The sequence below is a fragment of the Henckelia pumila genome, chromosome 4 (assembly GCF_033568475.1).
Source record: "Henckelia pumila isolate YLH828 chromosome 4, ASM3356847v2, whole genome shotgun sequence".
In the NCBI taxonomy this organism is placed as follows: Eukaryota; Viridiplantae; Streptophyta; class Magnoliopsida; order Lamiales; family Gesneriaceae; genus Henckelia; species Henckelia pumila.
In genome coordinates this window covers 163,519,502-163,663,680 of record NC_133123.1, presented here as the reverse complement: position 1 = coordinate 163,663,680, position 144,179 = coordinate 163,519,502, and positions in this window count along the sequence as shown.

Here is a 144,179-nt window from a genome sequence, read left to right as displayed (position 1 = left end):
GCCGGCAGCAAGAGAGAAGGGAAGAGGGAAGAAAATAGAGAAAACGTGAGAAAAGAGGGGAGGAGGGAGATGAGGCGTGAAGATGGGAGTGTGGGAAAGTATGAGGTGGCTAAGGAGAGATTAGGTGTGATAGGGTTTAAGTTTGTATGTAATATAATATACATATGTATGTATAGGTGTGAGTGTGAGAGTAGGACTAGTCAAAGGTACCTTTTTGACCATAAAAAGGTGCTAGTTTTGAATTTAAAATTTTAGCTTGAAGAATTTCCTCTAATTTAAAAAAATCTAAGTCTAGAACCTTGCATTTTAAATGCCAAGAATGAAATTTCACTTGTCCGGGTCCAAAAAGGCTAATTTGGGAAATTTAAAGAATTACGCGCGAAAATGCGCTTACACGATTTTTCTTGAATGGAAATTCTAAAATAAATTTTTTTATTTTATTTTTCCTCACCTCTCTAGAAATTTAGGTCACCTAAATTTAAAATGAAGGATTTTTTCCGCCGTGTTCGCCTTTGCCGCGCGCCAAAGCCGGAAGTCACCAATTCAAGCAATTTAAACAATTAAAATTTTAATATCAAACAGATAAATTTTAATGAGATTTAAATCATATAAATTACTATAAATTTTAGAATTTAAACATTAAAACTAATTTAGACATGAAATTTAATTTATGGATTATAGGCGTCACATATGGTGCCTTGATTGTTTCAAAATTTTGAATGTTGTTTGTGTTGCTTGGATGGTGGGTTAGGAGCTACCATGGGCGAGAATGTAGCTCACATGGTAGTGCTTAGGATGAGTCGAGGTTAGTTTGTGAATGGATTAAGAGTTGGGCTCGATTTTTGACTTGTTCTAAGGACTGAATTTTTCCGAGTCAAGTTAAGCTTGTGAGGGGTAATTCTTTGGTGTTTGAGATGTGTCTAAGTATTGGTCATGGTCCTAGTTTATTGGTTTGAAACATTGGGAGTTAAATGGACAAGTTTTGGAGAAAGGTGATGAGTTAAGACTAGAGCAGAATTTTGACGATGTGTGAGTTGTCCAGAAACGTATGTTTAAAGCAGGGTTAAAATCATGATTTGGTTAAGGGCTCGGGTTTGGAATTAGTCTAAGATGTTAGGATTATGTCGGTTCAAGAGGGAATTAATTCGGTTAAGTTTTGATTGAGTTCTAGGCCTTTGAATAGATAGGTGCATAATTTTAGAGTTCTGTTCTTGCTGTCCGGAAATGAATTTTTAAAACAGGGTTAAACTCGGGTTTTGGTTAAGGGCTCGGGTTTGGAAATAATTTAGGATGTTAGGAATATGTCGGTTCAAGTGGAAATGAATTTGGTTAAGTGTTGGTCGAGTTCTAGGCTCACTACATCTACTTGGTGCATGTTTAGGTTATCATTGAGATTGAGGGGCAGGACTATCGAGCGGACTGCGATGCGAGCACGTCACATCCCTCTGACCATGCCAGTCTTCCGCAAAAGTTTATTTTAGCACTTTAAAGTCTTTTATTTTATTGTTTGATTGAATGCAAAGTAGTGACTTGAAGAATGGATTGCTTCCATGTAAACAGTAATTGTTGAATATTTTGAATGTTTGAATTGTCGAATCATTTTCTTAGGTTCCCATTCTTTTCTCGGCCTATCTTATTTATCGGAGTTTTTGGTTGTGTTTTTAATTTGCTGTCTGAGACATGCGGATTTTAATCAAAATATTTAGGTCATGCCGAAAACTTTTGAAAATCCGTATTTTATTTAATTATTAATTTTAAGTAGAGGTTAGGGTCGTTTCACCATCTCTTCCCCTTCCCATTTTTTTCGAAAATCTACACTATTTGAGGGAAGTTTATCTTTTGGCTCGTTCGTGGCAAGGCTAGGTGATATGAATTCTCGTTGTATGAAAAGCAAACACGATTATATTGAATCGTAACCTGAATCCAATAGACAAAAAGAAATCAAATAATTTGCCCAATCTTGAAACAAGTAATGAATTTGGAAAATCCACCTCTAGCTTACAACAAAACTAGCAAAAAAAATTCACGAAGAAAACAATTGATCTCAACGGAACCTTCAGAAAACTTGTTTTTGACAATCCACAAAGAAGAAAAATCGACAAACGCCACAAAGTTTAAAACTTTGATAAGTTTGATTTTTGGTTAAGCAAAAGCTCAATAAAAGTTTAGAGAGAATTTTAAGGTTTGAATATAATCAAAATCTGAATTTTGTTATTAATGAACAAAAATAATGTATTTATATTACATCCCAAAATAATAAAAGATATCGCAAAAATATATCTAAAGATATTAAAGACATCTTCTAAAAGTTTCCTAGTAAATTTAAAAGACTTAAAAAAGGAAAAATAATGCCAAAATATCAAAAAGTCTCGCACACATATAAACACGCCGAAATGTGTGTAAAACGTGAAGGCGCGGGTGCGCATGGCTCTCGGAAATCCCATTTTCAAAATTCTTTAGACGGCGCAGGCGCTCGAGGTATATGGCGTGAGCGCGCATGGGCATCTGTCCAACAACTTCAAAAATCACTCGGATGCGCGGGCGCGCGGACTTCTTGGGCCATGTCACTTATTTTTGTATTTGCTTTGATATTTTCTCCACTTTCTTGACTTCTTTGGAATTCAATAATATTGTAACCAAAGTGATCTTCAATCATTCCAATGCCTTCTTGACAATTTATCATCAACGATTGAAGCGCATTTTTGAATCTCTTAGCTCGACCTCTCGTAATTGGTCCTCTTGGCATTTCCAACGGATCCTTGGCTATGTGATAAACATGCGAACCATCCATGATCGCATCATCCTCCCCTTCTTGAAAAGGATTTGTCCTCAAATCTCGATTATCAACCTACATCAAACAACGACAAGTCAGAAACATTGAAAGTAGTACTTACATTATACTCACCTGGCAAGTCTAATTTGTAGGCATTATCATTGATCCGCTCCAAGACTTGGAAAGGTCCATCGCCTCTAGGTAATAAATTTGAGCGTCACTTCTTCGGAAACCGCTCTTTTTTCAAGTGCAACCACACCCAATCACCACCCGGTTCAAACACAACCTTCTTTTTATCTTTATTAGCTTGCTTTGTATATTGCAAGTTCTTCTTCTCAATGTTCGCTTTAACCTTCTCATGCAAATTTCTTACAAACTCAGCCTTTTTCTTACCATCCATGTTAACCCTTTCACTCATAGGCAAAGACATTAAATCCAACGGAGTTAAAGGATTAAATTCATATACAATTTCAAAAGATGAAAAATTCGTAGTAGAATGAACACTACGATTATATTCAAACTCAACAAAAGGCAAACATTTCTCCAAATTCTTCAAATTCTTTTTTATTATAGTACGCAAAAAAGTTCCTAACGTTCTATTAACGGTTTCAGTTTGATCATCCGTTTGAGGATGACATGTAGTAGAAAATAGCAATTTAGTACCAAGTTTGCACCATAATATTTTCCAAAAGTAGCTCAAGAAACGAGTATCTCTATCATACACAATACTCCTAGACATGTCATGCAATTTCACAATTTCATTAAAGAATAAATCCGCAACATGAGAAGCATCATCAAATTTATGACATGCAATGAAATGAGCCATCTTAAAAAATCTATCAACCACGACAAAAACAGAATCCCTCCCCTTCTTAGACCTTTGTAGTCCTAAAATAAAATCCATAGAAATGTTTACCCATGGTTCACTAGGAATGGGAAGTGGGGTATACAATCCATGTGGTTGTATCTTAGACTTAGCCTTTTTACAATTCACACACCTCTAACAAATATTTTCAACATCATTCTTCATATGTGGCCAATAAAAATGTTCATGAAAAGTTTCATAAGTTTTATCCACACCAAAATGTCCCATCAAACCACCCCATGTGATTCCCTAACAAGTAATTCACGAATGGACGATTTAGACACACATAACTTATCTTCCTTGAACAAATATCCATCATGCACAAAAAATTTATCCTTTGGACCATGCAAATATGATGCATAAATGTCACCAAAATCAAGATCACTAGCATACAACTCTTTCACATACTCAAATCCTAAAAAATTAGAATCTAAAGTATATAAAAGCGCGTACCTTTGTGATAGAGCATCCGCTACCATGTTTTACTTCCCTTGCTTATATTTGATAACGTAGGAAAAAGTCTCCACAAACGCTACCCACTTGTCATGTCTCTTGTTCAACTTTTGTTGTCCTTTGAGATGCTTCAAGGATTCATGATTCGTATGAATCACAAACTCCTTTGGCCTCAAGTATTGTTTCCATGTCTCGAGTACCCTCACCAATTCATAGAACTCCTTTTCGTAGGTAGGATAATTCAAAGACGCCCCACTTAGCTTCTCGCTAAAGTATGCAACTGGCCATCTTCCTTGCATTAAGAATCCTCCAATCCCTACACCTGACGCATCATATTCAGTTTCAAAAGTATTAGAAAAATCAGGTAATACAAGTAAAGGCGCATTAATTAATTTTTGCTTGATAATATTAAAAGACTTCTCTTGCTCCTCGCCCCAATGGAATGGAACGTTCTTCTTGATCACCGCAGTCATAGGAGCCGCTAAAGTGCTGAAATATTTTACAAATCTCCTATAAAAACTTGCAAGACCATGAAAACTTCGGACTTGACCTATAGAAGTAGGCGTTGGCCAATCTTGAATAACACTTACCTTTTCTTCATCAACTTTCACACCTTGAGCACTCACAACATATCCAAGAAACACAAGTTTTTTTGTACAAAATACACACTTTTTCAAATTAGCATACAAATGTTTCAGTTTTTAGTGTGATTAGCACAATTCTCAAGTGTTCAACATGTTCATACAATTTCTTGCTATACACCAAAATATCATCGAAATACACCACAACAAATTTTCCAATATATGCACGCAAAACATGATTCATCAGCCTCATAAAGTACTAGGTGCATTAGTTAACCCAAATGGCATAACCAACCACTCATACAAACCATACTTAGTTTTAAAAGAAGTTTTTCATTCATCACCCTCTCTTATCCTAATTTGATGATAACCACTTTTAAGATCAATTTTACTAAAAATACTAGACCCATGCAATTCATCTAACATATCTAGTCTAGGTATAGGATGCCTATACTTGATGGTAATGTTATTAATGGATCTACAATCTACACACATTCTCCATGAACCATCTTTTTTAGGAACTATCAAAACAGGCACATCACAAGGACACATAGACTCACGCACAAATCCCTTTTCTAAAAGTTCACTTACCTGTCGTTGTAACTCTTTAGTTTCTTCCGGGTTGCTCCTATAAGCTGGACGATTTGGCAACGCACTTTCGGGTACGAAATCAATTTGATTCTCAATTCCCCTCAAATGTGGTAATCCTTAAGGTAGATCCTCCAAAAATAAGTCTTTAAATTCCTGCAAAAGAGAAACAACACTGCTCGAAAGATCTCCGACTATATCACTTGTGTTAAGGAGAATCTCCTTATAGAAAATCAACACAAGTGGAGTATGCACATGTAAAATCTTTCGCAACTCAATCTTTTGGGTCATACATATTTTTTTATCAGTCTCTTTCCTCTCAATGTTTTTCTCATCTTTTTTTCTTTCATTATTTTTTTTTCTAAGGCCATCTAACTTTTTTTTTTACTTTTTTTTTCAGCCTATTCTCTCTTTTTTTTTCTTTCAAATGATCGCCCAATACTTGCTTTGGAGTCATAGGCAACAATACAACAGACTTTTTTTTCATAGTAAAAGAATAGCTATTTTTAAAACCGTCATGTACCACTTTCATATCAAATTGCCACGGTCTCCCCAACAAAATATGATAAGCCTGCATAGGCACTACATCACACAACACTTTATCCTCATACTTACCAATAGAAAAAGGCACCATAACTTGCTTATTCACTCTCACCTCCAAACTATCATTAAACCACTGCAATCTATAAGGTTGAGGATGCTTCAAAGTAGGCAAACTCAATTTTCCAACAAGCTCACAACTCGCCACATTAGTACAACTACCTCCATCAATAATGACACTACACACTTTATTTTTCACAAAATATCTAGTATGAAATAAATGTTCTCTTTGATTTTCTTCCTCCTCCTTTTGTTGCACATTTAAAACTTTTTTAGTTATCAACAACTCTCCAACAACCGCATCATATCCCTCATCATCGGGATCCTCCAACGCAGACATATCATCATAATTTTCCTCCTCACTCTCCGACTCAAACTCACCACAAGCATTCACAATCATATTTTTTTTATTAGGACACTGACTAGCAATATGACCCACCCCTTGACATCTAAAGCATTTAATATCTCTAGAACGATTAGTAGGAGTTTCAGATTTACCTTGCACTCCTTGCTTTGGTGTCTCTTGCTTGGTGTCAATTTTTGGCTTGGGCAGTGGCTTGGCATCCTCTCGTTTTACAATGTTTGGACGCCAAGAATTGGAAGAACCTCCACCCGTAGGATTTCAACCCATGCCTCTCCTCTTGAGTTGTTGTTCCACTTTCATGGAAATTTGCACCATCTCTTCAAGATCCATGCAATGTCTAAGATCCACTTGGTCTTGAATATCTCTATTCAAACCACATAAGAAACGAGCCTTAGTTGCTTCACGATCCTCCTCAATGTTAGTTTGAATCATGGTGACTTCCAACTCCTTTAAATAATCTTCAACACTCTTTGAACCTTGCTTCAAATTCTGCAACCGCCTAAACATGTCTCGATAGTAGTAATTCGGCACATATCTCTTCCTCATAATTTGCTTCATCTCATCCCATGTCTCAATAGGACTCTCTCGATTCCTCTTCCTACAAATAACAAATTGATCCTACCAAATAAGAGCATAATCCACAAACTCAACAAGCGCCAATTTTATTTTTTTCGAATCACTATAGTTGTGGCAATCAAATATGGACTCCACTCTCATCTCCCACTCCAAATAAGCTTTCGGATCAGATTTTCCATGGAATGAAGGAATTTTCATCTTAATCCCACTAATATTTCCATTCTCTTCCTCCATCGACGTATCTTCCTCTCACCACTCCCCTTCTATTTTTTTCACCCTCTTGAGCCCTCCTATTTATCCCCCAATTTTCACCCAAACTCTCTTCATCCTCACCACCATCATCCTCTTCTTCAAAAATTTTATTTTTATTCTTACTACCACCTCCACTAACTTCAAGCTTATCCAACTTCTCATGTATTGGCCCCAAAGCCGCCACCATCATCTTGGTCAATTCATCCATTTGATCTTGAGAAAAAAATTGGCTAGTAGAACTCATTGTACCAGCAATAAAAGGTTAGTAATAAAAATTTCCTGACCCAAAATCTCACAAGTCACTCCAAGAAAAACACCCAATCACTCATTTTTTTCACTCAAATTTATGTAGGCTTTTTTTTTTGTGTAGAAGTGAATCAAACTTTCAAGTTCACAACTTGTAGGAACTTGAAGATTGACTCTCTAAGATTAACAAGAACAAGAAGAAGAAATTTATGGACTTGAATTTTTGACGCACCCAAAGATGAACAAAAACAAAATAATTGACCACAAGTTATCTTGCTTCTTCTATATTTTTTTTGAAACTTTTTGGCCTTTCTATTTTTTTTGACCGATTTTTTGAAATCTTTTTCTTTTTTTTCGAGATAACTTGTTGCACAAGACACGAACACTTGGGCAAAAATATTGACACAAAAACAACTAGGAAATTTGAAATAGAATAGACTCAGATGAAAACGAAAGATGAAGAATGAAGAACACGAAGAACACGAAGAACGATTAGATATGATACTTAATTGATTCAAAAAACCTTGGCTTTGATACCAACTGATGTGAATTCTCGTTGTATAAAAAGCAAACACGATTATATCGAATCGTACCCTCAATCCAATAGACAAAAAGAAATCAAATAATTTGCCCAATCTTGAAACAAATAATGAATTTGGAAAATCCACCTCTATCTTACAACAAAACTAGCAACAGAAATTCAAGAATAAAACAATTGATCTCAATGGAACCTTAAGAAAACTTGTTTCTGACAATCCACGAAGAAGAACAATCGACAAACGCCACAAAGTTAAAAACTTTGATAAGTTTTATTTTTGGGTAAGCAAAAGCTCAATAAAATTATAGAGAGAATTTTAAGGTTTGAATATAATCAAAATCTGAATTCTGTTATTAATGAACAAAAATAATGTATTTATATTACATCCCAAAATAATAAAATATATCGCAAAAATATATCTAAAGATCTCAAAGATATCTCCTAAAAGTTTCTTAGTAGACTTAAAAGACTAAAAAAAAAAGGAAAAATAATGCCAAAATATCGAAAAGTCTTGCACACACACAAACACGCCGAAGTGTGTGTAAAATGTGAAGGTGCGGGCGCGCATGGCTCTCGGAAATCCCATCTTCAAAATTCTTCAGACGGCGCAGGCGCTCGAGGTATATGGCGCGGGCGCGCATGGGCGTCTGTTTAACAACTTCAAAAATCACTTGGATGCGGGCGCGCATTGGAAAAGGCACAGGCGCGCGGACTTCTCGGGCCATGTCACTTATTTTGTATTTGATTTGATATTTTCTCCACTTTCTTGACTTCTCTGGAATTTAATAATATTGTAACATTTTCCAAAGTGATCTTCAATCATTCCAATGCCTTCTTGACAATTTATCATCAACGATTGAAGCGCATCTTTGAATCTCTTAGCTCGACCTCTCGTAATTGGTCCTCTTGGAATTTCTAATGGATCCTTGGCTATGTGATCAACATGCAAACCATCCATGATCGCATCACTAGGTTGTGTTCCTGAGATCCGAATTACTCCCTACCGAGAAGAAAGACAAGTTTAAAATGTTTTTGAAACCACCAATCGAGAATTTAAGTATTTTGATATGAAAAAGATGTATGTTGATGTATAAGTTATGTATATTACATTGATTCTATGATTTTTTGATGAGAATGATGTAGAATTGTGAAACATGAACCGTTTTTGATGTTTATGGGAAAGATTTTGATGAGAGAATGATTCAAAGATGTTTAAATCTCAAATTTTTGGTGTGAGTATGATGTACGTGTTTCAGTTTAAAGTTTTGAAGTTGTGGTGTTCTTGATCGAATATTTTCAAGTTTTGAAACTTTTTCATGTGAGAGAACAAGGTTTCTGAAAGAGTGGGTGCCCGGTTAGCCAACTTGTGGCTAAGGGCTTTTATGACTCTATGTAAAACAATCTTTTGTTTAATATAATTTACACTTTTATAATGGCATTGACTTTATCTTTCTATATATTGTTATATTATGATATACTATTGTTGTTTTGATAAAGACCTTGAATATACTATAGTGTAAGTAAGATGTGGTAGCACATGGGGATGGCTATCATGAAACACATCTTATAGTCACTGTATATTCTAAACTGTTCCTAGTCAATTGAGCCGTCCGCAAATAAGGATAAGGATCGCTCGAGATTGAGACTAGCATTTGAGATGTCGAGTACCACGTTTCATTGGTATGGAACATAGAGATGTTCAAAGCATGCAAATGGATATTCATATGATGAATGATCGAACTACCCTATTCGGACATTCCAAGTGGTTATCACTTATCGAGTGGATAAAGTCCGCGGTTTTGGTTGTACACCATTATTCCTTATTACTTGAAACATCATTGAGACTCTATATGCTAGTACTGTACTTTGACTCGTTTACCGACTCTATTGGGGTCATCAGGTGTCGGGATTGGGTACAGTTACGACACATATAGGAGTCGATGCTTTGTTGTCAAGGATTCACCACATACTTGCGAGTGTGGATATCCTATGCGATCTGAGGAGATATTAGTGTGACGAATCTCTGGCCAGAGTACATGATGTGTTTTAGGTTAATGGGTTATCCTAGTAACACATGCGATGTCACTAATAGATCTCCAAGATTTTATGCATAGTTATCGAATCTCGAACGACTCTCGATATACCAATGGTTGTTGATTCGATCGGGATATTTGGATGAAGGGACCGTACTGTACGCTAACCAAAATCTACTGGTTCTTGAAGGCACTATCAGTAATACCTAGGGAATCATGGGGCGATGTTGCTAGACGCTCTTACCATGATTCGATGGGTAAGTCGGAAATTGTTGTTCCGAGTCACAAGGAGTTGTGAGCCCACGGCTAGCTGTATTCCTGAACCATTGAGGGTTACACAAGTAATGGATTACTAAAACCCCGTAGATATAGTTAAATTTAAAGAGTTAAATTTAATGAAAGAGAAGTTGGACTTCTTAATTAAAGGGAGTGAGATTTCCTAAAATGACATAGGGATGGGCATTTTTGGAAATCACTGAATTCGGATTCAGAAAAATTATCTTGACTCTAAAAGATGCAGAAATGGTTTCTGTGCACATTGGTGAAATCAGTTTATCAATCGGAGTCACGATGAATTTTATATTAATTTCTATAACAATGGGCTTGGCTTGTTGGGCTTAAGTTATGGATTGTGGGCTTTAAGGAGTTAGAGTCCTGATACAATTATAACTAGAAATTATCTATAAATAGAGGTGTTGGGTTCGAAAATCACACACATTGTATATTGCAATTTTTGAAAATACACTCTAGAATATTCAAGGGGATTTTCGAAATCCTCTGTCCCTTTCAAAGAAAATTCGGCTTGTGATTTTTATGAAAAATTACAATCTGAATTAACAGATCATATCTGTTTATTCTCTACGCAAACTTCTGATTGATTTCTAGTGCAGTCAATCAGAGGGTTTTGTTTTTTTATTCGTGGACCTGATTGAAGAAACGTTCGTTCATCAGTTCCGGGGATATACAACAAGAGCAGATTAAATTATGTTGGTGTCCATAATCTCGCTTCGAGATTTTAAGGTAAAATATTTAATTGTGATTATTTATTTTACTTACACAAATTTAATCGTGAAAGTTTTGATACCCAGATATGGAATCGTTCCATATTAATAAAATAAATTTTTTAAACTTCCGCTGCACCGTGTATCAATTCTAATTGATCTGAACACAGTTTTCCAACAGTGGTATCAGAGACAGGTTGCTCAGATCAAACGATTAAATTAATCGATTGTACAAAATTTTTAAGCCTCGGTTTTTGAAACAAAACAAATTTTTTAAAATTAAATTTTTGACGGGCAAAACACGGGCCGCTGCCCAATGGGCAGCGACGGGCTGCCCAGCCCGAGCCCCGGTCGGGGCAATCCCGGGCAGCCCGGAAAAATTAAAAATTTTAATTTTTGAAAAATTTTTGAATTTTTGAAATTCTAGTGTTTGATCCGATCGAAAATTGTTTTTGATTAGATCACGAGGCATCGGATCGAATTGTTCGAGTCCGAAATTTTTAAAATTGATTTTTGGATAAATTTGAATTTTTGGAAAATTTATAAATTTTATCCGTTAAATTAGATTTTATAAAATTAATTATTTTGGTACAATTGATGTTAAGATATGATCTTATGGATGGATAAGATAAAATATGATTTTATCTTTTAATTATGATGCCATTGCATGTTTATCCAATTATTTAATTATTGAATTAATTAATGGATAAAGGATGATCGATTGCCATGACCAATGTTTTAGGTGTATGTTAGGTGATTTACATTTGTCTTATTGTTGTTGGTGTTTATTAATGGGCTTGGTTTATAGCCCAATATGATTGTCATATGTAATAAAAGTGGGCCTGGTTTATGGCCCGTTCCCACCCCTAAAATGTATCCCATATTTGTCATCGAAATTTATTGTAAATTTATTAGACTTAGTGGGAGACAAAGATTTGAAGAAATAGTGGGCCCAGCAGACAATGAAGACCGAAGAAATGTAAATTGGAAGCACAATGTAATAGAATTGCATTTCATACTTACATATCACCTAGGAATGGACTTAAACTCGTGATTGGCAACCACGGGTCGATTAGTTAATGGGATCGATCATCCTTAAATAATATATGATATTATTGATGTATGCATGTTTAGACAAAATTGTATGAATCCCGCAAGCATACATAAATTGCATGATGAGACAAATTTTCAAAATTAAAAATCCCTCATTTTAAATATGATTTAAAATTGATATCAAGATTAATAAAAAGGGAATTTAAATATTGTTTAAATATTCCTACCTTCCATCAACGATCAATGTATGAGATGCTACCCGCGGATACGGTCCGGCTCATATTATTGGGGGGGCCCGTTCGTCGGAAAGCTGTACATTGGATCAACACTTGTTGTAAGTTGGGTGGAACTCCCATGGGATTGGCTCATATTATTGGGGGATCCACATGGCGACCGTCCATGACAACTTAATATTGATGGGTTATCTTGACATGTCACAATAAACGACGTCATATTATTGGGCCCTTATTGGACATGAGGTAAAAACATGGGGTTACTTTGGAAGTAATTGGGCTCTACCTTTTGAAAATTATGGTTGGCTGATATTATTCGGGATCATGATTTGTCAATTGGACTCCATGTTCTCACTAAGGAAAATAGTTTCCCGTTTTCACTAGAGGGTAGTGAAATCGTTAAAATAGTGGGAGTGTAATTCATAAAATAAAATCCGCCATATTTTATGTCTTAGTAAATTAATTAAACAATCATTGATTATTGTCTGTTTCCTCTTCAGTATTATATTACGATGAATCCACGCAATCCACTGTTTTCAATTCTCGAACAAAACAAATTGACTGGCGCAAACTATACGAAATGGTTCCGTAAGTTGAAAAATATTCTTACTTCAGAAAAAGCTTTCTACGTGTTAGAGAAGCCGCCTCCGAAGGAAGCCCCGGCTAATACAAGTCCGGAAGAGTTGGCCAAACTTGATTTATGGTGGGACCATGATATCAAGGCCAAATGCTACATGCAGGTTTCGATGTCTGATGAGCTTCAAAGGAGATTCGAGGATGCCGTGAATGCTGCTGACATTCACAAGAACCTCAAGGAACTCTTTGGAGCTCAGTCAAGGTCGGAGAGGTATGCCACCGTCAGAGAGCTCATGACGAGCCGCATGCGAGATGGGACTTCGGTCCGTGAGCATGGGGTGCACATGATTGGGCTCATTGAAAAGTTGGTAACACTCGACTTGACTTTGGAGCAAGAACTTAGCGCGGACTTGTTGCTTCTATCACTTCCTTCATCGTTTGACGGTTTTGTGATGAACTTCAATATGAACAAGATAGAGGCCACCCTTGAAGAGATGGTCAATATTCTTGTCACATATGAAGCCACACTAAAGAAGGATAAACCGGTACTCTTGGTTGGCTCCTCTTCTTACTCTAAGAAAGGACCAAGTGAAAAGGGTAAGAAACGTTCTGTCCCGCCCAAGAAGATTGTACCAAATAAGAAGGGAAAGGCCAAGGCTTCAATTGAGATAAAAGATGAAAACGTTTGCCATTACTGCAAGAAACCCGGTCATTGGAAACGTAACTGCAAGGAATACCTCGAACAGTTGCGAACTGCAAAGGGTATGTTTTATATTGAAATAAATGTTTCGCTTAATAATTCTTCTTGGGTATTGGATACCGGATGTGGATCTCACATTTGCAATGATTTGCAGGTGATGACAAGAAGTCGTAAGCTAAGGATGGGTGAGACCCAGCTAAGGCTCGGGAATGGTTCTAGAGTCGAAGCCAAAGCTATAGGAGACATTTATTTAGTTTTGCAGAACAATTTTAAGTTATTTTTGAGAGATGTTTTATATGTTCCGGATTTGGTCAAAAACATTATATCTATTTCTATGCTTGATAGAGATGGTTTTTCTTGCAATTTTGTGAATGAGATTTGCAATATTTACAAGAATGAATGTTTGATTGGAAATGGACAACTTGAAAAACGATCTATATAGCTTAAAATTAAAAGACGTTCCAATTAATTATGTTGATAAACCGATAACAACAATTAAAAGGAAGGACGATAGTCATAACCCGGCAAACCTTTGGCATGCTAGGCTAGGTCATATTTTCTCAAGGAGGATGAACAAGCTAGTGGGAGAGGGCATGTTTGATATGTCTGATATTAACTCTCTACCTACTTGTGAGTCCTGCCTAAAGGGAAAAATGACTAAATCTCTTTTCAAAGGGAAACCTGAGCGTAGTCAAAATCTATTGGATTTGATCCATACAGATGTTTGCGGTCCATTTAGGATTGGTACTAAATGTGGCAACACCTACTTCATTACCTTTACTGATGATCATTCTAGGTATGGGTATTTATATTTAATGAAATATAAGTCTGAAGCATTTGAAAAGTTCAAAGAATTCAAGGCTGAAGTAGAAAACAAACTAGGTAAAAGTATTAAGGCACTTCGATCGGATCAAGGTGGAGAATACTTAAGTACCGAGTTTTTGGACTATCTAAAAGAGAATGAGATTCTCTCTCAGTGGACTCCTCCTATGACACCTCAGCTTAATGGTGTTTCGGAGCGTCACAATTGTACTTTGTTGGACATGGTTCGATCCATGATGAGCTTCACTGAGCTCCCACCTTCGTTTTGGGGCTACGCGCTTGAAACGGCGGTATTGTTGTTAAACAACGTCCACACTAAAGCAGTAAATAAAACACCATACGAGTTATGGAATGGAAAAGCTCCTAAGTATTCGTACTTGAGGATTTGGGGATGTCCTGCTTACGTGAAGCAGACAGTGGGAGATAAATTGGATAGTCGATCCACTTTATGTTATTTTGTAGGGTATCCGAAGAATTCAATCGGATATTATTTCTATCATCCTGCTGAAACAAAAGTGTTTGTTTCAAGGAATGCCACCTTCTTGGAGAAGGAGTTCTTATTGGATAAGAAAGACAAGATGATGGAACTCGAAGAAATTCGAGAAGAACCCGAGATACAAAATAGCGATCCTACACCTCAAGAATCATCACAAGACACGCCTAATACTAGGAGATCCGATAGGACTTCTAGGCCTCCTATTAGATATGGTCTTCTTCTTGAAGGGGATCAAAGTGAACCCGTCATTGGATGTGATCCATGAAACTTCAAGGAAGCAATTTCTGATGCGGATTCTAATTTATGGCTTGAAGCTATGCAATCGAAAATAGACTCGATGCATTCTAACCAAGTTTGGTCTTTAGTAGATCCTCCCGATGGAATTATTCCAATTGGGTGCAAATGGATCTACAAGAGAAAGCTTGGGCATGATGGAAAGGTATTGACCTACAAGGCACGATTGGTGGCAAAAGGTTATACTCAAAGACAAGGAGTTGACTATGATGAAACCTTTTCACCAGTCGCAATGTTCAAGTCCATAAGAATCCTTATTGCCATAGCAGCATGGTATGACTATGAGATATGGCAAATGGATGTAAAGACTACATTTCTTAATGGAAACATTAAGGAAGAGATCTATATGACGCAGCCTGAGGGATACACATCCATGGGAAGCGAGCATAAGGTATGCAAGCTTCAGAGATCAATCTATGGTCTCAAACAAGCATCAAGAAGTTGGAACCAGAAATTTGATGAAACAATAAAGGATTTTGGTTTCATCAAGAACCCGGAGGAACCATGCGTGTACAAGAAAGTAGTTAAGAATGCGGTAACATTCTTAGTACTTTATGTTGATGACATCCTACTCATGGGGAATGATGTAGGGATGTTGCAGTCAACAAAGATATGGTTATCAGGTAGATTCTCGATGAAGGATTTAGGTGAGACATCCTATATTCTAGGAATTCAGATCTATAGAGATAGATCTAAAAGAATGATAGGATTTACTCAATCAACCTACATCGACACCATATTGAAAAGGTTTTCTATGGATGAGTCCAAGAGAGGACATCTACCTATGTGTCATGAAGTTTCTCTATCCAATTCTATGTGTCCCAAGACTGACGAAGAGATAGAGAAGATGACACACGTGCCATATGCGTCAGCCATAGGTAGTATCATGTATGGGATGATATCTACCAGACCGGATGTGGCCTATGCTCTGAGCGTCACGAGCAGATACCAAGCCAGTCCCGGTAAAATGTATTGGAAAGCCGTGAAGGATATTCTTAAGTACTTGCGAAGGACTAAGAATTTGTTCATGGTTTATGGAGGGAGAGAATTGAAGTTGGAAGGCTATACCGACTCTAGCTTCCAATGTGACGTGGATGACTCAAAATCAACCTCTGGATTTGTATTCGTGCTCAATGGCGGTGCTGTCTCTTGGAAGAGTTCCAAGCAGGACACCACAGCGGATTCCACCACTGAGGCAGAATACATTGCAGCATCAGCTGCTGCTAAAGAGGCGGTTTGGATAAGGAAATTCATCCAAGAGTTGGGTGTAATTCCTGAAGCTGTTGGTCCAGTCCCGGTGTACTGTGACAACATGGGTGCCATTGCTCAGGCAAAGGAACCAAGGTCTCATCAGAAGTCCAAACACGTACTGAGGAAATACCACATCATCTGGGAGATCGTGGAAAGAGGAGACATCAGTGTCGAAAGAGTGGCCTCTACAGACAATATCGCTGATCCGCTTACTAAGCCCTTGCCAGGACCATTGTTTGACAAACATCGCGAAGCAATGAGATTACGTAGTATGACTAGTTGGCTTTAGGGCAAGTGGGATATTGAAAGAGTGGGTGCCCGGTTAGCCAACTTGTGGCTAAGGGCTTTTATGACTCTATGTAAAACAATCTTTTGTTTAATATAATTTACACTTTTATAATGGCATTGACTTTATCTTTCTTCATATTGTTATATTATGATATACTATTGTTGTTTTGATAAAGACCTTGTATATACTATAGTGTATGTAAGATGTGGTAGCACATGGGGATGGCTATCATGAAACACATCTTATAGTCACTGTATATTCTAAACTGTTCCTAGTCAATTGAGCCGTCCGCAAATAAGGATAAGGATCGCTCGAGATTGAGACTAGCATTTGCGATGCCGAGTACCACGTTTCATTGGTATGGAACATAGAGATGTTCAAAGCATGCAAATGGATATTCATATGATGAATGATCGAACTACCCTATTTGGACTTTCCAAGTGGTTATCACTTATCGAGTGGATAAAGTCCGCGGTTTTGGTCGTACACCATTAGAATTTATTAATTGAAATATCATTGAGACTCTATATGCTAGTACTGTACTTTGACTCGTTTACCGACTCTATTGGGGTCATCAGGTGTCGGGATTGGGTACAGTTATGACACATATAGGAGTCGATGCTTTGTTGTCAAGGATTCACCACATACTTGCGAGTGTGGATATCCTATGCGATCTGAGGAGATATTAGTGTGACGAATCTCTGGCCAGAGTACATGATGTGTTTTAGGTTAATGGGTTATCCTAGTAACACATGCGATGTCACTAATAGATCTCCAAGATGTTATGCATAGTTATCGAATCTCGAACGACTCTCGATATACCAATGGTTGTTGATTCGATCGGGAAATTTGGATGAAGGGACCGTACTGTACGCTAACCAAAATCTACTGGTTCTTGCTGGCACTATCAGTAATACCTAGGGAATAATGGGGCGATGTTGCTAGACGCTCTTACCATGATTCGATGGGTAAGTCGGAAATTGTTGTTCCGAGTCACAAGGAGTTGTGAGCCCACGGCTAGCTGTATTCCTGAACCATTGAGGGTTACACAAGTAATGGATTACTAAAACCCCGTAGAGATAGTTAAATTTAAAGAGTTAAATTTAATGAAAGAGAAGTTGGACTTCTTAACTAAAGGGAGTGAGATTTCCTAAAATGACATAGGGATGGGCATTTTTGGAAATCACTGAATTCGGATTCAGAAAAATTATCTTGACTCTAAAAGATGCAGAAATGGTTTCTGTGCACATTGGTGAAATCAGTTTATCAATCGGAGTCACGATGAATTTTATATTAATTTCTATAACAACGGGCTTGGCTTGTTGGGCTTAAGTTATGGATTGTGGGCTTTAAGGAGTTAGAGTCCTGATACAATTATAGCTAAAAATTATCTATAAATAGAGGTGTTGGGTTCAAAAATCACACACATTGCATATTGCAATTTTCGAAAATACACTCTAGAATATTCAAGGGGATTTTCGAAATCCTCTGTCCCTTTTGGAGAAAATTCGGCTTGTGATTTTTATGAAAAATTACAATCTGAATTAACAGATCATATCTGTTTATTCTCTACGCAAACTTCTGATTGATTTCTAGTGCAGTCAATCAGAGGGTTTTGTTTTCTATTCGTGGACCTGATTGAAGAAACGTTCGTTCATCAGTTCCGGGGATATACAACAAGAGCAGATTAAATTCTGTTGGTGTCCATAATCTCGCTTTGAGATTTTAAGGTAAAATATTTAATTGTGATTATTTATTTTACTTACACAAATTTAATCGTGAAAGTTTTGATACCCAGATATGGAATCGTTCCATATTAATAAAATAAATTTTTAAACTTGCGCTGCACCGGGTATCAATTCTAATTGATCTGAACACAGTTTTCCAACAGTTTCAATGAATGGATATTTTGTGTAAATATGTTAAAATGAGTATTTTTTGTGTGTGTTTGATGTAAGCAAGGATTTAATCAAATCCTTTGAAGTTGGTCGTTTTTGGGCAAAACCTTTACGAGTTTTGATGTTTTTTCATGTCAAAGATTAGTATTTATCAATGGTTAAATGTTATCATGTGAAAGAGAGTCAAAAAGACAGAAAAGGACCGAGATAGAAGCGAGGAGCGCCTGCGCATCGCTGCTTGGGACCGCACGCTCGAGCGCCTCGCATCCAGTTATGCCCAAGTTGCGGAATTTGAATGTTTTAAGTCCTAAATTCATTTTTATGATCCTTGTTGGGGATCGATAGTGTGTGTAGAGTGGGGGTGTATAAACACTCTAATAATTTTATGCTTTAACATGATAAGATTAAGCAAATGTTAATTCACTTAACCGATTTCTCTCAAATTCCTAGATAAATAAGAGCTACTAAAGTAGTGCGGAAAATGGCTCTCACTAAGCTAGGTGACAATAGTGAAAATATGATGTGATGCAGTAGTGTAAATGTGAACATAATTGTTTATGGATGTTCGGAGCTCAATCTTCTACGTCACCCCTTATTCCTCATGGACAGGATACACTAGAAGACTTGGCTATTACAACGTCTTGTAATACACCCGATCCAATTTAAGACTTATCATTGACTAAAATGGAACTCCTAGATTTACACTGATAAGATTCTAAGTTCTTATCAAACTTCTTTGGTTGATGATGATATATGTCTAAGCTTTTTGAAAGCTTAGAATATCAAATCTTGGAGTAGTCGATGTTTTTCAAATAATGGCTTGGATTTGAGTAACCCTTGAATAGATCTCTAAGAAGATTAGATATGCTTCTATTTGAGCGAAGGGTTGAATGAGCGGTAGAATATTGAAAACAATTTCGAGTGCTCAGATGCTTTGATAGTTTGATGGCCATGTGTTTTGTCTTTTTCTTTGTTTGGCTCTGGTATTTATATCTCAATCTTCAACGTCTTTATCCTTTGTGTCAACGGTAAGAAACATCTTTTCGAACAGATGTATGCCAGATAGTATTTCTCGTTCTATGGAGTAAGATATGTTCATCTTCAAAATATATGTACTCTAAGATCTTTTAATGACCATTCAATATGTCTTCATAAATGCTATTAATGGTCTTTTGAGCTTTGTCAGATGGCTCCTTAAATGCTCTGCCCTTTCGCATTTAAGTTGTCTTTTCAAGGATCCGTTACTAGGTATTTTTGACTCTATGAAGTCGGTAGATATTCTTGAAACTTGTATTCCAGTAGAAATTTATTCTGATAGCTAAGATTGGTTGAAGTATGAGGACCAGCTGATATGGAGTCGGCTGATATGTGAAAGTTGGTTGATATTCAAGAGTTCAGCTAATGTCTTTAAGCAGTCGATATCTTCCAATCGGTTGGCATGATAAGATCGGTTGATATCTTCCGATAGATGTTTTTCCTGTTTTACATATAAATGGTGGTCATACTATAACCACGATATATAGTTTTGTTATCACCAAAAGTAAGGATTCAACAATTTCCTCCTTTTTGGTGATGACAAAACCTATGCCCCAAAAATCATAACAGATAACACAAGATAATGAATTCATTGCGAAAATGAATTGCATTGATACATAGTTGTTACATGCAATCATTAATTAAATGCAATAACATCCTATTACACCTACTGGGCTGCGATAAATAACATTTACCTGTTATCCTGACTGTAGTAGCCCGAACCCTAATTGAGTAATTAAAGGATTAATGCTAATCAAATAAATTGGGGATTGGACGGATCGGAAGCTCCGAAGGGACGATCGGAAGCTCCGATCGGGATCGGAAGCTCCGATCGGGATCGGAAGCTCCGATGAGGATCGGAGGCACCGATGATATTACGTCATCCTTGACGTGTGGCTGGATCGGAAGCTCCGATCAGGACCGGAGGCTCCGATCACCCCTATCCGGAGTCAACAAGTGATATTTTGACACGTGGCAGATCAGGATCTTCGGAAGCTCCGATGGCAGGATCGGACGTTCCGATCGAGGTTCGGACGTTCCGATCAAGGATCGGAGGCTCCGATCGTTGTCTATAAATAGAAGGCCGAGATTTCATTTCTCCTTGCCAATTCCGGATTTCCTCTCTATTTCTAGTCATATTCGAGCTGTTCTAGTCTTCTTAGGCTTGGTCCGGAGGTCGGAGAGGCGTTCGATAGTCGTAGCGGAGTTGTGCCCAAGTTCTGGAGGCATCGACATCAAAGGGCTAACGACGGACGAAGGTATAGCTTTTGCTTCCTATAAATATTTAGGAGTATGCAATAGCTTAGTTAAGGCTTTTAGAGCACTGTAATGATAGTAGTATCATTTCGCTGTGTAGGCGGACTTTAGGCTTGGACTTAGAGCTGGTAGTGCCTACCTGGTATTTGAGGTACGAAAGTACTGTTCGAGATATCCTGACTGAGTATGCATGTATTATGTGACTGCATGATTTATATGCCATGATATTATGCTGCATTCATTTGCATCTTGCTGTATCTCCTTCGAGATGTCTGTTAGTAGGGTTGTACCCTATCCTGTTAGTGGATGGACTTCCATCGATTTGGGTCCGGTGTTTCCACAGTTATCTCGGTATGGGAGCCACCTCCTGAAGCGACGGCACAGCGTGCTACATACCAGGGCCCGGTCTGTCTCTGTTATCTGATCCTTGACCTCGAGTCTATAGGGAGTTCACTTTGCATGCATGTATACTCATACTCTCGCACTGAGCGTTTTATGCTCACGTCTCGTACTCTGTATTTTCTGGACACCCTATTCCATGGGGCAGGTTTGCGATTGGACGAGGAGGGTGGATCCAGGAGGGGCTAGTCAGTGGTTGGCCAGCTGGAGCTTCGTCTAGGCCTTATTACTGTTGTTTGGGTTTATACAGCTATTCGATTTGGTTGTATATTATTGGATAATTACAGATTCCTTTTCTTGGGATTGTATATTGTTATTGGTTTCCGCAGTTTTATTCTGATATCTGTTTTATTAAGTTAATTGCATGCCTAAGTTCTGTTTAGTAGGTGATCCGGGTAAGGGTCACTACACTGACTATTTCTTCTTCTACTGCCATTTTGTCTATTAAACTTCTCGCTTCTGTCGGTCTATATCAACTGATGATTTTCTATGTTCTTCCCCCTTTTTAACATCACCACGAGAGAGATGAGAAATGATTTATCCAAGTTGAGCACCTACTGTAAGGTCCGAAAATATTAAGTTATTAATTACGGAATTTGAGATTTAAATTCCGGATTTGGAAAAATATTAATTGGAGAATTTACAGAATTAGAGATTTAAATTTTGGGTTGAAAATATTTAATTTGAGGATTTACGGATTTTAAGATTTTAATTCCGAAATTCTTAAATTAAAAGATTAAAGTGTTTGAGTTGAATATTTATGGGATTTAAGATTTAAAATTTTAATCTAGAAATAAAAAGGATTTAGTTAGAAGAAAAAAATTGTTTGAGGATCGATTTGCAATTTTGGAAGAGTTCAGGGACCAATTTTCAATTTAGGTTGCAAGTGGAATTACACATGACATGTATTTATATTTAAACATGTATTCCATATATCCTTCAGCAACAAGAAACCGAGAGCCTTGAAAAAATTCAGATTCTAAGCTTTTTCCTTCATTCCAAATTAGATAGAAATTCATCCGCCCGGTGGAATTCAAAATTGATAGTATATTTGCAATCCTTGCGTCGATGGATTTGTTTTGACATAAGTTTGATTAAGTTCTACAATGTTTAATTTTTAAGATGTTGTTAGAATTAAGATTTGATTGTATAAACGTGTTCTTGTATATACGACGATAGCATATCTAAGTCAGATCGAGAAATGATCGTCGCTTGAACATGTTTTTTTATTTTTGGAAGATTTTTCAAATTTCTGAAAATAGGGTCTCTACTGATTTCAAATTTGTAGTGACGAAATTATATTGATATGAGTTATATATCAATGTTTAGATGATGCATATGTTTTTGGAATTATCGGTTTCGAATCACTATGTCTCCGATTTGAGTTTTGGTTGATTGATCAAGACTATAAGTTGTTTAGCTAAGCTGTAAGATTAAATGAGATTGAAAGCTGATGTTGGGGATGTGTAAACATTTATTTTAGATTGAAGTCAAGGATCTTCGAGTTCGATTCGAAGAGTTCAAGTTGTTTGAAGTTTGAATGAAGTTTGAAGCAATCAAGATCTTCCACTAGCAAGGTGAATGAGCAAGAATTGGAAGGAGCAGATTTAGCCAAGTTGGAGTAAAGCTTTGCAAGGTTCGAGTACTTCAGATTTGAGATCGAAATGTATGATTCGACATTAGCCTCGATAGGTAGAATAACTCGAGAACGTGATGATTTTCATGTTTCTTAAATCATATACGTGCATGATTACTTGCTCTTGTTGAATTCTACGTGATTTACTTGATCTACTTGACTTAGTTGATCTAGTTTCTTGATAAATGAGTGTGTTTGATTAAACATGCTTTCCTTTTTTGATGATTGTTTATTTATTTATTTCTAATTGTTATTTGGCCTTTAAGATGAGATTAGCACCCGAGGTCCCCACAACAGGTGGTATTAGAGCGGAAAGTTCTTGGATTAAGATAGAAGTTGAGCGGGGTTGTAGTGACCCGTATCCAGAATTACTGATTAATGAGTAATTAATCATGTGATCATGTTTAGATTTAGTAAAACATGATTAAGGGTTTTCCAAAAGGGTCTAAGGTGTCCAAAAATTGATTTAGAACACTTGAAAAATGGACGGGAAGGTTCCGAGAGTTCAAAGGCTTCGGAGGCTCCAAACCAAGTTAGGAGGCTTCGAACGGGTTCGGAGGATCTGAACTCGGATCGGAGGCTCCAAAGATATTACGTCATGGGTGAGGTCACTTATGGGTCTTCGGGGGATCCGAAGTCAGGATCGGAGGCTCCGAACAGGAACGGAGGCTCCGAAGTCAGGAACGGAGGATCCGAACCAGTTCGGAGGGTCCGAAGTCAAGTTCGGAGGCTCCGAACTGTGGCTATAAATAGGGGAGCCAAAATATATTTTCACACGCACCTCTACTCTCTTCTCTCTCGATTCCTAGGCCTTCTAACTCAGATCTAGGGAGATCTAGGTGTCCTATGGGGAAGCCGGAAGTGGCATAGCGATCCAGGCGTCGTAGCAGAGCTGTGGCCTAGTTTTGAGGCAAAAGACAACAAAGGACTAAAGACGAACGCAGGTATAGCTTTGGCTTCCTAAAAATATTTAGGAGTATAGAATAGTTTAGTTAAGGCTTATAGAGCTTAATTATTGATGCATGGGTAACTGTATTGTAGTAGTAGTAAACTGGAATATTAGGCGTGGGATCTAGACCAGTGGTGCTAGGAATTGCCTGCAATTGTTAGAGGTACGTAAGTACTGACCAAGCTAGTCGGAATGATATATTTGCATGTATGTTGCATGAGTATGTGCTATATGTTTTATCATGTTTTAACATGTTTTACCACCTTAGCACATGCACGATTTTATGTATGACTGCATCCCGAGAGATGTGAGTCATTGACAGTCTCCATAGGGAACAGTGATCTCATGTTGGACTCGAGTTAGGTATGACAGTTTCCATATGAGACTTGTATCCTGTTTTGGATTTGGATCAGGATGGGGTTGGCTCAGCCCTGATATAGAATATACGAGTACCCCATGAAGTCGCTCTCTAGTCGGTACTGTATATTCCTGGCACATTGAGCAATTGTTTTACCTGGGATTTTAAATCATCTGTGTGCGCATATTTGTACTTATATCATTGTTTATTTATTGAGCGTAGTCGCTCACGCCCCTGTGTTTGGGTATTGTGGTGTACCTTGTGGTAGGGTAGGTTTGAGGCTGGACGGTCCAGGTGGCTCTCAGTAGGATTGAGGATCCGAGAGTGTGAGGTTTTAGAGGGTAGGGATTTGTTTACCCAGAACCTTTGATTTGGTTGTATAATGGTATTTATACACTTATGTTATCATCGGTTTTATTCTGCCGATTGGATTTGTTGTATTTTAAATTATCCGCTCCTTACGCTTTAAGTATTATTGCATGCACTTTATTATAACTCTGATTAGATAGTGGATCCGGTTGGGTCACTACACTTTATTGTATCAGAGCGCATTGCACTGGGAATGACGTAAAGTAGAATAAGTTATTATCTGTTATTGTGTAACAGATGGCAGATTACGATGAGAGCCATGATAGCGGAGGCGGCGGTCGATGGGGCGATCCGAACGATTGTAGACGTCGTCGAGGACATCCTAAGGAGCGCAAATGAGTAAGCATGCACAGGTTTAAAGAGGTGAGCCCAAAGCCCTTGACAGGTGGTGAGACACCTGAGGAGGCTGAGGATTGGCTCGAGAGGATGGAGCAGTGTTTTTAGGAGTTCCGTTGCACAGACGAGGATATGATGGATATTCTTGCCTTCATGCTTGAGGGGCGAGCGAGGAAGTGGTGGAGATCTACTTCCACACCATTCATAGCAGCGAGAGGAGCAGCTACGTGGGTCGAGTTCCGTACAGCTTATCAGAGACTGTATTTTCCTTCAACTCTTCGACAGGCAAAAGCCAGTGAGTTACTGAGCCTGTGACAGGGTACGATGACGATTGAGGAGTACCAGCAGAAATTCTTTGATCTGCTACCTTATTGTCCTCACATTGCTGATAGTTCTATGGCAAAGTACGACCATTTACTTCAGGGTCTAAACCCTGAGATTCATCGGATGGTTGCGCTGGGCAGTGATATGACCTACGAGGGCTTGGTAGACCGTTGTCGCCAAGTAGAGGACCGTATTCGGAGGAACAGGGGACTCTTCTCTTCTTCTTCTAGGCCAGTGAGTTCTAGTCTTTTGGGTCAGAAGGGCCAGTCTTTCAAGAAGTCAGTAGGTACTTCTTCTTCTTCATCTGGATCCGGCGGAGTGCATCTTTTTGGTGGACAGAGACCAAACCGATGTAGTCAGTGCAGATGCAGGAATCCTCCAGGACAGTGTGGTCGATCAACTAGTGCATGTTTTCAGTGTGGCCAGGAGGGTCACATGAAGAGGGATTGTCCGATGCTGATGGGAGCAGCTGGTGGTTTAGGAGGTTCTCACGCATCTGTTCAGCCACCTCAGTATCAGCAGCCACCTTAACAGCAGCATTATTCTCAGCAGTATCAGCAGTTGTAGCAGTCTCAGCGACACCCTACTCAGACTCCTTTACGGGGTCATTCTTCTTTGCGGCCACGTGCTCAGGTGCAGGTTTTTGCACTGAACTAGGAGCAGGCAGAGGCTGACAGTGATCGGATGATCGCAGGTACCTGTAGTTTGTGTGGTTTTTGTGCATATGTTTTGATTGATACTGGTGCATCGCATTCTTTCGTCTCACCATGTTTTGCTAATAAGTATAAGTTGCCATTTATTCCCTTAGACGTGTTGATAGTGGTTTCTACTCCTATGGGTAGCGAGGTTTTAGCCAAGCGTCTAGTGATGAATTGTGTTTTAGACTTCGAGGGGCATCAACTTAGTGCTAACCTGATGATCCTAGCTATGGAGGATTTCGATTGCATCATTGGGATAGATCTCCTGACTACCTATCGAGAAATAGTGGATTGCTATCTGAGATTTGTTCAGTTCCGTCCGAAGGATGGTGAGTCTTGGTATTTCTATGGCGAGGGAGCGCAACTGAAAGCCCGACATGCTTTAGAGTCTGGCGGGGAACGCTACCTTATTTATGCCATTGACGCATCCTTAGGGGAACCAGATATCCGGGAGATACAAGTGGTTTGTGATTTTCCAGATGTGTTTCCGGAGGAAATTCCTAGTTTGCTGCCAGTACGAGAGATTGAGTTTGACATTGAGTTACTACAGCCAGGGACTAAACCGATTTCCAGAGCTCCTTACCGTTTAGCACCATCAGAGATGAAAGAGCCGCAGAAGCAATCACAAGATCTTTTTAATAAGGGCTATATTCGACCCAGTGTTTCGCCATTGGGAGCCCCAGTGCTGTTTGTCAAGAAGAAGGATGGTTCATTGCGATTGTGTATCGACTACCGTTAGTTGAATCAAGTGACAGTGAAGAATAAGTATCCTCTTCCACGGATAGATGATCTCTTTGATCAGCTGCAGGGTACTTCAGTTTATTCGAAGATTGATCTTCGGTCTGGTTATCATCAGTTGCGAGTTTGGCAGGAGGATGTTTCTAAGACAACATTTCGTACACGGTATGGACACTATGAGTTTCTAGTGATGCCGTTTGGTCTGACGAATGCTCCAGCTGTCTTTATGGATCTGATGAACAGGGTGTTCCGAGACTCTTTGGATAAGTTCGTGGTGGTGTTTATCGATGACATCTTTTTTTATTCTCGCTGCATGGATGAGCCTGCCTACCATCTCTACACTGTACTCCAGGTCTTGAGGGAGAGACAGTTGTATGCGAAGTTGAGCAAGTGTGACTTCTGGATTGACCGAGTTGTATTCCTTGGTCATGTAATTTCTCAGGAGGGCGTATCTGTTGACCCCAGCAATACAGATGCTATTTTGAATTGGTCGCGTCCGACTACAGCTTCTGAGATCCATAGTTTCCTCGGTTTGGCAGGTACTACCGGCATTTTGTGGAGAATTTCTCTCAGATAGCTAGGCCTTTGACACAGTTGACAAAGAAAGATGCTTCTTTCGTGTGGTCTGATGTTTGTGAAGACAGTTTTCGAGAGCTGAGACGTCGTTTGAGGACAGCGCCAGTTCTTGCTTTGCCGTCTGGATCAGGTGGGTTTGTAGTCTACACTGATGCTTCTCTCCAGGGTTTGGGGTGCATGTTGACTCAGAATGGCCACGTGATCGTGTATGCTTCCAGACAGTTAAAAACTCACGAGTAAAACTATCCCATACATGATCTAGAGCTTGTAGCCATTGCCTTTGCTTTGAAGATATGACGTCACTATTTGTACGGAGAAAGATTCGAGATCTTCACCGATCATAAGAGTTTGAAGTATTTGTTCACTCATGCTGAGTTGAACATGCGACAGCATCGTTGGATGGATCTGTTGAAGGATTATGATTGTGAGATCAAGTACCATCCAGGTTCATCGAACCCCTTTGCTGATGCGCTTAGTCGCAAGGTCTATGTGAGTTCCCTTCGAACCAGTTCAGTTTCGAAGGTAGTGGAAGAGTGCTGTTGTAGCACCTAAAATCCAATATATTAAATCACATGCATTAAATTAAATAAATATTATGATGATTATTATTTTTTTATGTTTAATCGATTTAAAATTTTTTATCTGGATTATTCACTAATAAAATATTAATTAATTATTTAAATATTTTTATTGTACTAACTATTTAATTAATACTTTTAATTGCTTAAGTTTAATTGCCAAAATGATTTTTATTGTACAACTTATTTGTTTTAAATATTTTAAAGGTTTAAGTTTGCTTAATTAAATGATTTTAATTATTTAGTTTATTCGTTTAAATTATCCTAACTGTCCCACTCATTTATTTAAAATGATTCAAGTTTATTGGATAGTTATTTAAATGATTTTAACTGTTAAGCTTATTTATTATTATATTTTTGGATGCTCCAACTTATTTGTTTTAAATAACTTAATTTAGCAGTTAGTTATTTTAAATCATTTTAAATGTCTAGCTTATTTATTTAAATGCTTTCAATTGTCCAAGTCATTTTAAAGATTTTTATTCCGCTTGTGTATTTTATTTAAATGACTTTTAAACAATCGTTTAGTTTATTTAAATTATTTTAATCGCTATGTTTATTATTTAAATATTTTATTTAACATTGTGACATTAAAATAACTAAAATATTGATTTTAATTTCTAAGTTAGTGTTTAAATTTCTTCAAATTTCTATTTGTTTCTGTGACGCCAAAGTTCCATAATTTAAATTCCATGTCTAAAATAGCTTTAATATTTAAATTTCTAAAATTCATGATGATTTAAATGATTTAAATTTCTTTAGAATTTAATTGTATTGATATTTAAATTTAATTTCTTAAATTGCTTAAATTGCTTGTATTGGTGACTTTTGGCTTTGGCACGACAAGAGCGAATACGGCGGGAAAATCCTTCATTTTTTTTATATAGATGATCTAAATTTCATGAGAGGTGAGAAAATAAAATAAAATCTTTATTTTTAGATTTTCCATTCAAGAAAAATCGCGTAAGTGCATTTTCGCGCGTAATTCTTTAAATTTCCCAAATTATCCTTTTTGGACCCGGACAAATGAAATTTCATTCTTGACATTTAAAATTTAAGATTCTAGACTTAGAACTTTAAATTAGAGGCAATTCTACAAGCTAAAATTTAAAAATCAAAACTAGCACCTTTATTGGTCAAAAATCACTTTTTGACTAGTCCTACTCTTACACACTCACACCTATACATACATATACATATTATATCACACACAACTAAAACCCTAGCACTCTTACACCTAACTAGCCGCCTCTCACTTCATTTCTCCCCTTCACCTCGAGCCATTTTCCTTCCCCCTCCATTTGAATCTCTTGGCCACCTCCCTTCTTCTTCCTCATCGCCGGCCGACCTCCTCCAGCCACCTGCCGCCATGCTGCCGCCTTGGAGCTCACATAAAAAGGCTTGCTCTAGCTGTAGGCCATGAGGTTTAAGGGTGCCCAGCCCTTCTCTCCTTCTCTTCTTGTTGCTAGTTTGAGGCAAGATTTTTGTTACTCTTTTGAAACCCAAGTATAGAGTATTACGTGCCTTGTTTCCTTCTTTTAAATCTCGAATTTTTGCATCATTTTCTTTATGTTAGGGATGTTTTTAATCTGAAAATCAGTAGGGGTGATCCTTGTATTTCGAAAATTGCATGTTTTGTTGCTAGAAGGATTTATGGGTTGAAATGATATGAAGAACTTTTATGAATTGAATTTTATTGGTGCTATGTTGAAAAATCAGAAATGATGCATTGATTCCAATCTATTTTCATGTGTGTATGGTGGGTTTTAAGCCTCAAATGTTTTTGCCCATGTTAATTTATATATGGGCTTTGAAATGTTGTGGAAAATATTGAGTTTGTGACGTTTGAATCGAAATTTTTGAATGAATGGATGAATGGAGTTGAGGGGCTGCCATGGGGTGTTTTTGAGGTCGTAAATGTGTTTTTGGATGTGTTTTAGGAGGGCCATGGGGCTGGTCATGGAACTAGTAGGTTGGGTGGTCACTTGGAGGAGTTTTGAAGATGTTGGGCTAGTGTTGGGGCAAAAAGGGAGAGGTAATGTAGTGATGGGCTAGGGATTTGTCCAAGGGTCCTAGCTGGGTGTCTAGGCATGTTTACAAGTTGTTTTCATGGGTTTTTGAGGGGCAATAGGTTGAGGGATGAGCTCGAGAGTCCATAGTGTCAAGTGGTACAAAAACAGAATTTTACCGTTGCATCAAGTCTTGGGAAACAGTTTTGGTGAGTTCGGTTTTAGAGACCTGGACAGGGGCTACCTCTGATTTTTTTAAAGTATAGGATGTTAGGATCGTTTCGGTGTAAATTGGGCCTATTTCGAATAAAAATCAACTAGGTTATGCGCATTTTAAGTTGAGGTGACGCGAGCAGATTTTTCTGTTTTCTATGGGCTGTCCGGGAGTCTAAGTTGTTGAGTTTTCTTGGGCCATTATAACATGTGAATTCTGGACTTATGAGTATTTTAAGGTGTGTTTGAAGTGCCGGTTTCAACGGAAAACCTTTTGGATTTAAATAGGATGAGTTTTGGATTTTATGGTTTAACCGCTCGAGTTGGGCCTTGTGAGCGTAAACTTAAGTAAAAGAAGAAAAGCTTTTAAGCCAAGGGTGCTCCCTTACACTCCAATTATCCATAAAATTTATGTAATGCTATATTTTGAGTTTAAGTCATTTAAATTATTCAACGCCTATTTATTCGCGTGTGTGATTTCAAACTCATTTATTCTAGTCCCGAAGTCTTATTTAAAGAATGCTTGTAAAGATTAATGTTGAAATGAGAAAATGTTGATTGAAAGGAAAGTTAAAGAATGAAGTGAGTTGGTTGTGACTTGGACGTGCAATGATGGGTCGGGGGATGCCCTGGTTCACTTGCCAAATGACGTGTAGTACGAGGTTGAGAGACATCTCGGTTTCCCTACCAAATAGACGTGTAGTACGAGGTCGGGAGTAATCTCGATTTCCCTACCAAATGGACGTGTAGTACGAGGTTGGGAGAAATCTTGACTTCCCTACCAAATCAGAGGGGCAATGTGGGACCGATAAGAACTCAGTTTCCTTGCCGGCATTGTATACTATAGCCATTGATTGATCAAAAATCATAGTCACAATCGAGGATCCAAATTCATAAGTAAAGTAAAGGAAATTTGATTCATGAATTTGTTTTCCATCACATATTGACATTGTTCTTACTTCGGGCATGTCATGACTTCTTCCCTTTCGTGTGAGATTCATTAGTTTACTGAGTATTATTTTCAGTATTATGCATTATTTTGAACCCTTGCTTCATTATTTAAATCTTGCTGGGCTTTTAGGCTCACTACTATGCTTGGTGTAGGTGAGCATTTGTACGAGGCTGTGGGGCAGGATTTTCAGGGCCCATAGGTGTTCGGAGGCACACCCTGACCGTTGCCGCTCTTTTCTTTCCGCATTTATGCCTTTGTAATAATTATACTTTGTCGTCGTTGTTTCCCCTTTCAGTAGCAGGATGTGATATTCCATACAAATTAGGTTGGCATGTAAACATTAAATACTTTTTTCCCTTCGTCTGGCGTCGAACTAGATATTGTTTTGCATGCTTTGTGTTTGATGTTTACCTCGGGTTGAGGTTTATTTAAACTGTTGTTTGAGACATGTGGTTTTATTATTCAAACAAATAGGTCATGCCAATTTTTTTTTAAATTTTTCGCATTTTCTTTATTTATTTAAATATTAGAATTTAGGGTCGTTTCAGTTGTTTTTTGGGATTCACGTTCAGTCATAAGAAAGAACAACAAGGAATTCGTGTTTCTTCTGTGCTTGTAGAGCCAGCATTGTATCGACGAATCCGAGAAGCTCAGAATTTTGATCTGAGGACTCAAAATTTAGCCCGTTTGGCTGAGAGTGGTAATACTTCTGGTTTCCATCTGCAGGGAGACGGTCTGTTGTGTCTTTTTGGTCGAGTAGTGGTACCCGACGATTCTGCTTTAAGGGACGAGATCTTATCGCAAGCTCACCGCAGTAGATTTTCTGTACGTCCAGGCAGCATGAAGATGTATAATGATTTTCGCACTCAATTTTGGTGGAAAGGGATCAAGCGCATCGTCTATCAGTTTGTATCCCAATGCCTTGTGTGTCAGCAGGTCAAGGAAGAGTTTAGACGACCCAGAGGGTTACTTCACAGCTTAGAGATTCTTGAGTGAAAGTGGGAGCATGTGACGATGGATTTTGTCACCCACTTGCCCATGTTTTCCAAGAATTGTGATGCTATTTGGGTTGTCGTGGATCAATTATCTAAGTCAGCGCATTTTCTTCCCTATAATAAAGATTACACTTTTGATAGGATGGCGCAATTGTATGTGTGGGAGATCGTTCGATTGCATGGCATTCCATTGAGCATAGTCAGTGATAGAGATCCGAGATTCACCTCAAGATTCTAGGGTAGTTTCCAGCGAGCCCTTGGTACTACTTTGAGCTTGAGTAAGGCTTATCATCCAGAGACAGACGGACAATCCGAGCGTACTATTCCCACTTTAGAGGATATGCTTCGCGCAGTGGTGATGGATTTTGGTCCAGCGTGGCATGATCATTTACCATTGGTGGAGTTCGCTTACAACAATAGTTACCATCGCAGCATTGGCATGGCACCATTTGAGGCTTATTATGGACGACGTTGTCGTACCCCTCTGTTTTGGGACGAGGTTGGCGAGCGTCAGGTTGAGGGTCCTCAGATGATTCAGCATATGACTGATGCAGTGGAGTTGATCCGACACAGGATTAAGGCAGACCTGGATCGAAAGGCTAGCTACTCGAACGCTCACCAGAGGCCGTTACACTTCGAGGTAGGAGAGCATGTGTTCCTGCGAGTGTCACCTTTCTTGTAGCGACCCGACCCGGATCCGCTAACTAATCAGAGTTAAGAGAATAATTAGGCATGCATTAAATAAAATTTCTGCGGAAGACTTAAATAAAAACAGACCGGCATAATACAACCGGTTAATTAAATCAATATACAACCCTATCGAATTACAAATAATCCTATGGGTAAAAACCTAAAGCTAATCTTGCTGTCTTCAAGGGTCACTGGCCTTTCCAAGCTCCTGGTTCTCGATCCGGTGAAGGGGATCGGTTAACTCGTGCCCGGAAACGCAGCGGAAATATAAAATTTTTAATAAAAGAAATCCGAGCACTTGTGTAGTATTCAAAAACTTAAACAACCATAGGGTGTTTAGAATTTTACCTATCAATCTCAAAGATTGATTTATGGCTCCAACCAAGTTGATAAACAACTAGGCTCTTGAAAAATGGTAGACTCAATCTACAAGCTTCCAAGAGCACTCCTTGCTCAAAATGGATTCAACTCTTCGAGCCTCCGAATTAGGTCCACGACTAGACGATCTAAATCCACTCTAAATATGCACTAGAATATTTAGAGGATTTTTCATTGAGATTTTTCTTTTCTTCTTCCACAAAAATTGAAAGAAAAACTTGGAGGAAAAATTGGAGAGTGTTCGGCCACCTCCTTCAAAAATTGGAATGGAATGAATTGTGTGTGTGTATATATTATTCCAAATAATATATTAAAGGAGAGGGATTAATGAGTACAATTAAGCCATCATGGAAAATTGCAAGGCATGCATGGAAAATTGCAAACTATCTTACAACCCTTCAAATTCTATACACACACATATATATATCATATATATATATATATACACGCCTATATATATATACATATATAAATATATATATTTAAATGTAATTTGAACTTATTTTTAATTAATTATTAAACCTAAACCCAATTAAGTTTAATCAATTAATTAAATTTAACTTGAACCCATTCAAGTCCACTAGTATCAATAATTATACAACACTATATTAATTTGAGCTCTACTAGACTCAATAGTGTTTAATTAATTCAACACTTGAATTAATTTAATTATTTGTACATTAAAATGTCTACTAGTGTTAAATTAATTCAACACTTGAATTAATTAACTAAGTTCAAAATAATAGTTTAGAAAATCACCATTTTCATAAACTAATTATTTTAAGTCAACTTTTAATCTTGGAACACATTCACAAATTAAAAGTTACTTATTCCATTCATTCTCCAATTTAGAAGTCAAACTTCTAATTTATTTTACTTATAAACTCCTTTATAAGTTGTTCAACACAATGAACTAATTTTAATCTCAACGGGATCTAGAAAGCTAGTACTTGTGTGACCCTCAATGGTTCACTGATACAACTAGCAGTGGGTTCACATCTCCATGTGATTCATGATCAACAAGTCCCTTATATGAGCATACCCTAGATAGCTTCATTCTTATTAATCAACACATTGATAATAAGAACGTCAGAAAACTCAAGTCTGATAGTACCCAACCAGTCATGTAAACATCTAGCAGCATTGCTTACATGACTCCCTAGGTATCAAATGATAGTGCCTGCAAGAACCAATCAATTATGGTTAGCGTACAGTACGGTCCCTTCAACTCATATATCCCGACCGATTCGACAACCATTGGTTTATCGAGAGTTGTCATTGAATCGATAACTATGTGTCATGCCGTAGTTGCATCGAAAGTGTAATTCAAGAAACTCCTTTCTTAATTACCACTTACTCTGATCAGAGATTTCAAGCTACGTATGCATGATATAACATAGGATATCCATACCCATAGGTAAGCGGTGAATCCCCGACTACAATGCATTGACTCCTATATGTTTCGTCACAACACCCAACATTGCCACCTGATGACCCCAGATGAGTCGGTAAACAAGTCAAAGTGAAGCACTAGCATATAGAGTCTCCATGTTGTCCCGGGTTATAGGACTAATGGTGTACAACCATAAACTAGGACTTCTCCACTCGATAAGTGAGAACCACTTGGAAAATCCTTTAGGGAGGGTTGTTCAGTGCACTCTACAAGGAGCACCTATTTGCATGCTTGGACATCTCCATGTCCCCTACCAATGAAACATGGTACTCACATCGCAAATACTAGTCTCAAGCTCGAGCGGCCTTTATCCTTCTTTATGGCGGCTGAATCGACTAGGAACAGTTTAGAATATACAGTATTCCAAATATGAGTTTCATGATAGTCATCACATGACCATCTCATATTCTTTCTACTATTTGTATATTCAAGGGCTTTATCTATGCAGCTTGCATGAGTATAAAGATAAAGATGCGCCAAATAAAATAATGTCAAATATTATTAAAATAAAGATTGTCATACAAGAGTTCTCTCAAGGACCATCGGCCAACACATTTGCTCGACGGGCACCTACTCTAACAATCTCCCACTTGCACTAGAGCCAACTACCCATATTCTTCAAACCCATTGATTCGCGATGCTTTTCGAACAATGGTCCTTGTAAAGGCTTAGTTAGTGGATCAGCAACATTATCTGCGGAGGCGACTCTGTCTAACAAGACATCTCCTCGTTCCACAATTTCTCGGATGATGTGGTATTTTCTCAGTACATGTTTGGATTTCTGATGAGACCTTGGTTCTTTTGCCTGAGCAACTGCACCAGTGTTGTCGCAGTACACCGGGACTGGATCAACTCCAATAGGAATAACGCCCAACTCTTGGACGAAATTCCTAATCCAAACAGCTTCCTTTGCAGCATCGGATGCAGCAATATATTCTGCCTCAGTGGTTGAATCCGTAGTGCTATTTTGCTTGGAACTCTTCCAACAAACAGCAGCACCATTGAGCATGAATATAAAACCGGAAGTTGACTTCGAATCATCAACATCGCTTTGGAAGCTAGAGTCGGTATAGCCTTCCAATTTTAGTTCTCCACCCCCATAAACCAAGAACATATTCTTAGTCTTTCTCAAATACTTGAGAATGTCTTTCACAGCTTTCCAGTGTGGAAGACCAGGGTTCGATTGATATCTACTTGTAACACTAAGTGCAAAGGCCACGTCAGGACGTGTAGATATCATCGCATACATGATACTACCAATTGCAGATGCATATAGAATGCGTGTCATCGTCTCTATCTCTGCATCATTTTTGGGAGACATGGACTTGGATAGAGACACGCCATGACACATTGGTAGATGTCCTCTCTTAGACTCATCCATCGAGAACCTCTTCACGATGGTATCAATGTATGTGGACTGGGTGAGACCAAGCAATCTTTTCGATCTATCCCGATAGATTTGTATTCCCAATACAAAAGATGCTTCACCCAAGTCCTTCATCGAGAACTTACTCGATAACCATACTTTAGTTGATTGCAACATTCCTACATCATTCCCAATGAGTAGAATGTCATCAACATAAAGTATTAGGAATGTCACAGCACTCCCACTGACCTTCTTATACACACATGGTTCCTCAGGATTCTTAGTAAACCCAAACTCTTTGATTGTACCATCAAATCTGAGGTTCCAGCTCCTAGATGCCTGTTTGAGACCATAGATAGATCTCTGAAGTTTTCATACTTTATGCTCACTTCCGATAGATGTGAACCCTTCAGGTTGAGACATGTAAATTTCTTCCTTAATATCCCCATTAAGAAAAGCTGTCTTCACATCCATCTGCCATATTTCATAGTCATACCATGCGGCAATGGCAAGAAATATCCTTATGGACTTGAACATTGCGACTGGAGAAAAATTTTCTTCAAAGTCAACTCCTTGCCTTTGAGTATAACCTTTTGCCACCAATCGAGCCTTGAAGGTCAGAACCTTCCCATCCGTCCCAAGTTTCCTCTTGTAAATTCATTTACACCCTATAGGAACAATTCCTTCAGGTGGATCCACAAGATTCCACACTTGGTTCGAATTCATGGAATTCATCTCAGATTCCATAGCTTCAAGCCACTTGGATGAATCGGCATCAGAAAATGCTTCCTTGAAGGTCCTTGGATCACATCCATGGTCAGGTTCATCTTGGCCCTCTTCAAGAAGCAGACCATACCTCATAGGTGGTCTTGAGATCCTCTCGGATCTTCTAGGAGCTAGTGTCTCCTCTCTTGGCTGTTCGGGTGTGGGTTCCACAATCGTGGGTGTTTCTCCAACTTCTTCGAGTTCTATCATCTCCCATTTTCTATCCAATACAAATTCCTTCTCCAAGAAGGTTGCATTCCTAGAAACAAACACCTTTGTTTCTTTGGGATGATAGAAATAATATCCAACCGAATTCCTTGGATATCCCACGAAGTAGCATAAAATGGATCGAGCATCTAATTTATCTCCCACTATCTGCTTCACATAAGCAGGGCATCCCCATATTCTTAGATAAGAATACTTTGGAGATTTTCCCATCCATATCTCATATGGTGTCTTATCAACTGCCTTTGAATGGACATTGTTCAACAACAGTGCCGCTGTCTCAAGTGCATATCCCCAAAAGGATGGCGGCAACTCCGTGAACCCCATCATAGACCGAACCATGTCCATCAAAGTTCGATTACGACGTTCTGAAACACCATTCAACTGAGGTGTACCAGGAGGAGTCCACTGTGAGAGAATCCCATTCTCCCTAAGATACTCTTGGAATTCAGTACTCAAGTACTCACCACCTCGATCCGATCGAAGTGCCTTGATGCTTCGTCCCAATTGATTTTCTACTTCATTTCTGAATTCTTTGAACTTTTCAAAAGCTTCAGATTTGTATTTCATCAAATACACATACCCATACCTAGAGAAGTCATCGGTAAAGGTAATGAAGTAAGAATGTCCGTGCTTAGTGGTGATGCTAAGTGGACCACACACATCTGTATGGATCAAATCCAACAGTCCCTTGGCTCGCTCCACATGGCCCTTAAAGGGAATTTTGGTCATCTTTCCTTTTAGACAGGGTTCACAAGTAGTAAGAGAATTAATATCAGACATATCAAACATGCCTTCTCCCACTAGCTTGTTCATCCTTTTAAAAGATATATGACCTAATCGAGCATGCCATAAGTGTGCTGGATTTAGAGTATCTTGTTTTTTTTTGGATGTTGTTGATATCTCTTGGACATTATACATAGGAATATCTTTTAATTTTAAATTATAGAGATCATTTTCCAATTGTCCTGTACCAATTAAACATTCATTCTTGTAAATATTGCAAACACCTTTGCCAAATAAACAAGAATATCCATCTTTATCAAGCATAGAAATGGAAACAATGTTTTTCACCAAATCTGGTACAAACAAAACATCTCTCAAACATAATTTAAAATCATTGTCCAACAATAAGTAAACATCTCCAATAGCTTTGGCTGCAACTCTTGCCCCATTGCCCATCCTCAAGAAGGTCTCACCATCTCTGAGTCTCCTACTTCTTGCCATCACCTGCAAATCATTACAGAGATGTGAGCCACAGCCGGTATCCAATACCCAAGAAGAAGAGTTAAGTGAAATGTTTACTTCAATGTAGAACATACCTTTTCCAGAACCATTCTGGTCAAGATATTCCTTGCAATTACGCTTCCAATGTCCAGGTTTCTTACAGTGATGACAGACGTCATTAGTCTTGTTAGCCTTAACTGGTGTGGCTACCACAACGGGACTCGGAGCTTGCCTCTTCAAGGGCACGTTCTTTTTGGGAGCTTGGAAGGAACGCTTCTTTCCTTTCCCATGTGGTCTATTCTTTGAACCAGATGAAGATCCCACATAAAGAACCGGCTTCTCTTTCTTGATTGTGGATTCAAACGTGTTAACCAACTCCTCAAGGGTTGGATCTAACGTGTTCATGTTGAAATTCACCACAAAAGGATCAAATGAGCTAGGCAGTGACAAGAGCAACACGTCTGTGGTCAACTCAGTTGGTAGCACAAGATCCATGCTAACGAGTTTCTCCACGAGCCCAATCAACTTCAGGCCATGCTCATGGACCGAAGCCCCATCTCGCATGCGCAAAGTGATTAGCTCCTTGACAATCGCATGTCGAAGAGGGCGTGTTTGTTCACCAAAAAGTTCTTTGAGATGCAAATGAATGTCAGCAGCATGATTTGCACTCTCAAAACGTCGCTGAAGCTCATCATTCATAGAAGCCTGCATATAACACTTGGCTTTCAAGTCATGGTCACACCAATCCTTGTAAGTCTGTAGCTCCTCAGGGCTACAATCAGTCGGAGCCGTATCAGGGGGCGACTCATCAAGTGTGTATGAAATCCTCTCCGAGTTCAAGACAATTTTCAAATTTCTTAGCCAATCGAGGTAATTTGGACCGGTCAGTAAATGTTTGTCGAGTATTGCAGACAACGGATTGCGAATTGATGACATTGTCAAAACTTTGTACTGAAAAATAATAACAGATAAATGTCAATGACTATTTTAAAATATTTAATAAGATATAAAGTATGGACTTTAACTTTATAAATATTTACTCCCACTGTTTTGACATTTTTACTACCCTCTAGTAAAAACGGGAAACTCCTTTCCTCAGTAGGTACATAAGGTCCAATTAGCCAATTACGATCCCGAATAATATCAGCCAATCATAATTTCTAAAAGGTAGTTTCCAATTGCATCTCCATGCAACCCTTACGTAAACTTTTGTCTCACGCTTGATTAGGACCCAATAATATGACGTCGTTCATCTTTACGTGTCAAGCCTTACCCATCGATATCGAACCTTAATGAACGGTCGCCATGAGTTCCCCCAATAATATGAGCCGAAGTCATGGGAGTTCCACGTAGTTCACATCACCATGTCAATGGATGTCACAGCTTTTCGGCATCCAAGCCCCCCCAATAATATGAGCCGAGCATTGAATACGGGTAGCGTTCGTCATGCATCCATTGTCGATGGAAGACATGGAAATTATAAACAAATTTATAATTCCCCTTTTCGGGCTTGATATAAATTTTGAATCTAATTCAAAATGAGGGTTTTTAATTTTGAAAAGGTCTCATCATTAATTTTAAAGATTGCTATGTTTGATCGTATGTTTGCCGGATTCATGCAACTTTGTTATTATAAAATAATAACGCACATACTAATTAATAAGGATGATCAATCGCCCCAAAAAAAACTATTTGGCCCGTGTGAGCCAAACACGGGCCTAGGTCCAATTCCTAGGGAATGCATGGGATGCAAATGCAACAATTACATAAGCTTCCAATATTTACATGTCTTGGATCTTCATAATTCATCATGGCCCACCATCTTCCAATCTTGAACTTCCGCTATTAAATATTTTACATGAAAATATCCATGGCAAATAGGGATACATCTCATGGGGTGGGAACGGGCCATAAACCAAGCCCACTTTGTAATTTGATAATTATTACAACCATTCAACACAAAATATCCTAGCATACACCTAGCAAATTGGTCTTGGGCTTTTAATCATCCTTCATGCACAATATCACATATCATACATCATCAATTAATTATCTCAATAATTAATTGATCAAATATTATATATCTTGGTCCAATCACTAACCACCACAATTATAAAATAAATTAACAAAATAAACAAACACCTTTGTTTACTTTCAAATTAATTTATTTATAATTGAATTTCTTGTAAATCATAATTTACTATAAATAATCAAAGTCACACTTTAACTATTTATTTTATGAGAAAGATCACATATTATAAAGTTTAATTTTTCATAAAAATCAACTATAATATATTTAACAATTTAGGGCCTATGACACATGATATTCCAAAACATCTTTTGAAAAACTCAAGTCGTCATAGTCACCACCGAAACTCCGTCGCCGGATTCCGGCAAATTTATTTATTTTTTTTATTAAAAATATGGGGCAGCCCACGGCTGCCCCTAGGAAACCTTCGGGCAGCCCAAGGGCTGCCCGAAAATAAAAAAAATAATTTTCATAAAATTTTCCCTAAATGTTAAAATATTGATTTTCTCATGCGGTTAGAAATTGACCTCAACATAATATCCAACAAATACTACACAAAAGAGTAACCTAGGCTCTGATACCACTGAAGGGGATCGGTTAACTCGTGCCTGGAAACGCAGCGGAAATATAAAATTTTTAATAAAAGAAATCCGAGCACTTGTGTAGTATTCAAAAACTTAAACAACCATAGGGTGTTTAGAATTTTACCTATCAATCTCAAAGATTGATTTATGGCTCCAACCAAGTTGATAAACAACTAGGCTCTTGAAAAATGGTAGACTCAATCTACAAGCTTCCAAGAGCACTCCTTGCTCAAAATGGATTCAACTCTTCGAGCCTCCGAATTAGGTCCACGACTAGACGATCTAAATCCACTCTAAATATGCACTAGAATATTTAGAGGATTTTTTATTGAGATTTTTCTTTTCTTCTTCCACAAAAATTGAAAGAAAAACTTGGAGGAAAAATTGGAGAGTGTTCGGCCACCTCCTTCAAAAATTGGAATGGAATGAATTGTGTGTGTGTATATATTATTCCAAATAATATATTAAAGGAGAGGGATTAATGAGTACAATTAAGCCATGCATGGAAAATTGCAACGCATGCATGGAAAATTGCAAACTATCTTACAACCCTTCAAATTCCATACACACACATATATATATCATATATATATATATATATATATATACACGCCTATATATATATACATATATAAATATATATATTTAAATGTAATTTGAACTTATTTTTAATTAATTATTAAACCTAAACCCAATTAAGTTTAATCAATTAATTAAATTTAACTTGAACCCATTCAAGTCCACTAGTATCAATAATTATACAACACTATATTAATTTGAGCTCTACTAGACTCAATAGTGTTTAATTAATTCAACACTTGAATTAATTTAATTATTTGTACATTAAAATGTCTACTAGTGTTAAATTAATTCAACACTTGAATTAATTAACTAAGTTCAAAATAATAGTTTAGAAAATCACCATTTTCATAAACTAATTATTTTAAGTCAACTTTTAATCTTGGAACACATTCACAAATTAAAAGTTACTTATTCCATTCATTCTCCAATTAAAAGTCAAACTTCTAATTTATTTTACTTATAAACTCCTTTATAAGTTGTTCAACACAATGAACTAATTTTAATCTCAACGGGATCTAGAAAGCTAGTACTTGTATGACCCTCAATGGTTCACTGATACAACTAGCAGTGGGTTCACATCTCCATGTGATTCATGATCAACAAGTCCCTTATATGAGCATACCCTAGATAGCTCCATTCTTATTAATCAACACATTGATAATAAGAACGTCAGAAAACTCAAGTCTGATAGTACCCAACCAGTCATGTAAACATCTAGCAGCATTGCTTACATGACTCCCTAGGTATCAAATGATAGTGCCTGCAAGAACCAATCAATTATGGTTAGCGTACAGTACGGTCCCTTCAACTCATATATCCCGACCGATTCGACAACCATTGGTTTATCGAGAGTTGTCATTGAATCGATAACTATGTGTCATGCCGTAGTTGCATCGAAAGTGTAATTCAAGAAACTCCTTTCTTAATTACCACTTACTCTGATCAGAGATTTCAAGCTACGTATGCATGATATAACATAGGATATCCATACCCGTAGGTAAGCGGTGAATCCCCGACTACAATGCATTGACTCCTATATGTTTCGTCACAACACCCAACATTGCCACCTGATGACCCCAGATGAGTCGGTAAACAAGTCAAAGTGAAGCACTAGCATATAGAGTCTCCATGTTGTCCCGGGTTATAGGACTAATGGTGTACAACCATAAACTAGGACTTCTCCACTCGATAAGTGAGAACCACTTGGAAAATCCTTTAGGGAGGGTTGTTCAGTGCACTCTACAAGGAGCACCTATTTGCATGCTTGGACATCTCCATGTCCCTTACCAATGAAACATGGTACTCACATCGCAAATACTAGTCTCAAGCTCGAGCGGCCTTTATCCTTCTTTATGGCGGCTGAATCGACTAGGAACAGTTTAGAATATACAGTATTCCAAATATGAGTTTCATGATAGTCATCACATGACCATCTCATATTCTTTCTACTATTTCTATATTCAAGGGCTTTATCTATGCAGCTTGCATGGGTATAAAGATAAAGATGCGCCAAATAAAATAATGTCAAATATTATTAAAATAAAGATTGTCATACAAGAGTTCTCTCAAGGACCATCGGCCAACACATTTGCTCGACGGGCACCTACTCTAACATCCGGTACCTATACCTGCCCCGTCGAATGGGGTGTCCAGATACATAGAAAAGACTGGACGTGAACTCTAAGCTCAATACGGAAGCACGGATAAATATACAAATATGATGCATGCAAATGACAGGGTATCCATATCATGGTTAACTGTATAGAAACTGCTCAGACTGGCGCCTGGGATATGAGCTCTTCACATCGGGGTAGCTAACCACTGTGTGCGACCACTCACTCCTTAATCTCGGATGCGGACCACGAAGTCCTTTAGGTACCAGCACCTTAGGGTACTCGATATCAAACATCAAAACAGGGCTGAGCCACCCTAACTGGCTCATCTCAAAAAATGTACAGATGTACATGCCCAAGATGATATGTACATGCCACATAACAACAATAATAACATGCAAACACATAAATGCACATATAAGCATGCATATCTGCTGGAAATATCAGTCAGTACTTACGTACCTTACTACAGGCAGTCCTAGCAGTCCCACTCTAGGTTCCAAGCCTATCATCAACTCTACAATGCAAATACCCATGCATCATTCATTAAGCTCTAAAAGCCTTAACTAAGCTATTGCATACTCCTAAATAATTTAAGGAGACCATAGCTATACCTGCGTCCGTAGTCAGCCCACCAATGGCGACTGCCTGAAAACTTAGGCACAGCTCCGCTTCGACGCCGGATCGCTCCGCTACTTCTTGATTCCCAATAGGACAACTAAAAATTCCTATATCTGAGTTAGAAGGCTATGAAACAAAAGAGAAGAGAGGAGAGGTGCGATTTGGAATGAAGCCTCGGATCCCATATTTATAAACACGGAACGGAATGTCTATTCCTCCATCGTTGCGTCTGTTCGACCTTCGTTGCGTCCGATGTCCCATCATGTTCGTAAGCAATTACGTCATCTTGCTGATGTCACAGATGACATCAGCTGGCACGAACATTGCGTCCGTTCCACGGATGTTGCTTCCGTTCTAGGTCAGCCTTCGGGCCATTTCCGATCATTCTGAATCCATTTCTGAAGTTCGTTAATCCAACAAAATCTCATTAATCATATTTTACTTAATCTAAACATGATCACACGATTAATATACTCATTAATCGCTAATTATGGATACGGGTCACTACATTCTCCCCCCCCCCCTCTTAAAAGATTTCGTCCTCAAAATCTAGGGTAAAACCTCGAGAATATAACTTAGAACACTTGTCCAATTCACCAATAGTTCCGATTCGAAACATCTGGTCAAATAACCTTCGACAACCCAAAACCTCTCTAAACCTTCAGGGTCTGTTCAATCACTGAACCACATCAGAACTTATACACGGTTCATAATCTGCGCTAATTCTAAACTCGCACGCCTTTAACGATCACTCTGGAAATCACTTCCTTCTTATCCGCAATCCTGCTTGAATTGCGTAACACTACTGACTACCGTCAGTTACCCATCGTTATCCGAAAACAACACGGTACATTTGATCCAAATTGCCGACTGTGTCAGTCACATTGACTACAAATTTTAGCAATGACACTCCTGCTAAGATCGCAAGTATTCATCAGCTATCTCTAGACACGCACAAACTCCATCGCTGCTCAATGAGAAAACAAAGTACAACACATTGTATCTCACTGGTCTAATGCTAACATCGCATCCCTCGATGTTATTGCAAAGCGCTAAACAATCGATCTAAATTCAACTCTCGGTCAAATCCTATAGATCCCTTTCCAAGAACTCATCTGAGTTACTTCTTATCACTAAGGATAAAATATTTATTCCCAAAATAGTACCTTATGCGAAGAGAAATGGCAACTACCGGCCACCAGCTCTTCAAAGCAATCGCATCGCTGCACACCACTCTAACCATCTGAAATCCTCAGACTGATTATGATCAACCTTAATCCGAATCTCTCTATCGTAGACAACATCTACTCGATCACACTAGTCATCTTGCCATGGATAACAACCAAATCCTGAAAATTTCTGGCATCATAGTACGTACCTTCAGTACTTACTCTGCCCGATGCTAACGAATATTCCTAAAGAACACCAACTAAGTAAACAGTTGACAAACTCTCTGTCTACTAACCCCAATTGTGGCAACGTCATTGTACACAATTTCTTGTTTTAATGCACTCTTCGAGGTCGTCGCCTCAAAATACACTACCAACCTGCTGAAACTCTCAGATATACTAACACCATCCTCAACATTAGTAGTCTGTATTGAACGCTTACCTCTATCTCTTCACTAGAGATTGTATTGACAAAAAAAATTCCGGTTATCATGTCCTAGATAACGAAAATCCTTGACTCACTAGCTGAGATAACCAAACTGGTTAACCTCGATCCCACACAAAATCTATTAATACTTGCGGCAATCCCGCTATCTCAATCTCTTAATGACACATCGCATCAGAACACACTGGGACATCAGCAAAAACAATCCCGCTAGACTCAAAAACACAAGTCTCAGCTGCTGTCTTATCCCACGAAACAACTGATGCTAACCTGCTAATGCTCATTGAAATCCATAAGCACTTGTCGAATCGCCTCTCAAGAACAACTCTTGAGAAATCTGCTGGAAGCACCCAATCAAAAACACTCTGACTAACGGTTCCCAAAATTTGTCCACTGACAATCCTGGAACAATCACTAAATCCCATTTTCGCAAACTGGATCAATAATTTCTAACATAAGCAATGCTCAGACCAAATCCGTCGCTGGTAACCTCAGCAACACTACCAACGAACTATGATCTCTAGAGCCATCCTATCACCACTTTAGTGATCCGCAGAATCCAAAAGCCTTGATTCCCGTATTCCTGGAGATCCTTAACGACTAGAGAATTCTCTAAAGGCACTTGAATCACTGCATCTAAGCATATCATTCTTATAGTACTATCCCAAGTACTTCCTGGTTCAATATTTTCCAACTAAGCACCGATTGGAATAATCTGATCGATCAAGTTGATCTACTATGGCTCTCGCTCTTCCTGACAGTATCAACCCTAATCAAAAAAGCACTGATCAATGAGAACTCCCATGGCTCGATCAATATCGATGATCTCACTGCAAGATGTTTGCTAATCCCAAATACTTGGAATCAAAACAATAAAACCTGATTCAATTAACTATCTTGACAGAGTCAGACAACAGCTACGAGTAGTCACTAGTGCCAAGCCTGCACCAGTCTAGATATACTATCCACTTTCTATATTCATTCAAGATGATCATTAGGACTTTCCAATCCCAAAACGCATTACAAGTCCGAGAGATTCCAAATAACACTGAACACGCTCCTGATAATTATATCTCTCGCTAAGACTGCAACAATTCAAGACTGAGGTAACCTACCATTATGTCCCACCTGGGATCACCACCAAGTGTACACTGATATAAGTCACGCTTCCCTCATGCCTCAAATAGTCCTGTGCAATTCTTAACATCTGATATAATTCACTATTGAGAAAAAATTCTCATCGTTGGAAAATACTCTTCTCCGAGTCAATGTCCCAGACAGTTTACAAACTCATCTCCTGGATAACCCCTATCACAAGAGAATTCAATCACCGAATAGATGCACTAGTCTAGAAGTATTTCACAGGTCAAAACCTAATACTCAGAGTACACACTTGTCAAGGAAATTCCTCCAAGACTATTTCTCACAACAGAAAACTCCAACTAATATTTCTGACGAAAACCAGACAATATCTAAATTCCTGATACCAAACTGGGTATCTCTCCAGGGTCATACCTCGTCGTGACTGTTACAAAAACTCTAGACTGAGTAGCCTCCCTACCGCCGATCCTGAAGTACGAAGGCTTCCAGACAATCCTCTGAAGTACAAAGACTCCTAGAGTAACACTGGCATAGGGTCGCATCCCATCACGTCTAGTCATGGTCACAGTCCACAACTCTCGGCATATACTCGACCTGGCATCTTGATGAAATCCCATCATCACCAGTCCCAACCTTACGAAGGTCAGGCAGACTACCGTTCTAAGGAAACAACCTAGAACAAATACCAAAGTTCTAAACCGGACCATATTCCCATGCCTCCAGATGAATCTCCTCATTACTGGCATTAACCAAGTCAAACGACTAATTAGGTCAATCCTAGGAAAACACCTAGACTAACCCCATGTCAATGAGTTACAATCGACTTACTCAAAACCTATGAGTAACAACAGTTGAACACTAATCAACTAGAACCAAGTCAATCTTAGCAAAATTACTTGTAATCATTCATGATTTGCTGGATAATTAATACATGTATCATTATTTCAAGTTATGTACAATTTCTTTATTACAATCCCATGTAATACAATTACAGTATTTCCAAAAATACAACGAAAATGTACAACCAATAACTTGGAATGATACAACCATATTTTGATGATTCATTACAACTGAAATACTGTTTACAATTACATCAATACAGTATTTAAAATCATCGCACTCGTCTTCGTTCCTTGATCATGAAGCTTCTAATAGGCATACGCATTAATGCAAGCATACTCCTGACCAAATATCTCTACCCGGCCTCCTGCAAAGACATCCGGATAAATGATCTGTGCTCGCTAACCAGCTATGCTCTACATCAGTGCTTGTCAGTCGACCACTTTTGCTCACAATATACCGTCAGTTTTCTTCTTGTATCCATCACATGCTTTTGAACATGAAGTTTCCCGTGTGCCTACCGAAAGCATTGATACAAGCATACAGATAAAATCATGTCCTGCATGAATTTAATGACCTTACGTTCCCAACCAGTCATGCCTTAGACACTTGAAGCATCCTCTGGTGAAGGTCGATCTTCTGCCACTGCCTCTCACATCCGGTACTCTATCCAAAGCTAGGATCTATATGAGTAGAAGTCTCAAAAGCTCGAACACGATCCATCGCTCCTGTCCTCACTCACTGGATTCCCATAAGCCAAATCTTCAAAAATCCTGCCGATGATGATAGTCTTCGGGCAACCTAATTTCCATGTCATCATCTCTTCCATGGTCTCATCAATCCTACAAGGATAACCCAAATGTCTCATTACTATCTCCCAAGCCTCTTGCACGCATGCTTTGATACCATAAATGTAGCGACCCGACCCGGATCCGCTAACTAATCAGAGTTAAGAGCATAATTAAGCATGCATTAAATAAAATCGCTGCGGAAGACTTAAATAAAAACAGACTGGCAGAATACAACCGGTAATTAAATCAATATACAACCCTATCAAATTACAAATAATCCTATGGGTAAAAACCTACAGCTAATCTTGCTGTCTTCAAGGGTCATTGGCCTTTCCAAGCTCCTGGTACTCGATCCGGTACCTATACCTGCCCCGTCGAATGGGGTGCCCAAATACATAGAAAAGACTGGACGTGAGCTCTAAGCTCAATACAGAAGCATGGATAAACATACAAATATTATGCATGCAAATGACAGGGTATCCATATCAGGTATAACTGTATAAAAACTGCTCAGACTGACTCTTGGGATATGAGCTCGTCACATCGGGGTATCTAACAACTGTATGCGACCAATCACTCCCAAATCTCGAACGCGGACCACGGAGTCCTCTAGGTACCAGTACCTTAGGGTACTCGATATCAAACGTCAAAACAGGGCTGAGCAACCCTAACTGGCTCATCTCAAAATATGTACAGATGTATAGGAAAAAGATGATATGTACATGCCACATAACAACAATAATAACATGCAAACATATAAATGCACATATAAGCATGCATATCCGCTGGCAATCTCAATCAGTACTTATGTACCTTACTACAGACAGTCCTAGCAGTCCTACTCTAGGTTTCAAGCCTATCATCAACTCTACAATGCAAATATCCATGCATCATTCATTAAGCTCTAAAAGCCTTAACTAAGCTATTGCATACTCCTAAATAATTGAAGGAGACCATATCTATACCTGCGTCCGTAGTCAGCACACCGATGGAGACTGCCTCAAAACTTAGGCATAGCTCCGCTAGTCTCAGCACGCGGGCTATCTCAGAGCTGAGACTAGTAGAGGGTGAGGGCCCGGTCCATTAAAATGTATTAATTGAAAAGCATGAGAATTTGAAAGCATGTGTTATATTAAAAGCATGAGATTATGAGTATGTTATACTGATTTATATAATATAATCTATGCGTTGTATATAGATCTTGGATGTAGAGTAAGACAGATTTTGCAGATAGAATATGTACCTCAGACAGAATAGGACAATGTCGCTCTAAGCCTTTTAGAACTGATGGATGCTACGCTTACACCGATGGAGATGTTACTAGAACGATTTCAGACTTATCACCCACCAACTCTGAAAGGTACAGAAGATGCCATTGATTGTGGAAATTGGTTAGAAGAACTTGATCAATTGTTCTAGTCCTTGGAATACTCTGATGAACGTAGAATCAGGTTGATCGTATATCAACTTCAAGATTTAGCACGAAGCTGCTGGGTTGTGACGAAACAATGTCTGGAGAACCAAGGTACAGTAATTACTTGGCAGGTATTTAAGATGGAATTATGTCAATGATTTCTCTTGATATTCTATAGAGAAGATAGAGCAGCAGAATTTGTTAATTTGCAGCAAGGAAATTCGAATATTGAGGACTATGTTGCTAAATTCTTAAAATTGCTCCGATTTGTACCTCACATGGTTGATGATGAGGGAATCCAAACTAATTTGTTTATCAATGGCCTTAATCTGGAAATCTATGCTTGGATAAATGTGGGACGACCGAATAACCTTGCAGAAGCTATTCACAGGGCAAAAGAGCTGAAGCCGATTTTATGAGACAGAAGGAAAGTTCATCCATGATTCAGTATTGTGGACAACCGCAACCACAATTTCAGCAACAATTTCCATATCAAAACCGATATGAGACAAGAGGTAGTGGTAGCAGTAGTAAAGATTGATTTAAGCCTTAAGGGCTAACAATTCAAGAGGTATAGGAGTAGATCCTCTAGCTCTAGCGGACCTAGACAGTTTGATTTAGGTCAGAATGCAGAGTATGCTAGTCGATACTGCACTCACTGTGGAGGAAGACATCCTAACGATCAGTGCGGAGGAGTTTCATGAAAGTGTAATCAGTGCAAACAAGTGGGACATTTTGCTAAAGTGTGTCCCAACCACGGTAAACCAAGAGGAAATCAGAATGTAGATCAATCTTATAGAAAACAAGCATTTACAGATAATTGATCTCAAGCTGCACCAGATGACAAGACTGTAGGTATTTATAATGTTTTGACTCATTTGCTTGCATATTGATTAATATGGGTTCATTGCATACCGAGATAGCTGAGTAATGGATTATGCTACATCTTATATCTATTGAGCATTTACTATCCATACATGTTATTTCAATTATTCAATGGTTATGAAAGGAAAGTATAGGCCAATTGAATCAAAAGAATTGAATTAAATTATTGAAGAAATAAGATTGAATTTGGTTTTTATAGAATGGGTGCCAAAACTAAGAGTCCGTTTTATTTTAGTATTAAATAAGATTATGAATTAATCATTACTAAATGGGAAGAGTTTAGAAATCTGATAAAGATAAGAAAATCAGTTACAGTCGAGCCTTTAATTCGATTTTGCTGAAGTTATTACATCATAGAATCATGATTCTTTAATCTCCTGATATTGATTATGAGGTTTTGTTATTCGACCTCGATCGATCTTGATTGGCTCTTATTTCTTTGTTAGAGTCTGATTTGCTTCACTCGCCTTGGGTTTTGAGATGCAAGTGGGTTATTTTCACTTAGCAGATTTTGTCATTCAGAATATTTGATTTTGGATGACCTTAACTTGAGCGAGTTCCTTTGATTTCTAAGTTTGAGGGTCGTTGAACATTTGATGTGTATATTCAGTATATCTTGATGTATTTGGCTCGTAACTGATAGAAATTCCGATTCAGCGTACTAGCAAGATTGATGAGTTGATTGCATGATTTGACAGTAATTGGGAAATAGAAAGAAGAAACTAGAAGAATGCTTGACCGATTGATTATAGATCTTTGCTTTTTGTGCTTGAGTTTCTAGACAGACACTTAAACAATCAGAATTGTTTCAATCCAAGATAAGCTTGATTGGATTGGAGAGATTAAAGCAACATCTATATGATATCAAGCACTTAGAATTTGATTAAGAATGCTAAATCAAGATATGATACAAGACAGCATATCAGAGTTCATGGATTTTGAGGTGAATAATCGCTTGTTTATGCTAGATGTTTTAGACATGGGATATCATATTCTGGAAGAGACACGCTACAACAGATTTAATATCCATCCAGTTGTTTGAAAATGTATGAATTACTTGGAAATCAGTATTGGTGAATGAAAATGGAAGCAGATACGACAGAATTGAATTTCTGATACCTAAATTTCCAGTAAAAGAAGTAGAAAAGAAGAGATCAATTGGTCTATGTAGCGGTTTAGCAAATTTAGAGTCAAAATAAGATCAACTTTTCGAACATTTTTAGTTAAAACTACTCAAATCGTCATGAGTTTGCGATTTGAATTGGGGTAGATTTCGACATATTCAAAATACGGTGTGTTAGATGTGATGTAGATATGAGTAGATAACTGTTAAGAAGTTAGTGATGTTATGATATTACAGGAATTATTGAAATCTATTGTCGATTTAGAGACTTTAGATTTATTTGATAGATTGTGGAACCGGTTGTTAGATGTTCTGAGTGTTTGGTTGTATGTGATCTCATTATACCATCCTTCGATCGATGGACTGTCTGAGGTGACTATCCAGATTTTTGAGGATAAGCTCAGAACTATAGTACTAGATTTGGTACTAGCTGACCGACTTTAACCACTTGATTATTGTGATTCCTGTGACAGCTATCTAATAGATATAAAGATAGTGTGTTTGAGTATTAGATGATAATAAAATCAGAATTTCTTTGTGTTCAGACAGTATTTCAGAAATATCAGCTATCAGACCAATGATTTGAGAAAAGATATAGAATGTGAAGATTGATCCGTACAGAATAAAAACAAAGCAGAATAGACAGAGTTAGCAAATGAATGACAGATACAGATTTTGAAGAACAAAATTATCAGTAAGAAAGTTCTTTCCGGAGCATCTTCCGAATCAGAAAGAGATTCCATAAGTGATCAGAAAGCTCTTCAGATGTAATTTAACTCAGTGACTACAACACAATGGAATAGACATGGTTGAAGAAGTGATCGGAAAGAAGAATAAGATAAGATATAAGAAAAGATATCTAGAGCTCACAGAATTTGAGTAAGTATTACTTCAGACAGCTATACAGTTTACGAGAATCAGTAGTAAGATTGAATGATATTTCCAGGACGAAATCATTTTTTAGAGGGAAGGAATTGTAAGGCCCAAAAATATTAATTTATTAATTACAGAATTTGAGATTTAAATTTCGGATTTGGGAAAATATTAATTGGAGAATTTACAAAATTAGATATTTAAATTTCGGGTAGAAAATATTTAATTTGAGGATTTACGGATTTTAAGATTTTAATTCCGAAATTCTTAAATTAAAAGATTAAAGTGTTTGAATTGAATAGTTATGTGATTTCAGATTTAAAATTTGAATTTAGAAATAAAAATAATTTAATTAGAAGAAAAAGATTGTTTAAGGACCGATTTGCAAGTTTGGAAGAATTCAAGGACCTGTTTGCAATTTAGGTTGCAAGTGGAAATACACACGGCATGTATTTATATTTAAACGTGTATTCCATATATCCTTCAGCAACAAGAAACCGAGAGCCTTGAAAAAATTCAGATTCTAAGTTTTTTCCTTCATTCCAAATTAGATAGAAATTCATCAGCTCGGTAGAATTCAAAATTGATCGTATATTTACGATCCTCGCGTCGACGGCTTCTTTTTGACATAAGTTTGATTAAGTTCTACCATGTTTAATTTTGCGGGGACCCGGGTTGCTAATCTTATCTTGGGGCAATTAAACTTAAACATCATACAACACAATCTAATTCAACCAGAATTTTTTTTTAACAGGTTACCTCGCGCGCGCGCGTGAGAATCATCTCGCCCGTGCGCGAGTCATTCCTCCCGCGGCTAACCAATGGTTCGCACGCATGTGCGATAAACACCTCACGCGGGCGCGAGATAAAGTTCCAGCGAAATACGCTGGTCGCCTGTGCTCGCGCGAGAAGACCTCTCGCCCGCGCGTAGGTCAACAAACCAGTGATTTCTGGCTGAATTTCTCTGATTCTTGAATTGTGTATTAAACCATAAAAATAGAATCATGCATAGCTTATATAATCTTGGTAACATGTATAGAATTGTACATGAACATTGTGGTCTAAAATATACAATATGTACCAATCTCAAAAGTGACGAATATCAAACATATACCAATATCTAGTGTTCTAACATGTTCGATACAAAATCTAGTACATCAACTGCTAAAATCTTAATCACCACATGCTATTACTCTCTCTCGAGCTATTCTTGTCACTTCTGACTAGCTCCTGCCCCACCTATTGTCATGCACACATACAAAACAAAGCAATAAGCGGATAACTCCGGTGAGAATATAATTCTCAGTATGAAATACATGCATATACACCATATAAGCATATTTAATCTACATGCTATAAGAATTCTAAACCATCAAAACATGTAACATCATGTAATCATAGACATGTACTCCATTCTTAAATCCTTAAAGCATAGCTATTCATCTAAAGCAATATCATATCAAGAATATCAATACATACATATCTAGAATGGGATATCACAACACTCTAGCATTTATAATTTTATATTCTAAACCATATAAATATCTAGGTTAATGCATAAATGCAATGCATGTTTCAAGGAATAGGCTATCAAATATGATACCAATAAATCTTAGTTTTTGGGATCCCGGCGAAATAAAATCTTTAATCGACCACCAACTTACCCAATCGAGGTGGTGTTAAATATCTCAATTCCCCTGACTTTGACGCAATTATAGTGAATCATCTAGCTCTGGAAGTAAATCTACATTCCGTGCCACTCAACTATAGCCCTCCAAACGTCATATGCACTTTAGGCCATTCTGCCCTCTGTGCTATTCAAGGTAGGGTTTAAGATGAATGCAACATAATCTGCATGCATTAAATAAGCAAACAAATCTTGAACACACCATTCAAACATCATGCAAGACAATAATAAGAAATACATCACATAAAAACACTTAGACAAATACGTATGTGATTTTAGGAAAACTCGAAAATCACCACATTCTCGAGTTGTTCTACCTGGCGAGGATAATGTCGAATCATACCTTTCCTTCTGAATATGAGAAGCTCCAAGTCTGAATAATATGTATCACGAATTCATATTAAAATCTATTCCATGTCATGGAAATCTTGCAATTCTAAATATCTTCACATTTTGCTTCCTTCTTTCTCGGTTCGAAGATTGGATTCTCGAGTCGTCAAACTTTAAGAAAATCTGGAATGACATGTTCATAAGCTAAACATATCAATCACACTCAATTCTTATTCAGCTCAATCAATCTTCATTCAATTGCTATCAAATTCTTGAACCGACGGCGTAACGGTTCGAATTCGATAATTTCAAAAGCTTAAACATCATTCTTACAATGATCTAAACTCCATAAAATAATAATTTCCATCTCATATACACGTTTTCAACAGCCCCATAATTTCAGATTTTCGAAAATCATACTAAAATTCATAACAAATCCGAACGCCGTTCTTTTTCCGATCCGTCTTGGATATATAATCTATGCTAGCTCGCAAACATATATATCCAATAATAATTGAATTCCAGCATCCATGCCACAATTAAAACATGAAAGAAATCAAGAAAACTTATGTCAAAACGTAGCTTTCGGACCAGTGATCTCAAATATATGCTTAATCTTGAATTCTACCGGCCGGATAACAAAAAATTTGGAGCTTAAAAGAATTCAAAAATGGGGTGAAGGGTTTTCTAGTTTCTCCCCTGCTGATTCATTCTGATGAAAAGGATATGGAATAAGATATATATCAACATATTTGCAATTTAGTCCCTGAACTCTTGCTTAATTTCAATTCAATCCCCAAACAAGCGATTTAATTCAATTTCAATCCTAAATAATTTAAGAATATTAGAATTTAATTCTAAACTCTAAATATTCTCAAATTAAATATTCTTGGATTAAAATTAAATCATTTTGGACCTTATCGCATTTTAGTCCTTGAATTTCGCAATATTTGAAAATTGGCCCTTGCTCGGATTTCATCCTCAAATTAAATCCTTGATATTTATAATCTTGAAATTTACGTCTTAAATTCCATAAATATCAATTCAAATATTTTTAATCTTTTAATTTAAGAATTTTGGATTTTAAAGTCTTAAAATCCGAAAAATCCTCAAAATAAATATTTTTGACCCGAATTGAAATCTCTAATTTCCTTAAATTATTAAATTCATCTTTTCTCTCTTATTCGGAATTTAAATCTTAAATCCCATCATTAAGAACTTAATATTTTTGGGCTTTACAATTCCTCCCCTCTAAGGAATGATTTCGTCCTCGAAATCGCATTTGATCTTACTGCTGATTCTCGTAAATTGTATAACTAACTGAAGTAATACTTACTTCACTTCTGTGAGCTTTAGATATCTATTCTGATATCTTCTTTTATATAGTATCTTATTCTTCTTTTTGATAGCTTCTGGAATCATATCTATTCTCAGTAACATATAATCATTGTGTCAACTTATATCGAAGTTGTTCTTTCTCATGGTCTAACTTGTGCATAGGTTAGTTGGCTTCTCTTAAAATCTTATTGGCTTCTGCTTTATCTGAATTGAATGCACATACATATTCTAGCTGATATTCTTTAGCCAATGTACATGGATAACAATTCATCTATCTGACAATTCGAGATTGAGTATTAATCAATAAGCTAAATCAAATACTCACAAGAATCAATTATTGATCCACTTCTAAAATCTCTTTATGAATTGGACAGTGCTCTGTGACGAATTTTCTTGCTGATCATTTTATTCATTGATAAAAATCTGTATCTGTTTCTCATTTTCTAACTCTATCTATGCTGCTCTGTTCTTATTCTGTTCAAATCAATCTTCACTTTCTTTATATTTTCTTGACTCATATCTGGTCTGATAGCTAATACTTCTGAAATATCATTTCAATCTAAAGATAATTCTGCTTTTCTTATCAATCAATCATCAAAATACTGTCTCTATATCTATCAGATAGCTGTCACAGGAATTCTAGTAATCAAGTGGCACATAATCTATCAACTAGTACCGAATCTAGTACTATTGTTCTGAGCATATCCTCAGAAATATGGATAATCACATCTGATAGTCCACTAATCGGAGGATGGTATAATGAATCTCATACCACCAACCACTCAAAACATCAGACAATCAGTGCCACAATCTAGAAAACAAATATAAAGTCTCTATCTCGACAATAGATTTCAATAGTTCCTGTAATCTGATCATCCTGCAAACTTCATAATAGGTATCTCTTTATGTCTGTATCATTTCTAATACAACATATTCTTGAATCTTCCGAAATCTACTACAATCTAAATTGAAAAATCACGACGATTTGAGTAGATTCGAACTAAAATCTTTTGAAAAGTTGATCTTCCTTCCGATCTTATGTAACTAATCTATTACAGAAATCACTTGGGTTCTTCTTTTCTGCTTCTTTTATTGGACTTTTAGTATTGGTAATGTCAATTCTGTTGTATCTGCTTTCATTTCTTTCACCAATACTGATTTCTATGTAATGACTACATGTAAGTCATACATTTGTAGACAACTGAATGGATATTAAATCTGTTGTCATATGCCTCTTTCAGAATCTGATATGTCATATCTAGAATATCTGGCATCCTCAAACGATTTTTCACTGCAAAATGCATCTGTTCTTATCTGTTGTCTTATCTGATCTATGAATCTAGTTTTCTCAATCACATTTTTCATTGCTTGAGCTAATAACAATGTTGCTTTTATCTTTCCAAACCAATGGAGTTTAGCTTGGATTGCAAAAATTCTGATTGTTTGAGTAGCTGTCTCGAAACGCAAGCGCAAAAGTACAAATATTACAAATCTGTACACAATTGATCAAAATTCCTTCTTTCTATTTCCCAATTACTGACAAAGTATGCAATCAACCCATAATTCTTGCTGATATTCTAAATCCAAATTTCTATCAGTTACGAGCCAAAAACTTCAACATATACTGAATATTTACATTATATGATCAAAAATTCTCAAATCTCGACTCAAAGGAACTTGCTCAAATCAAGATCATTCAAAATTACATATTCTGAATGACAAAATCTGCTAAGTGATACCAATTCACTTGCATCATAAAAATCAAGAAAAATGAATCAAATCAGACTCTAGCAAAGAAATAAGAGTCAATCAAAATCGATTGAGGTCGAATACAAAAACCTCAAAATCGATATCAAGAGATTCAAGAATCATGATGTCTATAATGTAATAGCTTCAGCCAAATTGAAGAGAAAGCTCAACTATAACTGATTTTTATTATTTTCTATTGATATGAGTTTATCGATTAATTCTCAATAGAAAATAGTCGAATATCATCTTTTCGACTTAACGTCTTCTCGTAGAATTAATATGCATTATGTCGGTACTAGGATAATTCTACTCTACGTACTATTCTAGTTGTTTCTGGAGTTCTTTAGTTTAAGAAGTGCTCTTCGATACGAGTTGTCATAAGACCTTCGTACTAAACACCACTCTATCTCAAAATCCTTTCATTTCGTAGAAAGGTCGGACTCTTTCATCTAAATAAGTGCTGTATAATCTAACCACTGACATATCTGTCAATTCTAGGTTAGTTCTATACGAATTCAGTACATCGACTAGAATTCTTCCAACATTCTTCTACGTTCATCTTGATATAACCAACACCGACTAAAAGGAATCGTACCGTTTAAAACTCATATAATAAATCTTTAGTCATTTCTATTGTTGATCTAACTGAATATCTGCAGGTATTGCATTAATATCTATAATGCATGCTAGCTTAGTACCCTAAATTTTTAATTATCGAATTTAATCTTATTTCTTCAAATCTGTATTGTATCTTTTCTAACTAATCTTATAAATGCGTTCCATATACTCCAAGGCAAAATCTCAGCTAATACTATGAATACATGCTCATCAGATAAGGATTGTAGCATAACAAATCACTGATCTATGAATGTATGTTATGCAATCAATATATAAGCGGGTTAACTAGAATTAACTCACATAACTGCAATATTCTTATCTGATACAACTTGAGCCTTATTTTCTGTACTTTCTTATTGCCTATGAAATTATCTGCCATTCATATTTTCTCTTGATCTGTTTCAGCTAGGGGAGCTATGCTGCTATTTCTTCATCTACTGGCTTTTAGGATGAATCGATCTTTGCTGCTGTTGTCACTATCTCTTGCTTCATAGTTATACTGCTATGGAATCTGTAGTGGAGGTGATGATCATAGTTTTCTCAATTATAGAGGCGTGAATAAAATTCTACTCTGCCTCATTCAACCGGTTTGTGGTTTCTGTATTTTGTCACTAGCTTCAATCAAATCATTCAAATGGCTATGTTTCTGTTTGGAAAATTCTGCTTTTATATCTTCTCTATCAAATATAGAAAGAAACAATTCTGTTTACTTACCTGCCAAACCATTTCAGTACCTCTGTTCTTCAACAAGCTCTTCTGTACAATTCACCAACTTCTTGCTAAGTCATGGAGTTGATATAAAATCAGACTAGTTCTACGTTTATCTTTACTTGAACAACTGATTCAGCTTTTCACCTCAACCCCTTTCTATACATAGCATATTCTGTATCTTTCTATGTTGGTGATTAATAGCTCTGGATTTGTTCAACTAACATACTCCTCAGGGCAATCATCATATCGATCGTCTCAAAACCTTACCTCAACACTGTTCTTTCTGTCTGAGGTTCTGTGCTGTTTGAGGTGCTCATGCTATATGCACAATCTGTCTTATTCGATAACAGAAACAATATATAATTTAGAGATTATAAAATACAATTTAGTATACAACATATAATCTCATGCTTCTTAATCTAACCGATGCTTGCAAATTCTCATGCTTTTTCACATATTACATGCTTACTACGAATTCACTTATTCTAATGAATTCAATAAATAATGCATACATATCAGCATATAAGCATGTAATTCTTATATCAGAAAAGAAAGCAGTGTTAATCATGCAATCATAGTCGCATACAATTCTTTAAAGCAAGTGAAGCATACTCATGCAATACTATAAATGCATGCGACTCAATCTACCCCGCTCAACTTCTATCTTAGTCCAAGAAATTATGCTCTGATACCACCTGTTGTGGGGACCCGGGTTGCTAATCTTATCTTGGAGCAATTAAACTTAAACATCATACAACACAATCTAATTCAATCAGAATTTTTTTAACAGGTTACCTCGTGCGCGCGCGTGAGAATCGTCTCGCCCGCGCGCAAGTCATTCCTCCCGCGGCTAACCAATGGCTCGCGCGCGTGTGCGATAAAAACCTCGCGCGGGTGCAAGGCAAAGTTCCAGCAAAATACGCTGGTAGCCTGCACTCGCGTGAGAAGAACTCTCGCCCGCGCGCAGGTCTACAAACCAGTGATTTCTGGCTGAATTTCTCTGATTCTTGAATTGTGTATTAAACCATAAAAATAGAATCATGCATAGCTCATATCATCTTGGTAACATGTATAGAATTATACATGAACATTGTGGTCTAAAATACACAATATGTACCAATCTCAAAAGTGACGAATATCAAACATATACCAATATCTAGTGTTCTAACATGTTCGATACAAAATCTAGTACATCAACTGCTAAAACCCGAATCACCACATGTTATTACTCTCTCTCGAGCTATTCTTGCCGCTTTTGACTATCTCCTGCCCAACCTATTGTCATGAACACATACAAAACAAAGCAATAGCCGGATAACTCCGGTGATAATATAATTCTCAGTATAAAAGACATGCATATACACCATATAAGCATATTGAATCTATATGCTATAAGAATTCTAAATCATCAAAACATGTAACAACATGTAATCATAGAAATATACTGCATTCTTAAATCCTTAAAGCATTGCTATTCATCTAAAGCAATATTATATCAAGCATATCAATACATTCATATCTAGAATGGGATATCACAACATTCTAGCATTTATAATTGCATATTCTAAACCATAGAAATCTCTAGGTTAATGTATAAATGCAATGCATGTTTCAAGGAATAGGCTATCAAATCTGATACCAATAAATCTTAGTTCTTGGGATCCCGGGAAAATAAAATCTTTAACCGACCACAAACTTACCCAATCGAGGTGGCGTTAAATATCTCAATTCCCCTGACTTTGGTGCAACTATAGTGAGTCATCTAGCTCTACATTCCGTGCCACTCAACTATAGCCCTCCAAACGCCATATGCACTTTAGGCCATTCTTCCCTCTGTGCTATTCAAGATAGAGTTCAAGATGAATATAACATAATCTGTATGCATTAAATGAGCTAACACATCTTGAACACACTATTCAAACATCATGCAAGACAATAATAAGAAATACATCACATAAAAACACTTAGACAAATACGTATGTGATTTTAGGAAAACTCAAAAACCACCACGTTCTCGAGTTATTCTACCTGGCAAGGATAATGTCAAATCATACAATTCCTTCTGAATCTGAGAAGCTCCAAGTCTGAATAATATATATCACGAATTCATATTAAAAGTTATTCCAAGTCTTGGAAATCTTGCAATTCTAAATAGCTTCACACTTTGCTTCCTTCTTTCTCAGTTTGAAGATTGGATTCTCGAGTTGTCAAACTTCAAGAAAATCTGGAATGACATGTTCATAAGCTAAACATATCAATCAAACTCAATTCTTATTCAGCTCAATCAATCTTCATTCAATTGCTATCAAATTCTTGAACCGACGGCGTAACGGTTCGAATTCGATAATTTCAAAAGCTTAAACATCATTCGTACAATGATCTAAACTCCATAACATAATCATTTCCATCTCATATACACGTTTTCAACAGCCCCATAATTTTAGATTTTCGAAAATCATACTAAAATTCATAACAAATCCGAACGCCGTTCTTTTTCTGATCAATCTTGGATATATAATCTATGCTAGCTCGCAAACATATATATCCAGTAATAATTGAATTCCAGCATCCATGCCACAATTAAAACATGAAAGAAATCAAGAAAACTTACGTCAAAACGTAGCTTTCGGACCAGTGATCTCAAATATATACTTAATCTTGAATTCTACCGGCCGGATAACAAAAAAATTGGAGCTTAAAAGAAGTCAAAAATGGGGTGAAGGGTTTTCTAGTTTCTCCCCTGCTGATTCACGTGAATTCTGATGAAAAGGAGATGGAATAAGATATATATCAACATATTTGCAATTTAGTCCCTGAACTCTTGCTTAATTGCAATTCAGTCCCCGAACAAACGATTTAATTCAATTTCAATCCTAAATAATTTAAGAATATTAGAATTTAATTCTAAACTCTAAATATTCTCAAATTAAATATTCTCGGATTAAAATTAAATCATTTCGGACCTTATCGCATTTTAGTCCTTGAGTTTCGCAATATTTGCAAATTGGCTCTTGCTTGGATTTCATCCTCAAATTAAATCCTTGATATTTCTAATCTTGGAATTTACGTCTTAAATTCCATAAATATCAATTCAAATATTTTTAATCTTTTAATTTAAGAATTTTGGATATTAAAATATTAAAATCCGAAAAATCCTCTAATTAAATATTTTTGACCCGAAGTGAAATCTCTAATTTCCTTAAATTCCTAAATTCATATTTTTTCTCTTATTCGGAATTTAAATCTTAAATCCCATCATTAAGAACTTAATATTTTTGGGTCTTACAAATTTTTAAGATGTTGTTAGAATTAAGATTTGATTGTATAAACGTGTTCTAATATATACAACGATAGCATATCTAAGTCGGATCGAGAAAGAATCGTCGTTTGAACATGTTTTTTTATTTTTGGAAGATTTTTTGAATTTCTTAAAATAGGGGCTGTTGGATTTAATTGGAAGTTGATATTGAGTATGATAGTGGTTTTAGATGATAGAAATGATGGTGTTTATGAATTTGAAAATACCAAATTCGAACAGTTACGCCGTCGGTTTTCGTTTGATGACTTTCTCGATATATATGCTACTGATTTCGAATTTGTAGTGAAGAAATGATAATGATATGAGTTATATATCAATGTTTAGATGATTCATAAGTTGTTGGAATTATCGTTTTTGAATCACAATGTCGGCGGTTTGAGTTTTGGTAAATTCATCAAGACTATATGTTGTTTAGCAAAACTGTAAGCTTAAATGAGATTGAAAGCTGATGTTGGGGATGTGTAAACATTTATTTCAGATTGAATTTGAGGATCGTCGAGTTTGATTCGAAGAGTTCAAGTCTTTTGAAGATTGAATGAAGTTTGAAGCAATCAAGATCTTCGATTAGCAAGGTGAATGAGCAAGAATTGGAGGGAGCAGATTTAGCCAAGTTGGAGTAAAGCTTTTCAAGGTTCGAGCACTTCAGATTTGAGTTCAAAAGTTATGATTCGACATTAGCCTTGCTTGAGTGGTAGAATAACTCGAGAACGTGGTGGTTTTCGAGTTTTTTAAATCACATACGTGCATGATTACTTGCTCTTGTTTAATTCTACATGATTTACTTGATCTATTTGACTTAGTTGATCTAGTTGCTTGATAAATGAGTTTTTTTGATTAAACATGCTTTCCTTGTTTGATGATTATTTATTTATTTATATCTAATTTTTATTTGGCCTTTAAGATGAGATTAGCATCCGAGGTCTCCACACCTTCAGTGGTTTGAAAATAGTCAATGCGGGAGTCAATGTGAGCAGTCAGGTTATCTTGAAGAACCGTTTGAGGACCTAGATTCTAATCTTCAAATCAAAATAAATCAAAGAAATTTTTTAAAATATTCACGAAATCCATGCCCACATCCGTGCATGGGTCCGTGCATACAAAAATTCTCAAACCCGAGAGTACACGGACTCAGGCACGGAGGTATGCACGCGGTCCGTGCACTGTTAATTTTGTTTCTTCCAAAATCTGCTCAAAACAGAGGGCACACGGACCCAGGAACGGAGGGCTGTCCAGGGTCCGTGCCCTGCTGAAAAATTTCTCGAAAAGTGCCATCTCAAAACCTACAACAATCGGGGCATAATAATACAAGAAACACCATAAAATCGAGGCGTTCGAATATAAAATACAATCATTCATGCTTCGACATAAATACGATTCGAGTTCAAAAAGCTATTCGATTTCTAAACTGTCTGCTCACATCTATCACTCAATCCTGAGCTATTCAAGTTGTCTCTGACCAGCTCCTGCCGCAACTGTTACCATGCACACATACAAAGCAAAGCAACAACCGGATAACTCCGGTGAGAATAAAATCCCAGTATAAATGACGTAACATGCAATATCAATGAATATATCAAAATTATGATATAAAAGGAATATTCTTCGATGATAACTAAAATGAATTGCATGTGTTTAAAAATAGGTATTATCAAATCAGATAATCAAAGGAATCTCGGTTCATCGCTTGGGATCCCGAGGACAAGATATCGCAACTTACCCACCGACTCTCCCGATCGAGGTGGGGTTACTTATTTCAATCCTTTAGACTTTGGGGCAACTATACAGAGTATTTGTAGTAGCCTGCAACCAAGTAAGGTGATTAAGGAACTAATCACAATTAAACATCCTAAGTTCGGACGGCCTGAAGAAGGAGATCGGATGTTCCAAAGGAGTTCGGACGATCCGATGAGGCTTCGGAGGCTCTGAACGGGTTTGGACGGTCCGTTGGCAAGGATCGGACGATCCGAACAGGGCTGGGTATTAAGTCATTGGTTACGTCAAAAAAATGACGTCATGGCTGACGTGTGGATGGAAAATCGGACACTCCGAAGTCGAGTTCGGAGGCTCCGGTCATGGACCGGAAGGTCCGAACTCTGTCTATAAATAGAGGGCTTTCTAGTTTTAATTTTGGGAATCCGAAAGCGACAGCGCGGTCTGACCGACGATTTTGGTTAGGAAAATTCTAGCAAGAGAACTAGGTCAAGTTATAATATAGTTGGGTAAAGTCCAAGTCCATCCCACACAACAGCACCAGACATCGATAATTGCCACGTATTGGATTTTATGAATTAACTAGGTCAAGTTATTCAATTTAATCTAGGCTAAATAAAATGATGGATTTTATGAATTAACTACTAATTAAAATAAAATAAATTATTTTAAATTAGAAATTTTAATTAAATTAAAATAGCAGAAAAAATTTAAGACTGATTCAAATTTCAAGAAAATGACCAAGAACACACAACAACACCAGACATCGATAATTGCCACGTATTGGATTTAATCAAGCAAGAATCATTCATATTCACGACGAAATTCTCTAGAATAATTATTAATCAATTTCTAGAATTATCAATCCTATTTTCATTTAACAGTCCAATTATTTCTATTTGAACTTAATTAAATAAAAACGCTTTCACGGGTTATGGAATTTTAGCTTTCGCCTAAAATCGCACACTGAAACCGAATACTATTTCTAGTCGGTTTAACCATGTGTTGATCAATATTTTTGAATCTAATTTCAATCTCTTCTTTTTTAAGTCCAGATCGAACAATAGACATGCAATTATTAATTGGCCAGATTAAAATCAAGAATTATCACAAATATCAATCAATAAATATTAGAGCCGTCAATTTGGGTTAGGCTCATCGGATTGGCCCGGCCCGCCATATAATTTAAGTGGGTTGGGTTGAAATTTTTTCAACCCAACAAAAGGTGGGCCTAGATGGGCCAACCCGCAAAGGCCAGCGACCCGCGAGGGTTGACCCGTCGCGGGCCTGGGGAATTAATAATTTTTTTTTATTTTTATTGTTATATATGTATTTTTTTAATAAAAGTTGTGAATTTTTTATGTATTAATTAATTTATATAAAATTGACACATATGAAATGAATAATTAAAATTATTATTAATATATTTCTATTAATATTTATTTATGAAATGATATTTATAACTAATAATAATAATTTTTTATTTATATTTATTTATCGTGAGCCAACCCGCGGGCCGGCCCACCTAACCCACAACCCACCTTGGGTTGGGTTGGGTTGGGTTGAGGATTTTCAGCCCGTCAGGATGGTGGGTCAGCCCGCCATCAACCCACCAAAATGTGGGTTTTTAGTGGGCCGGTCGGCCCCGCCATGGATTGGCCCGTTTGACAGTTCTAATAAATATTCATAAATAAAAAATCAATCAATCCATTCCATGAACAAAAATCAATATTCTAGCCCTATCGTGGCCTCAATCAATGGACGTCTACTCCATAATATCAAAAAGAGACAAAATTCTCATGTTTGAATTCGACATAAATAAATCAGAAAAAGAAGAATAAAGAAAATCTCAGCGATGGAGCCGAATCTTGCTTGTGTTATTCGTTTATGCTCTCAGCCGTTAGTTCTGAAATCTGGCAAAAATTTCGAAGTCAAAAGTCCTTTTCAATTAGGGAATGATTCCCTTTTATATTTTTCTCCAAAAACCTTATTTTCGTCCCAATTATGTGTCCAATATTGCCCAGAATAAAGGAGTTCCAAAATTTCCAAATTCTGCACGAGCTAATTATTTTTCCATATCTGCGTCATAAACGGACCCCGGACATGGTCCATTCCTAGGTCCGTGTATTTAAAATTCCAAGCCAAACATTTTTACGAAGATGCACGGACCCCTTCCCGATGGTGCACGGGGTCCGTGTATTATTATGGGCCCGATTCCTTCCTTAACACAAAATGCATCGACTCTCTTCCAGAAGGTGCACGGGTCTATGCATTCTGCTTAAAAATTCTTTCTACTTCAAAGGTGCACGGACAGGGGTCCATGCATTAAATTCTCTTCCATCCTCATGATGACTTATGATTTTTCCGTGTTCTTCGGCCAAGTTCCAAGGTGGCATCGAATTGTTTGACTTTTTCTTCAATATTCAAGTATTTTAAAATCTTAGTAAAACCTACAAACACAAAAAATATTACGATTTAAGCACAAAACTCGAAAAAAAATGCCAGATAAGCACGAATATGACAAAATAAAATGCCAAATAAGCTATAAGATTCGTTCTTATCAAATCCCCCACATTTAGCTTTTGTTTGTCCTCGAACAAATCAGAAGAAATTAGGGATGAGAAATATCAATGATTTACAACACAGAGTGGCACAATCAAAACCTTTCAATCTACCAAATCTCGTCACACCCAGTCAAATGCTCATACATTGAAAATCACAAGCCTCACTTTTGTCACAATTCAAAACTCGAACACTACCCAGAAAAGATCAACAAAATGATATGTGTGTAGTGTGAGTGTCAGAACTTATACTCCTCAAAAGTTTTTCGGTTTAAGGATCTCTCATGTTTATTCATCATTTATTTTTAAATGCCCCATATTTTATCCGCAAAATTAGCTACAACTTTGATAGGATTAGAATTTCAATCCGCTCTTCTATAGCCCGGATGGAGCTTTAAACCCATTTCATCCGCATACTTAGCCTTGAATTTTGTGATTAGGATTTCAATCCCTTATCCATGGCCCGGATTGAGTTGTTATATCTCGTTTTTTTTTCATGAGTTCACCTCTTCCCAATTCACAATTAATTTTCACAAGTCTGACAAAAGTGCATGAAAGATGTCTCATAAAGTCAATACAAAACTAGTTCATATCAAAGTCTCTCCTTGCAACTACAGCTAATCTCATTCAGTTCTAGGCACAAAACAATTTCTCAAGTGATCAAAAATCTCTTGTTAAAAGTGTTGCTAAGTGATATGAAACATCGTGTAATGAGCGACCTATCCCTCACACTTTTAAAATGACACTGTCCTTAGTGTTAATCTAAAATAAAAATAAAGCAAGAAAAATAGCAATAGCAAAAATACTTCGCTGAAAAATGTCGACGATCATGCAAACATATTGAGCGGGCGGCATCCTGAGCAAAGAAAACAACAAAACCAACCAAAATGCATAAAATAGAAAAATGACGCATACAAGCACACACATAAACTTCCAAACTAAACTCAACAAAGAATAAGCCAACTGAGGGAATAACAACAACATCGATTAAACAACTGCAACTAATAAATGCGATAGAGTACAACAACAGTTAAGACACACGACATAACTAGAATAGGCTAGAGTATCCACAAAACATGCCAAAAGAGATGACACACAGCAAATAAAATCCAAAACACGTATAGTTCAAAAACCATAACAAAATGCCCAAAATATCCAAAAGAACCACAAAAGAAACAACTTTAAACTACTCCTCCTCTGAAGCAAAAACCGACTCGTCAAACTGATCCAGGGCAGAACGATCAAAGGGCGGCGCATGTATGTCAGTGGAGTAGGACTAGGAAGTGGCGTGATGCTCCAGCCGAGCCAGATGGGTGCGAAGATCATCCATGCAGTCAAGGTTGAAATTATAGTTAGGATCAGACATTATAGCATCATATTGGTTGTAAACCACCGGAGGGCCCTCGTTAGGAATGTGCAGAAGCTGGGCCAGAAATTCACTCGTCACCTCAATCCAGACACCCTTCACATAAGTCTGAATTGTTTGCATCACTGTCTTGTCCTTGTCCTCAATTCTGGCAAAGAATTGCCAAACCAACTCGGGATAGTAATGCCCTCGGATGTCCAGAATGCAACCCCAACCAAATCTATCAAACTCTGCTCTCAGTGGTACATGAGCATCAATAGTTGGGTGGATCGACTTCTCAACAATCATGTTATTCCCCCTCATTTTCTCGTACCACTGATAATTTTCCAAACTAGTGAAATGAGTATCATCAAACGCACCCCCTCCACCACTGCGAGAATAAGAAGCGCCTCCCCTCAATTCTGGCAAAGAATTGACAAACCAACTTGGGATAGTAATCCCCTCGGATGTCCAGAATGCAACCCCAACCAAATCTATCAAACTTTGCTCTCAATGGTACGTGAGCATCAATAGTCGGGTCGATCGACTTGTCAACAATCATGTTATTCCCCCTCATTTTCTCGTACCACTGATAATTTTCCAAACTAGTGAAATGAGTATCATCAAATGCACCCCCTTGACCACTGCGAGAATAAGAAGCGCCTCCCCTCGCACGCTTACTAACTGATTTTCTCTGCGCCATATCAAAATAAACAAGAAATTCACCACCACTACTTCAACACAACTCGGCCAAAGAAAAAAATCTCCAATAACACAATCACAACAACAAAATCATCGACTAAACTCCTCGCAGCTACACCAATTACGAATCAATTCCTCAAAAATTTAATAATAATCAACTCCAAGCATAAATTCAACACAAAATCGACAACCTACGAACCACGATACAAACACAATGACGATATCAATAAACCCAGAACCAACTAGATTCCATCATCAAAGGAGAAGGGAAAGCCACTCTTACCAAAGTATATCCCAAAAAACTTTCCCAAAAAAATTATTAGAAAGGGATGAGCAGGGGCGTCCCGGGCAATACAAAAGCAGAAAATGGGACATAAGAGGCGGTTGGATAACCAGAGGCGACGCTCAGAGGCCGAACCGGGGTTGCTGGGTGTAGGACGGCGACACAGAGGTGTATACGGGTGAAGGATACGGAGGGGATGGCCGGAATCTGAAAGTGCGAGGGCACGGGATCTGGAAGTGAGGAAACGGGAAGGTAGAAGATTTGGGGCTTTAGGAATTTGAATGAGAAAAGAAACAAAATCTGATTATTTTAAACAAAAATCGAAGTGCACGAACCCCGGGTAAGGGTCCGTGTATACCTTCGTGCACCTACGCATTTTGTAAAAAATTCCAAGTGAAAGATCCACGGACCCTGGAGACAGGTCTGTGCCACCTCCGTGCATACACCCATTTTGAAAAAAAATTTCCAAATGAAAAATACACGGACCCTAGATATCGATCCGGGCTACCTCCGTGTGTTGACGATTACGGTGTTCAAAATACACGAACCCCTGACATTGGCCCGTGTGTGGGTCCGTGTAGCTTCGCACTTTGACAAAGTCTAGCAATTTAAATATCCGAACCCTAACACAGGGTCCGTGCACCGTCCGTGCCACTTTTTTTTTTTTTTTAAATAAGGCACGAAAAATAACCCCTAAAACTCACAAATTTAAACCACAAAAATTAATTTTCATCTAAAAATATTAGATAAAACACTCAAGAACGCAAGATGCACAAATGTAAAGAGACTCCCCTGTATGATACGATTCTCAACAATATACGCGCTCTCCTTCGCAACCAATGATAGATCAGTTTTAGTAAAATATCTGCACCCACAAAAATTCGCTGAGATTGACTAAAGAAGAACTAAAATAAATTAAAAATTAAAGCAAAACAAAACTAAATAAAAGAACAAAAAGAAAAGAAACTGGGTTGCCTCCCAGCAAGCGCTAAATTTATAGTCTATAGCCCGACTGTGCTTCCCTTTTAATTTGGGTCCAGAAAATTCACGGTGATCTATTCATCGACCACCTCGCCACCTCGATATACCTTAAGCCTATGTCCATTCACTTGGAATTTTTCAGTTGCTTCGCTAGTGATTCCACAGTGCCATATGGGAAGACTTGAGTGATAGTATACCTGACCAACGCGACCACAACTTACCTGACATCAACATCAAACGAGAATTATAAAGTAATACCTGCTGGCCCACCTCGAATTCTCGATTCACAATGTTTTGATCATGTCAACATTTGGTCTTTTCTTTGTAAAGCTTGGCATTCTCATAAGCATCAAGCCAAAACTCTTCCAATTCGTGCAATTTCAGCAACCTCTCTTCACTCGTGGCTTTGACATCAAAATTTAAAAATTTAGTAGCCCAATAAGCCTTATGTTCAAGTTCAACATGCAAGTGACATGAATTTCCATACACTAAACGAAATGAAGACATTCCAATTGGGGTTTTAAAAGATGTGCGGTAAGCCCACAGTGCATTGTCGAGTTTACTAGACCATTTTTTCCTTGAAGCACCAACGGTCTTCTCCAGAATGCATTTTATTTCTCTATTCGGCACCTCAACTTGGTCAATGGTCTGAGGATGGTAAGGTGTTGCCAACAAAAATAAGTACGCCCATCACTGATAATCGCTCTAGGTGTGCCAAAACGTGAAAAAATATTTTTCTTGATAAATTGAATGACAACCTTAGCATCATTATTTTTGCAAGCACTTGCCTCTACCCATTTAGACACATAGTCTACAACAACTAGAATATATTTGTTCCCAAAATAAACTGGGAACGGTCCCATAAAGTCTATACCCCACACATAAAAAATTTCACATACCAAGATGTTATTAAGTGGAATTTCATGTCTTCTGGAAATGTTACCGGTACGCTGACACTGATCACACTTTGTCACATACTCATGCACATCCTTAAACAAAGTGGGTCAATAAAAGCAAGATTGTAGCACATTAGATGCAGTTCTGGTCGCACCAAAGTGACCTCCAGTTGGGCCCTTATGACAATGAAATAAAATCTCACTTACCTCTTTCGTTGGAACACATCTCCTGATTATACCATCTGCGCATTTTCTAAACAAGTAAGGATCTTTCCACAAATAGTATTTCAAGTCAAAAAATAATTTCTTCTTTTGCTGATAAGTAAAGTGCGGAGGTAGGAACTTACTTAAGAGGTAATTAACAAAATCAGCATACAATGGTAAATTATTCATCTCAAAGAGTTTTTCATCAGGAAATTCCTCACGAATATTGCCGCTGCTCTAAATGGGATTCTCCATGCGTGAAATATTGTCCGCCACTTGATTTTCTGTGCCCTTCCTATCAATGATCTCTAAGTCAAATTCCTGCAAGAGAAGAATCCGACGAATTAGTCTGGGCTTTGCATCTTTATTATCCATCAAGTATTTCAAGGCCGAATGATCAGTGTGCACTATCACTTTGCTCCCTATTAAGTAAGATCTGAATTTATCCAGAGCAGAAACCACAGCAAGTAGCTCTTTTTCAGTTGTAGCATAATTTTGTTGGGAAGTTGATAGCGTCATACTGGAGTAGTAAATGACATGTATGCATTTGTCTCGCTTCTGCCCCAAAACTGCTCCAAGAGTTGTGTCACTCGCATCACACATCACCTCAAAAGGTGATTCCCAATCAGGTGCTACAATCACCGGTGCAGTGATCAACTTTTTCTTCAAAATCTGGAAGGCCTGCACACACTCAGCAAAAAAATCAAACGACACATATTTTATCAAAAAATTAGTCATCGGCTTGGCGATTCTAGAAAAATCCTTAATGAACCGCCTATAAAATCCAGCATGTCCTAAAAAACTACGCACTTCTTTAAGATTTGATGGCGGAGAAAGTTTCTCAATCACATCAATTTTTGCTTTGTCAACCTCTATTCCATTTTCAGAAATTTTATGCCCTAGGACTATTCCCTCTCTCACCATAAAATGTCATTTTTCCCAGTTCAATACTAAATTGGACTCTTCACATCTCCCTAAAACCTTAGACAAATTCATCAAGCAAGCATCAAAGGAAGAGTTAAAAACTGAAAAATCATCCATGAATATTTCAATAAAATCCTCAACCATATCATGGAATGCAGCATAATTTAAAAAAATCCATGCCTAAGATTCTTTTTTTATAATTATGATTTTTAATTGCTTAAATTTCCTTTAAAAGTTCAAGTGCTCAAATATTTTAAGTTCCTTATTAATAAAAATTTTGAGGCATTGGCTTCCGGTTCCGGCGTATGGCGATGATGGATCTTTGGCGGTAAATTCCAAGAATTTTTATTTTTTAAAGTTTAGTAGGGAGGTAGGAGGAAAATTTAGAAATTTTCGGGTATCAGAAATCATTTTCTTTAGTATCGTAATATTAGGCTTATTCTTTGACTTTTTCGAAAATTAGAATTTTCATAAACCCGAATTAGTAAAACCCAATTTAATATTTTTTATTAGGGTTTTTTTTTAAAACTTAGGAATTTTATTAGTGTAAGTAGTAGGAAAAGTTGTACTACAAAGTTGTACTTTAGAGTTGTACTTTTAAAAGCACACACATACACCTACTTTTAATTGCATACACCTATACATACATACACTTATACACATATTAAAGTTATAATTTAAATCACAAATGAAACCCTAGCCCCATTCTATCACCCTTAGAAGTCGATCCCCTCCATTCTCTCCCTCACTCTTTCTTTTTCTTCATCGGCCGCCGCCTCCTCTCCTCTCCAGCCGCCGCCACTGCCTGCCACCACCACTGCCACCATCGGAGCACGTCCTTAGGAGTTTTAGCTTGGTGTTGGTGCAAAGTCCAGCCCTCTCCCCTCTTGAATTTCGTTTTTTGTTGGGTATTAAAGGTTGAAGGCAAGTATAAGCATTTTGTTGAGATTTCATTCAAGCTATTTATGATCTTGCTCATAATCTCCTTTACTTTTCGAAAATGCTTGCTATTATATGCTTGTAGGGTTCAAATTTTTGCCTATTTTCAGTAGGGTTCATGTGTGATTTTTGAAATTTTGAGTTTCTTTAGACTTTGAAGGGGTTGCATGATGATGTGTGATTGAAAGCATGAAGAGTCTTGGTTGCAATTGTTAATTTTCGAAAATCCAGAAGTTAATGTCATTCAAATTTCGAATTTTCAAGATGTTTAGGCTGTTTTTGAAGTATATAAGTGTGTTTTATTGTTTGGCATGTGGTCTTGATTGATTATTCATGAATGTGAGGCTTTTGGTGCATACACATGTTGAATTTTGAATTTTGGAGTTGAAGGGTGGTAAGGGGCTACCTAGGTGGTTGTTTTAGGTCCCAAGAGATGTAATTAGGTTGGTTTTGAGTGGGGTGGTGGTTTGGAAGGTATTAGAGGTAAGGGAATAAGACTTGGTGGGGTTTGTCTCAAGGTAGAGGTGTGTAGAGGGATATGGTAATGGACAGGGCAGTTTGGTTTTTGGGGCAGGGGAGGATTTTGCCGAGGTCTGGGCAGGGTTAGGGCTAGTCCTAGGCCAATTTCACGATGTTGTGGTCGCGTCGATATAAAATGGGCCCGTTTTGGTTAAGATTTCAATAAGTTATGTATTTTTGAAGTTAGGGTGTCGGTACAGAATTTTTTTAGGAGTAAAGTGGGCTGTCCAATTTTAGTTTTTGATCTTTTTGCTTGGCCTTTCAAATGAAGTTACAAATTGGTCCACTGGTTAGTCGGTAGTGTTTGGAGAATGTCGGTTTGAGAGGAGTCGAATTTGGTTAAGGGATGATAGAGTTAAGAGATTTTCGGTGCAATTGCTCGGGTTGTTGCCTTGAATGTGAGAATTTGAGTTAAGGTTGGGTTAGCAACTAGGGGCAGCCACTCACCCACCTTGCACCCATATTTTAGAGTTGAGTTCCATTTTTTAAGTTGCATATTCGTGTGCGTGATTTTCATCTTTGAGCCAAACAATATTTTCAAAGGAAGTCGTTACAAGTTCTTGCATGCTAAGTATTTTGAGTCGAGTCATGGAAAGAAAGAAAATATTTTTGAACAAAGTGAGTTGATTGTGACTGGACAGGGCAATGTGGGTTGAGGGATGCCTCACCCACTTGCCAAAGACGTGTAGTAAGCGGCTGGGAGACATCCCAACTCCCCTACCAAAAGAGACATGTAGTAAGCGGCCGGGTTCATCTCGGCTCCCCTACCAAAAAGGAAAGTAAAGGGGCAAATTGCGTCGGGAGAAATCTCGGTGTCTTGCCGGCATAGTGCACTGCAGCCATGATCATGATCGAAACTAGAGTCACAATTCGAGGATCTAAGTTCTAAAGAAAAAGCAAAAGTTAAAGTTTCATGTATCAGTTGACTCGTCTCAATTTATTCAGTTTCATGTTATGCTTGCATTCCAGTTAAGTCAATAAAGTTCATAAGTTTCATTGCGTGAGTTGGTGTAAGTTCATACTTGAATGTTGTCTCATTTCCCTTATTTCACGCATGTTTACAGTTAAGCTTCAAAGTATATTATGTATATTATTTTGAGTAGTAATGTAGTTATTTTAAACCCTTGTTATTACACTGTTTATACTTTTTGAGTCTTTAGACTCACTACGCTTCTTTGTTTGCCAGGTGAGGAGCAGTTCTTTGAGACCGAGGGGCAGGCTCCTTGAGGATGAGGTCGCTGGCGGTGCAAGACCCTAAGACCGTCGCTGCTATGTTTCTGCTTTAGTTATGATTGTAATAAAGAGTTTAAACTAATGTACTTTTGGTAATAGCCAGGAGGTGTTTTCCCTGTGCTTAAGTTTTATTTGTTAAACTTGTTATTGCTATTTTGGCAACCGGGTGGTGGTTGCCTTTCCTTTTCGTACTTGTGATTATCGCAGTAGTTATGATTACCGCATTTATTTCTTTTGGTTAAAATTGCTGTCTGTGACAGGGAGGTTTTACTTACTTACAAACAAGTCATGACAATTTTTTTTTAAAATCCGCATTTTCTTTTATTATTTATTTAAGTTTAGAGGTTAGGGTTGTTTCATGGAAAATTGCCATCATGTAGCGTTGAAAAGTAGCCGGTGCATTACAAAGACCAAATGACATTCGTTTATATGCAAAAGTCCCATAAGGACATGTAAAAGTGGTTTTCTCTTGATCCTCATGATCAATGAGAATTTGCATATAACCCGAATAGCCATCCAAAAAACAATAAAAAGGATGTTCGGTTATTCTTTCCAACATTTGATCAATGAAGGGCAGGAAAAAGTGATCTTTACGGGTGGCATCATTAAGTTTTCTATAATCTATGAAAACACGCAAACCCGTAACAGTTCTAGTGGGAATTAACTCATTATTCTCATTTTTCACAACAGTGATCCCACCTTTTTTCGGAACAACCTGGGCAGGACTCACCCACTTACTATTAGAGATGGGATAGATAATACCTGCATCTAAAAGTTTGATTACTTCCTTCTTTACCACTTCTCGCATAGCAGGATAGAGTCGCCGTTGAGGTTGAGTTGATGTTTTGTGATCAGCTTCCACCAGAATTTTGTGCAAGCACATAGAAGAGCTGATCCCCTTTATATCCATTATGCTCCACCCAATGGCTTTGATATTATCCCTCAACACGCGAGTTAATTTTTGTTCCTCATCCCCTGTCAAAGTAGAAGAAATAATTACATGCAGTTTATCATTATCAAGCAAAAACAAATATTTTAGATGCGAAGGGAGAAGTTTCATCTCAAGGATCGGGTCTTCTTCAACTGATGGCTTCAATGCTCTTGGAACATGTCCAAGATCCCCAATCCTTGAATTTACCATTCTTGAGAGTGGTTTTACGGCATCCAAATACTGCACAAATTCCTCAATCTTCTCATTATCCAACTCTTTTGGAGATGGATGTGTCAAACAAATCTCCAAAGGATCTTCACTAATAAATTTCTGCACATCACACTCAACAAACCCATCAGTAGCATCAATTCGAAAACAATTAGAGACATTAGATGGATATTTCATAGAATGAAACACATTGAATACCGCACTCTCATCATTCAACCTTAATACCAATTCACCCTTTTGGGCATCAATCAAAGCTTTCCAGTGGCTAAAAATGGTCTACCCAAAATAAGAGGAATCTCACGATCCTCTTCCATATCCAAAACAACAAAGTCCATTGGGAAAATAAATTTATCAACCTTAACCAAGACATCCTCTACAATTCCCCTAGGATATTTAATCGATCTATCAGCCAACTGTAGGAAATTGTAGCTGGTTTCACCTCACCAGTTCCTAACTTTTCAAAACATGAAAATGACATCATATTAATGCTTGCACCAAGATCACACAAAGCCTTGCTAAAAAATGAATTTCCTATGGTGCAAGGAATAGAGAAGCTACCAGGATCCTTAAGATTTGGAGGTAATTTATTTTGTAAAATTGCAGAACATTCCTCCAAAAGCTTAACAGTTTCAAAATCCACCAATTCTCTCTTGTTTGATAAAATTTATTTTAAAAATTTAGCATATGAAGGCATTTTAGCCAAAGCTTCTGCAAAAGGGATATTAATATGCAACTTCTTAAAAATCTCTAAAAATTTTGAAAATTGCATATCAAGTTGCAGTTGCTTTGCTCTTTGGGGAAAAGAAAGAGAATTTATATCAATATTAACATTTGAGTTCAGAGACTTACCTTTCTCCCTCGAGTTCTCACCTTGCTGCTTGTCTGATTCTTTCTCCTTTTTAGCTTTTTCAACATCAACATCCTCCTTATTCACCTGTTCATCTACTATGACTGCATTGACACCCTTTGGATTTTTTCTGTGTCACTAGGAAGTGAGCCTAGCGCCCATGTAGTGAACTGGTTTGCCAATTGACCCAACTGGGTTTCCACTCTTTGCATCATGACATCATGATTCTTCTATCTCATCTCGTTCCCAGCTATGTACTTTGCAAGCATATCTTCCAGATTTGACTTATTCTTAGATGGCTTAAAACCCGGTGGCATAGATTATCCAGCATCTTGTGGAGGTCTAACTGTTTGCTGAGGAGGCCTTTGTTGTGCAGGATGCTGAGGTGGATTAAAATATTGAGGCTCGACAAAATTTTCAGCATGTTTCCACCCAAAATTTGGGTGACTTCTCCAACCCGGATTATATGAGAAACTGTATGGATTATACTGCTGTCGCCCTTGGTTCCCCACATAATTAACTGAATCACATTCAAAAACTGGCGGCCCATCAAAAAATGAATCTGGCATAAATGGAATGCCAATTGATGATCCTTCAACTGCCTCAGTGCTTCCCTGAACTTGATTCACTTGTTTTACTGGTGCTGATTTATTAGCTTGTAGTTGAGATACTTGATGGGTCAGTCCATCAAGTTTCACTGTAATTGATGTCAAAGCATCCATCTCAAGAAATCCAACTTTCTTTTCTCTCCTGCTGTCTTTCCAACCAACATTGCTTTCAGCCATATTTGAAATTATTTCGAGTGCTGCTGCAAGAGTCTTTCTATAGAGGCTGCCATTGGCAGCTGTATCAAGCATAGAATGCACAGATCAATCCACCCCATAGTAGAAAGCCTCTACTTGTTGTCCTATGGAGAGATCGTGTACAGGACATACTCTTAACATCTTTTTAAATCTCGTCCTGAGGCATTCAGTGATTCTCCATCTTTTTGCCTAAAAGACATGATTGCATTCCTCAGTTGTGTAACTTTAGTTGGTGGAAAATACTTGTGCGTGAAAACTTCAACCAGACCATCCCAAGTAGTAATTGATCCTTCTGGAAAATCTTGAAGCCACTCTATCGCTTCTCCTTGTAGTGAAAATGGAAATATCCTCAGCCGAACAACATCAGAAGTCACTCCATTAAATTTGAAGGTGTCACATATTGACAAGAATTTCTCCAGATGAGCATTCGGATCCTCAGAAGGCGTCCATCCAATTCTGAATTGTATTTGAATCATTTGGATAATGGATGGTTTAAGTTCAAAAGTGTTTGCCTGAACTGAAGGGTGAACAATGCTGGATCTGTATCCTCCAACTAATGGTCGATGAAGGCCTATCAAAGTGTGGTTATTCTCTTCTTCGGCCATATCTTCAAACTCCTCTTCAGATTCAAAATTAAGGGCCAAGTTATGCTGCCTTCGATCTCTACGTATCCGACGAAGAGTACTTTCAATATCTAAATCAAGCGGTATGAGGTTTTCAATATCTCGAGCACGGCTCATATAACATGAGATATACTCCTGAAATTAAAAATAAAGCGCACAAATCAACCACTTGAATTAAAATTAAACAAAATAAAATAAAAACCTAGTCTCCAATAAATAATCAATCCTAATAGTAAACGAATAGTCCCCGGCAACGGCGCCAAAAACTTGACCGACGATTTCGGTTAGGAAAATTCTAGCAAGAGAACTAGGTCAAGTTATAATATAGTTGTATAAAGTCCAAGTCGATCCCACAGAGACTATTGTTTAAATACTAAGATATAAATTATTCAATTTAATCTAGGCTAAATAAAATGAAGGATTTTATGAATTAACTACTAATTAAAATAAACAATTTATCTAAAGTTGAAATTTAAATTAAATTAAAATAGCTGAAAAACTTTAAGACTGATTAAAATTTCAATAAAATGACCAGAAACACACAACGGTACCAGACATCGATAATTGCCACGTATTGGATTTAATTAAGCAAGAATCATTCATATTCACAACGAAATTTCCCAGAATAAACATTAATCTATTTCTATAATTAATAATGCTATTTTCATTTGACAGTCCAATTATTTCTAATTGAATTTAATTAAACAAAAATGCATTCACGAGTTATGGAATTTCAGCTTTCGCCTAAAATCGCACACTAAAACCGAATACTATTTTTAGTCGGTATAACCATGTGTTGATCAATATTTTTGAAGCTAATTTAAATCTCTTCTTTTTCAAGTCCAGATCGAACAACAGACATGCAATTAATTGGCCAATTAAAAGCAAGAATTATGCACAAATATCAATAAATAAATATTCATAAATAAAAAATCAATCAATCCATTTCATGAACAAAAATCAGTAGTCTAGCCCTATCGTGGCCCCGATCAAAGAACGTCTACTCCATAATATCAAAAAGATACAAAAGTCTCATACTTGAATTCAATATAAATAAATCAAAAAAAAGAAGAATAAAGAAAATCTCAGCGATTGAGCCGAATCTTGCTTGTGTTCTTCGTTTCTGCTCTCAGCCGTCAGTTCTGAAATCTAGCAAAAATTTTGAAGTCAAAAGTCCTTCTCAATTAGGGCTTGATTCCCTTTTATATTTTTCTCCAAAAACCTTATTTTCGTCTCAATTATGTGTAGCACCTAAAATCTAATCTACTAAATCGCATGCATTAAATTTAATAAATATTAGGATTATTATTTTTAGGTTTAATTGATTAAATTCTTTATTTGAATTATGTGCTAATAAAATATTTTTATTATTTATTCAATTATTTTATTGTACTAACTATTTAATTAATGTTTTTAATTATTTAAGTTTATTTGTCAAAATGATTTTTATTATGCAATTTAATTGTTTTAATATTTTAAAGATTTAAGCTTGCATATTTAAATGATTTTAATTGTTTAGTTTATTCTTTTAAATGATTTTAACTGTGTAGTTTATTTGTTTAAATATTTTCAAGTGTCCAACTTATTTATTTTAAATAGCCTCAATGTAGCGGTAAGTTATTTTAAATTATTTTAAATCTCTAGCTTATTTATTTAAATCCTTTTTAATTTTTCAAATCATTTTAAAGATTTTTATTTTCGCTTGTGTATTTATTTAAATTACTTTTAAACGTTTGCCTAATTTGTTTAAATTATTTTAAATCGCTCTGCTTGATATTTAAATATTTTACTTGTTGCCGTGACATCGAAATATTTAAAGTGTTTAAATTCTTGGATTTTTAGACTTGTGTTTTATTTAGTGCAATTTAATTTATAGTCCTAGTTGCCTATTGGTGTAACATTTTTTCTCCAATAACTCACAGACTCACAATTATATACATACACTTATACTTACAAACTCAACCTTATCTTTAGACTTAAAGTAAACCCTAGCCTCCCAACACTTACACTCTCATTTCACACTCAACTCACGATACACACACTCACACACACTCAAGGGATCACACATTTCTTCCCCTGTTCTTCAAAGAAGATCCCTCTGTTCTTCTTCTTCACGGAGCTCCTCCATTTTTCTTCATTTTTCAGGCACATCATCTCATTAGCTAGCTGGTCGAGAGTCTTACCATCCACCTTGAGCTCGATATTAGCTTCTTCCAGCTCTTCTTCTCCAGCCTTGCGATCGGCCATAGCTCTTAGGAGCTCTTGTTCTTCGATTTTTTTAGCATTAGGCAAGGATATGGGTTTATTGTTTCCCCATGTAGTTTATTATGTATTATGTGTTGCATACCATGAAACTTTCGAAATGTATATGTTTTTATGCCCTGTTCGATGTTCTCCCATTTAGCCGAGATTTTCTTGTCCGCATTTGTGCTTGAGAAACCATGTTATTCGATGAGTTTGAAATATATTGAGATTTGATTGTAAATGCATTGAAGACATGCTTCTTTGAAAATTTCCAGATTATTATGCTTCGAGGTTTCAAAATTTTTGAAGTTTTCTAGCATGATCGGTTCGAAACTGTGATGTTTTCTTTTATTGTGTTGTGATGATTTGGATGGGGATTGAGGAGCTACCACGGTTGATATGTAGTTCACGTGGTAGCTTTTAGGAAGGCATGGAGTTGTGCTTAGTATTGGTTTGGAGGAGGCATTTGAAATTCGAGAGGTAAGGGGAGGTTTTTGATAAGTGGCTAGGTGCTGCATTTGAGCTGAATTTAAGATGATTCAAGTTGAGTTGTAAGGGCTGGAAATGAGGTTGAGCATGTTCCTTGGTCCTAGGATTAGAGTCTTGGGAGATTGGTAGAAATATAGCAAATTTTTGGGTTGAGTTTGAAATTGTAACTACAACAGAATTTTGAAGTTGAGTGGGCTGTCCGGAAGCTGTTTTGAAACAGGGTTTAAACTCAGGTTTTAGTTAAGGGTTTGGATTTGGGAATGGTCTAGGATGTTGGGAATATGTTGGTTCAAGCGAGAATTGATTCGGTTAATATTCGGTCGAGTTCTAGACATATAAAGGAAGGTGTGCAGAATTTTGAAGTTATAGGAGGGGGCTGTCCGGAAATGGATTTTTTTGTAAAATGGTTGTTTAGGAAATAACTCCGAGGATGATTTCTCTACTTAGTTCTAAGTGTCATGGAGTCGTGGTTTCAAGCGGAATTCCTTTTGAATAAGTGTTGAGCAAATTATAAGTTTTAAGGGCGAACCGCTCCAATGGCCTAAGCGCTAAAATTATGGTTTAGATCCACATCCTTGGTATTGCTTCCTAAATCACCATCCCGATCATCCATGTGTGAGTCATATGCATGATTATTGATTAACATTTACATGTACGTCATATTTACATATGCATGCTATGTCCCATATTCAAGAAGGACAGAAAATATTTTGAACGAAGTGAAATGATTGTGACTACATTTATTCATGTGTAATGTGTGGGGCTGGAGACGTTTGGCTTCACATACCAAATATTCACGTGTAATGTGTGGGGCTGGGAGAAATCTTGGCCTCCCTTACCACCCATAGGGCAAGACGGGTTGGGAGATATCCTGATTTTCTTGCGGCATAGTGAACTGCAGCCATGATCATTATCGAAATCACAGAGTCACAATTCAAGGATATAAGTTCACCAAAAACATATATGTTTATGTTTCAGTACAACTATTCATTTACATTGATTATATTCGACTTAGCCATGCATACGTTATGTCATGATCTCAATATTTTCAGAAATATTTCATTTAAAGTTAAGGGCACAAAAGTACTTTTATTATCCGATATTTTTAAGTCTGCATGTGCTTGTATTTATGTAGTACTCGTTATTCCCCCCATATTCTTGCTGAGTCTTTCAGACTCACTACACTTATTGTTTTCAGGTGAGGAGTATTTCATAGAGATTGAGGGGCAAGACTATCAAGCAGACTACAATGCGGGCACGACACATCCCTCCGACCTATGCTAGTCTTCCGCAAAAGTTTATTTTAACATTTCATAGTCTTTTATTATGTTGCTTGGATTAATGTAAACGTCAAGATTCATTGATCGTCTTTGGGCATGTAAATATCAAAGTGTTAATTATTTTGTTGGTTGAATTGTCAGATCTTCTTCTCAGGTCTTTGTTCTTTTCTCGGTCTGAATTATTTAGTGTTGTTGGTCATTATATTTTTGACTGCTGTCTGTGTCAGGTGGGTTGCAATATAAACAGAGAGGTCATGCTGAAATTTTTAAGAATTTTTTTTTTGAAAATCCGTATTTTATTTAGTTTAATTTAAAATCAGAGTTAGGGTCGTTTCATTCTGTGTCCAATATTGCCCAGAATAAAGGAGTTCCAAAATTTCCAAATTCTGCACGAGATAATTTTTTTCCATATCTGCGTCATACACGGACCCCGGACATGGTCCGTGCCTAGGTCCTTGTATTTAAATTTCCAAGCCAAACATTTTTACGAAGATGCACGGACCCCCTTCTAGACGGTTCACGGGGTCCGTGTATTATTCTGGGCCCGATTCCTTCCTTAACACAAAATGCATGGACCCTCTTCCAGAAGGTGCACGCGGTCTGTGCATTTTTCTGCTTAAAAATTCTTTCTACTTCGAAGGTGCATAGACCCTCTTCCAAAGTATGCACAGGGTCCGTGCATTAAATTCTCTTCCATCCTTATGACGACTTATGATTTTTCCGTGTTCTCCGACCAAGTTCCAACGTGGCATCAAATTGTTTGACTTTTTCTTTAATATTCAAGTCTTATAAAATATTAGTCAAACCTACAAACACAAAAAAACATGACGATTTTATTGCAAAACTCTAAATAAAAACGCCAGATAAGCACGAATAAGACAAAATAAAATGCCAAATAAGCTATAAGATTCGTGCTTATCACGGTCCAGGCGTTGTAGCGTAGCTGTGGCCTAGTTTTGAGGCAAGCGACAGCAAAGGGCTGACGACGGACGCAGATATAGCTTCGGCTCCTTATAGTGAATAGGGAGTATGCTATAGTCTAGTTAAGGCTTTTAGAATAATATAATGATATTAGTATCATTTGGCATTGTAGCGCGGACTATAGGCGTGGACTTAGATCTGGTAGAGCTTTCCTATTAGTTGAGGTACGAAAGTACTGTTCGAGTTATCCTGACAGAGTATGCATGTATTATGTGCTTGCATGAGTTATCTGACATGATTTTATGTGAATATTTTATGACATGACTGTATGCTGCATGCATATTTCATATCGAGCTATATCCTTGGGATATTATAGGGTTTTACCTTATCTTGTTAGTGGGTGGACTTCCATCGATTTGGGTTCGGAGTATCCACTGGTATTTGGTATGGGATCCACCTTCTAAAGCAACAGCACAGAGTGCTACATACCAGGGCCCGGTCTGTCTTTGTTATCTGATCCTTTGGCCTCTAGTTTCATTAGGGGGTACACTTGCATGCATGCATTTTTATAATACGGTATACTCATACTCTCGTGATGAGCATTTTATGCTCACGTCTCGTACTTTTTGTATCTGAACACACTATTTCATGGGGCAGGTTTGCGTTTGGACGAGGCGGGTGGATCTAGGAAGGGCTAGACAGTGGACGTCCAGCTAGGATTTTGCCTTGGTCCTTATTTTTTGATGTATTTGGGATTAATAAATTGTTCGATTTCGTTGTATAACTATTTCGGAATTGTACTGTTTATCGCTTCCGAAGTTTGTTCTGGTTGACTATTTTTATTAAGTTAATTGCATGCTTAAGTTTCTGATTAGTAAGTGATCTCGATAAGGGTCACTACATTTATGGTATCGGAGCATGTATAATAATCTTTGGATTTAGATTTTTCATAAGATAACCGTGAGGTAAATTTTGTTGATGGCGAATTACGATGATCAGAGTAGCCATGGTAGTGGAGGTGGACGCTGGAGATATGATGATTGTGATCGTCGTCGGGAGCACCATCATCGTCATCGTGATGATCATCGTCGTTTCAGTATGCATCGTTTCATGCAGATGGGTCATAAGCCCTTGGTTGGAGGGAAGACTCCTGAGGATGCTGAGAACTGGTTAGAGCACATGGAGAGTTGTTTTTCAGACATTCCGCTTTACCGAGGAGCAGAAGATGGAGAAGCTTGGTTATCTATTGGAGGGATGAGCTCGTAAGTGGTGGAGGTTCACTTCTGCACCATTCATTGCGGCGAGAGGAGTTGCTACTTGGGCCGAGTTTCGCACAGCTTTTCAGAAGCTGTATTTTCCTCCTGCACTTCGCCATGCGAAGGCGAGTGAGTTGTTGGGTGTGAGACCTCGTTTCTAAACAACTAATACCAGACAACAAGCGATAAGTAATCAAAAACCCAATAAATATTTTTATTTTTTTAAAAGGAGGCTCGCGCGCCCGCGCTGACATCAGCGCGCCCGCGCCTACGCCCCGCAAAACTCAGCGAGGCCCCACCCAAAGGAAGCGCGCCCGCGCTCATACCTCGCAAAGAGGCCGCGCGCCCGCGCCAAAGGAAGCGCGCCCGCGCCGTCCCCTCGCCCAGAAAGGTTAAGGCACTGTAATAAACTCAATCAAAACCTAAACACTTGCATTAAGAGTATTTGACATTCCAATAACAATACAAAAAAGGTTTAGGGAAGAGCAACATTCAATTCAATAGCACCTACATCGTTTCTTGCTTACAAAACATATACGAGAAGTTCGAATGACTAAACATGATCGCAAAACATAACTAGGTTGACATGCTGATTCGACTTCTAAACGAGTCTCACTTCTATCTCTTGCTCTGGACGCTAACCAGGTCTATGCTGACTTGATCCTGCCCTTCCTGTTGCCAAGTACACATACAATACAAAGCAACAGCCGGATAACCGGTGAGAATGATAATCCCAGTAAAAGCAACATATCAAGTAATGAATATAAAACATGCTATCAAACCACATATTCAAGTCGAAGTTAATGATATGCATGTCTTTAAAACCAGGATATCGATTCTGATAAACACGGGAGTATTACTCTGCTTTTGGGATCCCGAGGATGAGATCACGTAACGACTCACCGACTCTCCCAATCGAGGTGGTGCCACGTATCCCACTCCTCTAGACTTTGAGCAACCATAATGAGTATGCTAGCACTAGGCGAAATACTACAACCTAGGCCACTCAATCATAGTTCCCAAACGTCTAACAAAAAGGGCGGTTCTGCCCGCTGAAATCAAAGTAGGCTCAAGATGAATGCATAACAGAAACATAAACATGAGCCACATAACAAAAACTCAATCAATCAACAAATACAAGTTCCACATGCTAGAACAAGTATCGATACAATATGTGATTTAAAAAGGGGAAACTCGAGAACCAACAGTCCCAAGTATGCTATCCCGCTACGATGACTGCTTTTACCTTTCAATGCAGTAGTTCCAACTCTGGATAAGCTACAACAAAAGGTTTAATCAACAACTAAACAATCCAACAACACAGGAAACGATTCAAGGTAATCTCTTTACCGTTCTTCGTCCAATTCTCGACGACCAAATGCTGCTAACACAGGGCTTGACAACTCCAAACGAATCTGTTCAGATACAATCAAAGATCAATTACCATGATCGACTTACAAGACAAGTTCAACAACTTCAAAAACGGTTCAAATCTCCAAAACTCAAACCGACGGCATAACGGCTATAACTGAACAAACCGACAACGCAGACAGCAGTTCAATAGCGATATAACCTCATAAAAATTCTAAGACAACCAAAACAAAGCAAACCCATCAATCTCAAAATCCACATTTTCGAAAATGGCTTCCAAAAATCATAACAAATCCGAACGTCGCTCTAATTCAAAACCGACAGATAATAAACGATCAGAACTCTGTAGAGAACAACATACTCGAATCTCAAACGATTCTAACAACATCCAAAAACTAGAATGTATCCGATCGTAGAAAAACTTACGATATAACGGAGCTCTCGCTGCAGTGATCGCTAAACTGCCTTCAGAAATAAATTCCAACGGTCGGATCATGCTCGGACTGGAATCCCAAAGCTTGGAAAAGCTTGGAGGCGTGAGAATGGAGGGAGACGGATTGGAGGGGATGAAGAAGACTTTGTCAACCAATTTCTAAGAGTAGATAATATATAAAATCTACAATTTGCGTTTTAGTCCCTGAAAAATCCAATTTTTGCAAAAAGGACCCTGATCAAAATCGAGTCGGCTCGTGAACTCTGTAATCTTCGATTAACTCAAATAAACTCATTTAAGATAAAAAATGGGGCGTTACAATTCTTCCCCACTAAGAAGAGATTTCGTCCTCGAAATCAACGAGAACCACAACTCATAAGATAGAATAAAGAACTAAGGACAGTAAGAAGAACTCACGTCATCCGAATAGCTCCGGAAATCGCTGTCTCATGTCAGATTCTGTCTCCCAAGTCGCTTCCTCGATGCCGTGATGGCTCCACTGCACTTTCACCAACGGAATCAACTTGGTTCTGAGTTGTTTCTCCTTCCGATCAAGGATCTGAATCGGTCACTCAAAGTAGCTCAGAGTCTCGTCTAACTCGGCTTCGTCAGGCTGAAGGATATGAGAAATATCTGGTTGATACTTTCGCAGCATAGAGACGTGAAAAACGTCGTGAATACCAGATAAAGACGGGGGAAGTGCAAGTCTGTAGGCAAGATCGCCTATCTTCTCGAGAATCTCGTACGATCCGATGAATCTCGGAGATAACTTCCCTCTCTTACCGAATCTGACAGTGCCTCTGAAAGGTGAAATCTTCAGAAAGACTCGGTCTCCCTGATCAAAACTCAGAGGTCTACGCCTGACATTCGCATACTTTGCCTGTCTATCTTGAGCTGACTTCATTCTGGTCTGAATGATCTTAACCTGCTCTGCCATATCTCTAAGCATCTCCGGTCCCAAATCTGGTGACTCGGATAAATCATCCCAAAACAATGGAGATCGGCACTTCTTACCATACAAAGCCTCAAAAGGCGCCATACCGATACTCGCTTGGAAGCTGTTGTTGTAAGAAAACTCGACAAGAGGCAAAGAATCCTGCCAACTAGTGCCAAAGTCTAGCACTACCGCTCGCAGCATATCCTCTAACGTCTGGATAGTCCGTTCTGACTGTCCATCGGTCTGAGGATGATAAGCTGTACTCAGATGCAATCGAGTACCAAGTGCCCCCTGAAGACTGTGCCAGAAGTGAGAAGTGAATCTAGGATCTCTGTCTGAAACGATCGACTTCGGCACACCATGCAGTCTCACAACATTGCTAACATACAACTCAGCCATCTGATCATGACGATACGTCATCCTGTACGGAATAAAACATGCAGACTTCGTCAATCGGTCGATCACTACCCAAATGGCATCGCATCCTCGAATGGATCGTGGTAGCTTCGTGATGAAATCCATGGAAATGTGATCCCACTTCCATTCAGGAACAGATAGACTGCGCAACAGACCTCCTGGTCGCTTCCGTTCTGCTTTCACCTGCTGCAATTCAAACACCGAGATACAAACCTCACTACGTCGCTCTTCATTCTCTTCCACCAGAACTGGTTCTTCAGATCGTTGTACATCTTACGACCTCCAGGATGAATACTAAACCGACTGCAATGAGCCTCTCGAAGAATACGCTGCCTCAAATCCGAAATATCAGGCACAACAATACGGTTATTCACATATAGTACATCATCTCTAACCTGGAATTCAGACTGATGTCCAGATCTGACTTTCTCTACTGAAACCTGAATGCTCGGCTCAGACTTCTGTGCTTCTCTGATTGCAACAAACAACTCCGGTTTGGCTTGAATAGCAAACACTCTGATAGTCTCCATATCTGTTTCAAACTCTAAACCAGAAGTGCAACAATCATCGATCAACTGAGAAACACCAATAGTAGTAAGAGATAAAGAACATAGCTTTCGGCTCAAGGCATCTGCAACTGCATTCGACTTCCCCGGATAATACTTGATTTCACAATCGAAATCCTTCAACAGATCTAACCATCTTCTCTGTCTCATATTCAGCTCTGCCTGAGAAAACAAGTACTTAAGACTCTTATGATCAGAAAAGATCTCGAAGGACTCACCATAAAGATAGTGACGCCAGAGCTTCAGAGCAAAGACGATCGCAGCTAGTTCAAGATCATGAACCGGATAACGAGTCTCGTGCGGTTTCAGCTGCCTCGATGCATACGCTATCACATGCTTATGCTGCATAAGAACACAACCCAAGCCTCGGTTAGAAGCATCACATTAGACTGTGAAACCTCCAGTACCTTTCGGAATAGAAAGAATCGGAGCACTGGTCAGTCTCCTCTTCAGATCAACAAAGCTAGCCTCACAATTTGCAGTCCAGACAAAAGGTGCATTCTTCTGAGTCAGCTGGGTGATAGGCTTGGCAATAGATGAGAAACCCTCGATGAAATGATGGTAATAACCAGCTAAACCCATGAAGCTTCGGATCTCCGGCACTGAAGTAGGTCTAGGCCAATTCATAACCGCTTCAATCTTGCTAGGATCGACAGAAATCCCATCTCCAGAAATGATATGACCGAGAAAGACAACTCGATCTAACAAGAATTCAAACTTAGACAGCTTGGCAAACAACTGCTCTACTCGCAAAATCTGCAGTACGGTCCTCAAGTGCTCTGCATGGTCAGTACGGTTCTTCGAGTAGATAAGAATATCATCGATAAAGATAATGACGAACTCATCTAAATAACGCTGAAAGATATGGTTCATCAAGCCCATAAAAACCGCTGGAGCGTTAGTCAAACCGAACGGCATGACTATAAACTCAAAATGACCATACCTCGTTCTGAATGCGGTCTTAGGAACGTCTTCCTCTCGCACTCTCAACTGATGATAACCTGACCTCAGATCAATCTTAGAGTAGACAGAAGAACCCTGCAGTTGATCAAACAAGTCATCTATTCGGGGTAAAGGATACCTGTTCTTAACTGTAGCCTGATTCAATTGACGGTAGTCGATACAGAGCCGCATAGAACCATCCTTCTTCCGAACGAATAGAACAGGAGCACCCCAAGGCGATACACTAGGTCTGATGTATCCCTTGACAATCAAATCCTCAAGCTGCTCCTTCAACTCTCTCAATTCAACAAGTGCCATACGATAAGGAGCTTTTGAAATAGGTTGAGTACCTGGCACTAAGTCAATGCTGAATTCAACCTCTCGAATGGGTGGCAATCCAGGAACATCTTTCGGAAACACATCAGCAAAATCTCTAACCACTGGTAAGTCAACCAAAGCTGGGCTAGATTTCAGTACATCAACCGCATAAACCAAAAATCCTTCTGCACCTCTCTGTAACAAACGAGTCATAGATAACACTGAAATCAAAGGAATTCTAGATCGAGAACCCTTACCAAAGAATTTCCACTCGTCTGCCATTTCAGGTCTGAACCTGACAACTTTTAGAAAACAATCAACTGTTGCCCTGTACTTGGTCAAAGCATCTATACCGACAATACAATCAAAATCTGATAGCCCAAGCACAATACAGTCGAATTCTAACCAATTCCCCTCGAAACAAAGTTCACAGTTCTTGCTAGTCGGACAGAAACAATTCCTCCACCCAAAGTTGAAGTAACAGCTACTACTGTAGGCAACAATTCAGTTGGCAAAGCATGCAATAACACATATTTCTCAGAGATAAAGGAATGGGAAGCACCTGTATCTATCAAGACATGAGCAGAATGACCGAAAATCAAACAGTTACCTGCTATGACATCGTCAGGTGCTGCCTGAGCCTGATCCTCTGTCAATGCAAAGACTCGTGCTTGCTGTCTCGGAGGCTGATTTGCACTAGAGCTACCTCCCTGTCTGTTCTGCTGTTGCTGGGGTTGGAAAGAGTGCACTGCCGACGACTGCCTCTCCGGTTGAGCTGCAGGTCTAGACGAACTCCCACTCTAAGCTCTATCTCTATTACGTTGAGGGCACACTTTAGAGAAGTGTCCCGGTTGCTGACATGTGTTACAATTGCCGAAGACTCCCACACACTGATCCGGTGAGTGTCTTCCTCCACACTTGCTGCAGTACATGGCTGAAGATCCAGAACTCTGTCCGGAACCGAATTGCTTCGAACCACTGGAACTGGACGAACTGTTTCCTTGCCTCTTGAACTGTTTACCTCTTGCTTTGTACTGATCCTTTCTGTTTCCCCCACTGCTACCACCTTCATACCTCTGCTGCTGGTTCTGATGTTGAGGTGGCTGATTCTGGTACTGAGATGGTAGGTTCTGATACTGTCTCTGTTGCTGAGGTGCTACCTGGTTACCTCTTTGCCTCCACAAGCCTGCTTCCGCTCCCTTTGCGTAATTCATGGCATCCGCAAAGTTGCTAGGCCTGTTGGTGTTAACCAACGTGAAGACATCGGGGTTCAACCCGTTGATGAACTGATCTGCCTTAGCTTCTTCATCTCCGGCAATTAGCGGTGCAAAACGCAACAGACTATCGAACTTAGCCACGTACTCTTCAATGTTCAGATTTCCTTGCCTCAGATTTGCAAACTCTGCTCCCTTATCCTTACGATACGAGTTAGGGAAAAACCGCTTATAAAACTCAGATTTAAAAAGAGTCCAAGTAACCTCTGTACCTCTACTCTCAAATGCTTTCTTTGTCATGATCCACCAGCTCTTAGCACCACCACGCAGCTGATGAATTACTAACCTGATTCGGCGGTCATCTGTGTAGTCAATGGAATCAAACAACTGATCCATATCATCCAACCAACTCTCACAGTCAACTGGATTTTCTGAACCCATCAACAATGGCGGATTGAACGACTGAAACCTCTTCAGCAAGGTTTCCATAGGAGTCGCTGAAGCATCCAACTGATCAACCTCAGTGCTAGCTTGCTCAGTCGCAGGGATAACTGGTGGTGTGTTTCTGTTTATCGCTCGACGAGGACCCATCTGATAATCAAAGGTTAGGACACGAGATATCTCAATCGCTACAATCAGTGCCCTTACAACCGCTTGGAATACCGGATACCAGTCGGTAACAGAAACAGTTATATCTCAAGTAGATCATGCTTTATAAATTAAATCACATAACCATGTAATTCAATAATTCTCAATAATAAAGCATGCTCGCATGGAATTAAGTACGTATTTAAAATAATTCAAACACATGCGAGGAGCCAATACACGCAGACTCGATCTACCCGCTCACTCTAGTTCGACCAAGAATCTTAATTCTCTGATACCACTTAATGTGAGACCTCGTTTCTAAACAACTAATACCAGACAACAAGCGATAAGTAATCAAAAACCCAATAAATATTTTTTTTTAAAAGGAGGCTCGCGCGCCCGCGCTGACATCAGCGCGCCCGCGCCTACGCCCCGCAAAACCCAGTGAGGCCCCCCCCAAAGGAAGCGCGCCCGCGCTCATACCTCGCAAAGAGGCCGCGCGCCCGCGCCAAAGGAAGCGCGCCCGCGCTGTCCCCTCGCCCAGAAAGGTTAAGGCACTGTAATAAACTCAATCAAAACCTAAACACTTGCATTAAGAATATTTGACATTCCAATAACAATACAAGAAAGGTTTAGGGAAGAGCAACATTCAATTCAATAGCACCTACATCGTTTCTTGCTTACAAAACATATACGAGAAGTTCGAATGACTAAACATGATCGCAAAACATAACTAGGTTGACATGCTGATTCGACTTCTAAACGAGTCTCACTTCTATCTCTTGCTCTGGACGCTAACCAGGTCTATGCTGACTTGATCCTGCCCTTCCTGTTGCCAAGTACACATACAAAACAAAGCAACAGCCGGATAACCGGTGAGAATGATAATCCCAGTAAAAGCAACATATCAAGTAATGAATATACAACATGCTATCAAACCACATATTCAAGTCGAAGTTAATGATATGCATGTCTTTAAAACCAGGATATCGATTCTGATAAACACGAGAGTATTGCTCAGCTTTTGGGATCCCAAGGATAAGATCACGTAACGACTCACCGACTCTCCCAATCGAGGTGGTGCCACGTATCCCACTCCTCTAGACTTTGAGCAACCATAATGAGTATGCTAGCACTAGGCGAAATACTACAACCTAGGCCACTCAATCATAGTTCCCAAACGTCTAACAAAAAGGGCGGTTCTGCCCGCTGAAATCAAAGTAGGCTCAAGATGAATGCATAACAGAAACATAAACATGAGCCACATAACAAAAACTCAATCAATCAACAAATACAAGTTCCACATGCTAGAACAAGTATCGATACAATATGTGATTTAAAAAGGGGAAACTCGAGAACCAACAGTCCCGAGTATTCTATCCCGCTACGATGACTGCTTTTACCTTTCAATGCAGTAGTTCCAACTCTGGATAAGCTACAACAAAAGGTTTAATCAACAACTAAACAATCCAACAACACAGGAAACGGTTCAAGGTAATCTCTTTACTGTTCTTCGTCCAATTCTCGACGACCAAATGCTGCTAACACAGGTCTTGACAACTCCAAACGAATCTGTTCAGATACAATCAAAGATCAATTACCATGATCGACTTACAAGCCAAGTTCAACAACTTCAAAAACGGTTCAAATCTCCAAAACTCAAACCGACGGCATAACGGCTATAACTGAACAAACCGACAATGCAGACAGCAGTTCAATAGCGATATAACCTCATAAAAATTCTAAGACAACCAAAACAAAGCAAACCCATCAATCTCAAAATCCACATTTTCGAAAATGGCTTCCAAAAATCATAACAAATCCGAACGTCGCTCTAATTCAAAACCGACAGATAATAAACGATCAGAACTCTGTAGAGAACAACATACTCGAATATCAAACGATTCTAACAACATCCAAAAACTAGAATGCATCCGATCGTAGAAAAAACTTACGATATAACGGAGCTCTCGCTGCAGTGATCGCTAAACTGCCTTCAAAAATAAATTCCAACGGTCGGATCGTGCTCGGACTGGAATCCCAAAGCTTGGAAAAGCTTGGAGGCGTGAGAATGGAGGGAGACGGCTTGGAGGGGATGAAAAAGACTTTGTCAACCAATTTCTAAGAGTAGATAATATATAAAATCCACAATTTGCGTTTTAGTCCCTGAAAAATCCAATTTTTGCAAAAAGGACCCTGATCAAAATCGAGTCGGCTCGTGAACTCTGTAATCTCCGATTAACTCAAATAAACTCATTTAAGATAAAAAATGGGGCGTTACATTGGGTCTATGTCAGGGGGCCATGTCGATTGACGATTACCAGCAGAAGTCTTTCGATTTGTTATCCTATTGCCCTGAGATTGCTGGCAGCTCCGAGATGAAGTATAATCTGTTTCTTCAAGGCCTTAATCTAGAGATTCATGATTGGGTTGCAGTTGGTGATGATATGACTTATGAGGGATTGGTGAGCCGATGTCACCAAGCAGAGGATAAGATTCGACGTAACAGGTCTTTCTCTCAGTCTAGGCTTGCAAGTTCCTTGGGTCCCCGTGCTCAGTCTTTCAAAAATTATGGATCTACTTCTTCTTCCTCTGGTTCCGGTGGTGTTGTGCTTTTTGGGAAGAAGAAGAAGTACAATAATTGTGGGAAGAATCATTTGATGGACAAATGTCGTAGAGCTTCTGGAGCATGCTTCCGTTGTGGAGAGGTTGGTCATCTCCGAAGAGATTGCCCATTAGTTGGAGGAGGCGGTTTTGGTTTTGGTTCTGGTTCAGGATCGGGTTCTCAGGCTACTGTTCAGTAGAGGTAAGAGGGACAGTCTGTTGGGATTTCTCATCTGAAGCCGTGGACTTTTGGTCAGGTGTTTTCCTTGAGGCACGATCAGGCAGTGGAGGAGAATGAGAAGGTCTTCGCAGGTACATTTATGTTATATGGCATACCTGCTCTTGTACTCATTTACACTGGTGCATCTCATTCCTTTATCTCTGCACGTTTCATTAAGAAGCATAAGTTACCATGCATTGCACTAGACGTAGTGTTTTCTATTTCTACTTCGATGATTCAATCTGCATTGGCTAAGTGTCTAGTGATGGGTTGCCCTTTAGAGGTTGAACGAAACATTCTGGTAGCGAATCTTATGGTTCTTGCGATGGAAGACTTTGATTGTATTCTAGGGATAGACATATTGACTGCGTACCAAGCTTCGGTGGACTGTTATCAGAAATTATTCGATTTAATCCGGTTAGAGGAGATAGCTAGTTTTTCTATGGTGAGCGAGCGCGACCTCCGATGCCGTTGATATCAGCTTTAAGAGCCTGTTGAGCTCTAGAGTCTGGCGGGGAAGGCTGCCTCATCTATATAGTTGATTTGTCCGCTGAGAGCATTGGTATAGAGAGTCTACCAGTTGTGAATGAATTTCCAAATGTATTTCCAGATGAGATTCCGGGTTTTCCGCCTATTAGGGAAGTCGAGTTTGGCATAGAGTTGATGCCGAGTACTTTGCCTATTTCTTGAACACCGTATCGTCGGGCTCAATCAGAGATACGAGAGTTGAAGAATCAGTTGCAGGATCTTTTGGAAAAGGGATACATTCGTCCTAGTGTATCTCCTTGGGGAGCTCCTGTTCTCTTTGTGAAAAAGAAGGATGGGTCTATGCGGTTATGCATTGACTATCGACAGTTGAACCGAGTTACTGTGAAGAACAAATATCCTTTGCCTCGTATTGATGATATGTTTGATCAGCTGCAGGGTACTTCGGTTTACTCCAAGATTGATTTGAGATCAGGGTATCATCAGATGAGAGTCCGAGATCAGGATATATCCAAGACTGCGTTCCATACTCGTTATGGACATTACGAGTTTCTAGTGATGACTTTTTGTTTGACTAATGCGCCGACTATATTTATGGATCTGATGAACCGTGTCTTCAGGGAGGTTTTGGATAAGTTTGTCATGGTTTTCATTGACGGCATTCTGATGTATTCGCGTGATGCGGATGAGCATGCTTGTCATCTGCGGTTGGTGTTGCAGACTCTTTGGGACAAGCAATTTTCTCCAAATTGAGTAAGTGCGAATTTTGGATGGATCGGCTGGTCTTTCTTGGCCATATCATATCCAGGGATGGAGTTTCTGTTGATCCGAGCAAGATTGAGGTTGTGCTTAATTGGTCGCGTCCAACGACGGTTACTGAGATCCGCAGGTTTTTGGGTCTAGCAGGATATTATCGTCTCTTTATTACAAATTTCTCACAGCTAGCTCGACCGTTGACGCAGCTTACCCGCAAGGGTGTTGAATTCGAGTGGTCCTCAGAATGTTAGGAGAGCTTTTGTGTAAGGTTCGAGATTATTGGATTTAATCCAAAAATATTTAATTTTATTCCGAAAATATTTAATTTAAGAATTTTTAGAGTTTGGAATTAAATTCTAATATCCTTAAATTATTTAGGATTGAAATTGAATTAAAAAGAGTTGTCGAGGACTGAATTGGAAATAAGCAAGGATTGAGGGGCCAAAGTGCAATTTATTAATTGGTGGATTACACTTGGCATTTTTATGGGCATGTACGTGTGTGTGTGTATTTGCATCACATATTTTCCACACAAAACTCAACACCAAATCCGAGAGAAGGAAAGAAAGAAAAGCTCAAGCAATATTTGGTCTTCAATCTTTGATATTTCATGATTCGGCCGCCCTATTTCAAATCCGAGCTTAGTTCAGTGATCCTCGCAAGAATAGATTCGTTGTGATGTAAGTTTCTTCTTGATTTAGCATATTTTATAATTCTGGATGTTGGAGGAATCGGATTATTCTTGTTCATATGTGTTCTTAAGCCAGACACGATTATGTATTCGAAGACGGATCGAAGAAAGAACGTCGTATGAATTTGTTATGATTTTATGAAGCATTTTCGAAAATCCTACCTTCTGAATTTCTGTCTTGGAACGTGTATGAGCTGATATGAAGTGTATATTTGTTGGATATGCTTTTTAGATTTGATAGTTAAGAGTTTTGGCTACCGATTTTCAGGCGTTACGCCGCCTGTTTATGATTAAAGCCGTTCTTGATATCTTGTGAGTGAGCTGAATATGAGATGATTCCATTACTGATATATATTGCTGGTAATCACGTTATTTTCAGCTTTGGATAAGAGTTGGACGAGCTCGAGAATTTAGATTCGATTCAGAAAAGAAGGGAACAAGATTGAAGCAAGGTTTGAGTTGTTTCTTTGAAGAATGAATGATGAGCTTTGAACAGAATTTTGATATATGTGTTCTTTTTGTATTGTTAAGATTTGAAGCAGTCAAGAACCAAGAAGAAACAAGAACTTATAAGACAACATCGAGAGTCTGGGATTTGAAATTCGAGAATGAAGCTTCTTGAGCTATCCCGTTAAATCACATACTTGTTTATCGTTTATTCTTGATTTAGAATTGATGTTGTTGATCCATTTCAGGTAGTGGATCTTTATTTGACTTGATATGAAATGATATATGAATTGATTCCTATGCCAAGGTTTGATATGACCTTATTTTTGAGTCAGATGTGACGACGATAGATAGATATCCATGTCAAGATCGGATACGAATCTTGATGGCAAAGTTTGATATGAATCAATTCTTGATATATGCGTTATATTACTTTATTCTTGAGTCATATGTTTAGAATTGATATGATGTTATTTTAAACGCATGTATATGTTGATTATACTGAGGATTATATTCTCACCGGATGTTTCCGATTGTTGTCTTGTTATGTATGTGTGCATGACAACAGATGGGGCAGGAGTTGGCCAGAATCGATGTGGGTAGCTCAAGAAAGAGACGTGGGACTCGGGTTGTTGTAGCTGAAGTGATGTCTTTAGAGCCTTATCAAGAATGTTTTGAAATTATATGGTTTGATTGTAGTTGAATAACATGGTGAACAACTTGTGTAGTTTAATATTTTTCATGTTTTGCAAACTACTAGTTGATGTAAGGATTGCATGAGTTGTTATTTAACACTTGAGACATGGTTATGTAAATATTTCAGACTTGATTTTTATGCTTGGTAGCTAATTTTGACAGCAACATCACAAGAACTGATATGCAGATTTTTAAGCAGGTGTTGGCTCGCTCGATCGGAACTCCACCGATCGAGCGAAGCCATTTTGCTCAAAACCGAGAGTTGCCATTTTATTGCTCGATCGGTGCTACTCTGCAGATCGAGCGAGATTTGCTCGGAATTTTTTTTAAAAAAAAATTTAGTCGCTTAAATGATCTTGAATGTTTTATTTAAGTTTCTATTTATTGCCCTAATTTGAAATTAGCAATCCGAGGCCCCACAACAGGTGGTATCAGAGCGTAGTTTTTGGACTGATTAGAAATGATTGAGCGGGGTAGATCGAGTCTTTCTGATTGTTTATTTATTCTTGAAGCATGTTTTAGAACTGAACGGATTTACAGCTTTAAGAATTATATGCTTACCTAATAATCTGATGTGATTGGAAGCATGTCTTGACTGAGAATGAATCAGAACTCGATCTCTTGAGAAGGCATGATTATGCTAATCAGAGGAGGACTGAAACAGAATAGTTATATCTGAACTTGAATTGTGTACTAATCTGTTTGATTATCAGATATGCCTCGACGATCGATTACGAGACAGAGAAACGCAGTTCCTCAGCCAGAACAGGCAGCTATAGCACCGACAGTGCCACCAGCAATAGAAATGCCGAGAACAAAGCAGGGTAGTACTTCCATAGATCCGATGGATGTGACTGCCACTCCTATGGAAACACTGTTGAAACGATTTCAATCCTTTAAACCTCCAACCTTGAATGGGATTGAAACTTCTGTAGAGTGTGAGAGTTTGCTAGAGGATATTGATCAGCTATTCGATTCTCTTTATTATTCTGATGATCGAAGAATTCGACTTTTGATCCATCAAATGCATGAAGTAGCCAAGAATTGGTGGATTTCTACAAAGAAGGCATTCGAAAATCGAGGTACGACGGTTACCTGGTCTGTGTTTATGCAACGACCCAAACATTCTAAAATAATATATGCGGAACTTTTTTTTTTTTTTAAATAATACTAAGTAAAATAGATGTACATACATGCCCATACATATATGCACAAAATAAACAGATTTAAAAATAACATAAATAAAATGCAACATTCTTACTTAAATAACTGAGTCAAACTTAAATAGAATACTGTCAAACCATCCACTTAAAATTTAGCATGCAATAAAAATTATTTAATAAAAATAATTCTAAAATTCACCACTGGAAAGACATAAAAGAAATAAATAAGAAACAAAGTTTAAAAATTCTTAAAAATGTTCTCAAGACTCAGCCGGCAGTCACGGGGGATCACTGCATGTCCGCTCATACGTCCTCACCACCGGTAGGAACTACATCTTCCTCTACGTACTCACCTGCACCATATAAGTATAGTGAGCCTAGAGGCTCAACATGCTAACATAACAAGGGTTTAAAATAATTTAAATCACTGGAATACTAATAAATAACATATACATGAATGAGCATGCTTAAAAAAATTATGAATTATAACTTAAAATCTTACTTAAACTTGAACTTAAATATAATCATATATTACATACATAAACATTGTTGAGCATAACATTTTTTTCTAACATCGCATGGTCATATCCGTAGTGTAACCTTAAACTTAAAAGTTCGATTGATCAGTCTCTTAGAACCAACGTACGCGGCGATGACGAATCACCTCTTAATGGTAGTAAACTACCCTTAAATTGACAGTAAACTGCCCTTAACATGTGGGGACTGGTCCCCCTTAAATTGTCACACTACTTGAACTTCCAACATAAAATTATTTTCTAGCTCAACCTTAAATATTAAATCATGCCATAAAATTATTTCATGAATGCATGCACTGAAAATATGTCCGTAATATATATTTAATTAATTTTTCATAATATAATATACTTATATTTAAAATAGACTTTATTCATAAAAATAATTAAATATATATCCCGAACTTATTTATTTTTCATGGGTTGGTCCAAACTGTTGGTCACTCACTCTAAGCCCGTTAAACTTAAACACAATACAATAATCATACTTTAACCCAAATAACTTAATTATACTTAACTGGGCCTAAATAAAAATATTTAAGCCCATTTACTTAATTAAACCCAATAAAATTCTTGACTGGCCAAAAAAATCCACTGACTGGCCCAAAAATATTCATGGACTCCCAAGCCCATAAAAATCATTGGGCTAACTTAAATAAATTATTTAAGGACCAAATAAAATTATTTGGAGGTCAAATAATTTTCTAACTAATTTTAAAAGCTCAAAACCAATTAATCTCTTAATTAATTAAAAATTAAAATACCCGAGTCCGGCCCACCTAATGTTGGAAAACGCGGCGATCAGATCAATTAGGATTGATACCCGGTGCAGCGGAAGTTTAAAAATTTTGTATGGAACGATTCCATAATAGGTATCAACCTTACGATTAAATTGTGTGTGTGTAAAAATTAAATAACAATTATAAAATTTTTACCTTTAATCTCGAATCGAGATTTTGGACACCAACAGATTTCTCTGCTCTTGTTGTATATCCCTGGAACTGATGGACGAACTGTTCTTCAATCAGGTCCACAAACAGATATTTAATCCCTCTGATAGATTGCACTAGAAAATCTATCAGAAGTTTCTACGAAGAGAATTAACGAATTTGATCCGTTAAACCAGACTGTAATTCAAAATCACAGGCTGGATTTTTCTCGAGTAGAGGGAGAAGAGGGACGGCCACCTTTTGAAAATTAACTAGGGTTTTCGAAAAATCCTTGTGACCTGTTCTGTGTAATTTCTGTACTGCAATAACTTATTTATAATGTAGGCCACTAACAGCTTAGGGCCCATTAGTCATAAGTTCAAGCCCGACAAGCAAAGCCCGCATGTTCAGAAATTAATATAAAATTCATCGTGACTCCGATTGATAAACCGATTTCACCAATGTGCACATAAACCATTTCTGCACCTTTTAAAGTCAAGATAAATTTTTCTGAATCCGAATTCAGTGATTTCCCAAAATGGCCATCCCTATGTCATTTTAGAAAATCTTACTCCTCTACTCTTAAATAAGAAGACCAACTTCTTCGTTCATTAAATTTAACTCTTTAAATTTAACTATCTCAATGGGGATTAAAAATCCATTACACTGTGTGACCCTCAATGGTTCAGGGATACAGCTAGCCGTGGGCTCACAACTCCTTGTGACTCGGAACAACAATTTCCGACTTGCCCATCGAATCATGGTATGAGCGCCTAGCAACATCGCCCCATGATTCCCTAGGTATCACTGATAGTGCCTACAAGAACCAGTAGATTTTGGTTAGCGTACAGTACGGTCCCTTCATCCATATATCCCGATCGAATCAACAACCATTGGTATATCGAGAGTCGCTCGAGATTCGATAACTATGCAATACATCTTGAAGATCAAATAGTGACATCGCATGTGCTACTAAGAAACCATTTCTTAAATCACATCATGTACTCTGGCCAGAGATTCGTCACACTAATATCTCCTCAGATCGCATAGGATATCCACACTCGCAAGTATGTGGTGAATCCTTGACAACAAAGCATCGACTCCTATATGTGTTGTAACTGTACCCAATCCCGACACCTGATGACCCCAATAGAGTCGGTAAACGAGTCAAAGCACAGTACTAGCATATAGAGTCTCAATGATGTCTCAAGTAGTAAGGACTAATGGTGTACAACCAAAACCGCGGACTTTATCCACTCGATAAGTGATAACCACTTGGAATGTCCGGATAGGGTAGTTCGATCATTCATCATATGAATATCCATTTGCATGCTTCGAACATCTCCATGTTCCTTACCAATGAAACGTGGTACTCGGCATCACAAATGCTAGTCTCAAGCTCGAGCGATCCTTATCCTTATTATCGGACGGCTCAATCGACTAGGAACAGTTTAGAATATACAGTGACTATAAGATGTGTTTCATGATAGACATCTTCATGTTCTACCACATCTTACATACACTATAGTATATTCAAGGTCTTTATCAAAACAACAATAGTATATCACAATATCACAATATGAAGAAAGATAAAGTCATTGCCATTAATAAAAGTGTAAATAATATTAAACAAAAGATTGTTTATACAAAGAGTCATCAAAGCCCTTAGCCACAAGTTGGCTCACCGGGCACCCACTCTTTCAATCTCCCACTTGCCCTATAGCCAACTAGTCATACTACGTAGACCCATTGCTTCGCGATGTTTGTCAAATAATGGTCCTGGTAAGGGCTTAGTAAGTGGATCAGCGATATTGTCTGCAGAGGCCACTCTTTCGACAGTGATGTCTCCTCTTTCCATAATCTCCTGGATGATGTGGTATTTCCTCAGTACGTGTTTGGATCTTTGATGAGACCTTGGTTCCTTTGCCTGAGCAACGGCACCCGTGTTGTCACAGTACACCGGGACTGGACCAACAACTTCAGGAATGACGCCCAACTCTTGGACGAAATTCCTCATCCAAACGGCCTCTTTAGCAGCAGCTGATGCTGCAATGTATTCTGCTTCAGTGGTGGAATCCGCTGTGGTGTCCTGCTTGGAACTCTTCCAAGAGACAGCACCGCCATTGAGCATGAACACAAATCCAGAGGTTGACTTCGAGTCATCCACGTCACTTTGGAAGCTAGAGTCGGTATAGCCTTCCAATTTTAGTTCTCTTCCTCCATATACCATGAACATATTCTTAGTCCTTCGTAAGTACTTAAGAATGTCCTTCACGGCTTTCCAATGCATTTGACCGGGATTAGCTTGATATCTGCTCGTGACACTCAGAGCAAATGCTACATCCGGTCTGGTAGATATCATCCCATACATGATACTACCTATGGCTGACGCATATGGTACATGTGTCATTTTCTCTATCTCTTCATCAGTCTTGGGACACATAGACTTGGATAGAGAAACTCCATGACACATGGGTAGATGTCCTCTTGGACCCATCCATTGAAAACCGTTTCAATATGGTGTCGATTTAGGTTGACTGAGTGAGTCCTATCATTCTCTTAGATCTATCTCTATAGATCTGTATCCCTAGAATATAGGATGCCTCACCCAAATCCTTCATCGAGAATCTACCTGATAACCATATCTTTGTTGACTGCAACATCCCTACATCATTCCCAATGAGTAGGATGTCATCAACATAAAGTACTAAGAATGTCACAGCATCCTTAACTACTTTCTTGTACACGCATGGTTCCTCCGGATTCTTGATGAAACCAAAATCTTTTATTGTTTCATCAAATTTTTGGTTCCAACTTCTTGATGCTTGTTTTAGACCATAAATTGATCTCTGAAGCTTGCATACCTTATGCTCGCTTCCCATGGATGTAAACCCCTCAGGCTGCTTCATATAGATTTCTTCCTTAATGTCTCCATTAAGAAAAGCAGTCTTCACATCCATTTGCCATATCTCATAGTCATACCATGCAGCTATGGCAATAAGGATTCTTATGGACTTGAACATTGCAACTGGTGAAAAGGTTTCATCATAGTCAACTCCTTGTCTTTGAGTATAACCTTTTGCCACCAATCGCGCCTTGTAGGTCAATACCTTACCATCAGGCCCAAGCTTTCTCTTGTAGATCTATTTACACCCTATTGGAACAATTCCATCGGGAGGATCTACTAAAGACCAAACTTGGTTTGTATGCATCGAATCTATTTCCGACTGCATAGCTTCAAGCCATAAATTTGAATCCGCATCAGAAATTGCTTCCTTGAAGTTTCTTGGATCACATCCAACATCGGGTTCATCTTGATCCCCTTCAAGAAGAAGACCATATCGAATAGGAGGTCTAGAAGTCCTCTCGGATCTTCTAGGTATAGGCGTGTCCAGCAATGGTTCCTGAGGTGTAGGATCGTTATTTTGTATTTCGGGTTCTTCTTGAATTTCTTCGAGTTCCATCATCTCGCCTTTCTTATCCAATAAGAACTCCTTCTCCAAGAAGGTGGCATTCCTTGAAACAAACACCTTTGTTTCAGCAGGATAATAGAAATAATATCCGATTGAATTCTTCGGATACCCTACAAAATAACATAAGCTGGATCGACTATCCAACTTATCTCCCACTGTCCGCTTCACGTAAGCAGGACATCCCCAAACCCTCAAGTACGAATACTTAGGAGCTTTGCCATTCCATAACTCGTATGGTGTTTTTTCCACTTCTTTAGTGTGGACGTTGTTCAACAACAATACCGCCGTTTCAAGCGCATAGCCCCAAAACGAAGGTGGAAGCTCAGTGAAGCTCATCATGGATCGAACCATGTCCAACAAAGTTCGATTACGACGCTCCGATACACCATTAAGCTGTGGTGTCATAGGAGGAGTCCACTGAGAGAGAATCCCATTCTCTTTTAGATAGTCCAAAAACTCGGTACTCAAGTATTCTCCACCTCGATCCGATCGAAGTGCTTTAATACTTTTACCTAGCTTGTTTTCTACTTCAGCCTTGAATTCTTTGAACTTTTCAAATGCTTCAGACTTATATTTCATTAAATATAAATACCCATACCTTGAATAATCATCAGTAAAGGTAATGAAGTAGGTGTGGCCATATTGAGTCCCAACTCTAAATGGACCACAAACATCTGTATGGATCAAATCCAACAGATTTTGACTACGCTCAGGTTTCCCCTTAAAAGGAGATTTAGTCATTTTTCCTTTTAGGCAGGATTCACAAGTAGGTAGAGAGATAATATCAGACATATCAAACATGCCCTCTCCCACTAGCTTGTTCATCCTTCTTGAGGAAATATGACCTAGCCTAGCGTGCCAAAGGTTTGCCGGGTTTTGGCTACCGATTTTCCTTTTGTTTGTTGTTGCAGGTTTATCAACATAATTTATTGGAACGTCTTTTAGTTTTAAGTTGTATAGATCGTTTTCAAGTTGTCCATTTCCAATTAAACATTCATTCTTGTAAATATTGCAAATCCCATTCACAAAATTGCAAGAATAACCATCTCTATCAAGCATAGAAACAGAAATAATGTTTTTAATCAAATCCGGAACAAATAAAACATCTCTTAAAAGTAACTTAAAACCGTTTTGCAAAATTAAATAAACATCTCCCACGGCTTTTGCTTCAACTCTGGAACCATTTCCGAGCCTCAGCTGGGTCTCACCCATCTTAAGTCTGCGACTTCTTGTCATCACCTGCAAATCATTGCAAATGTGAGATCCACATCCGGTATCCAATACCCAAGAAGTAGTATTAAGTGAAACATTTATTTCAATATAGAACATACCCTTCGCAGTTCGCAACTGCTCTAGATATTCCTTGCATTTACGCTTCCAATGACCGGGCTTCTTGCAGTAATGACAAACATCCTTGGATTTTTCCATGTTTGAAGCCTTTGTCTTGTACTTCTTTTCGGGTTCGATTTTCTTGGGTGGGGCAGAACGTTTCTTACCCTTTGTACTTGGCCCCTTCTTAGTAAAAGAAGAGGAGCCCACCAAGAAAGCCGGTTTATCCTTCTTTAATGTGGATTCATATGTCACAAGCATATTGACCATCTCTTCAAGGGAGGCCTCTATTTTGTTCATATTGAAATTTACCACAAATCCGTCAAACGAAGAAGGAAGAGACACAAGTAGTAAGTCCACGTTGAGTTCATGCTCCAACACCAAATCAAGGGTTACCAACTTCTGTATGAGCCAAATCACTCGTACCCCATGATCACGGACCAAAGTCCCTTCACGCATGCGACACGTCATTAGCTCCTTTACAGTAGCGAACCTTTCAGCCCTCGATTGAGCCCCAAAAAGTTCCTTGAGTTGAACGTGAATGTCAGCAGCATTCACGGTGTCCTCAAATCGCCTCTGGAGTTCATCAGACATCGAGGCTTGCATATAGCATTTGGTCTTGATATCATGGTCCTACCATGTATCAAGCTTGGCTAACTCCTCCGGACTTACGTCAGCTGGTGCTTCCTTCGGAGGAGATTTTTCTAACACGTAGAGCATCTTCTCCGAAGTCAAGACAATCTTCAAATTACGGAACCATTCCGTATACTTTGCGCCAGTCAACTTATTTTGTTCGAGGATCGAGAAAAGTGGATTACGCGAATTCATCGTATGAAATACTGGAAAGAAACAGACAAATATCAGTGATTGTTTAAGCAATTTACTAAGACATAAAATAGGTGAAATTTATTTTATGAATCTCACTCCCACTATTTTAACGATTTCACTACCCTCTAGTGAAAACGGGAAACTGTTTTCCTTAGTGAGAACATGGAGTCCAATTGACAATCTATGGTCCCGAATAATATCAGCCAACCATAATTTCAAAAGGTAGAGCCCAATTGCTTCTAAAGCAACCTCCATGTTTTTACCTCATGTCCAATAAGGGCCCAATAATATGACGCCGATTATAGTGACATGTCAAGATGACCCATCAATATTAAGTTACGATGGACGGTCGCCATGTGGATCCCCCAATAATATGAGCCGATCCCATGGGAGTTCCACCCAACTTACAACATGTGTCGATCCAATGCACAGCTTTCCGACAAACGGGCCCCCCACAATAATATGAGCCGGACCGTATCCGCGGGTAGCATCTCATACATTGATCGTTGATGGAAGGTAGGAACATTTAAACAAATTTAAATTTCCTTTATTTATCTTGATATCAATTTTAAATCATATTTAAAATGAGGGATTTTTAATTATAAAATTTGTCTCATCATTTTTAAAATTTTGTATGCTTGTCGGATTCACACAATTTTGTATAAAACATGCATACAACTATAATATCACATATTATATATGATGATCGATTCCATTTCTAATCGACCCGTGGTTGCCAATCACGAGTCTTAGTCCAATCCTAGGTAATATGCAGTATGCAATGCAATCCTATTACATTTGCTTCTAATTTACATTTCTTCTGTCTTTATTGTCTGCTGGGCCCACCACCGTCTTCAAATCTTGATCTCCCACTAAATCTAATGTATTTACAATAAATAAGAATGACAAGTAAGGGATACATTTTTAAGGGGTGGGAACGGGCCATAAACCAAGCCCACTTTTATTACATATGACATTCATATTGGGCCATAAACCAGGCCCATTAATAAAACCAACAACAATAAAAACAAATGTAAATTCCTAACATACACCTACAAAATTGGTCATGGCAATCGATCATCCTTATCCAATAACATTTAATTCAAAATTAATTTATTGGATAAAATGCAATGACATTTAAATTTAAAAGGATAAAATCATATTTCATACATAAAATCTTATTTTACATACAAAATCATATTTTATCTTTTTATCAAATAAAATCATATTTTATCTATAAAATCCAATTTTATACATAAAATCATATTTTATCAATATATCCATAAGATCATATCTTATCATCAATTGTACCAAAAATAATTAATTTCAAAATTCAATTTAAGGATAAAATATTAAAATTTTCCAAAAATTCAAATTTATCCAAAAATCAATTTTAAAATTTTCGGACTCAAACAATTCGATCCGACGCCTCGTGGACCAATCAAAACAATTTTCGATCGGACCAAAAATAGAATTTTAACATATTAAAATTTAATTTAAAAATTAAAAATTAATTTTTCCGCGGGCCGCCTGGGACATTCCCGGGCAGCCCGCGCCCCGTAGGGCTCGGGCCGGGCAGCCCGGCTGCCCCTAGGGCAGCGACGATCGCTGCCCTGGGAAGCGCCGTGCGTCGCCCTGTGCAGCGCCGTGCGCTGCCCGGGGCAGCGACGATCGCTGCCCCTGCCCCGGGCAGCGATCCAATCGCTACCCGGGTTTTTGCCCGAAAAAATATTTTTATTTTTAAAATATTTATTTTGTTTCAAAAACCGAGGCCTAAAAAATTTTTGTACAATCGATTAATTTAATCGCTTGATCTGAGCAACCTGGCTCTGATACCACTGTTGGAAAACGCGGCGATCAGATCAATTAGGATTGATACCCGGTGCAGCGAAAGTTTAAAAATTTTGTATGGAACGATTCCATAATAGGTATCAACCTTACGATTAAATTGTGTGTGTGTAAAAATTAAATAACAATTATAAAATTTTTACCTTTAATCTCGAATCGAGATTTTGGACACCAACAGATTTCTCTGCTCTTGTTGTATATCCCTTGAACTGATGGACGAACTGTTCTTCAATCAGGTCCACGAACGGATATTTAATCCCTCTGATAGATTGCACTAGAAAATCTATCAGAAGTTTGTACGAAGAGAATTAACGAATTTGATCCGTTAAACCAGACTGTAATTCAAAATCACAGGCTGGATTTTTCTCGAGTAGAGGGAGAAGGGGGACGGCCACCTTTTGAAAATTAACTAGGGTTTTCGAAAAATCCTTGTGACCTGTTCTGTGTAATTTCTGTACTCAAGGGACCCTAAGGCACCCCTTTGGACCATGAATGAATAGCTGGCCCGAACCCATGCCATAAAACGTGAGTTACATGCATCAACCAAGAGAAAACCCATATGTTAAATGCAAATCTCGATAGCCTTTCGTGAATTCAGAAAAGAGACAACGCAAACATAAAAAATTTCTGTATAAAACGATAATTAGCTTATATGGTGTTGAATGAAGGAATTAAACATGCCTTTCGAAATTTTTCTTGAATAACACGCGATTGCGGAAGCACCGGGACGAAGAACGAGCGACCAACTTCTAAATTTCTTGAAGGAACGTCTATGGGGTTGTGTTTCTGGGAAAATAGGCGTGAATATGTTGAATAATATGGGTGGAGGCGGCTGATTGTGATGGTAGTGGGGTAGGTTTAGGTTTAATAGATAATATAATTCATTAGATAAGTAATATAACATAAAATATACAATTTTAAACTCTTAAAAATACCTAATAAAATATTAAATCTGATACTAAAACCAAAATCTCGAAATTAAGACTTAAGGGATTTTTAAATATTAATAAAAGTCATTAAAATGACTTATTTTGGCTAAAAGTCAACCCTTAAATAAATATATAATTAAATACTAAAATTTTCTTGAAAAAATACCTTAAAATATTATTTTGAGGCTCATAAAACTCATAAAATATTTTTGGCTAAATATTTTGGTATCTCGTCTGTCCACGGTCTCGTCTACGCGATAAAATAATTAAATTTCCATAAATCATGAAAAATCACTAATTATGGGTTAAATGCTTAAAAATAACTTAAAACATGCAAAAATAATTTCACATAATTATTTAACCCATAATCTAAAATTCTAGATAAATAAAATCCCTATTTATGCATGCGAATTTACGTACTAAAATTATTGAGTATTACAGTTTAAAACTGCATTCTATCAATGGTTTTTTCCAGTTTCATATAGAAAGGACAAGGGAGCATAATTTGCTAGTTTGCAGCGGGGAAAATTGAATATCGAAGAGTATGTGGCTAAATTTACAAGTCTGCTGAAGTTTGCTCCGCATATTGCTGAAAATGATGAGGCTCAAGCTGATCAATATATTAATGGGTTGAATCAGGATGTTTTTACTTTAGTAAATGCGGTAAGACCCAATAACTTTGCAAATGCACTGAATAGAGCAAAAGGGGCTGAAGCTGGATTACTCAGACAACAAGGAGCACCGTTTGTGCCACAGCTAGTCAGACAAGCCCAAGTGCAGCCACAAATCCCACAAACACCACGTCATGCTAGCAACCAGTGTCGAGGAGTGTTTGGCAGCAGTCATATTTGTAATCAAACGGGACATTTTGCGAGAGTTTTCCCAGAACTTGGTTCTGGAAGTTCACAAGGTGCATGGTCATCGAGATCAGTGGCTCAACCTGAAAGACAAGCATCTTCGGTTCATTCATTCCAACCACAATCTTAGCAACAGGGTAGACAAGGAGGAAGCCAAACAGTGAGTCAACCTTCGAGACAGCAGGCTCGAGTTTTTGCTTTGAATGAGGAGCAGGCACTGGTATCACCTGACGATGTGATAGCAGGTAATTGTTCTCTTTGTGGTTATCCTTCTTATGTGCTAGTAGATACTAGTGCTTCACACATCTTTATTTCTGAACAATTTGCGATATTGCATTCATTACCTGTCAAACCATTAGCTGCTATAGTATCTATTTCTTCACCTTTGGGGAAAGGTATCGTGTCCATGAAATCAGTCAAAAATTGTATACTGTAGTGTGAAGGTAATGAGATAGAGATAGACTGTATTGTGCTTGGCTTGTCAGAATTTGATTGTATAATCGGTATAGATATGTTAAACAAGTACATGGCTATAGTTGATTGTGTTCAGAAGGTTGTACAATTCAGACCTGAAATGGCAGACAAAGGAAAATTTTATGGAAATAGTTCGAAATCTTGAATTCCTTTGATATCTGTGCTATCTATGACTCGATTATTGAAGAAAAGAGCAGAGGTATTTCTTATATATGCAGTAGATGTACTGAAAATTATCCCGAAATTGGCTGATTTACCAATGGTTAGTGAATTTGATGATGTATTTCCTGACGAGATTCCAGGATTGCCTCCGTTTCGAGAAATATACTTCAGCATTGAATTGATGCCAGGTACGCAACCTATTTCGAAAGCACCTTACCAAATGACACCAATTTAACTGAAAGAGTTGAAAGAACACTTGGAAGATCTCTTGGCTAAAGGGTACATCAGACCGAGTGTTTCTCCTTGGGACGCACCGGTACTTTTTGTACAAAAGAAGGATGGAACAATGAGACTTTGCATCGACTACCGATAACTGAATAAATCAAGGGTAAAGAATCTTTACCATTTACCTCAAATTGATGATTTATTTGATCAGTTGCAGGGTTTGTCGATATATTCTAAAATAGATTTGAGATCAGGATACCATCAATTGAGAGTACGAGATGAAGATGTCTCTAAAACTACTTTTCGAACGAGGTATGGTCACTTCGAATTCATTGTTATGCCATTTGGTTTGACGAATGCTCCAGCGGTATTTATGGGTCTTATGAATCGAGTGTTTCAGAAATATCTTGATGATTTTGCTATCATATTTATTGATGATATTCTGATCTATTCCAAGAATCTTTATGATAATGCTTACCATTTGAGAACTGTTCTGAAGACGTTGAGAGCAGAGAGATTGTATGCCAAGTTGTCAAAGTGTGAATTTTGGTTGCGGAAGGTAGTATTTCTCGGACATATTATATTTGGAAATGGTATTTCTGTTGATCCGAGCAAGGTAAAAGTTGTGATCAGTTGGCCTTGACCGACGTCTGTACCAAAGATACGGAGTTTTATGGGTTTAGTAGGTTATTATCGTCGTTTTATTAAAGATTTCTTGAGTATTGCCAAACCTATTACTCAACTTACTCAGAAGAATGCACCGTATATCTGGACTGAAGCTTGTGAAGAAAGTTTTATTGAGTTGAAGAAGAAGTTCACGAGTGCACCAGTCTTGAAGATTCCTTCAGGTACTGGTTATTTCAATGTTTATTGTGATGCTTCTCACAGGGGACTAGGATGTGTGCTTATGCAGAAAGATCATGTTGTTGCTTATGCCTCGAGACAACTGAAGCCACATGAAACTAGATATCCAATTCATGATCTTGAATTGGCAGCTATTGTCTTTGCATTGAAGATATGACGACATTATCTGTACGGTGAGAAGTTTAAAATCTATTCTGATCACAAGAGTCTGAAATATCTGTTTACGCAATATGAATTGAATATAAGGCAATGAAGATGGGTAGATTTGCTGAAACTCTTTGATTGCAAGATCAAATATTATCCAGAAAAGTCGAATGCTGCAGATGCCCTAAGTAGGAAGGTATGTGCTTTATCCTTATCTACTGTAGGTGTATCTAGTTTGATTGAAGATTGTTGTATTTTTGGATTGACATTTGAGACAGATATGAAGTCTATTTGATTTTGTGCCATGCGAGCTGAGCCTGAGTTGTTGGTTTGAATTAAAGATGAAGACAAAGAAGACCAGAGTATTCAGAAATCCGTTGAAATGGTTAAGTCTGGACATCAATCTGAATATAAGGTTAGAGCTGATGATGTTTTATATGTGAATAACCAAACTGTTGTTCTAGATGTTTCTGATTTGAAACAGCAGATACTGAAAGAAGCGCATTGTAGTAGATTCAGTATTTATCCGGGTGACAGAAAGATGTATAATGATTTGAGGAATCATTATTGGTGGAAACAGATGAAATCCGATGTCACTAAATACGTATCTAAATGTCTGAATTGCAAGAAGGTGAAGGCTGAGACAAAGAAGTCTGGTGGTCTATTACAAAGTTTGTCAATTCCTAAATGGAAATGGGATCACATTTCTATGAACTTTGTAACGAAGTTTCCACGTTCATCCCGAGGTTGTGATGCGATTTGGGTGATTATTGACAAGTTGATGAAATCAGCTTGTTTCATTCCATACAGAATGACATATCGACATGACCATATGGTAGAAATATATGTCAGAGAAGTGGTAAGATTGCATGGTATGCCTAAATCTATTGTGTCTGATCGTGACCCTAGATTTACTTCTCATTTTTGGCATAGTCTGCAAAAAGCTCTAGGTACTCGTTTGAATTTAAGTACTGTTTATCATTCTCAAACTGACGGACAATCAAAACGAACGATTCAAATGCTTGAGGATATGATCAGAGCTGTCTTGCTTGATTTAACCACTAACTGGCAAGATTCATTACCACTTGTGGATTTCTCGTACAACAACAGCTTTCAGACTAGTATTGAGATGGCTCCATTTGAAGCTTTGTATGGAAAAAAGTGCATATCACCATTGTATTGGGATGATATTACAGAGGTACCTGATATTGGTCCTGATATGATTAGAGATATGACTGATAAAGTGAAACTCATTCAGAAGCGAATTAAGACAGCTCAGGATAGACAGGCAAAGTATGCAAATGTGAGAAGTCGACCATTGAGTTTTGAGAATGGAAACAGAGTATTCTTGAAGATTTCACCTTTCAGGGGTACTGTTCGATTTGGAAAGAGAGGGAAATTGTCTCCACGATTTATTGGACCTTATGAGATTCTGGAGAAGATAGACAATCTTGCTTATCGATTGGCATTGCCTCCAGCTTTATCTGGTATTCACGATGTATTCCATGTTTCTATGCCGAGGAAATATCAGCCTGATATATCACATATTATCCAAGTAGATGAAGCTGAACTCGATGATACTATGAGTTATTTTGAGAAGCCGATTCAGATTCTTGATCGTAAAAAAATCAACTCAGAAACAAAAATATGCTGTTAGTTAAAGTTCAGTGGAGTCGACATTGAACTGAATAAGCTATGTGGGAGACTGAAGAAGACATGAGACAGAGGTTCCCCGATCTATTTCACTGATGTGAGTTTTATTCAGTATTTCTGTCATTTTATTATCTTATGTGTTATAGATTGCATGCGATTTCGAGGACGAAATCATATCTTAGAGGGGGAGAAATTTAAGGCCCGAGATTATTGGATTTCATCCAAAAATATTTAATTTTAATCTGAGAATATTTATTTTAAAATTTTTTATAGTTTGAAATTAAATTCTAATATCCTTAAATTATTTAGGATTAAAGTTTAATTAAAATGAGTTGCCGAGGACTGAATTGGAACTAAGCAAGAATTGAGGGGCCAAAGTGCAATTTCTTAATTGGTGGATTACACTTAGAATTTTTATAGGAATGTGCGTCTGTGTATGTATTTGCATCACATATTTTCCACACAAAACTCAACACCAAAACCGAGAGAAGGGAAGGAAGAAAAGCTCAAGCAATATTTGGTCTTCAATCTTTGATATTTTATGATCCGACCGTTCGATTTCAAATCCGAGCTTAGTTCCGTGATCCTCGCAAGAAGAGCTTCATTGTGATGTAATTTTCTTCTTGATTTAGCATATTTCAGAATTTTGGATGTTGGATGAATCGGATTATTCTTGTTTATATGTGTTCTTGAGCTAGACACGATTATGTATTCGAAGACGGATCGAAGAAAGAACGTCGTATGAATTTGTTATTATTTTATGAATCATTTTCGAAAATCCTACCTTCTGAATTTCTGTCTTGGAACGTGTATGAGCTGATATGAAGTGTATATGTGTTGGATATGCTTGTTAGATTTGATAGTTAAGAGTTTTGGTTACCGATTTTCAGTCGTTATGCCGTCGGTTTTTGATTAATGCTGTTCTTGATATCTTGTGAGTGAGCTGAATATGAGATGATTCCATTACTGATACATATTTCTGGTAATCACGTTATTTTTAGCTTTGGATAAGAGTTGGACGAGCTCGAGAATTCAGATTCGATTCGGAGAAGAAGGGAGCAAGATTGAAGCAAGGTTTGAGTTGTTTCTTTGAAGAATGAATGATGAGCTTTGAACAAAATTTTGATATATGTGTTCTTATTGTAGTGTTAAGATTTGAAACACTCAAGAACCGAGAAGAAACAAGAAGGTATAAGACAACATCGAGAATTAGGGATTAGAAACTAGGGAATGAAGCTTCTTGAGTTATCCCGTTAAATCACATACTTGTTTATCGTTTATTCTTGATTTAGAATTGATTTTATCGATCCATTTTAGGTATTGTATCTTTATTTAACTTGATATGAAATGATATATGAATTGATTCTTATGCCAAGGTTTGATATGACCTTATTTTCGAGTCAGATGTGACGACGATAGATGGATATCCATGTCAAGATCGGATACGAATCATGATAGCAAAGTTTGATATGAATCAATTCTTGATATATGTGTTATATTACTCTATCCTTGACTCATTATGTTTAGAATTGATATGATGTTATTTTAAATGCATGTATATGTTGATTATACTGAGGATTCTATTCTCACCGGATGTTTCCAGTTATTGTCTTGTTTTGTATGTGTGCATGACAACAGATGGGTCAGGAGCTAGCCAGAATCGACGTGGGTAGCTCGAGAGAGAGACGTGGGACTCCGGTTGTTGTAGCTGAAGTGATTTCTTTAGAGCCATATCAAGCATGTTTAGAAATTATGTGGTTTGATTGTAGTTGAATAACATGGTGAACAACTTGTGTAGTTTAATACTTTTCATGTTTTGCAAACTACTAGTTAATGTAAGGATTGCATGAGTTGTTATTTAACATTTGAGACATGGTTATGTATATATTTCAGACTTGATTTTTATGCTTGGTGGCTAATTTTGACAGCAACATCACAAGAACTGATATGCTGATTTTTGAGCAGGTGCTGGCTCGCTCGATCGGTGAAGTTTGGCCGATCGAGCGAGGCCATTTTGCTCAAACCCGAGAGTTGCCATTTTCTGCTCGCTCGATCGGTGCTACTCTGCATATTGAGCGAGATCTGCTCGGAATTAAATTTATTTTAGTTGCTTGAATGATCTTGAATGTTTTATTTAAGCTTCTATTTATTGCCCTAATTTGAGATTAGCAACCCAAGGCCACACATTTTGTAAACTTCGACGAAGGTTGACTTATGTGTCTATGTTGGCATTACCGTCAGGATCTAGAGGGTATATGGTTTACACAGATGCTTCTCTTCAGGGTCTAGGTTGTGTTCTGACTCAGAATGGGCATGTGATCACATACGCTTCTAGACAGTTGAAGGTACACAAGGACAATTATCCAGTTCATGATTTGGAATTGGCAGCTATTGTGTTCGCTTTGAGGATCTGGCGTCATTATATGTATGGCGAGATATTTGAGATCTTCACGGACCACAAGAGTCTCAAGTATTTGTTCACTCAGGAGGAGTTGAACTTGAGGCAGAGACATTGGATTGACATGTTGAAGGACTATGATTGCGAGATTAAGTACCATCCGGGAGCTGCTAATCTCACTGTTGATGCCTTGAGTCGCAAGGTGCGATTATCCGCACTTCAGACTTGTTCGATGTCTCGTGCAATCGAGGATTATTGTTCTTCAGGGTATACCTTCAAACATAAGAAGAGTATGCAGAGTATCTAGATGTTTGCGATATTATCTGAGCCAGGTATTCGCAGATTCGGGATGCTCAAATGTCTGATCCGAAGACCAAGAGTTTGTCTTGTTTATCCAACGAGGGTAGTACATCTGGATTTCACTATCAGTCAGATGGTTTTCTGTGCTTGTCAGGTCGGCTTGTGATTCCGGAGGATGAGGATCTGCGAGGGGAGATTTTTTCTCAGGCACATCGCACCAAGTTGAGTATTCATCCGGGGAGCAACAAAATATACAAGGATTTGCGTACTCGGTTTTGGTGGAATGGAATGAAACGCAACGTGTATCAATATGTTTCAAAATTTTTGGTGTGTCAGCAGGTCAAGGCAGAGCACCGATGACCTGAAGGTTTGCTTCATAGTCTGCTTATTCCTGAGTGGAAATGGGATTTTGTGACCCATTTGCCGGTATCCTAGAGGAATTGTGATGCTATCTGGGTTGTGGTGGATCGACTCACAAATTCAGCACATTTCATTTCCTATAGTCGAGAGTACACTGTTGATCGTATGGCTCAGTTGTACATCCAAGAGATCATTCGACTTCATGGAGTGCCTGTGAGCACTGTAAGCGATCGAGACCCCAGGTTTACTTCTAGATTCCGGGGGAGTGTCCAGCGTGCCATGGGCACTACTCTCAGTTTGAGTACTGCTTATCACCCAGAGACAGATGGACAGACAGAGTGCACTATCAGTACCTTGGAGGATATGCTTCGGGCGTGTGCTATGGATTTTAGTTCAGCCTGGTAGGATCATTTGCCATTTATTGAGTTCGCATACAAAAACATCTATCATCGTAGCATTGGAATGACACCTTTTGAGGCATTGTACGGGTGACGTTGTCGTACTCCACTCTTTTCGGAAGAAGTGGGAGAGAGACAGGCGAAGGGACCAGAGTTATTCCAGCAGGCCGTCGATATTGTTGATCAGATCAGGAAACGGATTAAGACTACGCAGGATCGTCAGGATAGTTATGCTTATACTATGCATAGGCCTTTGAAGTTAGATGTTGGAGAGAATGTGTTTCTTAGAGTTTCACCTTTCCATAGGATTCTCAGATTTGGCCTCAAGGGCAAGCTATCTCTTATATTTATTGGTCCGTTTGAGATCTTAGAGAGCATTGGTGATTTGGCTTATCGTTTAGCCTTGCCACCGTATCTATCCAGCATCCATGACGTGTTCCACGTATCTATATTGCGACGGTATGTGGCGGACCAGTCTCATATTCTGCATCCTTCTAAAGTTCAGGTGGACACTGATATGACTTATGTTGAGAAACTAGTTCGTATTCTGGATCATAAGGATAAGGTGTTGCGTAATAAAGTTATTCCTCTAGTTCTAGTGCAGTGGCATCACCGAGGCACTGAAGAAGCCACTTGGGAGCTTGAGTGCAGGATGTGTTCATAACATCTTGAGTTATTTTGATTTTATTTCAGTATTGTACTAAGTTGTACCTTGTAAAATGTTCGCATCTGAATAAAAGATGTTTCTGCATGTTTTTTTTTTTTTACCTTTAGTACTTAAGATCTGATTTCGAGGACGAAATATCTTAAGTGGGGGAGAATGTAGTAGCCCGTAACCAAGTAAGGTGATTAAGGAACTATCACAATTAAACATCTTAAGTTCAAACGGCCCGAAGAAGGAGATCGGACGGTCCGAAGGAGTTTGGACGATCCGATGAGGCTTCGGAGGCTTCGAACGGGCTTGACGGTCCGTCGGCAAGGATCAGACGATCTGAACAGGGCTGGGTATTACGTCATTGGTTACGTCAGCAAAATGATGTCATGGATGACATGTGGATGGGACTTCGGATGCTCCGGAGTCGAGTTCGGACGGTCCAAACATGTTCGGAGGCTTTGGTCGTGGATCGGACGGTCCAAACTCCGCATATAAATAGAGGGCCAAGACTACATTTCTAGGCGCTCCAACTTCTCTCTTCTCTCATTTCTTCAGCCTTCTATCTTAGATTTAGGGCGTTCTAGGCTTCCTTTTGGGAACCCGAAAGCGGCAGCGCGGTCTAGGCGTCGTAGCGGAGCTGTGGCCTAGTTTTTAGGCAAGCGACGGCAAAGGGTTGACGATGGACGCAGATATAGCTTTGGCTCCTTATAGTGAATAGGGAGTATGCTATAGTCTAGTTAAGGGTTTTAGAATATTATAATGATATTAGTATCATTTGGCATTGTAGCGCAGACTATAGGAGTGGACTTAGAGCTGGTAGAGCTTGCCTATTAGTTGAGGTACAAAAGTACTGTTTGATATATCCTGACTGAGTATGCATGTATTATGTGCTTGTATGAGTTATCTGACATGATTTTATGTGCATATTTTATGACATGACTGCATGTTGCATGCATATTTCATATCGAGCTATATCCTTGGGATATTATAGGGTTTTACCCTATCCTGTTAGTGGGAGGACTTCAATCGATTTGGGTTTGGAGTATCCACTGATATTTGGTATAGGAGCCACCTCCTGAAGCGACGACACATAATGCTTCATACCAGGGCCCGATCTGTCTTTGTTATCTGATCCTTTGGCCTCTAGTTTCAGTAGGCGGTACACTTTCATGCATGCATTTTTATAATACGGTATACTTATACTCTTATGCTAAGTGTTTTATGCTCACGTCTCATATTTTGTGTATCTAGACACCCTATTCCATGGGGCAGGTTTGCGTTTGGACGAGGCGGGTGGATCCAGGAAGGGCTAGATAGTGGAAGTCCAACTCGGATTTTGCCTTGGTCCTTATTTTCTGATGTATTTGGGATTAATAAATTGTTCGATTTGGTTGTATAATTATTTGGGAATTGTACTGTTTATTGCTTCCGTAGTTTATTCTGGTTGACTGTTTTTATTAAGTTAATTTCATGCTTAAGTTTCTGATTAGTATGTGATCTCGGTATGGGTCACTACAGTATTTAAACGCTAGGAGTAACTCAACATCCCAGACCATTCAATTATAGCTTCCAAAATGTCTAATTCAAATCTAGGCAACTCAGCCCTCTCAAAACAAGGATGTAGGCTCAATATGAATGCATATGATTAAAATTCAAATAAATCAAATCAAATATAACAATTATATTTACTCAGACATACAATATATCATATATGTCATCTCATTCAATTCGTATATTCAGAATCATGAATATAATCGATAATCCTCGAAGTAGTTCAAATCAACATATTCGTGCTATTCGTGCTATTCAATTAAGTATAATCATCAAATACTTTCAATAAAAATCATATAGGCAAACTCATGTCTTTCAAATAATATCGAAAATCAATCAAATTCAAGTAATATCACATAATCATTCAAGTATGTGATTTTTAACGGGAACCCAAGAATCTCAAACTCTCTCGAGTATTCATTCCCTACAAAATCAATATCTGTTCATACCTTTAACTCGATTCCGGATTACTCAAATCTGCTTTAGCTTCACAACGCAAAAGTGTATAAGAAATCTGATCGAGTATTCTTCAATTCATTCATAACGAATATCATTTATTCCAGTTGTAATCGCTCCAAACCTCAATCTAACTCTCAATGAATTCAAATTCTTGTCTTCAAATTCAATCACTTCCAATTAAATACTGAAATGTGTATTTCAAATCATCAATATCTATTCAGAAACATATTCTCAATCCATTCAAATTTATATCAATTCAAAACATGGATTTCTATTTCAAAAATCAAACCGGCAGCATAACGGCTAAAAATTGAATATCCCAAAAACCCTCAAGATCAATATCAACTCATTTCCAACTCCAAATCATCATTTAAACATCATAAAATCTGAAATATAAACAACCCAAAATTCATCATTTTTGAATATAACTTCAAAAATAAAAAACATGTTCCAACGACGATCTATTCTCGATCCGTCTTAGATATGTTATCGTCGTCTATCATAGAACATATCTAAACAATAAAAATCCAATTCCATCAACATCTCAAAATTAAAACATGGTGAACTTAATCAAACATACTTCAAAATGTATCCTTCGAAGCGGTGATCGCTAATATACGATCAATTCTGAATTCTATCGGACAGATCATTTTTAATCGGAGCTTGGAGATCAAAATTCCATTGAAGAAGAAGAACACGGCTTGGAGAAGAATTGGAGAAGAAATACACACACACACACACACACACATGTGTATATATATATATATAAATATCTTTGACTAATCAAAGTCAAGTTTTTGCAATTTAGTCCTTGAACTTTTCATTAATTGCAATCCAGTCCCTGATCCAAGATAAAACTTCTAATTAAATCCTCGAACTAACAGAATTTTGGAATTTAAATCTTAATCCAATAATTTTTCGAACTAAATGTTTTCGGGGCCTTACAATTCTCCCCCTCTATGAAATGATTTCATCCTTGAAATCTCATATAATCTGAGAACATAGAAAAAGAATTGAAAGAATCTGTACTCCATCTTATCTCAATAAAGAGATTCGGATAACTCTATCTCAAATCTTGTTCTAGCTTTCAAGTGATTTCGTCATCTCTGATTTAAGCCACCATATTGTAATAACTAGAATCGACTTGATCTTGAGCTACTTCTCTTTCAGGTACTTAATCTGTGTCGGCTATCGATGTCTTGAAGTAGTTCAAAGTCTCATTCTATTCGGCCTCATTTGGCTGAAGTACAAAAGAACGAATCTTACTCAAATATCAAAGTCTGAATCTAGACTTACAATTTTGACATATTTGTCTCGCACTGTTCTTATTCTATTATGAATCATATTCACTTTCTCTGACATCTTTGACCATATCAGGTCAAATCTATCTCTATAACGGATACAATTAGAAACATCATTTCCGAAACAAGAAAATTTTGAATTTCGTATTGTATATCTCTTCGAAAAAAGTTAAACTCTTCTGGTATTTGATCAAATCAGAACATTCAACAAGAGATCATGAATATTTCCAACTAGTGCCAACAACTAGCACTACGGCTCGTAGCATATCCTCTAAATTTCTGGATAGTTTGATCTGACTGTCAATCGGTCTGAGGATAGTAAACTGTACTCAACTGAAATCGAGTACCAAGAGCTATTTTAAGACACAACTCTGACAAAGATTTCGTCCATCTGATCATATCTGTCGGTTAGCTGATAAGGTATTAACCAGGAAGAATTCAAAAATCTCTAACGACTCAACAATTCAATCTTCAATCATTTACTCTCAATCTACAACTTCTTCAAAGTTTAGAATTCATAGGAAACTTATGTCAATATGATAGTTCCTAACATCTCAAACTCATCTATTGATTCAATCTCAAACAAATCGACATTCATCCAATGTCCTTTCAGTAAAATTCGATCAATCAAACATTTCGCACAATCTAAAAAATCGATATCATAAAATTATTTCTTCGTTGTCATTTCATAAGATCACACAATCATATGCGATTCACAATCTATTCTCACAATAATGGGACAATCAAAATCAAAAGTTCAAAATTCTTATCGTAGTCTTCCAACATCAATCAAATAATCAAGCAGACAGGCAAAAATCAAATGCCAAAATCTCTCATCCGATCATAAATCGAAAAAAACATTGGATGAATCTCATCAATTGGAAGAACAATACTCAGGTATTCATCTGTCTGTTCTGGAACTTATTCAGTACTAGTTTCACTAATTCAAGTATCTTATTGTTATTTCACTCTTTCTGTTCCCAATTGTTAGCAATTCACTCAATCGAGTTCGAATGTCACAAATGAGATTCAAAATATCTACTAACACTGAAACTTTAATCTTATATCTGAATTCAAAATTCTGCTCGTAGTTCAACATTGGAATTCTACCGCAAAACTTCATACAATTCCCAAAATAATCATCACAAAATCCAAAGATTCATAAGATAATTTTGTTATCATTTGTCTTATCGAGTGAATCCTATCAATTCTTCTGAATCATCTGAAATGTTCTTAAATCCTATTTCAAAACCGAAGGTTCCGCGGAACTAATTCAATATAATCATAAAACATCTATCCGAATCCACTACAACTATGTTTCAAAATTTCACCCAAAAAATACAAAAAATTGAATTATCTTCGGACTTAAGCTTTTTATCTGATATCAATCCAACACTAACTTCTAATATTGCTATCAATCTCTATCAGTTACGAGTCCACAAAATCGTATATACAGAAGATATACATCAAATAATCAATTACTCTCAGAGTCAAAATCAGATTCATATCAAGAAAATTGCTCAAATCATGATTATAAAAATAGAATGAATTTTGAACAAAAATCTCTGTTAAGTGAAAACAACTCAATTTCATTTCAAAACTAAAGGCGAGTGAATCAAATCAGGGCTACATGAACAAGGAGTGCGAGGCAAACAATAATATCAAATCAGGTGATCACTCATCAACAGGTACGACATCATGCTCATCAACAAGACAAACCAAAATCATGGCTGTCAGCATGGCCTCACTCACAAGGAATCCACACGCACTCATTGATTAGGACTCAGTCCTAAGGCATATTCAAATTTCGCAACAAAGAAATCTAGATCACCCTGAAATCATCAATGTCCAGAAATTAAAATTTGAAATGTCAATAATTTTCAATTTCTAAGTTCATAATCATAGAACATTCGATACCAAATGGTAATAATCATCGAATTCAATGTCATGCGGATCAAGGATGCATAACTACCATAAGATTCAAGTTTTTTCAGATTAATCAAAAGAAAGACTCAACTGTAACTGAATTCGGTGTCATCCCCAAAAAACACCAATTTTATCCTCTTATTCTATAGGAAAAGAATTCTCCTTAAAAATTTCTCAAATTCATATATTTTCCACAATTTCATTCACAATATTCCTCAATTCAATTCAATGCGGAAATTTTATACATGCTCTTTTAAGAACCAATCAAATCCTCATTCTCGAAAGAAAAATATTGGGTACATCAATAAATTCTTTATATCATCGATTGTGATCTAATCGCATTCTCAAAATATTCAATTAATCATACTCATCCCAAAAGTTTAGCACAAGAGAGCTGATATTCCGACATTCACAAACAAATTTCAAATATATCGCAAACTTAGATCAAATCCCGATAATTCAATCTATTATCAAAATCTAATCACAATAGAACCAAGCAATCTGATACAATCTGTTCATTCATTATCAATCTAATAATGCTATAAACATAAACATCAACTCAAAAGACATAAGCAACTTAATGTCCTTACTAAGTACATCAGGATCTTAATTAATTTATACTCAATCTCTTGATAACAAACACAATCAAACTTATCATTCCTGATAAATCAATCATCTACTCAGAATGGGCGTTTTGAAAATATCTAGCTTTGATCTCAGAGTATTGTACAATACTATCTCAAAACATACACCACATTCTTCACGTCAATAAGTCAAGATCAATAAAATTCTTACCTCGAGAATTCTTACCAGTTCAAAACAATTGGTGATCAAATCTGATCTCATTTTGAAATTTTCTGAAATTATTAATATCGAATTCTATCTCTGTTCTGTCTTTAGGTTCATCTGACACCAATCAATTCAATCATTGCTAAGAATTAAAATATCAACTATTACCTCGATCAATCTCAACCAAAATAAACTTCAAGTTTTTTTTAATTATGTCTCCTCAGGAACATACCTCATCTTTATCATGTCAATCTCATGACATCAGTAGTGAATCTCATCAAATCGTGATTTGACATTTTCTTTATCTATCTCAAACAAAGTCCTGCATCAAATCTCATGCAGACATCCAAAACATCATACTACTTCATTATCAATAATAATAGACTTCATCTAATCATGTTCTAGATCATCTCATCTTTCATCATTTCTTATTTTCAATCTCTTGAGCATAAAATTTCTTGTTCAACAGGGAGATATAGCTGCTACATGGCCATGATATAACAAAAATAGGATATCATAATCAAAATCTCACCCGCAATCATACTCAGTTCGATAATTCATGAACATCAAACTCTTTTCACAAATTCAATTCTTATGAGCGTGCAATCATTCATCACAATTCAAATCTAATTTGCTTGCTTTCTAAATCGTATCAGCTTAATGAATTATTATCTCAAATAATCACAGAAGCACATATATCAAAATATCATAATCGTCAACTCTGTTTCGAGCATCCTCCGATCATCATACTCATGTAAATCGCATGAGCGTTCAAATTCTCATCTCTAATCGGTTCTGATTCTCTTCTAAAAAATACATTCTTTAAAATCAATTCACATAATCATAGAGGCATATAATCCTGAATCAGTAAAGCATGCTCTCATGTAATTCAGGTAATAAAACACTAAAATCAATCACATGCGAAAGAAATAAATTCATGTGGACTCGATCTACCCCGTTCACTCATTTCTATTTCAGTCCAAGAATCTTATAGCTCTGATACCACTAAATGTGAGGACCTCGATTCTAATCATCTAATCAAAATAAATCAAGGAATTTTTTAAATATGCACGGACTCCATGCACATATCCGTGCATGGGTCCGTGCATACAAAAATGCTCAAACCTTAGAGTACATGGACCCAGGCACGGAGGTATGCACGGGGTCCGTGCACTGCTAATTTTTTTTCTTCCAAAATCTGCTCAAAACAGAGGGCACACAGACCCAAGCACGGAGGGCTGTCCAGGGTCCGTGCCCTGCTGAAAAATTTCTCGAAAAATCCTCTATCGAAACCTACAACAACGGGGGCATAATAATACAAGCAGCACCATAAAATCGAGGCGTTCGAATATAAAATACAATCATTCATGCTTCGACATAAATAAAATTTGAGTTCAAAAAGCTATTCAATTTCTAAACCAACTCCTCACGTCTTTCACTCAATACCGAGCTATTCAAGTCGTCTCTGACCAGCTCCTGCCCCACCTGTTACCATGCACACATACAAAGCAAAGCAACAATCAGATAACTCCGATGAGAATAAAATCTCAGTATAAAAAACGTAACATGCAATATAAACGAATATATCCAAATCATGATATAAAAGTAATATTTTAAGATGATAATTAAAATGAAATGCATGTGCTTAAAAATCAGGATGAGAGACGTGGGGTTACTTATGTCAATCCTCTAGACTTTGTGGCAACTATACAGAGTATTCAAATGTTAGGAGTAACTCAACATTCAGGGCCACTCAATTATAGCTCCCAAAATGTCTAATTCAAATCTAGGAGACTCAGCCCACTCAAAACAAGGATGTAGGCTCAATATGAATGCATATGATTAAAATGAAAATAAATCAAATCAAATATAAAAATTCTATTTACTCAGACATCCAAAATATCATTGATACCATCTCATTCAATTCGTATATTCAGAATCATGAATATAATCAAAAATCCTTGAAGTAGTTCAAATCAGCATATTCGTGCTATTCGTGCTATTCAATTAAGTATAATCATAAAATACTTTCAATCAAAATCATATAGACAAACTCATTTCTTTCAAATAATATCGAGAATCAATCAAATTCAAGTAATAACACATAATCATACAAGTATGTCATTTTTAACGGGAACCCGAGAATCTCAAACTCTCTCAAGTATTCATTCCCTTCGAAATCAATATCAGTTCATACCCTTAACTCGATTCCGGATTACTCAAATCTGCTTTACCTGCACAACACAAAAGTGTATAAGAAATATGATCGACTATTCTTCAATTCATTCAAAACAAATATCATCTATTCCAGTTGTAATCGCTCCAAACCTCAATCGAACTCTCGATGAATTCAAATTCTTGTCTTCAAATTCGATCACTTCCAATTCAATACTGAAATGGGTATTTCAAATCGTCAATATCTATTCAGAAACATATTCTCAATCCATTCAAATTTATATCAATTCAAAACTTGGATTTTTGTTTCAAAAATCGAACCGGCGGCATAACGACTAAAAATCGAATATCCCAAAAAATCCTCAACATCAATATCATCTTATTTCCAACTCCAAATCATCATTTAACATCATAAAATATGAAATCTAAACAACCCAAATTTCATCATTTTTGAATATAACTTCAAAAATATAAAAAAACATGTTCAAACGACGATCTATTCTCGACCCGTCTTAGATATGTTATCGTCGTCTATCATAGAACATATCTAAACAATAAAAATCCAATTCCATCAATATATCAAAATTAAAACACGGTATAACTTAATCTAACTTACTTCAAAACGTAGCCTTCGAAGCAGTGATCGCTAATATACGATCAATTTTAAATTCTACCAGGCGGATCATTTTTAATCGGAGCTTCGAGATTAAAATTCCATTGAAGAAGAAGAAGAACACAGCTTGGAGAAGAAATACACACACACACACGTGTATACATATATATAAATATCTTTGACTATTCAAAGTCAAGTTTTTTAAATTTAGTCCTTGAACTTTTCATTAATTTTAATCCAGTCCCTGATCCAAGATACAACTTCTAATTAAATCCTCAAACTAATAGAATCTCGGAATTTAAATCTTAATCCCATAATTTTTCGTATCAAATGTTTCTGAGGCCTTACAAACCGAAATCTTTGTAGTGGTATGCGTTTGTGTGATGTACAGTTTGTGTCACTTTATCTGCAACAATTTCCATAGCACGCAGATTTCGTTCTTTGTAGTTCTTCAATTCAGTGACACATTTGATGATTTCAGATGATAAACCGTTCAGGAGAGACATTATAGCAGAGCGAGAATTGGCAATACCAACATCTTTTTCTTATATACAATTTCTAAGACTCTGTATGGTGGTACGAAGATTTTCAATAGTACTTTCCAGATCATATTCAGGTAAATCCACGGCAACAAGAGTTGTTGAAGTAGGCTTGGCAATCATAATTTTGTTATTAGTGCCGAAGGCAGGAGTGGTGACTGCTGAAACAACACTTGTGGTTGTGACATTAGATTTGATGGTAGCATCATCATGTGGTTATGTCAAGATTTATGTCTCTTTGGTTGGAGAGTCAACTGATCTAGTGATTTGGTCCATATTTATTGGATGATCTGTGTGAATAGTTTCTTCAAAAATGGTTTTCAGAGAGGATTCGACTGACGGAGGCTCAGTACGAGATGATGTGTGATGAGCTACATCAAAGTCAGACAACGACTGCAAAACTTCTGAAACAGAAGTGAGTGGGATCTCAGGTAATTGATCATCAGAAGCGACTGTATCCCTAGCTATCGGTCTGGAATCAAAAGTACCAGTATGAAGTGTTGTTGGTGATTCTTTCGATGTAGTTGCAAATCCAGTAGAGTAGTACAACGGAGATTCATCTTGTGCGGCGATGAACTCTTATTCTTCGGTCGTGAAGATAGGTTCATGTTCATCTGATTTATCATGAGATTCCATGATGGGTAGAATTGCCTTAGTTTCTTCAAGATAAATTTGAATGTATTCGTCGGTCGGTTGAGGTATGTGATGTTTCAACCGATATTCACTCAAAAATGTACTAGTGACGTCGACAGATTGTTTGAGACGTAATATTAATTCGCAATCATATTTGGCGATCTTGCTCATCGGATTGAAATTTTGTTCTCTTTGAAAGAGAACACTGTTGGAGAACCGTGATCAGATCAATCAGGATTGATACCCGGTGCAGCGGAAGTTTAAAAATTTTTATATGGAACGATTCCATAATGGGTATCAAAACTTTACGATTAAATTGTGCGTGTAAAAATTAAATCACAATTAAATTTTTACCTCCAATCTCGAAAAGAGATTATGGACACCAACAGATTACTCTGCTCTTGTTGTATATCCCAGGAACTGATGGACGAACTGTTCTTCAATCAGGTCCATGAACAGAGATTTAATCCCTCTGATAGATTGCACTAGAAAATCTATCAGAATTTTCTACGAAGAGAATTAACGAATTTGATCCGTTAAACCAGACTGCAAATTCAAAATTCACAGGCTGGATTTTTCCCGAGTAGAGAGGGAGGGGGCGGCCACTTTTTAAAACACAGCTAGGGTTTTCGAAAATATTTTGTGACCTCTGTTGTGTAATTTCTGTACTGCAATAACTTATTTATAATGTGGGCTGCTAACAGCTTAGGGCCCATTAGTCATAAGTTCAAGCCTGACAAGCAAAGCCCGCATGTTCAAAAATTAATATAAAATTCATCGTGACTCAGATTGATAAACCAATTTCACCAATGTTCACAGAAACCATTTCTGCATCTTTTAGAGTCAAGATAAATTTTCTGAATCCGAATTCAGTGATTTCCAAAAATGCCCATCCCTATGTCATTTTAGGAAATCTTACTCCTCTACTCTTAAATAAGAAGTCCCACTTCTTTGTTCATTAAATTTAACTCTTTAAATTTAACTATCTCAACGGGGATTAAAAATCCATTACTCTGTGTGACCCTCAATGGTTCAGGGATACAGCTAGCCATGGGCTCACAACTCCTTGTGACTCGGAACAACAATTTCTGACTTGCCCATCGAATCATGGTAAGAGCGCCTAGCAACATCTCCCCATGATTCCCTAGGTATCACTGATAGTGCCTGCAAGAACCAATAGATTTTGGTTAGCGTACAGTACGGTCCCTTCATCCATATATCCCAATCGAATCAACAACCATTGGTAAACCGAGAGTCGTTCTAGATTCGATAACTATGCAATGCATCTTGAAGATCAAATAGTGACATCGCATGTGTTACTAAGAAACCATTTCTTAAAACACATCATGTACTCTGGCCAGAGATTCGTCACACTAATATCTCCTCAGATTGCATAGGATATCCACACTAGCAAGTATGTGGTGAATCCTTGACAACAAAGCATCGACTCCTATATGTGTCATAACTGTACCCAATCCCGACACCTGATGACCCCAATGGAGTCGGTAAACGAGTCAAAGTACAGTACTAGCATATAGAGTCTCAATGATGTTTCAAGTAGTAAGGACTAATGGTGTACAACCAAAACCGCGGACTTTATCCACTCGATAAGTGATAACCACTTGGAAAGTCTGGATAGGGTAGTTCGATCATTCATCGTATGAATATCCATTTGCATGCTTTGAACATCTCTATGTTCCATACCAATGAAACGTGGTACTTGGCATCGCAAATGCTAGTCTAAATCTCGAGCGATCCTTATCCTTATTAACGAACGGCTCAATCGACTAGGAACCGTTTAGAATATACAGTGACTATAAGATGTGTTTCATGATAGCCATCCCCATGTGCCACCACATCTTACATACACTATAGTATATTCAAGTTCTTTATCAAAACAACAATAGTATATCACAATATAACAATATGAAGAAAGATAAAGTCATTTCCATTATAAAAGTGTAAATTATATTAAACAAAAGATTGTTTAAACAAAGATTCATCAAAGCCCTTAGCCACAAGTTGGCTCACCGGGCACCCACTCTTTCAATCTCCCACTTGCCCTAAAGCCAACTAGTCATACTACGCAGTCCCATTGCTTCGCGATGTTTGTCAAATAATGGTCCTGGCAAGGGCTTAGTAAGTGGATCAGCGATATTGTCTGCAGAGGCCACTCTCTCGACAGTGATGTCTCCTCTTTCCACGATCTCCCGGATGATGTGGTATTTCCTCAGTACGTGTTTGGATCTTTGATGAGACCTTGGTTCCTTTGCCTGAGTAACAGCACCCGTGTTGTCTCAGTACACCGGGACTGGACCAACAACTTCAGGAATAACGCCCAACTCTTGGACGAAATTCCTCATCCAAACGGCCTCTTTAGCAGCAGCTGATGCTGCAATGTATTCTGCCTCAGTGGTGGAATCCACTGTGGTGTCCTGCTTGGAACTCTTCCAAGAGACAGCACCGCCATTGAGCATGAACACAAATCCAGAGGTTGACTTCGAGTCATCCACGTCACTTTGGAAGCTAGAGTCGGTATAGCCTTCCAATTTCAATTCTCTTCCTCCATATACCATGAACATATTCTTAGTCCTTCGTAAGTACTTAAGAATGTCCTTCACGGCTTTCCAATACATTTGACCGGGATTAGCTTGATATCTGCTCATGACACTCAGAGAAAATGCTACATCCGGTCTGGTAGATATCATCCCATACATGATACTACCAATGGCTGACGCATATGGTACATGTGTCATTTTCTCTATCTCTTCATCAGTCATGGGACACATAGACTTGGATAGAGAAACTCCATGACACATAGGTAGATGTCCTCTCTTGGACCCATCCATTGAAAACCGTTTCAATATGGTGTCGATGTAGGTTGCTTGAGTGAGTCCTATCATTCTCTTAGATCTATCTCTATAGATCTGTATCCCTAGAATATAGGATGCCTCACCCAAATCCTTCATCGAGAATCTACCTGATAACCATATCTTTGTTGACTGCAACATCCCTACGTCATTCCCAATGAGTAGGATGTCATCAACATAAAGTACTAAGAATGTCACAGCATCCTTAACTACTTTCTTGTACACGCACGGTTCCTCCGGGTTCTTGATGAAACCAAAATCCTTTATTGTTTCATCAAATTTCTGGTTCCAACTTCTTGATGCTTGTTTGAGACCATAGATCGATCTCTGAAGCTTGCATACCTTATGCTCGCTTCCCATGGATGTGTATCCCTCAGGATGCGTCATATAGATCTCTTCCTTAATGTTTCCATTAAGAAATGCAGTCTTCACATCCATTTTCCATATCTCATAGTCATACCAAGCAGCTATGGCAATAAGGATTCTTATGGACTTGAACATTGCAACTGGTGAAAAGGTTTCATCATAGTCAACTCCTTGTCTTTGAGTATAACCTTTCGCCACCAATCGTGCCTTGTAGGTCAATACCTTACCATCAGGCCCAAGCTTTCTCTTGTAGATTCATTTACACCCTATTGGAACAATTCCATCGGGAGGATCTACTAAAGACCAAACTTGGTTTGTATGCATCGAATCTATTTCCGACTGCATAGCTTCAAGCCATAAATTTGAATCCGCATCAGAAATTGCTTCCTTGAAGTTTCTTGGATCACATCCAACATCGGGTTCATCTTGATCCCCTTCAAGAAGAAGACCATATCGAATAGGAGGTCTAGCAGTCCTCTCGGATCTTCTAGGTATAGGCGTGTCCATCATTGGTTCCTGAGGTGTAGGATCATTATTTTGTATTTCGGGTTCTTCTCGAATTTCTTCGAGTTCCATCATCTCGCCTTTCTTATCCAATAAGAACTCCTTCTCCAAGAAGGTGGCATTCCTTGAAACAAACATCTTTGTTTCTGCAGGATGATAGAAATAATATCCGATTGAATTCTTCGGATACCCTACAAAATAACATAAGGTGGATCGACTATCCAACTTATCTCCCACTGTCTGATTCACGTAAGCAGGACATCCCCAAATCCTCAAGTACGAATACTTAGGAGCTTTGCCATTCCATAACTCGTATGGTGTTTTGTCCACTGCTTTAGTGTGGACGTTGTTCAACAACAATACCGCCGTTTCAAGAGCATAGCCCCAAAACAAAGGTGGAAGCTCAGTGAAGCTCATCATGGATCGAACCATGTCCAACAAAGTTCGATTACGACGCTCCGATACACCATTCAGCTGTGGTGTCATAGGAGGAGTCCACTGAGAGAGAATCCCATTCTCTTTCAGATAGTCCAAAAACTCGGTACTTAAGTATTCTCCACCTCGATCCGATCGAAGCGCTTTAATACTTTTACCTAGTTTGTTTTCTACTTCAGCCTTGAATTCTTTGAACTTTTCAAATGCTTCAGACTTATATTTCATTAAATATAAATACCCATACCTTGAATAATCATCAGTAAAGGTAATGAAGTAGGTGTGGCCAAATTGAGTACCAATTCTAAATGGACCACAAACATCTGTATGGATCAAATCCAACAGATTTTGACTATGCTCAGGTTTCCCCTTAAAAGGAGATTTAGTCATTTTTCCTTTCAGGCAGGACTCACAAGTAGGTAGAGAGTTAATATCAGACATATCAAACATGCCCTCTCCCACTAGATTGTTCATCCTCCTTGAGGAAATATGACCTAGCCTAGCATGCCAAAGGTTTGCCGGGTTTTGACTATCGATTTTCCTTTTGTTTGTTGTTACCGGTTTATCAACATAATTTATTGGAACGTCTTTTAATTTTAAGTTATATAGATCGTTTTCAAGTTGTCCATTTCCAATCAAACATTCATTCTTGTAAATATTGCAAATCCCATTCACAAAATTGCAAGAATAACCATCTCTATCAAGCATAGAAACAGAAATAATGTTTTTGACCAAATCTGGAACATATAAAACATCTCTCAAAAATAACTTAAAATTGTTCTGCAAAACTAAATAAATGTCTCCTATAGCTTTGGTTTCGACTCTAGAACCATTCCCGAGCCTTAGCTGGGTCTCACCCATCCTTAGCTTATTACTTCTTGTCATCATTTGCAACTCATTGTAAATGTGAGATCTATATCTGGTATCCAATACCCAAGAAGTAGTATAAAGTAAAACATTTATTTCAATGTAAAACATACCCTTTGCAGTTCTCAACTGCTCGAGGTATTCCTTGCAGTTACGTTTCCAATGACCGGGTTTCTTGCAGTAATGACAAACTTGTTTAGACTTGTCGAATTTTGAATGTAACATTTGGCCTTGAGAACATGGTCCAACCATTTCTTTAATTCGGCCAACCTTTCGGCAGTTACATCAGCCGAGGCTGTTTTTGGAGAAGCCTTTTCTAACACTTAGAAAATCTTTTCCGAACTCAGGACAATCTTAACTTATGGAACCATCCTGTATAGATTGCGCCAGAAAATTTGTTTTGTTCGAGAATTGAAACATGTGGATTACGAATTCATTGTAATGAAATACTGAGATGAAACAGACAATAATCGATGATTTGTTTAATAATTTACTAATACATAAAATATGGCGAATTTTATTTTATGAATCTCACTCCCACTATTTTAACGATTTCACTACCCTCTAGTGAAAATGGGAAACTGTTTTCCTTAGTGGGAACATGGAGTCCAATTGACAAACTATGGTCCCGAATAATATCAACCAACCATAATTTTCAAAAGGTAAAGCCCAATTGCTTCCAAAGCAACCTCCACGTTTTTACCTCATGTCCAATAAGGGCCCAATAATATGACGCCGTTTATTGTGACATGTCAAGATGACCCATCAATATTAAGTTGTGATGGACGGTCGCCATGTGGATCCCCCAATAATATGAGCCGATCCCATGGGAGTTCCACCCAACTTACAACATGTGTCGATCCAATGTACATCTTTTCGACGAACGGGCCCCCCCAATAATATGAGCCGGACCGTATTCGCGGGTAGCATCTCATACATTGATCGTTGATGGAAGGTAGGAACATTTAAACAATATTTAAATTTCCTTTATTTATCTTGATATCAATTTTAAATCATATTTAAAATGAGGGATTTTAATTTTGAAAATTTGTCTCATCATTTTAAAATTTGTATGCTTGCGGGATTCATACAATTTAGTCTAAAACATGCATACAACGATAATATCATATATTATATAGGATGATCGATTCCATTTCTAATCGACCCGTGGTTGCCAATCACGAGTCTAAGTCCAATCCTAGGTAATATGCAGGTATGCAATGCAATCCTATTACATTGAGCTTCCAATTTACATTTCTTCTGTCTTTATTGTCTGCTGGGCCCACCTCCATCTTCAAATCTTCATCTCCCACTAAGTCTAATGTATTTATAATAAATAACTATGACAAGTAGGGGATACATTTTAAGGGGTGGGAACGGGCCATAAACCAGGCCCACTTTTATTACATATGACAATTCATATTGGGCCATAAACCAGGCCCATTAATAAATCCAACAACAATAAAAACAAATGTAAATTCCTAACATACACCTACAAAATTGGTCATGGCAATCGATCATCCTTATCCAATAATATTTAATTCAAAATTAATTTATTGGATAACATGCAATGACAATTTAAATTAAAAGGATAAAATCATATTCCATATATAAAACCTTATTTTACATACAAAATCATATTTTATCTTTTTATCAAATAAAATCATATTTTACATATAAAATCCAATTTTATACATAAAATCATATTTTACTCAATATTTCCATAAGATCATATCTTATCATCAATTGTACCAAAAATAATTAATTTCATAAAATCTAATTTAACGGAAAAAATCTATAAATTTTCCAAAAATTCAAATTTATCCAAAAATCAAGTTTAAAATTTTCGGACTCGAACAATTCGATCCGACGCCTCGTGGACCAATCAAAAACAATTTTTGATCGGACCAAAAATAGAATTTTAACATATTAAAATTTTAATTTAAAATAAAAAAAATTAATTTTTCCCGGGACGCTCCCGGGCAGCCCGTGCCCCAAAGGGGCTCGGGCCGGGCAGCCCGTCGCTGCCCCTAGGGCAGCGACGATCGCTACCCTGGGCAGCGATCACGTCGCTGCCCGTGTTTTGCCCGAAAAAAATAAATTTTTATTTTGTTTCAAAAACCAAGGCTTAAAATTTTTTTGTACAATCGATTAATTTAATCGCTTGATCTGAGCAACCTGGCTCTGATACCACTGTTGGAATACCGTGATCAGATCAATCAGGATTGATACCCGGTGCAGCGGAAGTTTAAAAATTTTTATATGGAACGATTCCATAATGGGTATCAAAACTTTACGATTAAATTGTGCGTGTAAAAATTAAATCACAATTAAATTTTTACCTCCAATCTCGAAGCGAGATTATGGACACCAACAGATTACTCTGCTCTTGTTGTATATCCCAGGAACTGATGGACGAACTGTTCTTCAATCAGGTCCACGAACAGAGATTTAATCCCTCTGATATATTTCACTAGAAAATCTATCAAAATTTTATACGAAGAGAATTAACGAATTTGATCCGTTAAACCAGACTGCAAATTCAATATTCACAGGCTGGATTTTTCCCAAGTAGAGAGGGAGGGGGCGGCCACTTTTTAAAACACAGCTAGGGTTTTCGAAAATATTTTGTGACCTCTGTTGTGTAATTTCTGTACTGCAATAACTTATTTATAATGTGGGCTGCTAACAGCTTAGGGCCCATTAGTCATAAGTTCAAGCCTGACAAGCAAAGCCCGCATGTTCAGAAATTAATATAAAATTCATCGTGACTCAGATTGATAAACCAATTTCACCAATGTTCACAGAAACCATTTCTGCATCTTTTAGAGTCAAGATAAATTTTCTGAATCCGAATTCATTGATTTCCAAAAATGCCCATCCCTATGTCATTTTAGGAAATCTTACTCCTCTACTCTTAAATAAGAAGTTCCACTTCTTTGTTCATTAAATTTAACTCTTTAAATTTAACTATCTCAACGGGGATTAAAAATTCATTACTCTGTGTGACCCTCAATGGTTCAGGGATACAGCTAGCCGTGGGCTCACAACTCCTTGTGACTCGGAACAACAATTTCCGACTTGCCCATCGAATCATGGTAAGAGCGCCTAGCAACATCGCCCCATGATTCCCTAGGTATCACTAATAGTGCCTGCAAGAACCAATAGATTTTGGTTAGCGTACAGTACGGTCCCTTCATCCATATATCCCGATCGAATCAACAACCATTGGTAAATCGAGAGTCGTTCTAGATTCGATAACTATGCAATGCATCTTGAAGATCAAATAGTGACATCGCATGTGTTACTAAGAAACCATTTCTTAAAACACATCATGTACTCTAGCCAGATATTCGTCACACTAATATCTCCTCAGATTGCATAGGATATCCACACTAGCAAGTATGTGGTGAATCCTTGACAACAAAGCATCGACTCCTATATGTGTCGTAACTGTACCCAATCCCGACACCTGATGACCCCAATGGAGTCGGTAAACGAGTCAAAGTACAGTACTAGCATATAGAGTCTCAATGATGTTTCAAGTAGTAAGGACTAATGGTGTACAACCAAAACCGCGGACTTTATCCACTCGATAAGTGATAACCACTTGGAAAGTCCGGATAGGGTAGTTCGATCATTCATCGTATGAATATCCATTTGCATGCTTTGAACATCTCTATGTTCCATACCAATGAAACGTGGTACTCGGCATCGCAAATGCTAGTCTCAATCTCGAGCGATCCTTATCCTTATTAACGGACGGCTCAATCGACTAGGAACCGTTTAGAATATACAGTGACTATAAGATGTGTTTCATGATAGCCATCCCCATGTGCCACCACATCTTACATACACTATAGTATATTCAAGGTCTTTATCAAAACAACAATAGTATATCACAATATAACAATATGAAGAAAGATAAAGTCATTGCCATTATAAAAGTGTAAATTATATTAAACAAAAGATTGTTTATACAAAGAGTCATCAAAGCCCTTAGCCACAAGTTGGCTCACCGGGCACCCACTCTTTCAAACATATGGGGCGAGGCTATCACAAAGTTGAACATCAACAAGTTTAAATCTTCTGAGAGGCATTTCTAGATGAGAAGTAGCAGTAAGAACAAAAATCTTATCCTCCAATTTGGCTAAATATTTCAAATTTTTCTCTTGAAGAATTTGAGATAAGAAATTTGTGTTTGGTAGAGAAACCACTCATCAAATTCTCGTAATCGGAATTGAACTGCTCTAAGAATGCTGGATACAATTAGCAATGATTCAACTTTTGCGACAGAGGGTGGCTTGGAAGGAGGTAGGAGAACTTATTTTCCTTTGTCTAGAGGATTGATCACGGTTGTGGTACCCATATTGTGAGCATATGGATCGTAATTTTAATCCCTTTTTCTGGATAAGGAATAAAAACGGAGGTTGAACTGACTTGGGGAGCAATACAAATCGTTACTAGTTCAGAAGTTGAAATGGGTGCAACTGTAACTGTAATGCTGTCAGTCGGAGAGGTACTGAGCGTAAAGGTGATATAACTTGAACAATGGATGAGATTGTTAGCTCACTTAATGGGATAGGTTCATCAACTGATGAAGAGATGATCAGTGATGATGGTGCTAAAGCGGTGATCTGTGAGGTTGGAGTTTTAACTGTTGACAAAAGCTTTAGCTTCTTTGGCTTCGGTTGAGGTACTTTAGAAAGCTCTTTATTCTTTGGAGAGGGAGAAGGACTCCAAAAGACTTGTACCAATGGAGAATTATCAATAGCATCCTCAGCTTCATCGGAGTCAATATTGACAATGCGTCGGCTAGTTCTGGAACGCTTTTTTTGAATATGATGTATACCAGCAGTAGCCATTTGTTGCTCAGCTCCAATTTCCTGCTTTGGCGAGGAGCAATTTTGCCACGATGTTAGATAACAGGCAATATGTGGGATTTAAAATTTGCTTGAGTCCATTGAATTTGATGGGTGCACCATCCAAAGTGAACTGGACTCTCCAATGAGTAGCATTTCCATCAGGTAAATCTGCACATTTTGTCAAAACCTTGGTGGGAAACTCGAATGTTTCTCCGAAGAATGGCTGATTGAATTCAATTGGTCGGTCCTGGATAATACAAGTAATGCTTTCATGATTGATTTGTGCGGAAGCGAAGAATTCTTTGACCAGGTTGTAGTTGACAGTTGAACAATGACCAAGAAATTTTCGGTGTCCTGAAGCTTCTAGCATACGAAATATTTATGATATTTCTGGATTGTTGATAGAGTAGATCTCTTCAAATTTAATACCCAATCACGTCTTCTGGATTGACATCTTTGTGCTGTTCTAAAATTGAGAAACACTTGAGATAACACGATTAGGTGGTATGAATAAGAACGAGAGAGAAAGAACAATACAGTTAGCACAAATTATAATCACAAAAATTTGAGTGTTCGCATATATATGTTTGTGTGAGATAAAAGAAATATCTTGACAAAAGAAATTTTGAATTTTGAAATTCGAATTTGAATATTGAAATTTTCGCGCTTTAATATTGAATTTGAGTGGTTGATGTATTTATAGTCATAAATATGAAGAATGACGGTTAACACAAAACCCAATGTCTGTTCAATTCTGATGACAGAGAGAATAAGGCGGCGTTTGGGATAAGTTTTCACATCCCATAATAATGAGTTGCAACTTTGACCGGTAGATGAGAAGCGGTTGGGATATAAATTCTGCTGACTCTTTATCTTCTTGAATATTCATATAAATACATGGCCAAACATAGTTAGAATTTTCAATTACTCGCATAAGATCTCAATATATTTAGCAAACGGCTCATTCAGAGGGAGATATGCTAAGTGCGTTCAATGCTACTTTGACGCAGTCTCGAAATAGAGACTTCAAAGAACGAGTTGTTGAAAAGGTTTTTGCAGATTGGGAGGCTGTGGAGCGATTGCGTCTTCATCTTTCTGGTGATATGCTACTGACCTTTACTGAAGCTGTCCGTCGCTTTACGGATTTAAAGTGACAATATAAGGATTTTTTGTGGACAACTCGTACTCGAGACATTTTCAGCTCTGAGGGAACCCTTTATTGTTGCTCTACACAGAGCATTATGAGTTGAAGCAAATCTGGGAAGATGATATAGGTTTTTCTCGATCTCCTACAGTAGAGATTTCTAATTTTGTCCGATCATGGAGGTGTGCAGTAGACAAGGAGATACGGAAGTTTTAACTAGCTTTTGATGCCTTGTTGTAAAAGATGATAATTAATTCTTCTTGTAACAAAGATGTTAGCTCCCTTGGAAATTTTAACTGAACATCTTTCTATAAAGAATTACTAATCTTTGTACTTTATCTGCTGATCGGTTGATGTTTAACTATTCATAGAACTTAGCAGTTAACATGAATGATGAGACTAAAAATTTTGGACAATTTATCTATTTAGAACATATGATCACAAAAAGTCCTGTTAAAGTGATATCCGATCTTTTGTTTCTACTGACTTTTCATTTTCTATCCAGCACGAATTTCCATAGAATATCAACAAATATATATATATATATATATATATATATATATATATATATATATATATAATTGATGTGACATATATGTTGGTAATTATGAAACAACATATTAGATTTAATTTCGTAGGACTCAAATACTGTGTTGTAATAAATGTGTAGTAGTTACTGATTGGACATGATGATGACCCTTGATTTCTCAGGCTTTATTATTTTCCATCTAATCTACCTATAAATAGCACACGAAGGTTAGGGTAAAGCTGGGAGCAGATATATTAGAGGATAATAAACATATGGAGTTTCAAGTCTTTGAATTTCAAATGAAGTATTATCAAGATCAAGTACTTGCACGGGTGATGAAAATATATGTAACTCCCCAAAATTATCTTAATTTGAGATTATATGATATTGATACTGATATTCCGATATTATGAAATTCGAAAATTAAATTGGAAGTATTGAACTTTGATCAGGGATTGAATTGCAATCATTGAAGTTTATAGGGTCTAAACAACAAATTGACTTATGGCTAGTCAACTTAGATATATTGTATTCATTTCTTATCACCACCTCATCATCATCTTCAAGTGAGTTGGGAAAGGGAGAAGCCATAGCCGATTCTTCAAGCTTTTGGGTTCTTCAATTTTGCACGATCTGTCTGGTAGATTTCAGAATAATTCATATATTTGCGATCAGCGCTCCTAGGGCTTCGTTTTGCCATAAGTTTTATTTCAATATATTATGATTCAATTTTTGGATGTTGTTGGAATCGAAATATTATTGGATATATGCATTCTTGATATAGTCTTGATGGTATATCTAAGTCGGATAGGAAAAATAGCAGCGTTTGAATTTGTTGTGATTTTTTGAAGATTATTCAATTTTTTCAAATCTGGGATTTCTTATTTGGGCGTTTTCTTGATGAGATTTGGATGATTTGATAAAGTTGTGAGTTGTATTTGATAGTTGTGATGATATTTGTTGTTTTTCGGTTAGCCGTTTATTAGCCGTTATGCCGTCGGTTTGATAATTGATTAAGTTTTTGGAATTGTTTGAGTTTGATATTGATTTGAGTAGTTTGGATTGATCTTGAGCATTTATACATCTCTGTACAGATTGTTCGAAGGTTTTTGAACTCAGAGGTTTCAGAATTCGAATCGATACGAGTTGATTGAGATTTGGTAATGAGTTTTGCCTCGTTTATTTGATTGAGATTGAATAGTTTTTTTATTGGAATGTCTTGATATTGTAGCTTGTCCAGGTTGGAGCCTTTGATTCAGAATAAGATATAAGCTGACATCAAGTTGAAAAGGGAAGGACACTCGAATCTGAATTGATTCTCGAGTTTCCTAAATCAAATAGTTGCATGATTACTTGAATATGATTGATTGATTTCATGCTCTTATTTGATTTATGATTGAATGAATTACGTTTTATATATGCATTCATCTTGAGCCTAGTTATTTGATTTCATTTCGAATTAGACATTTTGGAGACTATAATTGAGTGGCCTTGTTTGCTAGTTCTTCCAAGAGCCCAAATACTCTTATAGTTGCACCAGAGTCTAGAGGATTGAGATATACATTATCCACCTCGACCGGGTGAGTCGGTGAGTTAGTTGTGATATCTTCTCCTAGGGATCCCAACTGAAGAACCAATTTTTTCTTGATAATCTGATTACATAATCCCGAATTTTAAAGACATGTGTTTCATCCTATTTATCATTGAAATATGTTGATGTTATATCATGATTTTGATATACTATTTGATATTGCATGTTATGTTGCTTTTACTGGGAATATTATTCTCACCGGAGTTATCCGGCTGTTGTCTTGTTTTTGTATGTGTACTTGGCAACAGGTCGGGTAGGATCGAGTCAGAGGCGATGTAACGCCCCAAAATATATTTACTGAATTAATTAGCAATTAAAATAATTATTGAGTGACGAAATAATTATTATTGCTAATGAGATTATAGAGTGTATTTACAAATACACGTGTCATTTAATCAATGAGTCTGATTATTTTTTAGATATCTCCAATATTTGGCATTTTGGGATTAATTATTGAGATATTGAAATAAAAATAATTATTTATGCCAGATAACTTAATTTGGAAGAATATTTGACCGAGTGGACTGGTCAGAGTCTAAATTGGATTTAGTATTTAATTGGGAAAATTTTGAGTCCAATTGACTGGTCAAAGTCAATAATTTCAGAAATAGTATTAATTGATGTTGGTGTGTGTATCAGAGAAATATCATATTGGAGATTAATTTTACCATTTGATTATCTAATAAATTGGTCCGGATCAGGAAATTATCGGGTTACTATAAATAGAAAACAACGCGCGATGGGCATCTTAAAAGCAATTACAGAGTTTTGAATTTTTCCCCAATTTTCGTATTCACTGTAGCAGTCCCATGTTTTCCATCGCCGACTGTTCACCAGAGCTCCGATCGAAGATCCGATCAGTCACTTTGTAGCCAACATCAATACAAAGCTATTTGTGTAAAGAAATCGACGATCCGACGTTTGGATCATCGGAAAATTGAGTTAGAACAGACGGGTTCTGCACAAAATTCGGTTTCGCTGTAGTAGTCCATGTTTTTGATTTTTCCGGCCATTCACCGGAGCTTCGATCAAAGATCCGAACGGTGAAGTTGTAGCTAAGATCAAGAAAAATCTATAGGTATAAAAAATTGACGATCCGACGGTTGGATTGCCGAGAAATTGATGAAGAACAGACGGGATCTGCGCCAGTACTGTTCATCGTCTTCCTCGGTATGATTTTCGCGATTTGAGCTAGTTTTTCTTGCTTTTAAAGCTAGTAATCGATTATTTGAGTTGTGAAGAACATTTCCCAAGCTTATTGTAGTATTTTTGGTGAAGGAATCGAGCAAATCGAAGCTTTTAAACTTCACCAGAGTCAGCTCGTTTTTCTCCGATCCCGGCCGCGTCGGAGCTCCATTCCGGTCGTGGCTTATATGGTTGGAATCGTCTTGTCGAACTCGACAAGCCTGCCAAATTTCATAATTTTTGGAGCAGTTTTGACATCGCCGCCAAACGCCGCCGCGTCGCCGCCGTCTTCTCCGATTTTCCGGCGACCTCCGGCGAGTTAACCATTTTTTATCGTCTCGACGTGATAGATACAAATATGGTTGACTTTTGTATATTATGTGATTTTTCGCAGATTGGAAGCTAGTCGAGGATATTTTAAGGCAGAGATCAGCAGTTTAGGGATTGGACTTTTCCAGACTTGAAAAATTGAGGTATGAGCTGATGTCGATTTCTAAGGGAATGAATACTCGAGCGAGTTTGAGATTTTCGAGTTCCCGATTAAAATCACATACTTGCATGTTTATTTGATTATTTGATATTGAATGTGAATTTGAATGATTTAATTGATTTTCAATATTATTTGAAAGACATGAGTTTGTCTATATGAAATTGTTTGAAGTAAGTGATTTATATATTCGATTTGAAAAGCATGAGATTTCTTATTTGAATTACTTCAATGATTTTTGATATTATATTCATGAGTTTGAATATACGAGTTGAATGTGTTGACATCTTCGATACATTGATGTCTGAATACACAGATTTATTATTTTCGATTCGATTAAATTGCATTTGATTCATATGCATTCATCTTGAGCCAAATTTCTTAAATTTTTAGAGGGCTGAGTTGCCCAGATTCGAATTAGACGTTTGGGAGCTATATCGAGTGGCCTGGGATGTTGAGTTCCCCCAGTGTCAGCATACTCCTATAGTTGCGCCAAAGTCTAGAGGTTTGAGACGCGTAGCACCACCCCGAGCGGGAGCGTAGGTAGGTTAGTTGCGTGATCTTGACCTCGGGATCCCAACCGATTGTCCAATATTCCCTTGATTATCTGATTTGATAATCCCAATTTTTAAACACATGCATTCATTGACATTTCCATTGAAGAATTTGAATGTATATTATGATTTTAATATACTTACTTGACATTACAAGTTACGTCGCTTTTAGTGGGATTTTATTCTCACCGGATTTATCCGGCTGTTGTCTTGTTTTGTATGTGTACTTGACAACAGGTGGGGCAGGATCTAGTCAGAATCGACGTGGTTATCTTGGGATCGAATGATAGATGTGAGGCGTCGATTTAGAGTCGAATAACTTTTAGAACTCGGTTATTTATTGAAGCATGCTTTTATTGTTGATTTATAATACTGCATGTATTTTTATGCCCAAATTATTCTTAGAATTGATGTATGTTGAAGAACGAGTTAAATTGATTTTTATAGTTGAGCTCGAGATGATCTCGCTCGAGCCGAATATTTTTCTACCGCTCGAGCGAGGCACTGTTCTTGATTTTAAAAAAAAAATTTGGCTCATTTATTTATCGATGATTGTTTTTGTAAGGCCCGGGATTAATTAATATTAATCCGAATTTATTTAATTTTAATCTGAGTATATTTAATTTGAGAATATTTAGAGTTTCGATTTAAATTCTAATATTCTTAAATTATTTAGGATTGAAATTGAATTAAATGTAAGAGTGGGTGCCCAGTGAGCCAACTGTGTGGCTATGGGCTTTGATGACTCTTTGTATGAACAATCTTTTGTTTAATATTATTTACACTTTTATGGCAATGACTTTATATTACTTCATATTGTTATATTGTGATATACTATTGTTGTTTTGATAAAGACCTTGAATATACTATAGTGTATGTAAGATGTGGTAGAACATGGAGATGTCTATCATGAAATACATCTTATAGTCACTGTATGTTCTAAAACCGTTCCTAGTCGATTGAGCCGTCCGATAATAAGGATAAGGATCGCTCGAGTTTGAGACTAGCATTTGCGATGCGGAGTACCACGTTTCATTGGTAGGGAACATGGAGATGTTCGAAGCATGCAAATGGATATTCATAGGATGAATAATCGAACTACCCTATCCGGACTTTCCAAGTGGTTATCACTTATCGAGTGGATTAAGTCCGCGGTTTTGGTTGTACACCATTAGTCCTTACGACTTGAAACATCATGGAGACTCTATATGCTAGTGCTGTGCTTTGACTCGTTTACCGACTCTATGGGGGTCATCTGTTGGAAAACGCGGCTCTCTGATCAATCACGATTGATACCCGGTGCAGCGGAAGTTTAAAATTTTTATCATGGAACAATTCCATGGTGTGGGTATCAACCATTCAACGATTAAATTATTGTGTGTGTAAAATTCAAATAACAATTAATTAAATTTTACCTCCAATCTCGCAACGAGATTAATGGACACCAACAGATTTGATCTGCTCTTGTTGTCTCTCCCTGGAACCGATGAACTCCTTCAATCAGGTCCACGAACAGAGGTTTAATCCCTCTGATAGATTGCACTAGAAAATCTATCAGAAGTTTTCTGCGAAGAGAATAAACGAATCTGATTCGCTATTCCTTACTGCGATTCAAAATCACAGACCGGAATTTTCTCGGGCAGAGCAAGGCAGGGGTTCGGCCGATTATTCTAGAGGAGAGGCTAGGGTTTCGATTTTTCTCTCTCAAAATAATGAGCTGATGTGTGTAATTTCTGTACTGAAATAACTTATTTATAATGCAGGCCACTAACACCTTAGGGCCCATTAATCATAAGCAGGGGCCCGACAAGCAAAGCCCGCTCGTTCAGAAATTAATATAAAATTCATCGTGACTCCGATTGATGAACTGATTTCACCAATGTGCACAGAAACCATTTCTGCACATTTTAAAGTCAAAATAAATTTTCCTGAATCCGAATTCAGTGGTTTCCAAAAATGTCCATCCCTATGTCATTTTAGGAAATCCTACTCCCTTACTCTTATTTAAGAAGTCCAACTCCTTAGTTCATTAAATTTAACTCTTTAAATTTAACTATCTCAACGGGGATTAAAACTCCATTACACTGTGTGACCCTCAATGGTTCAGGGATACAGCTAGCCGTGGGCTCACAACTCCTTGTGACTCGGAACAACACTTTCCGACTTGCCCAACGAATCATGGTAAAGCGCCTAGCAACATCGCCCCATGATTCCCTAGGTATCTCTGATAGTGCCTACAAGAACCAGTAGATTTTGGTTAGCGTACAGTACGGTCCCTTCATCCAAATATCCCGATCGAATCAACAACCATTGGTATATCGAGAGTCGCTCAAGATTCGATAACTATGCAATACATCTTGAAGATCAAATTAGTGACATCGCATGTGCTACTAAGAAACCATTTCTTAAATCACATCAAGTACTCTGGCCAGAGATTCGTCACACTAATATCTCCTCAGATCGCATAGGATATCCATACTCGCAAGTATGTGGTGAATCCTTGACAACAATGCATTGACTCCTATATGTGTCGTAACTGTACCCAATCTCGACACCTGATGACCCCCATAGAGTCGGTAAACGAGTCAAAGCACAACACTAGCATATAGAGTCTCCATGATGTTTCAAGTCGTAAGGACTAATGGTGTACAACCAAAACCGCGGACTTAATCCACTCGATAAGTGATAACCACTTGGAAAGTCCGGATAGGGTAGTTCGATTATTCATCCTATGAATATCCATTTGCATGCTTCGAACATCTCCATGTTCCCTACCAATGAAACGTGGTACTCCGCATCGCAAATGCTAGTCTCAAACTCGAGCGATCCTTATCCTTATTAT